Consider the following 144,179-nt stretch of genomic DNA (forward strand, 5'->3'; position numbering starts at 1 on the left):
AACCCTGCTGCTGGCCTGATGTATCACGTGAGGACAAAACCACTTACAGAGCAGCTTGCCAAATGAGAGAATTATGAGGATGAAATTCCACAAGACTATATACAGATTTAAACTGTAACTGAGGAAGGTCAGGGAAGGGTGACATTCCAGATGAGTGTGTGTGTGGGTGAGATGAGCCAGCTTTCCAAACTTTCCCTGGGTTTGTGTGGGGGGATTCGAGCATTGAGTATATTTATTGCGGGTTTGTTTACAAATGTTATTTTTAGACAGTTCATTTAATTGCTATTACTTCCTCCCAAATAAAGAAAAAGGTTCATCCCCAAGAGAATTTGCTGAAAATGTATTTCTCCTGAGGCCATCCAAACTGTAAATAAGCAGTCGTCAGAACAAATGTAAAGAAATGTAGCATTACATCACTTGCTCACCAGTGGATCTTCTGCAGTGAATGGGTGCCGTCAGTATGAGAGTCCAAACAGCTGATCACAATAATCCACAATTAATCCACTCCACTCCAGTTCACCAGTGAGCGACTTATGTAGTGAAACGCTGCATGTTTGTCAGAAACAAGTCCATCATTAAGATTTATACCTCTCACTTCTGGTTCAAAACAGTGCTTGATCTACATATTTCTCTCCTGATTCAGACGAGATGCCATTTTCACTGGAGAAAGCGGTATTATGGATAGAGCACTTGTTTTTGCTGGAAAAATGGTTTGGTTAAAACAAAAAAAAGTTAAAAATGTCGGACCCACTTTATATTAAGTGGCCTTAACTACTATGTAGTTAAATTTTAATTATAAATTTGGTCCAATGCACTTATTGTGTACATACATGTTTTTACATTGTACTTATATTTGAAAAAAATCTGCACATAATTACATCTGTAATTAACTTCTGTAATTACATGTATAATTACACGTTGACCCATCCCTTACACCTTAAAACACCTTTAAACTTACCCATACCACCAAATCTCTCCCTAACCTTACCTGTTTCCCACCTCAATAGCAGCAAAAAAAAAAAAAAAAAGTTGCAATACAATATGAACACAATGAGTACATTGTATTTATTTTTTGATGTAAGTACATAGTAGTTAAGGCCACTTAATATAAAATGGGACCATGTCTTCATGGATTTGTCTTTTACATACATGCAGTTAAATAGTCATGTCATGTAGATTACTGGATTATTTTTCACATTCACCACAGGTATATCGAAAGGTGTAGCCAGTATATACTTCAATAATATTATAATATTATATTTTGATAATATTTTAAATTAGATTTAATTTAATTTAATTTTTTTTCTTATTAAATTTTGTTTGATTGTTTTATATATATATATATATATATATATATATATATATATATATATATATATACCAATTATATATCATATTTAACAAGGGTATGAATACTTTTGAGCACAACTGTGTATACACACACAAAGACATTTTTACATGCTTACATATATATTTTATTAAGTTTTTATTTTATTATTTTTTTAAATATTTTTTCTATGCAATGTACAGATACATTTTTATTTTAAGCACTTATTTAGTAATGCATTTTTTTTTTTTTTTACACAAATATACCCTGGATCAATGGAAAAAGACTCCACACTGTACTCCATACGGTCTCAAATATAACAAATAATATAATGTGCTAAAATAAATACAATTCTAATTACCATTATGCATATTTCCCATATGTATCTTCTTCTGATATCAGCTTACAATGAGTGCTGGTGTTTCCTGCAGGCTACAACAAAAAATAAATAACTAAACAAACATACACAGCATCAAACTGGAACTAATCTATCCTAAATACAACTACAAAACCATTTCTGTTTATACAACTCAAGTCTTTATATAACACATCACTAATGTGAGAAGCTATGAACTCAGTGAACTCTGAACAGTCATCTGGTGCCCTGTAGTAAGATGAAGGTGTCGGTACGTTTGCGATTTTACAACAGCTTTGATTGTGGCTAATCCAATCACATTTCTGAATGTGGTTTTGCCTACATCTCTGCCACGCGCTGTGCTGCGCTGCTCTGCGGTAATTGAGCGGCTCTAGTCGCACAGAGGTCTCGGAGAGAGAGAGAGAGAGAGAGAGAGAGAGAGAGAGAGACATCATTTAAAGGCAGACAGAATGAGATGAGCTTCTGTCAGACTCCTCCGAGCGTGGCCAACATTGTCATCTCTCCCAACCTAGCCTCATGTGCACTGATGTGCATCTTGGAATGACAAGATCTTCCTGTCTTCCTGTCTTTCCCTCCCTCTGGAGTCAGTCAGTATCCGGGAGGCATCAGTCTTGGATCACTACGCTCAATCAAAACCTGGTCAAGGAAGAGCCGCATAATGTGACAGAGGCAATGTCTCTTTGATGCCGTTTCATCAGCCTAGTGCCAAGAGAACCAGACACTCTGAGTCTAAATGGATGATTGGGAAGAGCTAGAAAAAAGAGCAAGAGAGGGAAAGTCAAGTAGAAAGACACACTCCCAGTTGTATTAAATATAATCCCGCCATTGACCTGTAGGTTGTCTCTGTTTGATTAATTGGCCTTAGTTTTAATTAGCGAGCCCTTGAATGAAAACACGTAAAACAACGTAATGAAATAAAACCCCGAAATAGAGGTATCATGGTCTCGTATGATAATATCAGCTCTTTATATTTTGATTGTTTTACCTCCAATCCTATCTCTGCTCATTGCCCTCCATTATAAGGCAGTTGAGGCAATTGAAGGAAACAAACAGATAATAATTTTTTTGTGGTTATGTAATGTCATTTAAAGGCTAATGCGGTTTATAATAAACCTGATCATGTCATAAATTCACAGATGTGCTCTGGAGGTGGTGTCTTAATTTTCTGGGTCTCCATGTTGTATACACACTGCCCTCTAGTGTGTCTGACGGTGCAGTCTGCTTTGGCGGAGAGCTGTCGGAGTGAATGCCAATGCATCTTCTGCAACTCCTGACGATTTGACTGTTAAAGCCATTTTGTACGTGCCACTCAAAAATGACGGGAAAGAACCGCAAGTGAAGCTCTTAAAAACCATGTTGACAGCACAATTATTAGGCACTACTCTGTGACCCTTTTAAGACAGAAGAGGGCTGATTAATAAAGTTAAGATGCTGTAGTCATAATATCAAGATATTTTAACAGAGATGTTTTCTGGGGCGGGTGCTTTTGCTGGGGGGGGGGGGCTATAGTATGTAGACTGGTTTCATATACACACACACACACACACACACACATTGGTGAAATTTGCCTATAACTATAACTATATAATGAACAAATTTTAGGCAAATGAAAGAGTAATTAGCATGCAATGTGATTATATAAGTGTAACAATCTATTAATTCATATCCAGATGCTCTTGCAGTCATGATAACAAACCATCCATATCCTGTAACATCAACTCATTTCACCCTATAAATCCATTATGATTTTGTTAAGGACAAATAACTTATGTCAGTTTTCAAAATTATGTAAACAGACTCAAAAAGGGCAGGATAGTAGAAAAAAAATGGAAAGTGGCAATTCATGAAACTAAAGAGACGTGTATTTTTATTTTTCGAAAGATACAACAAAAGGTCATCTGAGGATATAGTGAATGAGGAAACCTGAAACCACGTTGACGTCACAACGTGCCTCTCTTTCCTCTAATGGCTGTGAGTGTGTTCTTTCACTCAGGAAGAAGAATTCAAACTTCACCACTATGAAGTCATTGTGTACTCAACGATTTCCCCAAACAACAGTCAGCAAACAGAATTAAAAAAATGCTTTTTAGTTGCCAAGCAGTTCAATTTTATGTAACTATGTTGCCATTTCAAAGGCAAATGAAACCAAACTTAAGGGAAGCTAGGCTTTGATTGCATAACTGAACTTTCTCTTTTTGCAGATGTCGACATTTTCCTTCCTTCAGTCAGCTGAAAATGTGGCATATATCTTCTGGCTTTCTTTTACTTATCTTTGGCTAAAAATTGAATATCTCAAACACCACATCAGAACTCCGCATCCTCACCCATTTTCTCACCCCCGTTTGCTTCTTGTTAACATGTGCTTGCTATATAACAGATCTGGTCATGTATGGGTTCAGAGCTTCATCTATATGGACACTTTTGGCCCTGTGAACATTAACTCTCTTATGTGTCAATCAACAATTTCCAACACTGTACATACACATCACATTAATGCATATACACAGATAGATTAAAAAGGGAAATAAATATTTTAATAAAAACAATTAAACAATTATTTAGTATTTTGAAACGCTTGTTATATTTGAAATATTTGTCTTTGCTTAACTGATCATACTATTTATTTATTTCATATATTTATTTCTGGTGCCGTGACCCGGATCTGAACCAGGGTTGCATTGGTTATGAAATGTTTTAACAAAAAAAAATCAGCATTTAGGAAAAAAAGCAAAAAATAAATGAATTAATGGTATAAAAAATTAAATAAAATAAAGTTTCCGAAACAGCCTTAAAAGTAAATCATCTTATGCAAAAAAAAAAAAAAAGGAAATACCAGGTTTAATGAAATCAACCCCTCAGACATGAAAGAGTATGTCGTTGAAGAAAGCCCACTACCTGAAGTGAAACTGAGGGTTTGAGTTATGTATATATCTGTGTTTTTCTATTCTGTATTCTAATGAAAAAGGAAAAATACATGTTTCTTTGAAGGTCACCGCTAACATTGTAAATCTGTGTGTCTAATCCACTTGACTTTTTGCTTCATTTGTTTCCTTCAGCTGATTGATTTTAATCTGGAAATGGAGCTTTACTACGTTTAGTTCTGTCTGTAAAAGAAAAGGGTCATTTGAGGATACGGTGACACGAGACAGAACTGGAAGCGTTTGCCTCTCTTACCACCACATTTTTTTTTTCCAAGATGGAAAAGACTTTACAAACCACTTATTGCTCAATCAAGAGAGAGAATGTTCCAGGCTCCTGTGCAATCCCGCTTTACACACAGTTATAATCTCCATCTGAAGGGTCGCTATTTTCTCCGCTTCTTTTCTTTATATGGACAAGGAAAACATTAGTTGAACTTGCCACCAGAGTGTAAATGAGATCAAGATGGTTTTTGATATCTGCTTTCTGTTTGCTGCTCTGTAAACCGCAAACGTTTCAAGCCACTGAAAGCCAAGTCCAAGACATGAGGGGCAACATTAAATGAGATTTCCTGTAGCAAAGCGCTGGTTGTGGCTAAAGGCATTAAACCAGATCAAATCTTATAAACCTCTGCTAGTAAGATTTGATGTGCATTACTGACAGTGAGAAATGGTCTGTTTGAAATATAATACCACACTTTTAGCATGGTAGATAGCTAAGCAGTTATAAGAAATGCTGAAAGTGTTTTCACGAACTTGACGGCATTTTATCAGACAATTGTCACTGTGGTAAGTTTGCACTTTGGCTCTGAATTCTCTAAAATAAAACCTTTTCAATGGAATATAAAGCCAGAGTATGACATTTGAATCACTGTAGACTTGCTGTAAATGTTTTCCTGTGGGATATGGTGCATTATTGAATCTAATTGAGAAAATTCGGTGACTCATGCGGAGGACTGATGGAGATGTAGAGTCACTTTCAAGCTCTAGAGAATAGAGGCCTGCCAATTTTGTTAACAAAGTGCTAAAGTGTTATATGAAAGCCCAGTCTTATCATGTCACCTTCAAATGGCGGTCATGTCTAAGCACATTTAGAATTCAAAGTCTTTCAAATAAAAAGTTGAAATTAGTTACAAGGTCAAGTTATACCAAATACTACATTCTAATGTGATAAGGATGTCTCTTAAAAATAGTGCTTGCCCCATGCATATTTTAACGATATTGCATACAGTAAGGTAATAGAAGGCATAAAAGACCACCTTCTCAATGGTTTCTATTCATTTGAGCCAGCTTTGCTTATCTTTGCTCATATGAACAAGCATAATTGAGTGTCCTCAGGTGATGTTAAATTCTAGGTCCAAAAGGAACAGTCACATAAAGACGAATTACAGGATAACACGAAGAGGAAGAAGAAAATGTCATGTAAAATGACCCTCCCCATCTCGGGGTAATTGACTAAGAATGAATAATGCACGGTTTTATTTATTAGAACACTGTTTATTGTTTCAGTGGTTCACAAGGAATTCTGCAAGTTAAGGAAGGATACAAACATGCCCCAAAATTTGTGTGGCACTATGCCCCAGCTTGCCTACATCCCATAATGCATCAATGACAAACAGGAATATCCATGATAATATATATATATATATATATATATATATATATATATATATATATATATATATATATATATATATATATATATATATATATATATATATTATAATAAATACAATAACATAATAATAATAATAATGCATGTACCGTATTACAAAAATGAATAATTTAGAAAGTTGCACCACCTGACATTTAACAACCTAAACCAGTATTTTAGTAGGTTTATTCATCTTGACATACTTGTGTGCCAAAATGAAATACATAAATTGCATACTGTCAAGCAGCTACTACATTTGATTAGACACAAACTTTGTAATGTTAAAAAATATGTTTTATATGATATAAATGTGTGTAGTATGAATATAATCCAGTCATACCACAGTCATCATGTTGCCATTATAATGAGACTTACTGCATCAGATGCGTCGCTTCACAGCCATCCACAACTCCTCTCCCATGGCCTCATGGGATAGTAAAGTGTCCATCAGATACGGGCAATCAGATTCCTGAAGTGGTAAGTCATCCGGGACTTTTTGATTACTGTTCTATGAATACTAGCAACTTGAACTTGCTTCTTATTTCAAATTCCGTTTCTTCTACACAACATAGTCATGGCTTTTGCCAACAAACTGGATGCTGTTAGAGGGGTTTTGGGACCTTATATCGTTAAGAACGTACTTGGCCAAGTTGAAAAATCAACTGAACCAGTATAAACTAGCTAAGACCAGCAGGGATCTATCAAACATATACAAGAACACTACTTAAAAGATGCCAAAAGATGTGCAACTGATTGACATCTCTGTAATCAATATGCAAGTTAAGACTTGTGATTCAGTGTGATGAAATCTTGAAAACCTGACATAGCTAAATTTGAATTTTAAGTCATAAGGCCGCTCTGAAGGATTTGATTGATGGGATAACACTGCTTTTTAAGCTGCATGGAAACCTTAGCAGGCCGGGGAAGTTTAAAAGCAATATTTCATGAGGGTTAGACCATGAAGGGGGATTCCCCATTACACCCCAACAACTGTTTCTGGAGACAGACAGATGCAGAGGGTCACCCACATTCGGACAGCTGGCTGGTCATATCCGATACGCAGGGGATGTTGAGAATTAAGTCATGTTGTTCGGATGAATAGCAAACTCTATATCCAGCACCCATGTTTATATATACAGCCTACATCCAGACAGAAATGGATCAGCATTTTGGATATCAGACATATTCTGGACAGGTGGTCATTGAAGGATACTGCATAGTAATGGTTGAAATGCTGATATGTATTTGACTGCAGGAACACTTCAGCTTGACCCAAAGGCAAATCAGTCAAGCAGGTCCCTTCTATGCTCAATCACCTTTTGCAATCACATCCTATTTCCCCCGGTATACCCAGAAAGTACTGATTGAATGTCATTTACATGTTGCGCAGGAAATGCACACCTAGATATGAGTGACGCTTCCCCTATGACCCGAAACATACTGTGAAGAACCACCTGGAAGAACAAGATAAGACATGGCTCCGGTACACGGTTTTCTGCAAAAGGTGTAACATATAAATTCAATTTGCAATATGAACTGTCCTGCCCGTCTCCAACATGGATTTGCATTTAAAAAAGCCACCTTATCGGATCCACAAACTGCAGACTCTAATGGCTTCTGGTGGTGATTGCATTATTAATGGTATGTGGTTAAATTTAGCCCATCTTCTACTAAATCCCATGCATATGCCTGAGATAATGACCAGCAGGAATTGCTGAGCCACCTACTGACTGACTCACAGTTTCTCGTTGTCTCTGTCGGGCCAGGGGTTAATGACATAATTTCCATTCAGTCAGGCTGCTGTGCTCTTCCTGGTAGTCAGGTGATGAGAGGGAAAGCATGTGTGAGAGTGAGCGTGCCTGTATAACCGAAAGCTGAATTAGAAAGAGCTGGCAGCAGCTCTCTGATCCTGGAAGTGTCACCAGATACACAGAGAGTGACTCACCAGAGGAGTGAGCGAGATAAAACGGGGGCTTTGGGGGGATGGTGTTACTCAGGGGAATAGTATGCCAACCCTGACTGCAGGGACTTTATCCCATAGAGAGCTGGGTCAAAGAGTGTTTAAGGGGTCCTGACCAAGGAAAAAGACAATTTAAAGAAAGACTGTGCTTAATGTGTAGCTAAAGTCTAATCTAGAATAATGAGACCAAGTGAGATATTAAAGACCATGTTCATCTGGAAATTCTGTCATCATTCATGTCCTCTCTTTACAAAAAGAAGTATACTTCAAGTTTATTTCGCTAAGTATACTTATGTAAAGTTCAAGTATATTTTTAAGGATACTTTATGTAGTTAGTGTACAAATATCAGTGCACTTGTAGTACACAAAAGTCAAATCTGTAAGTCTATGTTCCAACATTTTGAGGAGAACAAAATGAGTTATTTAACTAAATGTCCAAGTTTCTTCTCTCAATATGTCCTTATGATCATTGAACATGTAAGCGCATTTTAGTCCTTAAACTGTCGGCTCCTTATTAGTGGACTTATTCTGCCCTAATCTTACCATATCAGGTGGAGAATTACTGCTGGAACTCCCATTGGTAGTCGTCACATTGCTTCGATGCTCACTTTTGCCTGCTCAACTTTGTTTCCTCACCAATGGTCTCCGTTTCGTTGGTCCTGCAAATGGCTTAATCTGAATAATTTCTGGTTGCTTTGTCAACTGTGAATCACGATGAGTGTGAATGCCTCTTTAGGAGTCATTACTTAGCAAAATGTTGCCCTGGCTTTGACTCTCAAATCTAATTTGTTCTTGTGCACTTTGAAACTCTTCAGGTTTAAAACTGATATGCACTGCTAATTGACTGTCTATTATTTAATCACAACAAGTTTGAAAATGCAGAAGTGATATTTCACCCAAAAATGTAAAATCTGTTATTAATTACTCAGCCTCATGTTGTTCCAAACCCATAAGACCAGATGAATAAAGGTCTTACAGGTTTGGAAAGACATGAGGGCGAGTCATTTTTATTTTTGGATTTTTGATCTTTGACCCTTTATAGATCAATAATACCAAATAATACCAAATGTCATTTATTCTGTCAAGTGTCATTATCAAGAGCTACTGCAAAGGGGAGATGTTTTTAGTGTAAAACAACTTCAATTGCGTTTTTCACAAGTCAACATGGCTTCAGGAGACTTGGATGAGATGCATGAGACCAGTGGGCTCTTTTTAGAGTATGACAACCCTTCTTTCTTATTCATTTATTTTTTTAGAAAAATAAAAGCACACATTTTGGCAAGATGTCTGGTTAAATGATTCCTCAAGAACCCCTAACACTACACATGCATGGATGTCTATGCCAATCAAAAAATCGACTGATCAGACTGTTAGTAGAGGCAACAAGGTTCAGTACCATTGACTTGTGAAAAAATAACAAAGCAAATCATATGATTTGCTAATACTGAGTAAACGATAACTGAGGAAGTTCACTTCCAGAGACAATCCAAAGACATGACGTAGGGCTGGCTGGGCGTATGGTGGAGGATCTGTCCATGTGAGAGATGTGTGGTAGATGTGTGGTAGACAGTGTTAGTTGGTGACTCACAAAGATTGCCCCGCTGGGTTTAAAGTGATGTTGTGAGAGAGCCAGGTCCACACCCTTCCTTCTCTTTTGCTGGTCACACCCTGTGGAGATACACTGACCATCACAGCACTGTAAATAGCCTCTGTGCTCTCAGCCAAACCATTTCCAAAGACAGAAAGAGAGAGCAGCACTCACACAATATGACTCCATGTTAGTCAAGATATTTGGAAAATAACAGTGAAAATGCTAGCCTTGGTGGAAATCTCAGGTAGAAACCAGCTGCCCTCTGTAATTTATTGTGTTTGTTTCCATTTGGGCTCTGACTGGAAAGGTTATGCAACTATACTGAGGTTTCCTCGGGGGCAGCGTTCCTTGGTTTCATTTTATTTTCATCTCATTGATTTTCATTTTCAATTAGTGGTGCAAGAACTCACGTAATATGAAATATGGAAGAGGGGACAAACATGCTCCAACTGCTTATTAGATTTACATATTTGGTAGGTATGAGTGCACTGTGCAGATTGCTTCTGAATTATTGTTGTTTGCCAATATGTATATTTGCCTAGTCTATATTAGACAAATGGCAGCAGAAAATGGTGATCTATCTAGTTAATTATAGGCAGAAATCTCCAGTAGCATGAACAGACACATTTGGAATTCTAAAAACTAAGGAGGACTAAAAAGTACTGCAGAAAGATAATCAATTAATAGGCTGCATGAATAAGCGTGTTCCTGGGTTTTACCCTCTAGTGGTACATAAACACAATGGCACTGTTCCAAAACTATTGCTACTTTTGCAATTTCAACTTCTTAGGCAGCGTCTTAACTCAAAAGGAACCTCTGTCTGTGTCTGATTTGGAGCACTATTCATGTAGGCATGCAGCAGACATAAGACAAACAGTGCTTCTTAGATATTTGGTCAATTCAATAGTAATAGTAGTTTTTTTTTTTTTTTTTTTTTAAACTTAGATATAGATTATTAATAAGTTTTTACACTTTATTTTTGGCATTTTGACCTTTATTATGAAAGGACCGATCCGACAGGAAGTGAAGTGGGAGTGAGCTGCCCACAATGCTATCTATCAACGGTTGTTTTGATTGTCAAATATAATTATTATTTACCTTTGTATTTTTCTTCTTATGTTTTTCCTCCACCATCTTGGCTTTTTCATTGACTTCATCACAATGCATTGTGAAGTTGATCATTCTGATGCTGCCTTAGAATCTTACCAGAAGATCTTTGGGTATCTTAGAAGGCTTGATTAATTCAACTACCCAATATCAGTACAAAACAAACGTGTTCTACAAGGTGGCAATTTTGCCTGAATTCATATTATGTAATTAGAGAAAAAAAACAAAAAACACACACCTATGCAGGTAAACCATAAAAATAATAATAAAAAAAGAGGTATTTTACAACTATTTTGAGTTATGTGTTGCATTGTGTTGTGTTTGAGGGTTAAAGGAAATCCCCCACCCCCCACCACAAACCTAACTGCCAATGGGGAATAAGCAGGCTGTATGAAAACGTATGCATGAGATCGTACAAATTCTTGCAAATTAGCCGCCAATTTACCAAAAGGTTGCAAACTGCTGGGAGAGAGGAATAACCTTTGCACACCTACAACGCCTTAAATGCCTACGTGCCTCATTGGTTTTGGAACAGAGACTGCTTTAAATCACATGATGAAGAGCCAAACTGTATAAAGTTTAGCTGATGGTCTGTATACTTCTCATAGCACGGGAATGAATGTGACAGAAATAGCACAGGAGTTTCAGTAAGCTTGCGTGCAGCTTTCAGTTATTCTTGGAGTATATCAAAGGTCATGCAAAACGGATTTTATATTTTTAGTCCTCTAACTTTCGTTTTAATGTTTTAATATTCAATGATTCTTTCGTTTTTAAATTGTGTATTCGCAGAAGAAGCAACATACATCTTCAAAAAGAGAATTACATTAGTTTGGTTTGTGCTTAATTTATCTTGTTTGGACATTTACTTTTGACATAAGAACAAGAATGAACCGATTGAGAATTCTTTTCGTTCTTTACTTAAATTCGTCCTGTATGTCTGGATACATCAGTAATATAAAATGTATGAAATGCCAGAGAGGGTCTATAATCTACTGATAAATGTTGGCAAGTCCGTTTCAAAAGAAATGCCAAATAATAAAGTTCAGTTTGAGGTTGACATCACAATGGACTCCTCAATGATCTTTTCCTCTACTAAATTAGGGGGACATTTCCACTTCAAATGCCATGTGTGAATGGGGCAACGATGAGAACGAAGCTCTGACAGTTTGTTCCCGACGTTTTAAAGCTCAGTGTGTCTTCCTGAATGGAATGGTTCCAAGTACAGTAAGTGGAATTCCCCTACACGAGTGGCTAAAATTAGGACGACTCAGTCAGTCAGTAATACTCCAGCACCCCCGCGAGTGACCCATGTGACACGGCCACATTACCGCTACAGTTGTCTTAATACTAAACCATCAAAACCATCAACCAAAAAAAAAAAAATCAAGAGTAAATGATGTTTGCATGCCCGTCAAACCATACAGATAACTGGTGGATTAAAATTCCCAGCCGAAGCCAAATTAAAACAGAAGGTGGTTCTAAAAACAGCTGCATAAATGATTCCTTAAATACACGGCAGTCACGCAGCAGGCGAAGACAATGCCTGCTAGACAGCAGCATATGCATGCGAGAGATTTATGCTGTGATAAAGGAACTTGGCTGGCTGCCTGTGGATTCTCAGCTCATTGCCTATGACCAATGATATAGCGTTTGCGGACTGTGAAGACATTTGGTGCAAATGGGGCAATTTGCAAGGGACAGATGCGTTGCCCTGTGCAACAAAGTAATCCAATATCCCAGCTAAATGCATATCTGTAATGCCTCTGTATTGGCTCTGCTAGTTGAAATGTGCTGAGAGGAGCTGGGTGTTCTGCTGATGTGTAATTCAGTTCTGGGATCTGTGAATGAGTGTCATTTCAGGCTCAGATTGTGGAGTTATGTGTCATGTTTCTGTGGAAACCGAGATAATAGACAACATAAGTGCAGGCCAAGACTCTGCTTTATATGGGTGTTTCTTCTATGGCCACTTATAGTCATGCAGGCTTTTAGAAAATAACTTCACTTAAAACCCTTACACTAGTTCATTTCCCTTTACAGTGTCCAACAGTGGATACATACGTGGAGAATTATGTGATATCCTCTGAACCAACAACTATAATTTTCATCCACCATATCTTTAATGATTCATTTAATTATATGTGACAAAAATAACATTTTAAATAGTTTTGCAATAAAATATAGCTGTCTTTGTCCCTCTAAAGCAAGGTTAATAGATAACACTTTGTGTGTCCTAATTCAATTCAATTCAATTATTTCCCCATCTTATAAAAAAAAAAAAAAAAAAAAAAAAAAAAAAAAGCTTATTTGACACACTATATAAAGTAGCAATGACAATAAATATGATCTTGATTTTTCCCTTGATTTATTCCCCCTTTTATTATGGTTAATTAAAACAAAAATTATAAAATAATAATAATAATAATAATAATAATAATAATAATAATAATAATAATAACAACAATTACCTGAAATAAAATAAATATTAAAATATATATTTTTTAAATATCATTTTATATTTAAACTCTCAATTTCCTTTAGCTTTACTTGAGGTACTGAAGTAATTCAACTGAAAAAAATAAATAAAACCATAAGCATTTTACTGAAAAAAAACAGTAACTAATAATAAAATAAAAATAATAATAATACAATATATATATTACTAAAATGTAATCTTATATTAGAATATAAACAGAAAATGCCAAAATAAAAACTAATTCAATATAATATAATATAATATAATATAATATAATATAATATAATATAATATAATATAATATAATATAATATAATATAATATAATATAATATAAATCAAGCTGGAACTTTAACATCTTATTTTTCTCACAAACTGTAATTTTGTCAAAATAAATGTGGAATGGGTGTTTTATTACGGCAATAATAATAATAATAATAATAATAATAATAATAATAATAATAATAATAATAATAATAATAATAATAATAAACAGTTATATTTATATTTATTATATTTGATTTGCCTTTTGGCCGCAACTTTGGACCTTTAATGTATAATTAAATCAATGTACAGTCAAAGTGTGTATATTTTACTAAAAACTATATTTTATAATTGACTTTTCAATGGTGAAAATATTACTAAAAAAGAACCTGACAGTATACAGAAAATTGCATTTGTGGGTGAACTATCCCAGTTCGAGTTCCCTCGTTTTGTCTACAACCACTTTCAGCAGATTACGCAGTTTCAGAGCGGTTTCCGATAGCATAAAGGACACATACTCTCACCGTTTCCAAAACGTCCTCTGCTCTGCTCTGTGACAGGATACACGCAGAAAGCAAAGCATCATAATTAGATTGGAATACTGTGTGAAAACTCTGGCTCGGCCTATTGCTGCTTATTGACATTGACAGCTGCCAATACAATGAGCAATGTTACCATCATCTCAGCAATGGGAATATACAGCTCTTTCAGATTTCCCGGCGGGGTGAAACTCCTCAAGGCCAGACAGGAAACTCGCGTTGGGAGGGAGAACGATAGCGTACCAAATCATAAAGCCGCTGATACATACAGACACTCTATGATATTCATGAGCTCACCGTCTGGTGCATTCACAGGTGACATGCAATAAACATGTAGACAATGCCTGTCCTTTTATTGACTGGGCTGTGACCTACAGGAAAGAGCAAAGGCTTGAGTGCTATAGTTTAACCCTGGGGAGGGTTGAACGGGGGTTAGTTTTACATCCACATCTGTCCATCTGATCGGCTCTTAAGCTCTCGGGAGTGCGCTACAGAAAGAGGGCTTAGAGCCGGATCTCCCACCAGGAAGACTTGAGTGATAGCGTGATGGCTTTTCCCAGGTAATGTGTTGAGATTTTCTCTCCCAGGTGAATTACCCAGCTTTAAACTGCTGTTTAAAATTCACCCGGGTGCTCGGAGGAGGACAATCAGTGCCTCTTGCTGGCTGATTGTGTAGAGGTGCGGAGCATTCATATTCATTTATGCAGCCAGCAGCTTCTTAGTTCTCTTCTCAGCAGATCTCCTTCTCTCTAGACCATGCACCCTTAGCTGGAAATCTCACATCTCCAACTCTAACAACCAATCCATGTCCAGAAATGATTTGGAATCTGTAACTATTATGAGAAAACCCAGCACTGTTATGTGGGCCATGCTATTGTAAGCTTTGCAAACAATGTCTGAGCGAATTGAGATTTCACGAAGAAAAATGCAGTACTAATTAATACAAACATTGATAGAAATGTGATTGCATAACATATATTATAGCAGTTATTTGAGCTGAAATCACAAGTGCTGTTAATGATTTTATGCTAACAAGAACTAGAAAATGTTTCTCAAATATTGACAAGAATATGTGTTTGCATCTTCTGCTGGAAAATCACCCAAGTGATTTAAGCACAAATGAAAACTGCACATGTAAGACTTTCCAGGAAGGAAATTGTGGCTGATTTAAATAGAAAAGCAAAAAGACTAACAACTGTGCGATTTGAAATAAGTTGGACCTTCGGTTCAGAAAAGACAATATAATCTGTGCTTCGGAGGTCAAGAGTTAATGAAACAGCCAGTTGAGTTAAGCAGTAATTCACGGAATATACTGCAGCGAGCCCAACTGCACATTCATCATCCTAATTTAATAAATGCAAGAATAATGATGAGACATTCGTCGAGGACGTTTACTTACCCAGCTCATCACATTTAAACTAAATAGTTTCAAACAGGAAATGTCAAATCATATTAGGAAAGAAAACCAACACACTACATAGAACAAAACACGGTTCTGATTACAATCATCTGAATTCAGATATAAATCCCGTTCCTCTTTTAGTGTATCTTTAATGCCATGTGGATAAACTCATGCTAATGTTTTCACATGATGCTCAAAATATTCACTGAAAGTTCTAGAAATGTACGTTTTGTCTTTTTCAGATGATCTTTTGAGGCAACTTCCCTGAATAAACGGAGAGCACAACTGAGATCTAACTGTACATAATGAGGCATTCTATATAAAAGTACAATGTGAAGAAGCCGTCTTCAGTTTCATGGCTGTCTAAATCCATGTTACATCACTGTTAAAGACAAACACCTTTAGAGAAGCGCCGCACCACTCTGCATAATTTACACGTCGCTGCAGGGAAGACTTGGAGGTGATTTCAGAAGTCTTTTACTTCAGAAGTACAAGTGTTATCTATTCAGCCATTAGACCCACAAAGATTCATCATTTTACTGTTATTACAGCAATACTGTCAAAGAAGAAATGTCTCTAGTAAAAATAAAATGATAATAATAATAAATAACAACACAGATTCGCAAAACTCAAAGATTCAGTCGTTTCAAAACATTGTGTTATTCAATCCATGTTCATTTATTCAAAAGATTGGAGTCAGAGTTTTCCCCTTTTAAAAGAAACAAATAAATGACATTTATTTCTAAATTAAATGAACTGCTTGTTCAGTAAGAATGCATTAAACTGATCCAAAGTGACAGTCAAGAAACGTATAATGTTACAAAAGATTTCTGTTTCTAATAAATGCTGTCCTTTTGAACTTTCTATTCATCAAAGAAACCTAATATATATATATATATATACCAGTTTTCAACATTCATAATGAAAAGAGTTGCTTCTTAAACAGCAGATCAACATTATAATGATTTCTGAAGGGTCATGTGTCACTGAAGACATATATCGCAGGAATAAATGACTTTTTAAAATCGATTCAAATTTAAAAAACATTTTTGATCAAACAAATGCAAATTAGAGGGTCACAAGAGACTTCTTAAAATATCTTACGAACAACAAGCTTTTGAACCATAGCTAGCTCCATATTCATACTGTATAATAACATTGGGATCTTTTGTCTATATTTCTAATGAAGTGTTTTAAATAAAGACAAACATACATGCATATTATTAAAGATAAATCAATACTTGTGTGTTCTGTGTACTGAACCTTTTTGAAGTAAAAACTAATATGTCACAAATATTTTTATGATCATATGTGGTCATTATGGGATTTTACTATGGTGTGGTAATTTACTCCTAAAATCCCAGATCAAAAGACAAATTCAAATGTTGCACTCTTCCTCTCCGGAAGATATATTTGAGGAAGAAATGGTTCAGCAGGATAGAAAACCTGACCACATCTAACACACAGCCACTGGGAAGAATAAGAAAACTTTCTATGGTGTGTCATTATTAACAAAGAATAATGAGCGGTGGTGTTGTTTGTAAATGGATGCAATACTATATGTCGAGTATGTAAATGTAACAGTTTCCCAAGGCAAAGGAGACCAAGAAACAGATGAAATAAAACATCTGAGAACCCTCTCTGCTCATAACTGCTACATTTGCAGCAATAACAATTAAAAACAATGCTCACAACACTGCCTGTTTTGCTGTGTATGGACAAATATGTGCTGTCTTTTAAAATGAAGTCAATAGACTCTTGGCTTAATATCCATCTGACAGCATTATGCTGCTGCATTATGGTTTCACAATCCCACAAGCCCACACTGCCTCACTGTGGCCGAGAACCAGCACACACACAGGTCCAGACGTCTCCGAGAGGCTTCTGAGGTGCACATCATCAGTGACAGGCTGGAAAAGGCAGAAAGCAATCATTTTATTAAGCTGAAGGGTTCACCACCTCTGTCCTAAAACACAATATGAAGAACAAAGAAGTGAAATATCAAGCATAAGCAGTGAACAATGAAGCTAGGCATTAGGACAAGGCAACAGGACAGAAGAGCCGCTGAACCCAATCAGAATCAGCGTTTCAAATGCCAAGGCAACAGGAGCCACGACCTATCACCACGTGTTACTCTTCATGACATTTCCGTGCTGTTCAGTGCAATTCACTTAGATATGGAAATGCAAGCCTGCTAATCTGATTTCAATAAATGGCATTCGAGATTTAAAGGCGTCTTCTGTACTTTCCCTGTGACCTCAAGGAGGAATCTGTGCTGCGGAGGAGAGAGACGGATCGGATAGTTGATGGGTAAGGCCTACAAACCACAATGACATGTTCTGTCTCTTAACAAACCCTGATGCCAGAGTTTGTGTACAGCTTTCTATTGCAACTTTTTTTCCATTGAATTGGTTAAATCTCCAATCAAAACCATAACTGCTCAATCAAAGACAGATTTGTTTAGCAATGGGAGAATAAAATGTTTTAGGGATGCTGTATATATCAGTACCATATCAGCTATCAGCCAACTGTACAATACTGTATATTGAATTGGATATTAGTATTTCATCTATTTTTACATTTAGACTACTTTTGCTGTCATCTAATGCTCATTTGAAGTTTGTCTTTAATAAGTGGCAATGTGGAGAAGACTTGTGTGATTTTACCTGCATTGCTGGAGAATCGAAGCTGTGCTGACATTCAGAGCAGAAGCACTCCTGCTTGTGTGACTATTCCATGTAAAATAAAAATAAAAATAAAAAATAAAAAAAATAAAACAACACTTAGAAAGGATGAGTATGTGATATTGAGGAGGAGAGATGGTACACCAATAAATACATTTTTAAATTGTGGACAAAATGATTTCTCTATCTTATTCAAAAGCGAGCACATTATGGATGTTAATCTTTGTTATAAATATTCATAAGCAATCATAAGTATGTATTTTTAAGTACTATTTTTCTGAGCTGAACTATTTTTGGTTCCTCAAAGAACCTTTCAGTAAACAGTTCCTAAAAGGGCCATTTTGAAGGATATTTTATCTAAAGAACCTTTTCTGCATTTGAAATATTGCATAGATATTGATGTCAATAATGAACCTTTATTTTTAAGAGTGCAGGGCAGGCTATAGTTAAAGCATAGGTGCAGTTGTTTGCACAATGTTAATAGTATAATTTAAATGAAGATTAATAAATGTAGATAATCACATTTATTAACACAGTATATTTTACAAGGTTTTCAGGTTTTACACGACGTTCACCCATTAAGATTTAGGCCTTTTTTTCTATTGGCTGAAAGAAATATGCTATAAATCAGAAGGTTTATAGACATAAATGTTGATCAGTGTTTATTTATCCTAACATTCATGAAGCTACTTGACTTGCTGGTAAATTACTGAATCATGTTCGCTCGTGTCATGCAGCATGATTCACACCGGGGTAATAGAAGAGCTGACTCAAGACAGACTTCGAAATATTTTGAACCTGACACTAAAAACAAAGCGCATAAATGCGTCAGGTGGGAACTTGCTGGTTATTTGAATGGAATAGCATCTACTCACAGTATGAAGTTTGTCCACAACGTTAGAAGAGGTTTTATATGTCTTACTATAAAGATGATGTTAAAGAGTTCATATGACGTTGTTAAAAAAGAGCATTATGTTGTGTATTTGATGTAATGCAATGTGTATATGTGGTTTAAGGTTCAACAACACATTATTTTCCACACAATGTACATTATTGTTGCTCCTCTAAGCCCTGACTTCTGAAACGTGTAGATTTTTACAAAGCTCATCGGTCTGAAAAGCAAGGTGTGCTCTGATTGGCCAGCTATCCAGTGCGTTGTGATTGGCCGAATACCTCAAGCGTTTGACAGAAATGTTACGCCCTAAACATACTGTGATGATATGTCCCAGAAAGACGAGATAAAACCAATAAAACCCTTACAAACCAGGCATTTGTTGCATCCATTGGGGGTAGTATTACTGATTTTTACTGTCTTTTTACACGTTGTGTTGTGTATTGTGCTTCATAAACATAAAACCATGTCTGCATTTATGATCTGAGAAATGACAAACAACAAGCGTTTCTCTACACTGCTCAGAACTGAAGTTTGAATCATCAGTGGCACATTCTTTAAATATAAAACCATACTTACAGACCGTGAGTCAGAATTATTTGTCAGAACACCAGCATTGTAGGCTAACCTCACAGGAAACAGTCCTCATCCTCTGTAAAAACTGTTCTGGCACATTGTTGATTTATCTCTCTAACTATAACAAACAGCATTCCTCAACCACAAGTGAACCTTCTCCTGATCTTGATCAGTTTTCCAGTTTAGTCATATTTCAGTTCCTCTTACGGGCTGACTTCCTGTCCAGACTTCTCTTCCTGAGAAGCACAGATGCCCCGATCTTCACAAACTTGAACAGATTTGATGTAGCCGAGGTTCCAGGATTTCCATTTTGGAAACGATTCTAAATTTTACAAATGAGATGTTACTGTTTCTGTTTCATGAGTCAATTCCAAGAATAATCAGGTAAAACTTGTTCGGTAGGTTAGACTACTGTCACTTGAGTTTAGAATCAATTATGTCATTTTTATTACAGAAGTAAATTTTTAAGCAATCTGGGTGTATTAATAGCAGGACTGTAACACTGTTTGATTCTGATTCATCAGTAGGACACCACCTCAGTTACAGTTACTGAGAAAATGCATATTGAGGACATTTTGTTTCCATTAGATAAAAAAAAGCAATTAAATTGTGATTCTGACATCACTACCGTATTTTTCTGACTATAAGTCGCACCTGAGTATAAGTCGCAACAGTCCAAAAATACGTCATGATGAGGAAAATAACATATATAAGTTGCACATATAAGTTTATTTAGAACCAAGAACCAAGAGAAAACATTACCGTCTCCAGCCGCGAGAGGGCGCTCTGTGTCTTCAGTGTAGACTACAGGAGCACTGAGCAGCATAGAGCACCCTCTGGTGGCTGGAGACGGTAATGGTTTCTTTTGGTTAATTTCTCTTGGTTAATTTCTCTCGGTTCATGTCAATTTAATTTTGATAAGTCGCGATAGTTTTGATTCTAAATAGCTAATAGCAAACACAAATGACTTGGTTGCTGATATATTATCAGAGAAAATGATTCTCAGGTCTGTAGCCTATACGTCAATCCCATCCACACATAAGAATCTGTCTGTAATATTTACAGAGTATCATTAGTGTTTCACTGGGACCTCCACCCCAGTAAAAAGGGTCTACTGACGCCCCTGGCAAGACCACCAGCCATTCACCCCTTGAGCGAATCCTCAGAGCAGCCTCTTCTCACAGGATCAGCCTGCTCAAAAATATATTCCTGTCACTTCCACCTAATGAGATTGCTAAGTGTTCTCAGTATAGAGATCAGGGTGATGTTAATGGCTCTGGGTTCTGTATATTTCAGCACTGATGTCCATTAAAGCACTTTGTGATGCAGCACACACAGTCTCTGGCTTCACATGCAGCTGTGCACACTGCTATACTGACATCACTGCGCTCTGTAAACATTGCTCATATGCTGCCTTAATTGTCATTTGTGGACAGTGTCATTGTCTGAGTCTGTTCGACGCCGGTAATAATCATTTGTCCAGTAGAGTCTTGTATTAAATGGAGACACTTTGTGAAGACACTTCTGCTGCTAGAGGAAAGAAATGATGCAATAAATTGGGAATCAAACTGAGCAAATTATCAGCCTTCGAGTACTAATGCATTGTCTTCAGATGATATCATGATTATTAAGGACGGGGTTTGTCTGTCAAAACATCTTAATGACCTTTTTATTGCTAATGAAAGAAAAGCATTTTCTGATATCAGCGCGCTCTATTTAAAGTTTCGGTTTAAATGATGTGGTCCAGAGCCGTGAGCACAGCCCAACATGCCTGGACTGATAAAAAGCTCTTGGTTATTTCATTTAGAAAACATTAATTATATACGATTTCATATATTTTAGGTTAATAATAGCATTCATTTGTTTAGCATCTATCCGTGTCTCACTGGTTTCCATTTTTTTTTTTTCTAACTTTCCAATTTAAAATCCTCACAAAAAAAAAAAAAAAAAAAAAAAAAAAAAGCTACCATGAAAAACTGCACATGTAAATGACCTGTGTTCTCTGACCTTCCTGCTTTTAAATTATAAATTTAATAAGTGCATGTATCACATTGAACCACTAGAGGACGCTGCTGCATTGCATTGATGGATAGTGTCACGTGCGCAGTGTGACATAAACCTTTGCATTGCCTTACAATCTTGAAAGTTATGATAGCCTACTTATTAACAGCTGACTAGGAAATGAGAAAAACATGATATATTGTTTTTTGTACTTGTCTTGCCTCTTGTCAGTCAATATTGTTACATTAGTTTTGGAATTTACGTTTGGAACAGAAAGGTTTGAATTAGAGATATGATGACGTGTCCATGACGTCAGTGACATTAAATCAAGCCAGGCTCTGATAACATAAACACAATGCTGGCCCATCTCAACCTTCGTTAAGGAGGCCTTTTGTGTGGAGCTTAAATAAAGCCTCTTTTGTTGGAGCAGATAAAGGTCACAAAACCTGTGATCGATCTTACATTCTAAGCGGCCGCGGCTTGTTTACAGAGATATTGTCACTGCAGGAGATATTCAATAGCTTTTGTAGATCTACAAGTATATCACACACACACACACACACATGTTTACTTAGCTATCTTAATAGGGACATTCCATAGGCGTGATGGTTTTTATGCTGTACAGACCGTATATTCTATCGCCCTACACTAACCCTACACCTAAACCTACCCCTTTTGGGAAACTTTCTGCATTTTTACAAAAAAAAAAAAAAGGAAAAAAAAAAAACTTTGTTTACTTTATTTTTATACCAGTTTTACAAATTAGGCCTTCCCCAAAGGGAGTGTTTTTGAGATTTTGTTAGGTTTTGCTCCCTTTTGGGAGCAAATTTGTCCCCAAAATATGGTTAGGTACAGTTGGTACACACACACATTCACACATAGGCATAATTGTTTTAAAAGAGTGTGTTTGTTTTATACTGAATCATATTTTTTGTTTTATGTAACCCAGCATAACTCACAGAATTTTAACAGTGTATTACTGTTCTTAATTACAATTGCTTAACTGTAAACATCATCATTGTGCATGCTTAGCAATAGCAATATTTAAGCAATGGTCCATATTCCCAGTATGCCTTCTTAAGCGCTATTATCTCTATCAATCCCATCTCCAGTGAATGAATTTCTAAGGACTCTAAATTATTAACATACATATATATTTCAAAATTATCAATTCTTTTATGCCAACAATCATTAGGATATTAAGTAAAGATCATGTTCCATGAAGATATTTTATACATTTCCTACCGTAGATATATCAAAACTTCATTTTTGATTAGTAATATGCATTGTTAAGAATTCATTTGGACAACTTCAAAGTTTTTTTTTTTGCACCCTTAGATTGCAGATTTTCAAATAGTTGTATATCAGCCAAATATTGTCTGATGCTAATAAACCATACATCAATGGAAAGCTTATTTATCATCTATTAGATCTCAATTTCGAAGAATTGACACTTAAGGCTGGTTTTGTGGTCCATGGTCACATATATCAGTGGCAAGGAGTGATTTCTTTAACCTGGTATGCTAATAAACTCCATGTCAGGTGTCGATTTTAAAAGTAGGGCTGTTCCAGGAATAGGCATTAGGTGGCAGTGCCTTCCAACATGACTACACACACATAAAGAACAATTTTTTTTTCTTATGGTGATAAAAATAAATAAATAAAATAAATCACCACAAGGTCAAAAATGACTTTTATTTCTATTCTTGTGGGACATTTGGTCCCCATAATGTAGGGAATACCCGGCGTGCGCACACACACACACACACACACACACACACACACACACACAGACACACACACACACACAATTTGTCAAGCATGGGGAAAACAAATGGTGAAAATCCATCTTTTCACACTGAGGACATTTGAGGGACTCAAACACAACTATTAAAAAAGGTTCAAACATTCACTGATGCTCCAGAAGGAAACAAGATGCACTGGAAAGGGGTCAGTATGCAAAAGATGCTGGAAACTGATGAATCTGCAGGACCTGGATGCATCTTCTGAAGAACTGTGTCAAGTTTAACTGTTCAGAACAAACAAGGTACTCGTGAACAACCATCACAAAACAAACAAACAAAAAAGTTGTGGATCAACCAGTTAACCACACACAGTAATAAGAACCCAGGATTCCCAAACTTTTGTTTTGTTTTGTCTTGTGGACTATATGTAAACACATTTTATGTAAAATATCAAGACAGTACTAAATAAAAAATAGTGTGTGTTGTACATGTACTTGAGCAGTATTAAATAAACATACTGTAACTGCCATGTTAGAAGCAGCTTCTATACCATCTTTGCAATGATGTTGGATAAATAAATAAATAAATACATATTGATAACAGTCAATAATATTATGACTGATTGATTGATTGATTGAAGTAACTTGTGAACTTTAAGTATTTTACATTCCTTATTTTTTTCCATTAAAACTTATGTTAAATTTGAATATGATCAATCAAAAATCTGACTAACAACAACAACAATAATAATCATAATATTATTGCTCTTTTACAGGGCTCAAATAACTTTACAATCAACAAACATAAAATACATAAAAGAACAAGACAAACACAATAAACAATTCAGAATATACTTTATTCTCCACAAACAATCATGAAATTGTTTCATATGCCGGAGTTTAGCAAATTTATAGACTATATCTGAAAATTAACCATGGTTGTTATCGTAGAAAAAGGTTTTTTTTTTTTTTTTTTTTTTTTTTTGCCATATCGTATACCATTTGTCTAAGCATAGGTTTATTACAAATACCATGGTTAAACTATGGTTAGTGTTTAATTATTACTTTGCATGCAGTATATAAACCTACAAAATACAAACATAATATGTGGTTATTCAACACCATGATGCTGAATACAGGGTATTGTACATTATATATATATATATATACTTTTTTTTTTTTTTAATGAAAACAACTCAAACAGAAAGGTTCCATTGATTGACTAATGTGTAACCAGTTTAACGTGCACAGCCAATAAAAATAGAAATATGCCAGACAAAATCTATCAGTCACTTGGCATCCATATCGTATTCATATTTCATTGTCGTCCAAACAGATGTATCGTGCGGAATGACGTCAGGCGCTGAACCGGAAGCTGTTCCGCGGTCTGTGTGTTTGTGTGAGTGAGCTCGGTGATACACTGACAGCTGAGCGATACGATGTAACAGCGACGCGGGAATGGAATAACCTACCGATACACACGAGCACGAGAGCAGGCGTCGTGGATTAGGCTTGGTGTTGATTTGCTGAGGGCAGTCGTGATTGTAACCCGCTGATGTCGTTAGACGAGCGTTTCTCACGGGAGTGATCTTCTCGCAGATCGCAGCCCGGGTTTCATCCCGTCATCCGCAGCTGTAACGCCCATCTTCTGCGACGGGGCTCCGTCGATCAGTGCCGCTCGTTGATCCGCACACACCGGGACTCATGGGGAACAGCACGTCCTGCTGCGTGTCGTCCAGCCCGAAGCTCCGGAGGAATGCGCACTCGAGGCTGGAGCCGTACCGGCCCGAACCGGAGCTGAGCCGCGAGGACACGGGCTGCAACCTGCAGCACATCAGCGACAGAGAGAACATCGACGGTGCGTGTGACTCCGTTATTACTGATTTGTGTTCATTAACCACCCGTGAGAGCGAATAACGGCTCTCTCAACAGACAACTCCTCGTGACGGATCTGTATTTAAAGTAGCCACGGTGCTTTCTAGATAGTTTACCACGGTAAAACTACAGTATTAGTAAAGTACCACGTAAACTCCATCATTCCTACAGTATGGTATTACCCCACTGTACCACGATAACGCTCTTCCGTTTATCACACATTGCTATATTAATATCTCTATAAAAATGACCATAGTTACTGCAGTAAAACTCGCTTAATCTGGGTTTTAACCATTATTGTCACGTTTTGTATGATATTCAATGCTACTACCATGTAATAATAATAATGCATTTTTTATCCTATTCATATACTTTGAACTTCTAGATATTTTTCAAAGAGTGATATAATATATTCCCATGGTAGAGTACCGTGGTATTATCATAGTAGAATATTATAGGCCTAGTGCTTCTTTGTGGTTTGTTTTACTCATATATCATTGACCGTACCACCAAAATGCAATATTTGGACATTCATTTTTGATAGTACTGATGATTTTTTTAGTACCATGTAAATGTCTTGGTTGGTCGAAGTACCGTGGTATTACCCCACTGTGCCATTATAATGCTCTTACTTTTTTGTAAGATAATGCAATTTTTTGACATGCACTGTTAATAATACCATGGTATTTTTGGACAACCATGTTAATGTTGTGGCACTCGAGTATGGTTAATACTATGGTATATATTTAAGGATCATGGTTTTACCATAGTACCACCGTAATTCTGACTTTGGTGTTACATTGATTCCTATTGTAGATTTCTAGCCGAATGATTTTGTGCGTGATCGTTACTACAGATAGAGTTGACATGTATCAGTTTTCTGAATCTGGCAGTAGTCTGGTCTGTGGTGGTCAGTTAATGGACATCTGTTGAAGTGGAGAGAGGATCCAGCTATGTTCTAATGTAATTTAACATCTAGCAGAAGATTGAGGCTAATGAGAGTGTCCTGTGACAGCAGGCAGAGCTCATGTACAGTACTGATCCAGGACCAGTTATGCTCACTATCACATTATATTCTTCGAAATGTAAAATCAATAACCAACATATGATCCTACTGAAGGTTGGTGCCATGAAATGTCTTTATATGTTGGTTGGTTCACATGCATTTCGTGACACTGCCATCATTTAGTAAAGGGTGATTAATGCTCAATTCATGCATTTTAATCAAGCTGATGCTACTTCTTGATAGAACTCATGGGTATTTACTTCAGACATTTTAAAACTTGTGGGTAATGTCTGTAGTAGACCTATTATAAGCTATGATATATTGTATACCTGTTATTACTTTCACCATCATTTTACATGATTTATTTTATTTTATTTACATTTTAGTTTAGCAATTTTGTTGTTTTTGTCATTTTTATTATTGTTATATTTTTTTTTAAAGTAGTGTCTATGCATTTTTTAACATTACTTTTTATTTCAGATTCAGTTTAAGTTATTTTAGCATTTCAAGTTAAACTAAATTAAAATTTAGTAACAAATTTAGACATATTTCCTTTGCGGTTGCCTGAAATAAAATAAGTTTATTTGTTTTGTTTTATTTTCAAGTAACATGTTAATGTTTTTAGATTTTAATTTTAGCTGAATGTAACAGCCCTGTTTAACTCCATTTTTTGTTATATAAAAATAATTAAAAACATCTTTATTCAGTATCAGCAATTACAAATGTCTGCCCATGTGCGCCCTTCTAAATTAGTCTCAGGTACACTTCTGAGGATGATTTAAAGTTTGTTTAAAGAAGCATTAGTACATCCCTAAATACACTGACATCCAAGTCCTTTTATTGCACACACCCATGTTACGGTGCACATTGAGGAAGTCCCATACTTTATCACAGCTAGCCCACCCTTGGCAGCTGAGCTCTGCTGTGTTTTGGGGTCGGGGTCAGTCTGTGCCAGTCTCCTGTGATGGGAGAGGAGCTGTACTGTGATTAACACTGTCCATTGTGATTCAGACAGCTGCTGTGTGAATCCGCTTTATCCCACAGAATAAATCAGTGCTCTAGTTCTCATTCTCTCATTCATGAAAAGCTGCTTCATGTTATTGTAGCTGCAACATAACGCAATGTTTTTATCATGTTATTGCATTGCTTATATGTCTTTGCATTGAACCTTAGTGAATTATTCCGTGTTACCAAGCTCTTTTAACAGCATTTTATAACATAATATTGAGAAACACTTACAAAAAAAACAAAAAAAAAACACGGAGGTTGGTTACAGTGAGGCTTTTACAGTCAAGTGAATGGAGCCAGTTTGTTAAAGGAGTCATATGATGCTTTTTTTTTTAAAGATTATTTATTTTGTGTATTTGGTGTAACATAATATGTTGACATGCTTTAATGTTCAAAAAACACATTATTTTTCAAATACTGTACATTATTGTAGGTCCTTTAAGCCCTGGATAGATAACCAGATAACCAGCTTGTTAGAAGTGAGTAGGGCTGTCCCTTTTGTGAAAAAAATCATTTTAGATTTTTAAGACATAAGTGTTCATTGAATCGATTGTAAAATCTATTTTCCATGTCAAAAAAAAAAGACGTTTCATTTTTCAACGTCAAATAACGGAAGAACGTAAAGAGAGCGCTGGAAACGCACAAGTCAGCAATATTTCTTATTTATTGGCATGAAGTTTCGTGCAGAATAAAAAACAGCAACAGGAGTGCAACATTCTCGAAAAAATATATATGCAGATGGGACGGCTGCCATAACAAAAGAAAAACATCACTGCAGGCTTCAACCCGGCTGCATTTATGATTTAGGCAATTCAAAACTCTCCAAGATTATTTTCAATCCATTTCAAACAACTGATCAAAAAGAAAACGCGCTCTGACCGCACTGATGTCCCAGCGACACTCAGGTACAGCTGCGCAAAGTGAGAGTATTACTGCCAATTTTCCACCACAAAAGCCGGTCGCTGTCAGCTTGCAGTGGTCCTTTTCATAACTCAGAATCTCCTGTGACCTAGATGCGCGAATGAGGCGAATTCACATCTACTGCGCCGCGAGACCTCCAGACGAGACCGAGACCTTACATTGACTTAACATTGAAATCATTCGCGCTTGGTGTGAACTAGGGCTGCACGACATTGGGAAAAAATGACATTGTGATATTTTATTTTTCTGCGATATATATTGCGATATTTTTTCTTACAAACACAAATTGGGTGAGCACACTTACATTCTCATTTTAAATGATTTAAACATCGACACCATCGTGTCAATTGATTAATATTCACGAGGGAGAGAGAGCAAGAGAGCGCTCCTGTTGTTTGAAAATGGCTCGCTCTCTCTCGGTCTCTCTCTCTCTCTCGCTCTCTCAATTCAATTCATATTGCTTTATTGGCATGACATACAAAGGTACATATTGCCAAAGTATTGTAGATAGCAGAATAGAAACAAACAAAACTAAAATGCATATATTCATAAGAAAAAAAATTACATGCAAAATAAATCCATATACATTTCTGTAAACATTGATGGTACTTCTAATGTTCAGAGAGTCTGTCTCTACCTGTCACTCTTGCGCGCTCTCGTTCTCCCTGTCTCTCTCGCGTGCGCTTTCTCTCTCTCTCTCTCTCTCTCGCGCGCTCTCTCTGTCTCTCTTGCGCTCCCTCTCTCTCTTTGCCCTGTTAAACTTGCATGTGGTTTTCAGTCCTGTCAATGATAAACTTTCACTCTATGATGGTTTAGCTGTGCAATTAATCCGCAAATCACATTGGTCAAGGGGCCGGGGAGCAGCTGGCCCGTACAGTTAATGAATAACGGATCAATTACGACAGCCTACATCGCACATCCTGCTATGTGACTATCGTGGATTCGTACATCGCGATATCGATGATTAAACGACACATCGTGCAGCCCTAGTGTGAACGCAGAGAGGTCGCTTTGGACGTCACTGGGTCTTATAGGCGCGTAAAATTGCTGGTATTTTCTGTCTAGCTTTCGCAAGGCATACTGCACTTTGGGAATTCTTTATTTTCTTTTTCTGCTTGTTTGTGAGTTTTGTTACATCTGTTTTTTTAATTGTTTAATTATTTTAAAATAATAGTGTACATATTTGGTTAAAATTGATTCCCTATTTTAATTTTTCGAAACTTTTTTGGTTGGTCCGATTGATTGTGCAATCGATTTTCTAACTAAAAGTGACAACCCTAGAAGTGAGTTCCGTGCATGAACTGTGTTCCCATTGATATGCTCCCTACTCCCTGAGCAGGGGAAATCTGTTGAAGTTTACCTAACTTCAGAACATTCATTCAGGGATTTACACTGCACAACGTCTTCACACACAGACAAATGTGACATCATATACCTCTGTAAATAAATACAATTTGAATTCACGTCTCGCACACTTCAGTGCAATTTGAATGGAACATATGCGCTCATCTCGGAATCATGATGGAATATCCTGCGATGTCCACTGTCTGAATAGAACAGAAGTCTGAAGCGATAAGGAAAATTAACAAAATGTGCAGAGCAGGGAGGCGCAAGGACTGAAAATGAGAACTGCTGCATTAAACTATTGTATGACTTCAGAAGTAACACTGAATAATTTGCACAATATAAATAAATAAAAAATACTATTATTTCTTCTTTGACCGATACCGGATCGGAGAAAAATGGCAGTATCGGAGCCGATACCTGATTTGAATATCGGTTTGGCGCATCCCTAAGAACAAGTTACAGTGTTGGTATTATAATCAGGTTATTTAATTCACTGGCCTCTGGTCACCCAACATGGTTCACGAGCTACACAATATAAATGTCCTTGGTTTACACATTGATTTCCAAATGCTTTTACTCATTCATATGATTATGTACAACATCTATTCTGTTGCCACACCAGTCCTGCAGTGCAATGTGACTCTAGCATGATTGAGAGTGCAGCACAGTAGGGCATTTGTTTGTGAGTACACTGCCTTAGGCTTGTGTTTAGAACTATGACCCTCCGAATGTGTGACTTGAAGTCAGACATTAGAACTGCTGACTTTCAACCCCGAAGCGTCTGTCCAGAAATCCCCTCATCTCACTTTCCCCAAGTCACCCCAGTGAATCATTTAACATCTGCCTCCATCATCTTCTCACATCTTCTTCTTCATTAGTCTTGTTTTCTTTTAAACCAGTGAGAACATACTTCAGGAATACTGCTCCATTCACTATTCAGCTACAGTATGTACTCCAGAGGCTCTCCTTTTATTATGCTGCTACATAGGAGTCAGAATCCGCTAAGGGTAATAATGTAACAAAACAAGTAAATTATTTTAGGGGAAAATTAAACACAACTTCATCTTTAATTTGTCTTATCCAACTACATTTTATCAAAATCACCTGTCAAGTTCCAAAATTTATGCTAATATACTCTGAATTAATTGGATTACAGGAGCTCATCTCAAGATCACTCATTTTAACAGTTCATCTTTTGATAATATGCAAATCACGAACAACAGAATCAGAATGTGTAGTTTGTGCATAAAAATGTCAGTCATAAACAACACATATAGAATGATGTTAATTAACCCAGAAAAGTTAGTTTAACTGGATTGGCATTTATTAACTTTACCATGCAGTGTGAAGTATTTCACTGTGTGTCCTGATCATTCTGATTTAATTTCAGCAGGTGAAGAACAAATATATACTCTTGTGCTTTATGTATTATGCACATTATCATGATTAATTTTTCTGCACTCGAGTGGTGTGAGTCTTACCTCTCAGATAGGTCCTTCAAGGTATCTTGGAGTGGTGAGGTGTCCAAGTCGCTACATCTAACTACTGGGGTGCCTCAGGGCTCAGTTCTTGGACCAATTCTCTTCTCTGTCTACATGGCATCACTAGGTTCTGTCATTCAGAAACATGTCTTTCCATATTACTGCTATGTTGATGACACTCAACTCTACCTCTCATTCCATGCTTATGATCCGATGATAGCTGCTCGCATCTCATCTTGTCTAACAGACATTTCTTGCTGGATGAAGGACCATCACCTTCAACTCAGCCTTGCCAATACAGAACTGCTTGTAACCCAAACACATAGTTTCATCACAATTTCACCATCTAGTTAGACACATCAGTCATAACTCCTTCAAAAGCAGCCAGAAACCTTGGAGTTGTGATTGATGATCAGTTGACTTTGGCAGACCAATTGTGCTAAAACTGCCCAGTCCTGCTGATTTGCTTTATTCAACTTCAAGAAGTTTAGTTAAGTTTACTCAAGCTCTTGTTCTATCCAGGCTGGACTATTGCAATGCTGTCTTGGCAGGTCTTCCAGCCAGTTCTATCAAACCTTAATAATTAATCCAGAACGCGGCAGCAAGATTTATTTTTAACGAGCCGAAAATAATGCACATCACACCTCTTTTTATAATTTGCACTGGCACCAATAGCTGCTCGCATAAAATTCAAGGCATTAATGTTTGCCTACAAAACCACCACTGGCTCTGCACCCATTTACCTTAATTTGTTACTTTAGACTTATGTGCTCTCTAGAAGCTTATGTTCTGCAGGTGAGCATCGCTTGATTGTGCCATCCCAAAGAGGCTAGTGGTCGACCAATATAGATTTTTTTCACAGCCGTTGCTAATGCTGATATCTTGGAGCAGGGGGGTCTGATAGCCAAAATAAAGCTGATATAATTTATTATAATTAAGATGAAAAAATATTTTTACAAATTGTGACTTTGGATAAAAGCGTCTCCAAAATGACTAAATGTAATTATTTAATAGACAGCATGTTGAAGCTACTATTGGTCAAAATAGTGAAAATATCCGATAGTGTGTTTTCCAGGTAATGTGTCTACTCTCTAGACCTCTGCTCTCATAAATATTAACACATTCCGCCTGTTATTTTTTGACAAACATTCATTTTGTGATATTCAAATGATGTAAATGTGGAAACTTTTGGATCGTAAGGTAATCATTACCTTTTTCTTAGCCAGCAAGTATTTAGTGAAGTGACTGATACCCATGAATGTGTTATGTCAATGATTTTAGTTCTAATATTCCAACCGAAAGCCAGCCTAAGGTTTTGACTGATGTGATAAGGGGGTGGAAATGTGTTTGATTTTTTTTTTTTTTTTTTTTTTTTGCTTATTTTGCAAAATTGACATTTTTTTCATGGCTTAAATACATTACTTTTTTTACTCAGAGACTGACAGAAACTGCTTGTCAAGGAATGTTACATTTAACAGAAAAGTTGTGGTTTTAAAGCACAATTTTTTTTTTATTGTCTCCTATCACACAAATCTTGTATTTAAACACATGAAAATGCAGATCCTTTTGTAAATAATAGTAACAAGCCACTTTTTAAAACTTTTGTTTCATTATTACCCCTAAAGAGATTTGTGACTCATATACTGATGCCAAAATAACTGAAAGGATATCAACATAAAAATACACAACTCCAGAAGGTGACAACAGATAAGTGACAAACATATTCTATTTGAAGATTCCATTCTAATTCATCTGATGTCACATGATGGCAGTGAACTCAAACAAGACTAATTTTAGCCAACATTCAGGACTCATATTTGCACTGGCAGTAATTATAGGAAGATTTGTGTTAATTCCTGCTATTGCAACAGAGCACAGATCTGGAGATTAGTAGTCATTTAAAATCCTTCTGAAATAATACAGAGACGCTGGCAGTTTGGGATGCATTGTATGGGAAGATGGACGCAATGGATGTGCTAAGTGCAAAATATACTTCAGTTTTGTTTTAAAATCATATGGGCATTTAAACCTTTTTAAAGCATGTAAAATCCCATTTGCCAGTGACTACTATGTACGTTTGTGATGACAAACATATCTAGTTTATTGAAAATAGACCATTTGAAAGAACGTTATATTGTTATTGTGGGCACTTCTAAATACCGTGAATAATTATACTTTATAAATTATTCAGAATTTGGGATGCATTTTAAGAATACTTTTCCCATCAACTGGTGAGAATGCACAACACTGCTGTATGCAGCTTTAAAGACACGTGTGCGCTCTGATGTTAACAAGCACGCAAAGCACATGACAAACACGTGAGAGATGCACTGAATGAAAGCACATTCACTCTCTTGACAGCAGATGGCACTAAACTGCAGAAAATGCAGCCGTTATCCTGGAAACCCCATAAATATCGCAGCTGTCCTACTTTCTAAAATGCATTTAAATAGCCATTAAGATTTGTGGATTTGCTGTGTTGTTCATCACAGCGCCAAATACTTAAATATTTAGACTTAATAGGCTATTCATTTTCAAACAATTTTTTCTTCATGTTAATCTGGACTACAACATGCCCTAGATATTGTTTGAAAGTGTTTTGATTCTTTATTGTTCGTTCACACTTTATATTAGGGCTTTATTAGTGAACATTAGTTAATTCATTAGTTAACATAAACTGCGAATGAAAAATACTTCTGAACATTCATTAATCTTAGTTATTCCAATATTTAATAACATGTTGATAAAATTGAAAATTGCAACTAGGTCTGCACGATATTGGGAAAAAACGACATTGCGATATTTTATTTTTCTGCGATATATATTGCGATATTTTTTCTTACAAACAAAAATGGGGTGAGCACACTTACATTCTCATTTTAAATGATTTAAACATCGACACCATTGTGTCAATTGATTAACATGCGCAAGGGAGAGAGAGCAGGCCAGCGCTTGTGTTGTTTGAAGATGGCTCGCTCTGTCTCTGTCTCTCTCGCGCGCGCACGCTCGCTCTCTCTCTCTCTCTCTCTCTCTCTCTGTCTCTCTCTCGCGCGCGCTCTCTCTCTGTCTCTCTCGCACGCTCTCTCAAAGTCACTCTCGCGAGCGCTCTCTCAGTCTCTCTCGCGCGCTCTCTCTCAGTCTCTCTCGCGCGCTCTTTCTCTTGCATGTGGTTTTCAGTCCTGTCAATTAATCCACGATTCACATTCGTCAAGGGCCGGGGAGCAGCTGGCCCGTACAGTTAATGAATAACGGATCAACTACGACAGCCTACATCGCACATCCTGCGATGTGACTATCGTGGATTCGTACATCGCGATATCAATGCTTAAACGACACATCGTACAGCCCTAATAGGTAGATATGGGAAGGTCTAAACATGGACTAAACATGAGATAACGTGTACGTGTTCTTTGAATGAACACAAAACGACAAACTTTGATGTTTATGGAAACTCACCTCATAAGAAACAAAAGTATTCTTGCAGATCTCGATGCCTTCAATGAAATAAGTCGTTCGGGCACACTTTCTCTTTGTCGGGGTCTTCTTTGTGGATGTAACCATCTCTGAAGTTTGCACTGTGCATCTGTTTGCCTCTAAATGTTACGGATTTTCCCCATTTCTCTGTCTTTCTCCCCATCAAATGTTACTATCGATATAGCCTCTGATATCTTACGGTCCAACTCGTCTGACGCCAGTCCAATACATTCTCCCTCGTCATCATCTTCGCTCAGTTGTAGATTAGGGATATTATACAGTCTTATTATGCCGCTTTCATCGTCGCTCAGATCGTCTTCAGAATCAGTGAGCGCTTGTTTATAAGCATCCGGCTTGTCGAAGAAGTAGCTACTTCAAAACATTTTCGGTGTAACGGCCACGGTTCAGCTCGTCTGCGTTCATCTTTGCGGCGTACATCTTCATTGAATTTTGATATCAGCTAGAGCCGGCCAGAGCGCTGCATAATAAGTAGCCACGCTTCCCCGCTTCTTTCTCATTTTGCTAGAAAGTTGTGCTGCCGACTTGTGTCACTGGTTTCCGTGACGGGTCACAAATGTAATTATTTAATAGACAGCATGTTGAAGCTACTATTAGTAAAGCATGTTGAAGTTTACTATTAGTAAAAATATCCGATAGTGTGTTTTCCAGGTAATGTGTCTACTCTCTAGTATGGAGCCAGAAGAGTCTCAATAAAGATAAATGCACACACTACAGTCACATATGCACACATAGGATTCATACATGCACACACATGATTCATAAATACACACACAGGATACACAAATGCACACAAAATTCACAAATGCACACACAAAATTTAAAAAGCACAGAAGATTCACAAATGCATACAAAATTCAGAAATGCACACAAAATTCAGAAATACACACACAATTTAGAAATGCAAACAACATTTACAAATGCACTCAAGATTCACAAATGCACAGGACAAGATTCAGAAATGTATTTCTGATGCACACACACATATATCTTGATTCACAAACTGCTTGCGGTCTGTGAACTTCACTGCATTTGTGTGTGAATTTTGAGACTCCCTTGACTTGGCTCAACACACAAATGCCTTTTTTTAAACAGGGAATGATCTGCAACCAATCAGATATCTCCCTTGTTTTAGCCAATCACAAGAATGCACCCCACGTGGGGGATTGTTTACTTATAAGCCAATCAGCGAACGACTCACTTTCCTCACGCAGCGAACGACTCACTTTCCTCAGCGAACGACTCACTTACCTCACACAGCCGGCGACTCACTTTGCGCAGCCAGCGACCCACTTTGCGCAGCGAACGACTCACTTTCCTCACGAGTCACGCAGCGAACGACTCACTTTCCTCACCCAGCGAGCGACTCACTTTCCTCACGAGTCACGCAGCGAACGACTCACTTACCTCACCCAGCGAGCGACTCACTTTCCTCAGCGAACGATTCACTTTCCTCACGAGTCACGCAGCGAACGACTCACTTTCCTCACCCAGCGAGCGACTCACTTTCCGCAGCGAACGATTCACTTTCCTCAAGCAGCGAAGTTGAGCGAACGATTCACTTTCCTCACGCAGCGATCAACTCACTTTCCTAAGCGAACGACAGCCGGAGACCCACTTTTCGCAGCCAGAGAGCCACTTTCCTCTCGCAGCGGACCACTGACTCTCTCTTCATGTAGGGACTGAATATTATAATTAAAGTGACTTCTATATTGCATCCAAAATAATATTTAGATATATTTAAATATTCAAAAAGATTTAATTTTTTTTTTTTTTACTTTCATTAAAATATTTCAATAAAATGAAATAATTGCCTATTGCAAATTTATGAATCCATGGTTAACTTTTTTTCTGCAGTCACTGGGCTATATGTATTGAGACATTTTTAAATTTATATTTAGTAAAAAATAATAAAAAATAAACCTGAATTGTAATCTAAACATCTGTATTTTCATACAACTTAATACAATTGCTGTGTGAACACGTTCATGTGATTGGCTTATAAGTAAACAATCCCCCCACATGGGGTGCATTCTTGTGATTGGCTAAAAGAAGGGAGATATCTGATTGGTTGCTGATCATTCCCTGTTTAAAAAAAAGCATTTGTGTGTCGAGCCAAGTCAGGGGAGTCTCAAAATTCACACACAAATGCAGTGAAGTTCACAGACCGCAAGCAGTTTGTAAATCAAGATGTATGTGTGTGTGCATCAGAAATACATTTCTGAATCTTGTCCTGTGCATTTGTGAATCTTGTCCTGTGCATTTGTGAATCTTGAGTGCATTTGTAAATGTTGTTTGCATTTCTGAATTGTGTGTGTATTTCTGATTTTTGTGTGCATTTCTGAATTTTGTATGCATTTGTGAATCTTCTGTGCTTTTTAAATTTTGTGTGTGCATTTGTGAATTTTGTGCGCATTTGTGCATCTTGTGTGTGTATTTATGAATCATGTGTGTGCATCTATGAATCCTGTGTGTGCATATGTGACTGTAGTGTGTGCATTTATCTTTATTGAGACTCTTCTGGCTCCATACTCTAGACCTCTGCTCTCATAAATATTAACATCTTCTGCCTGTTATTTTTTGACAAACATTAATTTTGTGATATTCAAATGATGTAAATGTGGAAACATTTGGATCGTAAGGTAATAATTAGCTTTCTCTTAGCCAGCAAGTATTTAGTGAAGTGACTGATACCCATGAATGTGTTATGCCAATGATTTTAGTTCTAATATTCCAACCGACAGCCAGCTTAAGGTTTTGACTGATGTGATAAAGGGGTGGAAATGTGTTTCTGATTTTGATTTTTTTTTTGCTTCTTTTGCAGAATGACATTTATTTCATGGCTTAAATACATTATTTTGTTACTCAGAGACTGACAGAAACTGCTTGTCAAGAAGTGTTACATTTAACTGAAAAATTTGATACCGTCATATCCCTAGTCCAGTGTGAGATTATGCTTTCTTTAGTGGAGGAAAGTATGAGAACACCTAAGATATGAGATGGCTGTGCAAGTAGAAAGACTGCTGACTGACTGCTTTAGCTGATGACAGACCTCAGCAGAAATTCAAGTGCATCTACATAAAATGAGTCAGCGGTGAAAACGCTCTCTAATCGTTCTTAATCACTGTCAGTCTTTGTCATAAATGAATTTGACTCATGTTTGACATTTGACATTATATATCTGAGATATTGTCCTCTGAAGGAAATGACATACAGGAAGTGCATTGCTTTCCCTCCCTCAGCCGTGTCCGTGTGTTGTGTGCTAGATTGTTTCATACGAACTGCAGAAATGTACGGGTTTTTGTGAAATATTCTAAAGTCTTTGCTAGGACTAGTAGATCTCGCCAAACATGTTTAATCTAAAGCCATTTTACAAGATTAAGAAGCTAAAAGTTTGGTTTCTTAATTATTATTATTATTTTTTTACTTTAAAGCAAGTTTCCTTAATCAAATTCAAATGTAAAATACAGTAGAAATTGAGAAACATATGACATGCATGTTTTTGGCTGTGTTAATGATTATATTTACTAGGGCTGTCACTTTTGTGAAAAAATCTTTTTCGATTTTAAAGAGATAAGTGTTCATTGAATCGATTGTAAAATCGATTTTCCATGTAAAAAAAAAAAAGATGTTTCCTTTTTCAACGTCAAATAACGGAACAACGTAAAGAGAGCGCTGGATACGCACAAGTCAGCAATATTTCTTATTTATTGGCATGAAGTTCCGTGCAGAGTAAAAAACAGCAACAGGAGTGCAACATTCTCGAAAAAATATATATGCAGAGGGGACGGCTGCCATAAGAAAATAAAAACAATGCAGGCTTCAACCCAGCTGCATTTATGATTTAGGCAATTCAAATATCTCCAAGATTATTTTAAATAATGATTCAATCCATTTCAAACAACTGTTCAAAAAGAAAACGCGCTCCGACCGCATTGATGTCCCAGCGACTCTCAGGTACAGCTGTGCAAGGTGTGGGTATTACTGCCAATTTTCCACCACGAAAGCCAGTTACTGTCAGCTTACAATGGTCCTTTTCATAACTCAGAATCTCCTGTAACTAGATGCATGTAAACACGTCTTTACATTGACTTAACATTGAAATAATTTGCGACAGACGCTCTATTTGCGTTTGGTTTGAACGCAGCATAAGAGGTCGCTTTCGACGTCACTGGGTCTTATAGGCGCATAAAATTGCTGGTATTTTCTGTCTAGCTTTCGCAAGGCATACTGCGCTTTGGGAATTCTTTATATTCTTTTTCTGCTTGTTTGTGACTATATTTTTTAATTCCTTAAATATTTTCAAATTAATAGTGTACATATTTGGTTAAAATCGATTCCCTATTTTCATTTTCGAAACTTTTTTTGGTTGGTCCAATCGATTGTGCAATCGATTTTCGAACTAAAAGTGACAACCCTAATATTTACATACTACTGTTAAAAAGTTTGGGGTCTGTACTTTTTTGAAGTTTTCAATATTTTCATTTATTCGATGAAAACTACTGTACAAACTGTAAAATTGTAGAATATTATTACAATTTGTAATTTTCTGTTTGAATATATTTTAAAAGTAAAAGTAATATTTCTATGATGCAAAGTTGAAATTTCAGCATAATTACTCAATGTTACATTTTCAAAATTACATTTTCAATGTTAAAAACTGTTGGAAACAGTGATTTATTTCTATATTTATTTTCATTATTATTTGATAAATAGTTCAAAAGAGCAGCATTTTTTTTTTATCTAAATATTTGTTTACATTATAAATGTATTTCCTGTCACTTTTGATTGATGCGTCCTCAGTGAATAAATACATTTCTCCAATTGAAAATGAATGAATGAAAATAATAGAATTCATTAATTAAAAGAAACCTTTGAATATGTTTTACTTTTTAGATGAAACATTAAAATATTTTAGATGAAATAATCTCTATGTTGTTGTTATGGAGGGTTATTTAAGAGATGTTAACATGTGTATTGGGGTTTACCATATTCATAAGTGACAGTGAGTGATTGCAATCTTTGGGAAGTTTAATGGGCAAATAAAAAGCACTTTAAAATCATTGCATTATTCATGGTTTAGGGTAATCTTGTAATAATTAAATAATATTGTGTATGTCATAATTCCCCAACGGGCTTTACTTTGTCTCTCTTTGCTGGTGTTTTTTTTCACAAATTAGTCTCTTGTTTTTCACGTGGAGTCTTTTTTAGAAGCAGTTCTACCCACATCCATGCTGATGTTTCTTTGCCTACTTTCTGAAGTAGGTCTGTAGACAGTCAGGCCTGCACTTATCTGCACACACATGGACAGCTGAGCTCTTTCAAAACCACTTTCTCAGATCCACTCTTGTAGGTCAGCGGATGCCCCTCTTTCTTTACCTCCCACTTTTGTGCGAGTGAATCATGATATACTGTCCCCACTATCACATTTCCTCTATTATTTTATCATACTTTCAGTATGACTAGGTTTTGCTGCAGGAAAGCATCTTAAAACTGATTTACTGCTCTCAGAAAACATCAAAGATGAGCGTGACTGATTCCTCAATGGAGACGTGTGATGTGGCCCACATAGATTGCTGCTTTATTCAGTATTGTAGCCCTGGAAACCGCTGATAATGCCAGAAAGGTGCTCTGAATGCCTTCATGACGTGTGGAATATATTAGCTTGTCAGCATTATCCTTCTCTGTCGACGCTGATTTGTGAAATATTCTAGATATTTGTGGAAAATGCATGTATGGTTTAATACGTGATTAACCATTTATTTACTTTTTAGTTTTTAAAGGCTAAGTAACAGTAAGGGTTTTAATACTTCTGGAAGTCTCTTCTGCTCACTAAGGCTGTGAAAATTTAATAAAAAATACAGTAAAATCTGTAATATTGTGAAATATTATTATGATTTAAAATATATTTTTTTATTTTAATACATTTAAAAAATGTAATTTATTCCTGCGATCAAAGCTGTATTTTCAGCATCATTACTCCAGTCTTCAATGTCACATGATCTTCAGAAATCATTCTAATATGCAGATTTGCTGCTCAAGAAACATTTTGTGATTATTATCATTGTTAATATTTTGTGGAAATACTTTTTTCTGGACACTTTGTTGAATAGAAAGACAAAAGTAACAATATTTATTATTGCATCACTGATAAGAATGGACCTGTGTATGCCTTTCTATGGGTCAGTTATTTACAGCTTACTCGATACATTTACACCTGAGACGATCGCAAACAGCAATGACCAGGTATAACACATTCAAAACATTACACCAGAGCAGATATTCAAATATTAAAATCTTTTGTACCACTCTAAATGACTTTATTGTCACATCTGATCAATTTAATTCATTTTTACTGAATAAAATAATTAATTTCATGCAATAAATAACTCACCCACCCCAAACCTTTATATATTTTTGTGTAAATGGCATTCACAATAAATGTTGTTCATTCAGATGCTTAAACATGTGGAACTCAGTTGACTAGTTTCCAGATAAATGTCGGGAAAAGATTAAAAGTGTGCTCTTTACAGGAAACACATAAAACCTCAGCATTTGAAAAGGATTGTGGGAATGGATATGAGTCGTAAAGGCAGCAGGAGGGAAGCCTGGGGCGCTGGGCGGCTCTGTTAAAGACTCGTCGTTGAGTTGTGTGAGATCCTCCTGTGAAGCCGTCATGGGAAGATCAGTGAATGTTCCTCAACGTGAGTCTGCACACGTGGATATGTGTTTCAGACAGACGACAAGGCCTTGAGGCAAACCTAAACCCTGCTTTGAGGAGTCTGACTCTGCCAAATAATCGACCGTTTGAAATTCGAGAGTGTTTGATCTTTTGTGGGAAACTTTGTGGTCAGAACCGTCACTCTGATAAAATCAGTTTTCAGATGGACTGCAACACTATAGAAAAATCTTTGAACAAAGAACATACTACTATTACTACTAATAATGATGGAGAAAAAACAAGTGAATAAGAATGAATATTCAGCTTTACATCGCAGGATGTAAGTGCAAGTGATAAAGTTTCAAGTAAACTTACAAAAAGTAACTTTGAGCTTCGGAAGGAAATACCTTATTTAGTTCAACAAAATGTATTACACATGAACATTTAGGCTACAATGGCCTGACATAATTTATCGTTCATGCAATGAAAGTCATTGGTAACCAAATCAGGTTTGTTACCAACATTTTTCAAAATACTTTCTTTTCTTTTATTTGGTGCAAAAGAAAGAAAATCATACTGGTTTGAAACAACATGAGGGTAAGTAAATGATGACAGAATTAACATTTTTGTGTGAACTTTAATATTTTATTATTATTATTATTATCATCCATTTAATATTTTATTATTGTTATTATTATTATTATTATTATTATTATTATTATTATTATTATTATTAATGAATAGTACTCTAAATAAGAAACTAAAACTGATAGCAGTGGCTGTAAATGTCTTTATGAGTCTTTCATTCTTTAGATTCATTCAAATGGCTGATTCTTTCAGGAATTAGTAAATGGCTCACTTTATTAATGAGTCTTTTGAATCGTTGGTTCACACGATTCGTTCAAAACGTGGATTCATTCAGAAACTAAGCACTGCTGTGTTGCTCGAAGATGCACAACAGTTCTGATTTTAAAATTAAACAGATTTTTTTAGTTTGCTAAATTGAGCAAAAACACAATATTAATTTACTGAACGGTTGTAAAAAAAAACACATTTAAACTTGTGATGTTCATGACATATATATATATATATATATATATATATATATATATATATATATATATATATATATATATATATATATATTATTATTATTATTTGTATTTTTTTTAGACCTTTCATGACTTCATGAATTTCAAACGTAGAACTTTGTCAGCACATCAGACACTGCATTTATATTGTTTAAAGGGACATTGATGTAGTTGTTTAGGCAAAAGGACCGACACTTGAGGGCCAAATGAATCCGAATTGAAACAGAATCAGGCTGTTTGTATGCATAATCATTATGCTAATGGAACCTACTTCAAAAGACTCAATGTGCTATAAACAAATCAATCCTCTCAAACCTCTCTCTTGGTTTTGTGAAGCCAAATGACCAACATAATGAGCTGAATGAAGGAGAAATGTTTTAGCGACAGCTCTTTTAATCTGCACAGTAAGCGTTAGACGTCTAAGCCTTTTGCACTGGTCTGCAAATCTCTGAAGTAATGAAAGGAATAGTCCACCCCAAAATGAAAATTTGCTGAGATTTACCCACCTTCATGCCATCCAATTAGAACAAGGTCAGAACAGATTTGGAGAAATATAGCATTGCATCACTTGCTCGCCAATGGATCTTCTGCAGTGAATGGGTGCCGTCAGAATGAGACTCCAAACAGATGAGAAGAGCATTGCAATGATGCACAAGTAATCCACACCAGTCCAGTCCAATAATCAATGTTTTGTGATGTGAAAAGCTGTGTGTTTGTAAGAAATAAATCCATCAAGACATTTTAACTTCAAACCATTGCTTCAGGCTAAATATCATGGGTTCACAATCAATAATATTGCTTTCTCCTGTGAAAATCATCTTGTCTGAATCAGGAGAGAAATATGCACAGAACAAGCACTGTTTACAAACAAAAACACTAGTCAGACTAATTTATTATTATTATTATTATTATTATTATTATTAAATTTTTTTGTGAGAGGGCAGCAGTGGATGGATTTACTTCTTTGTTTTTGTTTATTTTTTAATGATAGATTTCTCCAAATTTGTCGATGAACAAGCAAACTCTTAATATTGAATGGCTTGATATCGTGAGTAAATTTTCTTTGAAAGTCGTATTTTTACCCCGGGCAGCTGGTAAACCCCCCCATTTCAGACCTCAGCTGTTTTCTTCCTGTGTAGAAGAAAACAGCTCTCTTCCCTCGAGTCTGCTCTTTTCTCTGAAATCGCTACAGTAAGGCGTCTCCCCTCCTCCCTTTGTAGTGCTATGGAAACGAATCCCGACCCTTGAGCATCTTGGAGGGCGGAGCTTGATTTCTGCTAATTATGCATGGCACTTCCCGCTAATCAGTGTAGGATATGTGCCCAGATTTTTCTCCCTCCCAGCAGTTTTTGCGTCAATATTTGCTCTCGGTGTTTAAACACATTTGCAGACTTTAAACTCTTCAGTCTGTTTAGCTCAAGTCAAATATTCTCCATTGACTGAAAAAGGTTATTTCTCAAGTGTTTAAATCAAAGTCACATGAATATGAAGCGTGGAGAGGTTCGGAATGCTGCAGTGAGATGTTAGAAGTAGACCACATTTATCTGAGTCTGTGTCTCGCACGAACAAAAACTGTTCTCAGTTGATTAGTGTCTTTATGCAGTCGAGACGAGGAGGACTTATTCCCATGACATCACTGCAGCTGCCGTATGTTGTTGGGTAAGGAACTGCCACATGAAAGGGAAGCCCTTATGAATATGCAAAATGGGGGTGTGGCTGCTGAATGTGTTTGGAGCTTGTCTGATGACCTGAATGGAGATCAGAATTCAGTTTAATTAGATTTCATAAAAAAAAGGTTTCAAATGGTGAGGAAAGGGCAATTTGATGACATAATATACATAATAAATTGAGTAGCTTATAGCTAGGTTATATCTGTTGTCTGTCTTCCTTCAGTGTTATAAATTGTATCTGGTTCTGTTATCATATTGGGTAGATTGTGTGTAATGCATAGTGTGCGTTTTAGTGTAAATGTCAGAAAGGCAGGGGGGCGCTGGCACAGATGGCATCACAGTCAGACCTGCTTCCTTACCAGCATGACACTCACACACTGCAGTAGGAAAACCAATCCTCAAGATACTCAAGAGTATCTGAAATAAAGCCTCCAGGATTCACTCAAGATGTCCCAGATTAGACTTGGTTACCGTTAGCTGATCCTTCACTAATTAACATAGCAACTTTATTAGGACCGTATGTGCTACTTGCTTAACACCTTTGATTTTGTCAGCTGATAGCATAATCTGAAAACCAATTGGTGTTGAAGATGTGGTGCAAATGTTAGCATACACACTAGGGCTGCACGATGTGTCGTTTAAGCATCGATATCGTGAATTACGAATCCAAAATAGTCACATCGCAGGATGTGCGATGTAGGCTGTCGTAGTTGATCTGTTATTCATTAACTGTACGGGCCAGCTGCTCCCCGGCCCTTGAAGAATGTGATTTGCGGATTAATTGCACAGCTTAACCATCATAGAGGGAAAGTTTATCATTGACAGGACTGAAAAACACATGCAAGTTTTACAGGGCAGAGAGAGAGCGCGAGACAGAGAGAGAGAGCGTGAGATTGACAGTGAGAGAGCGCACGAGAGAGAGCCAGAGAGAGAGAGATCCGTCTTCAAACAACACGAGCGCTGTCTTGCTCTCACTCCCTCGTGCATATTAATCAATTGACACGATGGTGTCGATGTTTAAATCATTTAAAATGAGAATGTAATTGTGCTCACCCCATGTTATTTTTATGAAAAAATATCACAATATATATCGCAGAAAAATAAAATATCGCAATGTCATTTTTTCCCAATATCGTGCAGCCCTAATACACACTGTAAATATTGGTGCTATTTATAAAAAAAAAAAAAAAAAAAAAAAAAAATATATATATATATATATATATATATATATATATATAGAATTCAGATTTCAAATATACTATATTTCATCTATCTTTCAGTGAAGAAGAACAGTACAGCGGTTAGGCAAAGCTAGCAGTCATAACTAGGTCTTGTTTAAGAAAATGGTATCGGATCGGTCTATTGGTTCATGTACTTGCCGAAGCCAGAATTTCTTGTGGTATCGATGATATTTCCGATATTAGTATCGGAATCGGAACAACTCTAGTTATGGCTTCGTTGAACCAAACGTGCTCCATTAGATGTCGTTCAGTGGACCCTTATCTTTCTAACTAAACCGGGATTTACAGCTGTGGATGTGTTTATGTCTCGTTATTACGACAAATCTGGTATGTACTGCGTTTCCATTATTCTTGTTTTATGTGTACTGCTTACACAAAAGTAGCAAATACAGTCTTTATAAGCTTTCCATTGAAAAACAGCGATCTGTCGTTGATGCTTGAGGCTTAGATCTTTATAATGATATATAGTTTGTCAAGATTCAATTTGTCCCGTTTCATTTAATCTGTTCATAAACATTGACATGTGCGAGTTGAGGGGCATTGAGGACGCCCGCGTCGGGGTCCAGGCTAACAGGTTAAACATGTCGCTTTCAGTTAAAATAACAACTTGATTTTCTGTTATAAAGCAGCTCTCCAGTGTGGAGCTAGCAAATTATACAATATTTGTATTAGTGCAAAAAAAAAAAAAAAAAAAAACCTTTTTAATAAAGGTATAGTTTGGTTTGCAGAGATCAAAGCTTAATCCAGCTCAGGACTGTTTTGATTATCATAACCTTACAGGGTATTTTAAGTATTTTGAGATTAAGGGCCCTACAATACACCCGACGCAATGAGACGCAAGGCGCAGCGCAAGTGTGTTTGCTAGTTTCAGTCCGGCACCGTTAGCATTTTCCCATCCAGTGCCACGTCATTTAATTAGCAAATGCATTTTAATTGTTGTGTTTCTCTTTGTTTTACTGAGCTTTCTACTGGCCATTAAATATTACACTTATTAAGTTTCTTCACTGACACACAGTCAGCATATGTGTGAAGCTTCATTGAGCTTGTGTTGTTGTGATCAGGCACCTGTTAACACCTCAGCTCTGCACAGATTCTGATCTGAGCTCTAATGCCCTCAGCAGGTGCCGCTGGCCTGTTTTCTGCCCACACATTAACACGAGTCACAGCTGCCACACCACACTGGCACACGTCGCACTGTTTGGACAGCTTGCTCACCATCACACACAGGAAGCTCTCTGATATCAGCCGTGCAGATTAACCAGCGCCTTTTCATTGCATTTTAGTTGGAAGTGTGAGAGATTGTATTGATTTCTATTCTTTGATGGCTGAGTTACCCTTATCTTCGGATAATTTTAGCTGTGAACAATAAGCATGTAGAAAAACTGGCGTAAAGTTCAGAATCGGTTTAAACAAACCTTTCATTTCCAAGTAAGAGGGACATTATTCTTTTATCTGAAGTACGCCTGCTCATTTCATTTCACAGTAATATTGTGAAATATCATTGCAAAATACTGGTTTTCTATTGTAAAATATTTTCAAATGTCTTTCATTTCAGTGAGGCAAAGCTGAGTTTTCAGCATCATTACATCTCCCCCCCCCCCCCCCCCCCCTTGTTGGCTTGTGTCCACCTGTAGCTCCAGCTGTCCACTTTCCTGTGTGTTTGCCCAGTGATAGTGCAGCAGTGGTCAGGAGGAAGCACTGAGGGATCGATCGTTCTCCTGCTGTGATGTTTCCTGACATGGCTGTGAACCCTTAACTCTTCTCACCACACAATCTTATTTATCATTACTTTCCGCACATATACCATGGCCCAGTCATATTTCATCAAATATAACTACTTTGTTCACATCTGCTCATATTACCATGATACGATATCCCACAATTAACCAATAATTTACTTCTAAATCTATTCATCTATTTTGATCTCATGAGCCAATCACATCTAGTCTCAATCATATCCTAATAGTTAAAATCAAGTCATGCCCTGCCTGTAATTTTTATTTACATGTACTATATATTAGGGATGTGCAATTAATTGAAAAAAACAGTTCGATTTCGACCTCCAACGATTATGAAAATCCAATAATTGAGATAAAATGATGTTTGCGCCCCATTCCACTCCCCTTTGCAGTGCTGCACTTTCGTTCCTCCGTAAAAGCCCAATTTCCCGTGTAAATCAGTAAAATCATGCAAAGTGACATTTGCAAAATGGGACGTGCTTGATTTATCGAAGTATATTTATTCATGTTTTTAAAAGTGTGAACGAGAACGTGTTAAATAATTGTGCTAACAATATTGACCAAAATAATTGTTATCATGATTTTGCCATGATTTAGATTTTTTTCTTATACCTTTTTAATGGTTAAATTAAATTGTATTAATCAAAAGCATGTTAAATTAAGTAAAATAATTTAACTTAAACAATTTAACAGCCATTTGTAAAATAATAATAATAATAAAAAAAATATCTAATTAATTTTCTCTCTCTCTCTCTCTATATATATTGTACTTGCAGTGTATTTATACTGTAATATAAGGTAACTACATGGGGTAGGGTTAGGTTTAGGGTTAGTACCTAGTTATTACATAGTTATTGTAATTGCTATAATAAGTACATAGTAAGTCGATGAGGAACAGGACTGTAAAATAAAGTGCTACTGTAATATGTTTCTGTCACAGTTTTTTTTTAATTTAAACAGAACTTTTATTTTGATGGAATTCATCCAAAATCAGGCAAAGTATGTGACATTTGAAATTAAACTTTAGTTTTTGATGACTGGGTTCTACATTTTCCTCAACATTTTCCACATTTCAGAAATCGTAGAGCCTTTTTTAGGAGTGTTCCTGTGGCAAAGTTTGCCTATTCATCCAATAGAGCGTTTGTGAGGTCAGGCATTGATGCTGGATGAGAAGACCTGGCTCACAATCTCCGTCCCTGTTCAGCCCCAAAGGTGTTTGATGGGGTTGAGGTCAGGGCTCTGTGCGGGCCAGTTTAAGTTCTTCCACACCAAACTCATCCAACCATGTCTTTGTGAACCTTGCATTGTTCACTGGGGCCTTGTTTCTCTTCACTGAAAGTAAGGGGCCGAGTCCAACCCCTAAAAAAACAGTCCAATAGCATTATCCCTCCCCCAGCAAACTTTACAGCTGACACAATGCAGTCAGGCAGGTAACATTCTCCTGGCATCCATCAAACCCATACTCACCCATCAGACTGACAAACAGGGAAGCATGATTAATCACAGAACAGGTTTCCATTGCTCCAGAGTCCAGTGTCAGATTTCTTTACACTACTCCATATAGTGCTTTGCATTGTACTTGGTGATGTGAGGCTTGCATGCAGCTGCTCAACCATGGAAACTCCTTCCACAAAGCCCGTCACACAGTTTTTGTGATGATATCATTGCCAAAGGTAATTTGGATCTCTTCAGCTATAGAATCAGCAGAGGGTTGGTGACTTCTATGCACCATGTGTTTCCGCACTCATTGACTCAGCTCTGTGACTTTACCTGGTCTTCTGCTTCATGGCTAAAGTGCTGCTTTTCCTTAACATGTCCACTTGCAGTTGACTGTGGAATATCCAGCAAGGAAGATATTTCACAAATTGACTTGTTGCAAAGGTGGCATCATGTCACAGTACCATGCTTGAATTCACGGAGTTCTTCAAAATGCCCATCACCCCAGCCCCAACACACACACACACACACACACACACACACACATATATAATTGCAGACTGCATGCCTAGGTGCTTGAATTTACACACTTGTGGTGATGGGTTTGATTGAAACACCTGAACAACCTGAAAAAACGAAAAAACAACACCAACAAAAACCCTTCCTCAAGTTGTTCCAAACCTATGTAACTTTCTTCTTTTGAGCAAAAAAAAAAAAATGGTTGACTTCCATAGTATTGGGTTGGGGGTGGGGGGGTGGATATACAATGGAAGTCAATGGCTACCGTCAACTGTTCGATAACCAACATTCTTCAAAATATATTATTTTGTGGTTAACAGAAGAAAGAAGCTCATACGTGATTAGGACAACTTGAGGGTGAGTAAATTAGGACAGAATTGTATTTATTTATTTATTTTTTTGGGTGAACTGTCCCTTTAAGGGCTGTATCCCAATACTATTGTCCATATAGTGACTGATTAGGGATCTAGAAATATAGTTAAATGTTATACACATAAAGTGACCAAATACAGTCGATACATGCTCATAGAGATGTAAAGAGGCAGTGCTGTTGGCTGGACCATTAATAGAGAGCAAGTCTGCTATCCTTTATCTGGCGTTTCCATGGTACTGCTGCCCAGGCGACGGGCGAGGACGCAACGACACGACAGAACAAAGTATTAACACTGGCTAATTACTGCTCTCCACCCCGCTGAACACACACACACACACACAGCATCATCCATATCCATCATGATGCACTACATATTTACTTGATTTGTTAATTATCCACGTCATTGCTCGAATATCTCAGTTTCAAAAGAATGATGGCCCCTTTGGATTTGCAATAAATGTTTCTGAGACTCTCTCTGAGAGAATCCTGTAAGGTTTGATGAGGTGTTTGAATGAAGCCTAGGTTCTCTCTGGTGTAGGAAACACAATTGACTTTCCTTCCTCTCTAATGGCTGCAGTGCGTCAGCGTGTTCACTGCGCGATCCTTTGATTTATTTAACCCTTTCTGAAAAGCACTGCTGGAGATGAGGAGGGTGTTGGCCGTTCTGCTGAGAATAAGTGTGTGGTTTGTATCCCGATGCAACCACATACACTCCTCTGCTCTTTTCTTCATGTTCATTAAAGTAATAGTTGACTGACATTCAAGTTATGTAATCACTTACTTACTGCCACGCAGCTTCATACCTGCATGTTTTTTTTTTTTCTTCTATTGTGGAGCACAGAAGATTAGCAGAATGCTCAAGCTGCTCTTTTTCATACAGTGACCAGGACTGTCAGATCTGGTATTGAGTGTTATTGATATACTATTATAGCATTTATTAATATTTTGAATTGGCTTTTATTTATATATTTTTAAGTTGAATAATTAAAATGATAATTAAATTATATAATTTTGTTATGTTTATACTATTTGTAATTTCTATATTTCTTATTTTAAGTTATTTGCATTTCAATATATATTTTTTTATAGTTTTATTACTTAAACTTTTGGTTACACTGTAAAAATTGTTTTACAATTTAATTTTAATTTTTAGTTTTAGTTAACGCCATCAAACTTCAAGACAAGTTGGGGAAAGTTATCACTTAAATCTTGAATTAAAATATGAGCACTATAGTGGATGGTAGGATGTTTGGTTAATATTATACAATTTTAAATTCTAATTTGTGGTCTTGCTGCATGAAAAAAAAAAAAAAAAATCTAATGTGACAAAGCCTTAACTCATTTGGACTACACACATATTTGGGATCAGTAAACAGTGATTTTTATGTTTCTTATTTTTTTCTTTTCTTAAAAAAAAATAATAATAATAATAAAAATTAATGCTCATTAAGGCTGTATCTATTTTTTTTTTTTATTACTAGTGGTCAACCGATAAATCGGCTGGTATTTGGCATTTTTCAAATATCCGCATCGGCCGATAAGATTTTCTGCTTGGCCAATGTGTTTGAGACTTTTATTTTGAATTGCACACAGTGCACACACTCTCTCTCTTGTTCCTCGTCGTTATTAACAGTTCTGTCTAATATGGATAGAAGCATGTCTAATAATCAGATTTAACGGTTAAACAACGGAATTAATGTATACAGACTATATTATAATGATTGATTTTATATTAGGCCTATTAGTAGTAGAAAAGCAAACATAATACTTTCTCTTTTGCCGTCAGCATTAGGCAAATATGCATTAATATAATTGAAACAAAAAAAGTTGTAGAGCGTTGCGGTAGCAACGCAAAGATTGTGGGTTCAATTCCCAGGGAACACATGTTAGGTAAAAAATGTTAGTCTGAATGCTCTGTAAGTCGCTTTGGATAAATAAAACATCTGCTTAATGCATAAATGTAAATGAATGACTAAGGAACATTTTGAATTGAATGATTTAAACTTTAAACTCTAAATTTTAATCATATTTTTATTAAATATTTATTTATTTGTGAAAAATACTGTCATCTAAAGTATAAGTAAGTATGTTTCTTTTACGTATTTATTTTTAATCCATTGTCATATGATTTAAAATATATTTAATTTTAATAATAAAAAATTTTAAAAAATCATATCGGCTTTATATCGGCTATCGGCCTCCCTGCTTTCCAAGATATCGGCATTGGCATCAGCAACAGCTGTCAAAAAACACTTATCGGTTGACCACTTAATATTATTGCAATTTAAAATACAAGTTTTCTATTTCAATATACTTTAAAATATAATTTATTCATATGAAGCAGAGCTTAATTTTCATCATTAAGTCTTCAGTGTCACATGATCTTTCAGAAATCATTCTAATATGCTGATTATATTCGATGTTGGAAACAGTTGTGCTGCCTAATATTTATTATTATTATTATTATTATGATTATTATTATTATTTTATTTTTTTGATGAACTGTGATACTTTTTTCAGGATTCTATTAAAAAATGTAAACAAAATTTAAGAACTGTTTATTTAAAATATATTTTTTGTTACAATTTACACTACTATTCAAAAGTTTGGGGTCAGTAATTGTCTTTTTGTTTCAAAGAAATTAATACTTTTATTAAGCAAGGGTGTGTTAAATAGATACAAAGTGTTTATATTGTATACATTGTTATAAATATTTATATTGTTAGAAAATATTTCAATTTTGAATAAATGCTGTTATTTTAAAAATATTTATCAAAGAACCAAAGAAAAAAGTCACATTTAAAAAAAAAAAAAAAAAAAAAAAAAGAATTATAAATTTAGCTATAAATTAAATTATTATTTATTAATAATTACTACATGGGTAGTCGTGGTCTAATGTTTAGAGAGTCGGACTCCCAATTGAAAGGTTGTGAGTTCGAGTCCCGGGCCGGCAGGAATTGTAGGTGGGGGGAGTGCATGTACAGTTCTCTCTCCACCTTCAATACCACGACTTCGAACCCCCAACTGCTCCCCGGGCGTCGCAGCATAAATGACTGCCCACTGCTCCGGGTTTGTGCTCACAGTGTGTGTGCGTGTGTTCACTGCTCTGTGTGTGTGCACTTTGGATGGGTTGAATTTAGAGCACAAATTCTGAGTATGGGTCACCATACTTGGCTGAATGTCACTTCACTTTTTCACTTTAAATTAAGCAGTGCAACAGTTACATTACTGATAATAAATCAGTATATAAGAATGATTTCTGAAGGATCACACATCACTGAAGACTGGAGTAATGTCTGAAAATACAGTGCAGTGTCAGAGAAATCAATTATATTTTAGAAAATATTAAAGTAGGAAACTGATATTAGAAATTGTAATAATATTTCACAATTGTATTATTATTATTATTATTATTATTGTTATTATTAGTATTATTATTATTTCTGATCAAATAAATACAGCCTTGATGAGAATAAGCAAACAAAAAAAAAAAAAAAAAAAAATCTTACTGATCCTTTGACTCTGGAACAGCAGTGTTCATTCATTCATCCATTCATCAGACTATCAAACCCCTCTTCTCATGGCATCTGCAAAGCTAAAATGGATGAGGTTTTGGCCCAATCTGTTGTACGGCCTTCCTTCAGTTTAGGACTTTCCAGACCATCCCGTGTGCACACAATTGAGCCGTGTTTTCTTTTTCTACACCACACCATTGTTTACGCAACAGCTTTCAATGACCGCCGAAACATTATATCCAAAGAGAGGATATGATGTCGTCCCCTGAAAGGAATTGGGCTCACAGGAAGTGTGATCGGGGCATGTGGCAGGCCACAGATGGCACGTTCTCATCAGATAATGACTCAAACAGAAATACCATCACCATCCAAATGTCTGTCCCAGTATGCTTTGGGCACAAGGGCTGATTGAAGATGCAGACGCTATCTCAACTATTATTATTTTTTTTTTTTTATCATATTTGATTTATTGACAATCCTTGCACGCATGCACTGAATGAACTCTTTGTGCAATGTAAAGGTTGAGAGCAGGATTACAGTGAGGAAACAGCACTCTGTCACTTCCTGTAGTCTGAGGATGTTGTTTGCTGTTTGTGTTGAGTTGCCACCCTGTGTGTGTCCAGTTTAGCCTGTTGAGGACCACTTTTGTCATTCTGGGAACTAAAACTAAATCTACGAAGGGTTTTTGATCATTTAAATAAAGCTAAACTGAAATATGAATGACGTAAAACTTAAATCTAAAAATCTGAAAATAAGAAATGTTTTAGCATGCTGATGTTAAAATTTAACCAAGTAAAGATTGATTTAGTTAATTGAAATTGAAATGCAAAATTTGAATGTAAAATCTGAAGCCAAAAATAAATGAGAAATATTGCCAAGGGAACTATCTGAAGTAAAAGGCTTAAGCTGAAGAACTAAAAATAAATAAATTAATAAATTATTTAAACTAAAATAAAAATAAAAATATCGAGAACCTAATAAGAAGAACAGAAGCATGTAACAAAATGACTAAAACTTAATTCAAATGAAAATCTAAAAATTTAAACAATAAAAAAGTTTTCAAATATTTACAATTCTATAAAAGTTTATAAATAATAAAATGACATCAAGGATGTGAGGAAGGTGTGGTGTTTAAAAATGATTTGATCTTTTCAGTCTTTTCTCTGAATCTGGCTCACAAAAAATGGTCTGAATGATGTGTAGTTAACTCACTAACTCAATCATCTGGTTACAGCGGTTTAGATTCATTGTAATCGCATGGGAAATAAAGAACAGCACTGAATTTCAAGAAATTAATTGAAGCAATTGAAAATGAATTTTCATTTATAAATAAACTTTTCCTTAAACTGCATCAACTAGAAAGACAGAAAAACACATCATGCTTTTTTAGAAGTAGCAAATGTTCCCGTTTCTGTTGGTTGACAGACATGTGGTCTCGCTCCAAACTCAGTGTTGTTGTGACCATTCAAATAAACCGATTGCGGTGTCATTCTGCTCCTGCAGTGCTGTACAAATACACACTTCACCTTTAACTCTGATGATGGAGATGGATTGCTTTGTTGATGTTATGATGGGCTTCATTGTGTCTGTGCAGTTTTTCAGGCACATCTCATTTAGTTTCATTAACTGCCCACATCGTTTCCAGAGCTGGGAGGCAAATCAAGTTTTTTCCTCTTGTACCAGCCAGAAGAAAAAGAAATCAAGAAACATAGTCCAATTTAAAGTTGCATTTCCTTTCTTCATGACAGGTATCCAAATGGAGTGCTCTGGCTATGATTTAATTGTAATATTGAATACTGAATGAATGCTGTGCATTATATAATATACATACAGGGGCGCCATGCAGGTATTCTTTTGAGGGGGCACAAATTAATTGGGGTGGGCTTATGTTAGTGTAATCTGTTAATTATATGCTAAAAAAACAGGCATTTTTACTTTAGTACCAGATATGTACAGAAGAAAACACCGGATCACGAGCTGATCGCATAAAGAATGTGTGCACTTCGCTTTGAAACTTTAACTTAATTTTTTTGCGCATTAGCTCCTCCCACTACTGAAAAAACCCAACAGTTCTTAAAAGCTGAAAAACATCATAGGGAAATACAACAAAGTATATTGTTTACTAGGGGTGGTTAATCTGTCTGATTTCCCGATTCGATTCGATTACGATTATTGAAGTCCCGATTCGATTACAGTCGATTTTCGATTATTAACGATTCTCGATTAACGATTATTGATTTTCCATTTCACAACAGTAAGTAGTAAACAAACTGTGTAAATCATTACTAATAAATGGTAGAAACAAACCGATTGCATGTAGCGGTTGGGATTTTCAGTTTACTACATGCAGCAGGCACTCTGATTCCATGTATGGGGCACATATATATTATTCATATGACACACAAACACAAGTAGACAAGACCTTTTTAGTTCAAAATCTATGCCCCGTGTCACATCGCCTCTGCTTCTGCTATGAGCATCGCGGCCAGATCTGCCTCGCGCACGCGCCGAGTGTGCACAGCTCGGACTACTGTCAGGGTCATTGCGACTCCCCACCTTGCCTCCTAACTGTCCTATGAATACTTCGACCTCGTCTAACATATCCAGAGGCATTAGACAAAGTCTCCACTACAATACTGTCACCGTGATTGCGGAGAGGTGCGGTCAGAAGACAAATATACATGTTTAGCGCGGTAAAAATCTCCCGCTTGGTCCCCGCAACACTAACACGCCTGCTAATTTCGCAATGAACACTCCGACCCTTGCAAACATTGTTCACATCTCTGACATTTGGCAAAGGACCATTTACATTGGGCAAAGGATTCAACGTTTGTGCTTGGTGTACTTTCACTTTCAATATCACCGTCATCTTCTGGATACAGATATTCCCCTTCAGAATCAGTGTCCACGAATAGAAGTCCCAACACTTCATTGCGGGTTTATTGAAGCTTTATTGATGCCATTAGATAATAATAAAAATAATAATGATAATAATAATAATCTAATGCCAATACTCGCTGACGTTGACAACATTGGTCAGATAAAATGGCTCACTCTCACACTAGCTCCGCTTTTTTTTCGCACTGATTCAATGCGCTCTTGAATATTTAGTTAAGGAGCATTACGTTATTTTGAGTCAGAGATTAAGTATTACACGTCTGCTATCTGGTGCAGGGGAGGTCGCGAGAAATTTGACACCCTATTTGACAAAATCGGCCGGTTTTATTCAGTGCCGCATCTTGTCGAGTAAACTCGACCATGGCGCCAAGAGGGTTAGAGCTCCTGCCATGAAAACCAAAATAAATCCACACGCTTGCTTTGAGCCCAGATGGAGCTGGGTGGTTCGGCTGGTTGCTCGCTCCTGGTTTTTCCATTTTACACACCTGTTCTGGCTGCTTGCTAACTGGAACTGGGCGCGTTCGTGACGTTCAACTCCCGGTATAATTTTTTTTACAAAATAAAATAATGCAAAAAAATAAAAATAAAAAATAATCGATTTTTGAAAATGTAATAATCGATTCATACTCGTCCATAACATACTCGCGATTAATCAATAATCGATTTTTTTCACCACCCCTATTGTTTACATGTAGCGCGTCAATTCTGCATGTACGTAAGACTCTCGCGCTCTCTCTGCTCTCACCAAAGCGACGGCGAGTGGTGCGCCTTTACAGTAGAGTTTACGGTACGTCAAACACAGGTACGCTGTGCATCCATTGAGATGAACGGAGAAATATCACAGATCGCTTTAGAGTGAAACACTGAAGCCTAAAGTCAGAGAGTGTTCGGTGAGTGAACATATATCTGAGCTAAACTTATACTTAGCCTCCAACGCACACACTTGCGAGTAAAACCTGAGAATTTATTAGCCTTTGGCTAATATCAGACATAAGTTAGTCGCCAGAGTAAAGATTTAGTCGCAATGTAGAGGGTTGGTTTGGTCTATTGGTCCGTGCAAAGCTACTGTCCTGGCATGCATTATACAGCGTGCTTAGTTGGGTGTGTGGATCCATGGGGATCATTGCTATTCTATTGTTATATATAGACTTGTCTATATGCAAAACCGCAAAGGAAAAACTTCAATTTTTCGTACATTTGCTGTTGTGTGAAAGTACCGTTAGCAGTCTGCACTGAAATGGAGTTGATCATCTCTGTTGATGTTCATCGGTGAGATCTGACACGGCTCTCTTACAGACTCTGTTAGTGAACAGTCAAGATCTGCAGAGAAGGAGAAGCAGACTGGTGTGTTGAGTGAGACATGTGTCAGCATCAGCACAGAGCTCACTGAACACCTCCATCATGCTGAATGTGACTCACACCCTGGAGACTTTAAAGTGCACACAACTAAAAGTTAAGAAACCTTCTGGAAAAAACAAAGGCCCTCCATTTTAAAAGCAAATCACAATCTATGTATCTCTCTATCTATCTCTCTCTCTATCTATCTATCTATCTATCTATCTATCTATCTATCTATGTATATATATATATATATATATATATATATATATATATATATATATATATATATATATATATATATATATCCAATAATAGTCAATAATAGTCAAAAGTAGATAAAAATATTATGACTCTCTTAATCTGATATGTGTTTTGCTCAGAGCAACCATCTGCATGTTTCATGAACATTATGAAATTAAATCATATTTTGGAGGCTAAAAAGGTCAATATTTTTGTAAAAATGTTGGCCACCATTGTATTTTTTTAATTTAATTTGTGTTAATGAACAAGTTGAACAGATTTCCTGAGATAATTGTGACACTGACTGAAAGTATTGTGTGTTAATGGAACGGATCTCAACACTGTGGAAAAGAGCAGCTACTGTATGTCTTCATAAAAGAGGAAGTACATATTTCACAACTTCCTTGAGTAGCTCATGTGACAAGTAGACTTTTCTGATCCTGTCATGTGGTTTTGTGTCAGTGTTTGGTATTGAGTTTAATGTCCAGGTGTGTGTGTGTGTGTGTGTGTGTGTGTGTGTGTCAGCAGCTGTGCCAAATACACACGTACTGGAGGATTTATTGTACAATTATCTTGCTCTTTTATTATTTTATTTTCAGCTTGTGGTTTTGGATATGCAAGTCTAACCAATATATATATATTTTATTACTTTTGAATATTACCAAATTCATTTATTTATCTCAATGTTTAGACAAAAATAGCATTTTGTTCTAGGTTTTTTTTATTTTTTTTTAAAGGTATAGTTCACTCAGAATTGAAAATGGTCATCATTTACTAAAGTCTCTCCCAATTGGCAGATAACAGATAGAGAATACAAATGATTTTATCGAATGATACAGATGATCGGCTGATACATTAGCTCATCCCTAAAACTAAAACCATAAAATATGTTTAGATCTTTTTAATATTTTATTTCAGCTGTATGCCATGGGAGCATTTATCATTATTAACTTGCTGAAGTAAAATAATGAACTAAAACAGAAATATAAATGTATGGAAAACTATAGACATAGTTAAGAAACAAAAACTAATAATTAAAAAAAAAAAAAAAAAAAAAAAACCTTAAACAAACATTTCAGTGAAAATTGTAAATTATTAACTATTGAGAAAACTATAATAATTTTTTTATATCACTAAAATAAATAATTGTAATATATATATATATATATATATTAGGGATGTCAACGATTAATCGATGATCGATTAATTGTCGATAAGAGATGCAATCGATTAAGGCTATCGATGGTCGGTTAACCGATTCAATGTTGGGCTGCGTGCGGCTCATGCGCACTCAACACGTGCGAGCGGCTGTGAGTGACGGTGACGATATATAAAAGCATCATCATTCATTCACAATGTACAAATTAAGCTTTTAATGTGATTTAAACTTTAAAGTACATTAAAATAGAAACAACATAAAAGTTCTTCAATATTAAATGCAATAGAAATGTAGTTACTAATCATTTAATCAGATAACTGTTTTATATCGTGCGCTTTGCAGGGCTGCGGGACACAGTGACAGGACAGGTAGTCTATTCATTCCTACAACTTGTTAATTCATTCCTACGAATTATTAATGTGGCAATTGTCCATGTTTCATTAATTTTGTTCCCTAAATAACCCATGATTTAAGTGAAATAAGGGAACAAATTAATAAATCGAACGAATTCTTAATTCATGAAATCTTTAATTTCCCTTCCCATGTTTACCACAGTAAGAGATGCGAAAACAGTTATTAAAAGCGAAAGATAATAAAATAAACCTGGGAAATTAGAGGGTTAGACTATGAAGATTTAGGAAAAGAAACAATGCCTAAATATACTGAATTTGTGGAAATTCGTGACCAACCGGCAAACCAGAACAAAGCCGCGTAAATGAAGACTATGGGGTCCAAAAGCATGGTCGCGATCTAACATTTTCCAGTTAACCTATTATTCCTCTAATAAACAAAGCTTTTATACCACACTTGTCATAATCAGATCTTATCATTTCTAAATAAATAATTGCTGGATTCAAAACAGCGATTAATAGGCGCTGTGACCGACACATTCCTGGAGCATTCAGTTTAAATAGACCGTAGTATACCGGTCCTGTCTGCTGTTATGCCAAGGACGTTTTTGCTCATATGAAGAGGATCATCTTTTCCGTCTATATGCGAATGCGTGTTAAGTACAAGCCTAGTTTACATTATAAATAATAGTTTAACATTCAAATACATTGCGAATATGGAAACATTTCGATTTGTGCCGAATATAACCTCCAAATAAATCTAGCCAAAGCCGCGCTCGCTCATCCTCGTCTGCACGCATGCACTGTCACGATCTAATTCACTGTATGCCGGATTTTTAAAAATCTGGGACAGATTTCTATAGGACAGAATCCAGCAGGATCAAATTAATGTGAGCAACTGTGTTTTGGTGAAGCAGCGCCGATGTAGTTCACTTAATGTGCAGCGCAGTCACACGCGCTCCACATTTCGGATAATTTTATACAATAATGTCAGTTGAAAACATTGCAATTGTGCTTTAAAATACAACAACGAGCACCACAAAACCATTTAAAGATGTGCGTTCAGCGTTCTCCGTGCGGGATTGGAAACTGTCAACAAAGTAAAATGACCTCAAAATTATGGCGCGCTCTCTTCATTTTATCAAATGATCATAATCGCATCTATTCATTTTATAATCCTGCTACTAGCATTTTATTCAGACTAAAACCTCTTTAATTCAAGTGAGAAAGCGTTTTGTGTGTGTGTGTGTGGCTTTTGCACATCCTGTCATACCGCTGACTGTGTGCCTGCAATAGACGCATTTTCCAGTATTATGGTTAACGATTAATCGATTAATTGATCGTTAATTTAAACGACGATCGATCATGGAAATAATCGTAATTTGACATCCCTAATATATATATATATATATATATATATATATATATATATACTGTGTATCAAATCAGTGATTCACTGATGCTCTGTTCCTGCTCGGTCCTTCAACACCACTGCAGTGTCAATCTCTTACTGCTCTTGACTGCATGATGTTTGTTTTAGTAAAATGTTATATTGTTGTTTATAGAGTAATATTATGTAGTGTTTTTTCTGATCATATCAGAAATTATTATTGTATGTTATTGTTATTTTATGTTAGCTATTTTGGGTTTATTTTTTTTTTAGAACTTTAAAAATAATATACTATCAGTTTTTTTTATGGTATGCTAATATTGATCACCCCTTACTGCAAATGTAGAAAAACATGTGTTTGTGTCGGCATAGTCAGGTCGACTGTCTGGAGTTCAGGAAGCTGTTTTTCCAAGCAAACCAAAGCATCTGTCTGATTCTGCACGAATCATCTTCCATACGCATAGTAGATGGATCCCATGATGCATTAGTGAGCAGACATTGGCCGTCCTCTTCATGTGGCTTTGCTTTTCTCTGCTGTTTTTGGAGTGTGTTCTCTCTCTCTCTCTCTCTCTCTCTCTCTCTCTCTCTCTCTCTCTCTCTCTCTCTCTCTCTCACACACACACACACACACACACACACACACACACACATGCCTGTACTGAGCTCGGCTGCCCTCATTCATCCTCATGTTTTATTAGCATACAGTATGCAATATTCTAATCAAATATTAATTGTATTACTTAAATAATACAATAATTCAAATAACTTTATTTAATTTTGAATAAACCATAAAAAAAAAGGAATAAAAATATGTAAAACTCTGAGCTTGGTTTTAAATTAATTATAATAAAAAAAATAATAATATAAATACTTAATAATGAATAAATAAATAGGGTGCTAAACACTTTTGCACATGCTTTAAAGATGTTATTGGCTGTGTGAAAGCTGTAGTGTGTCCTGAGTGTGAGGAAGTGCTGGGCTGATCAGATCAGACCCCCTCCGAACACTCGAGACCCTCTTCACAATATACACAGGGTGGGTCACAGGAAGAGAGGAAATGACTCAATCCCATGGAAAACTCTACTGTTACCACACACTCTGCCATGAGTGTGCACATTCTTCCAATAAGACACATTAATGTTAAAGCGTACGTGTCCAGCTTCTCTGAGATTCACCGTTCTCTCCCGGCCTTTCCTGTTTTCATCCATCTTCCAGGTCTCTCTCCCACACAGCTCCATCTTTTATTAATCAGTTTTCCTCCTCACCCCAGAGTGCTCCATGCGTCTCACGGTCGAGAATCCTTTGAGATTCAAGTGGCTCTTCCGCATAAAAGACGCTGCTTCAAAAGACTGAGAACACAATGCAGCGGCCGTTTCTGAGCCAGGTTTCACTGTCAGGGGTTTGTTAGATTTCACAAATCTCAGCGCACATGATGCAGCTGACACCTGACCACTGCAGATAGAAATAAAGATGGTGCGCTTTAGGATCGGCTGTATCAGGTTTAGAGGCTGTGAACTCGGGGCTCCTAGTTTCCTGCTCAGGGTGTGTGCCTCAGCTCTTTCCTCTGATGACATCATGCTTGTGTGTGTGTGTGTGTGTGTTAGTCACGGCAAGTTCAGTGTGGGGATTTGTGGGAAATCTGATCAGAAGGAAAGTTTCAAGTCTCTGTATTTATGATGACAAAAAAAAAAAAAGTATATATATATATATATTAGGGGTGTAACGGTTCACAAAATTCACGGTTCGGTTCGATACGATACACTGATGTCACGGTTCTGTTCGGTTCGGTTCGATACGTTTTAGATACAGCAAAATGTAAAAACATCTCAACTTTTCAGAATGCCGCAAGCGCACCGCGGGTCATGTGACAAGAACTAACCAATCAGCTTCATCCTTTCCCGTAACAACGTTGAGAGCTCAGCCAAGATGAAGGATCAGCTGATCATAGTTGTATATGGATTGCAATTTTGAAATAAATTTAGTAGCAGAGCTACTGCAAGCGATTTTTAGAGCTGCAAATCCATTTATCCTTCGCTGAAATTTCCGCGTCTCATGGAGAGAGCACGTCATTGTTGCTTAGCAAAGACAGACGCCTCGAGAGCGCTTCTGCCCAAGCGCTTTGGAAAGGAGGAGAAAGACTCCAAAGTTGGAATCCAAAGTGCACCCAAACACCAGACCTGTTGGTTATTGGAGGATCTTCTCATTTCTAGTCTGTTAAACGCATTGGCTATTTTGCAACGAGCCTTCAGCGCGTACTGAGTGAGCGAGCGCCTGCTGAGTAGCCTAACATAAACATATAAGATGGTGTTTTTTTCTTCTTCGGGAGTGTCAGGGGCGTTGCCTGTTACGTTGTTTGGGTTATTGGGCTACCTTGTTGAACGCATATCATTATATTTCTCTCTCTCTCTTTTTTTTTTTTTTTCAAATATAATTAATTACTCCAACGAACCGTTCGGTATACATAATGCGTACCGCGTACCGAACCGAAAGCGTCGTACCGAACGGTTCAATACGAATACGCGTATCGTTACACCCCTAATATATATATATAGTACATTTTATACATTTTACTATATTAGCGGCCTGAAGGTCTGGGTTGTAAAATTAAATTACATTTAATTTAATTTAAATTAAAGTCTCTCTGTTGATGATGACTGGAGTATTGGTGGTAGACAAAATACATAAATATTACTACAAGCTATACAAATATAAAAGCAAACACAATATGTATTTTGTAGTATATATTACTGTAAAATGAAATAAAAACTACTGGTGGAGTAAGGGTTATAGTCGAACTGTTCTTGGATCCCACAGTCGCTGGCTCTGCCCCCTAGTGTTGGCATAATCACATAACATGGTTAGAACATACTATTTTTACAGTGTTTATGCTGTGCAATGAATAGACATTTTCATTATGAAATGATGATTAAAATACATCAAACACAATTTATTTACACAGTAGTACAGTGGTGTGACCGTTTCAGACAATATAATATTATTATTATTTTAATTACTATTATTTTTGCATAACATATATATATATATATAACATATATATATATATATATATATATATATATATATATATATATATATATATATATATATATATATAAAAGAGCTGTAATAAAATAAAAATCAAAATATAACATTATTTAGTTGTATTAGATTAAATAGCTTGATTCTTGCTTTGGCAATCAACTGAAATCTATTTTAAATTGAAGGACTAACATAACTAAAAATTACTGCTGATTATATTAAAAAAATGTCAAAATCACATAAAAATTAGAAAGAAATTCAAAAATAAGAAATTCTGAATAATAATACATATTGTAATAGTACATAAATTCTACGTAAAAGAAACCGTTCTCAACACAGTCAGAATTTTTCTTTCACATATCCCCGTATGCTATGTGTTTGTGTTTTGGCTCGCCGTGACTAAATGATTTCCATCATTCTGTCAGAAATAGAAGATTCTTTTTTGGGTTGTTAATAGTAAAACTAGAATAGAAATTGAAGCCTCACTCTTAAATAATAAATCGTCTTTCTCTTTTTCTCTCCTCAGAGCTCAACATGGAGTACAATCCTTCGGACCACCCGCGCGCCAGCACCATCTTTCTCAGCAAGTCTCAGACAGACGGTGAGAGACTCCATGTCTTCTGACGGTCTCCCCGTAAGCTTGAATGCTGGAGGGGAACGTTAATTAAAACGAAACGGCAGTCAGGACTGCTTCGGTCTGATCCAAACGAATCAGGAGGCGACCGCACAGATAGCACTGACTTAGTCAGACCAAACATCCCCTCCTCGGAGAAGACTTGAATAATAGTTTGATTTAACACGATTCCCCTGGGTGATTATACTTTAACTGTCAGCTCTTCTCAGAGGGGGATATTTCTACCCAGGCTAATCATATGATATTTGTCTGGTAATGTTTTGTGACTCTGGTCTCTCAGACGTCTTGTGATTCTAGAGACAGTATAAAGGGGAAATTCAGTGATATAAACTAAATTAGTGGAGTATGGACTGTAGAGACAGGAGTAAGTTAATGCCGGCCTTGTTATCCATGCTCAGATTTAATTTAGAAACCTTTTTGTTTTTCAGTTATTTTACCCAACAAGAAAGGTACGTTTGATCTCAGCCTGTTTGTTAGTCTGCTACTGTGTTGTGTCGAAGCTTTATAGATTCAAAATGTCTTTAGTTTCAATTTATGTTGCAAGCTGTTATTTGTTCAGGAATCTTCTTCGAAGCGTTAGCTTGTTAAGCTACAAGCTACTTCATTCAACTGCACCGAAGCTACACTTTTGTAGATAGCTATGCTAAAAGCTAACCAAAAGTTGCTAATTATTTTGCAGCTGCTTAATGGGGCAACAGATTAATATCATTAAATAAAACCACAGCGGTATTTTCAGACATTTACACACAGTTTAGCATCATTGAGGGGTAATGCATGTTGACAGTGTCTGTGAATCTGTCCATTTGTCTGGCTGTGCAGCTGATTGTTTAGATTCATGTACGCTTTTCTGTCATCTGTAGGTCTCTAGTGCTGTAGTTTAAATTAAAAGGTATGATATTGATGAAAAATAGTCAAACTGCTAATATATGAGAAGAAACACTAGCTTTCAAATTTGTGTGTGTGTGAGGGGCTCCAGGGACTTTGATAAAATGTCTATCCCACATGACCGCACACACAATGCCTCTTCACTTACACCTGCAGTCTCAGTTTGGGTCAGGCTTTTAGCACATTACCTGTCAGTCAAAGTAACTGGCCCCGCCCATCTTATTGGTAAGATGTCTCAGAGGTCTCTTTTGTACAAGCTACCAGACAAACCAAACCGACATCAAAGAAAAAAGATGTGCTTAAACACACCGCAAATAGCATCGGGTACTGTTGTAAACGAGATTCAAAAAATCCCAAACCCAGCTGGGCCTTTTTCCAGTACTTTTCCTCTCCGTGTAATAACGGAAACATTTATTTCATTGAAAACAAATAAATAAGTCCAAAGCGTTCAATTTCAGCTTCTTTTTCTTATTTATTCAGAAATTTTACGCACTAGACAAACTGATTCTGTCAGAAATAATAATATTCCAAAATTTCACTGGGTTTAGTATAATTATTTGATTATTTTGCGGTATGGGTTTGGTGAAGTGTGCTAAAAAAAAAACATTTTCAAAGTTTTCGAAACTTACAACCTAATCAGTCTGTACGTAAAGAAATGAATGAATTCATTAACTCATCCTAAAATTGAGTTTTGGACTGGCAAACTACTACTTTGCAGCCGATTCCCAATGGATTTAGAGGACAATTACTCCTAGTCGCCCCTTCATTTAAAAAAAATAATAATTTTGAGTGTGAAAAGTGTGAAGGTATCGTCCATTTGGGGAGATGCACACACAGTTAGCGGAGGTTCACAAAGCGTAGCCAGAGAAAAGTATAAACAAGGTGTTTACACACTGGACGAAAAGCTCAACGCTGCCTCATGTTCACTTCAAGAATTAATAAAGTTATGTTGATTAGTTAAAAAAAAAAAAACAGAGCAAACGGAAAGAGATGGCTCTCTATATAAATCATACGGACTGTATTAGCATCACAGAAAGACCAACATTTTGCTGAAAACGCACAATACATCCACATAGGATGAAGTCATTATTTAAATATTATACCAATATAATGAGATTTTATGGAAAACTATGTGAGTGGTGTGGCAGGATTTTGAACAGTCTCTGCCAGTGTGAAAACACTCATAGAAAACAATGTGTTCAAATTTTAAAGACGTGTCGCGGCGCTGTGCTTCTTGTCCAGTGTGTGACCCCCCTTTACTCTCATGCCCGGATGCATTCCCAAATTTGGCAGTCTGGAAATTTGATTAATTTAATGCGAATTGGTACTCTGTAGTACCAATGTAATTCGGTCGGTGCTCTTAAAAGTACCAAGATTCTTACCCATAAACGCAATTACTACAGATTTTATGCATGAGAGGAAATAACTCTCCATACCAGCAGAGGGCAGTAGTTTGTATTCATCATTTAAAAAGAGAAACCTAAAAGGCTAGGATTGCGGATATACAAAGCATCGCTTACCATTTTCACCATTGGTTTGATCTCACAGCCTTCTATATGTACTTCTATATGTAAATGACCTCTTTATGTTTGGTTAACCTCATCAAGACATATACTGATATATAAATATTCATGGGCTTAAACTAACATGCTCATGGTTCTTATCTTAAAACCACAATCTAGAATGCTTCTGTGTTTTAAAGAAGCTTTTGAGAATGTAACAGTATGTGTACTTAGTAGTATGTATGTGCTCATTAAACATTGTTCCACAGAGACCAATGATGGCAAATAAATAGAAAGGTTTATGAAGCTTTTAGAGAGCAAACAACTTTTGAAAGTATTAAGTCTTGGCAAACATCACCAGCACAGTTTGATAGGTTGTGCAACTGCTGCATGATCATTTTAGTAAAACTTTACTAATTAGTTTAGCTAAATTGTGGCCACAAATAAAAAATGGGTTCCCTCACTTTGATTTCATTAAAATTAAGGCACATATTAGTATGGTCATGATGCACTAAAATGAGGGAACAAATTTAGTCTTCAGATTGAATTCTTAATTTATCAAAAAATAAATAAAGTAGGAAACTGATTCTTTATCTGTGGCCACAATGGATTTTTGTCTGAATATAATGTGCATGGCTTCATAGTTAAGAGAGAACACGACACTTGCTTAAATGCCTATAACAACATTTTTATCGCTTATAACTTATGGAGAGAAATTGTGCAGACACTGTACAACGATGAAGCATCTTAGCATGCATATGTCGAGCACTTTCAAACACGTGCAAAAAAATTAAATAAAAATTGTATACTTTGAAAGAGTATGGTTTCGGCCTTACACAATCAGTAACTGTTTGCATCAAAGCTTATTGTATTTCTTGGCTAGAATAACCCCCAAATTGGACCAGACGTCATGCTGATAGTCAAAGATCTTTCTAAGAGACTAACCTGCAATATTATTTTAGAGAAATATTAGGGACACATTAATTAAAACACTTTTTTTTTCATTTATCTGCCCCCCAAACTGTTAATGAAATACTGTCCAACCGTTTAAGACCTCAGATTGTTAGAAACATCCCTCTTGATATTACTGATATAACTTTAACTGTGGCCCTTGTCTTTTTGTCTCTCTCTGATGATCTGTAGTGACTGCTAGAGTTACTAACTATGCGTTTCTTTTAACAGTTCGGGAAAAACGGAAAAGCCTGTACGTCAACCATGTAAGTAGCAGCGGCCATGACCTCAGTGGACATTTATTTTCTGTTTCTCATAATGCTTGTGTCTGTGATGAAGATGTCTCCCCACGTGTCACAACACCCACAGAACTAATCAAATCCCACACTCAGCCACATGGGAATGCAGGAACCAGTGTTGCATGAGTCTCTGAGCTTGTGTTGCATCATTAACAGCATTGCTTTTCTGTTCCACTCTTGTGCATTCTAATGTAATTGTTGTAAAGAAGTAGTTCACCCAAAAATGACAATTTGCTGAAAATTTACCCTCATGCCATTCAAAACGAAGAAGGGTTTGTTTTTCATTGGAATGAATTTGGAGAAATATAGCATTACATCACTTTCCCATCAATGGATCTTTGTTAGTGAATGGGTGCCATTGCCAACAGAGTCATCTACATCTTGGATGGTCCATGACTGGCTACATTTTCAGTGAATTTTCATTTTTAGGGGGACTATTCCTTTAATATGCATGACTTCATTTTCTTCATTTCATTACCGCATGCTATTCATACACGATTTGCAATGAATAGCTTATGTTTTGTTCCTATTTTAACGTCTTCTATTACTTTGCAAGTTAACACACATTGCGGAGTCAAAGGTAAATATTTGCTCATTGCTCTGTTTACTTTCCTTAAACTGTGATATTGTGTCTCTTTTGACATTGTAATGATTTATTTGCATTGTTAATGTTGCTTATCGGTTTGAAATCTTGCATAATACATTGCTGTGTTTCTATTGTAATGGATTGGGATTTGAACCCACACACACACACATTAAGTGAGAATCACTCTCAGGAATGAATGAGATGATAATGGCTTCTCTGGGGCTGCAGGTGGCATAATTTTCAGCCCATTTGCTAAAAGTGTGTGTTTGTATGTGTTTGATGATAACTGATATTCTAATTTGCACTCTGTGTGTCCTTGTTCTTCCAGCAACATCCATCTGGCCCAATGAGACGCAAGTACAGCTCCTGTTCGACGATCTTCCTGGATGACAGCACCGTTAGCCAACCAAACCTCAAACACACTATTAAATGGTACTGATTGACAAGGCCCCTTGTTGCATTGAATTATCCAGGAATAGTTTATGAATGACACTTTGCATCATACATACTGTAGTATGTTGTGGAGTCCATATTATTCACTGTTCTGCTGAGTGATAAAAACAACAACATATTCTTTCATATGCACATAGCAAAGTTTGCGAGGACAATGCAATAGCAGCGCAATACAAAAGACAACTTCTCTTTCAGCTTGAATTTATTTGATGCTTTATCATGTTGACTACCGTTTTATCAGCTTCTTTCTGCTATTTCTTCTGTTTGCAGTGTTGCCCTCGCAATATACTACCACATAAAGAACAGGTATGTTTTTCATTTCCCTCTACAGAGAGATATATCTCCCTACCTACCAACCATACTTTTATATCGTCTTTTTCTCTGTCTCTGGCTCTATTTTAAATCTGTAATACCATAGAAACTCTCAATGCGTTATATAACCTTCAGACTCCAAGGCTTCAGAGCTGCTGAGATATAACTTTTAGACAAGGTTCCGGCAATGTATGAATACAGTGCAGAATAAGTATCAGTCTTCCCATATATAATTCCAATTCACCCTTCTTCTTTCAGAAATGTGGACGGGCGAATGCTGTTAGACATTTTTGATGAAAAACTTCATCCGCTTTCAGTAAGTGGTTCATTTCTGCAGCTCATTTATAAGACATCTAGTTACAAGTTTGAACGTCCCGAAACTTCCTCTTCCCTCAGAAATCGGAGGTGCCGTCAGACTATGACAAGCACGACCCAGAACAGAAACAGATCTACAGATTCCTTCGTACGCTCTTCAGTGCCGCCCAGCTCACGGCTGAGTGTGCCGTAGTTACTCTGGTGAGTGAAAGGTCATGTGACTGGACGGCGGACAAATGAAAGTTCATCTGTGTCTTTTTGGATTGGCTGGTAACAAGTTAAAACAGGGTTTACCAACAGTGACGTGGATTTACCATCACTCAGGTGAAAATGGGTGTCATATTTAGCGTTTTATTCGTGGGCACTAAGCCCAGCAGCTGTCTGAGGGTCACCGTTCCTCCTCGGTGATGAAATCCTTCTTTTGAAGCCTCATCCCTTCTCACTTCCCCAACCAAATACCTTCCTGAGCCGTCATTAAACAAGTTGTAGACATACAAGGGGCTGTGAATGCTTGAAGAGGGCTTAAGTTTGTGTGTGTGTGTGTGTTTAATAGGGTTTTAATCTGTACTTACAATCCAATGGTTGTCTCGACCTCTGATTGTTCCAATGGGCTATTCACATTCTCATCTGATGTATTGCAAATAAAAAAGAAAGGCAAGAGTGTCTAATCTAATTGGTTTTAATCAATTTATTATCTTTATATGACTGAAATATCTGCCCTAAAAATAAACATAGATATCCCTATGATTACTTTACTATTATTACTTGTAAAACCTTTATCATATACCTATTATTATTATTATTATTATAGTACCACCAAAGATTTCAGACCTGTATATCATATGAAACGCTAACTTTGGTAGATTAAGTTAAATATCAGTCAGTCTCTTTCTAGATGGTTTAATAAAAACTGCAAAGTGGACCAGACTTGATACATATAGTCAAAATCTGAATTTGATAAAAATTCAGTTTTGAGTGCAGTTTTAGTGTAGATATTTTGTATGAGTTTGGGATCGGTGTTGTGTTGTCTGTACACTGATAGACTTCTCAGATGAACAGATTGTTTGTCTTTCTTTGTTTCTAAATGTAGATTGAGACTGGTTTAGCCTGTTCCTTGACCTGTAGGGGGCAACAGGTGCGGAGATGCTGGTGAAAGCTGATTGGCTGTTGCTGGTTGCTTCAGTTATTGAAAGGAAACTATGAGTCACTGCACACAGTGAACTTCATGGGAGACTGATTGACTTGAAAAGTACACTATCAAATAGGGATGCACGGTAAATATCGCCTGATATTTAATGCGCATCTTGTCAGTAATGGCGGTTCTGTAATCAGCGGTAAATCTCTACACGTGTGTGATTTCACGAGGAGCAGCTTTACTACACAGAGCCATTTTTCACTGACAAAACAATTAATTATTCAGTACTATGAGTAATATATCTCCCTATTTATCATGACAACAAAATAGTGTTTTTATTGTTAACTAACACTAAATCATTTTTATTACTTAAAATATAGCTGTATTTCATTTGGAAACCAAGGTCCTAGAGTCTGGAGGAAGGGTGGAGAAGCTCATAGCCCAAGTAGCTTGAAGTCCAGTGTTAAGTTTCCAAAGTCTGTGATGATATGGGGTGCAATGTCATCACAATTAAAAGAACCAAAGACTTCTTTTCTTCAGACTTTAGTCTGTGTGCATTGAATTTATTTAATACACCAGTTTCACAATTTGAGCTGAATTACTGAAAGAAATGAACCCACGGAAGACCCGCGGAAACCCTGTTAATGTTACCTTGGCATTAAAATAAAATACATTTAAGCTAAAGTACTGCAGTTTCTAATACTAAATCAAAACTGAAATGACGCAAAATATAAATATATATTTAAAAACATTTTTATTATTAATATGACAAAAGCACATAAAAATGACACTAAAAAAAACTACAAATATTCCAAAATTGGATGCATATGAATAATTTAATAGTATATAACTAACCCTTATATAACACTTTATGGTAATTTGTCCTCTTAAAATGTTTATGACTCATCTGAATCAAAACTGAATGATGTTTTCATAGCTCTACTCTGGTTAATGGTTTCTATTAGGCTGCTGACCAATGTCCCTGGAGAGTTTTTGTAGGTTGTTGATTTATCAATTGTAGGTGTGTAATTTTTTCCCATTTGCTGACACTTGTTCATCTTGAACAGTGTCGAGGAGATTAGCTCACAAACATACTCTCATAAGCACATATTTAATGCACCGCTGCCCACGGGTGAGCCAGAGCCCCCCGGTGCAGTGGAAGCAATTAAACGTGTGATTTCTGTCTTACACTTTGCACAAACAAAATTGAGCTCTTATTAGATTTCATTCCCACTGTGAGAAAACGAATATTATTTGACATTGTTGTCCCCAATTTGTGTGTGTGTGTGTATGTGCATTTGCGCTGCTTAGTGCTTCTACATCTTTTTTTTTTTTTTGCATCACATTGCATACATCATGCATTTTTCATTTCATAAGGCCTTCTTTGTTCGCCTACATCCATCAGCAGTGTTTATGAATGCATAAGACGCCCATGGCTATAGCATAATGTCTTACTCCACGTCAACAGAGCACATATTTACAATTCTACCACTCAATAAGTAATGTTTATAACTTTTCTTTAGAAGTACACAGAGAAATATTATTGGAGTTACTTAAGAAGCCAACACTTTTGCTAGTGATCATCCTCATTAATTTTTTTGCCATTAAACATATCAGTTGCCTTTGTCATGTTACATGTCCAAAAGACAGTAAAAGTACATAGAATCATGTAGCATGTTAAAAAGAGGTGTGCTATTTTTTTCATAATGTATTGCTAAAGCAACAATCTTTAAAGTGTATAAAACAGAATAAAGGGCTCCGTAATCTACCTGTTCTCCTTCAAAATTTCTGTGGTGTCAGTAGACAGAGAATTTATGTGCACCTCAGGAAGCAGTTTGATCAGAATATATTTTTCTCTCATCTTTATGATATAAAATTGAAATGCCTTAAGGTTTAGGGAAATAATGTATCCGTGTGATTTTGGAGTCAGTGGTACAGAGTGAGTTTTTGTTAGGCAAGTGTGTATTTTTGCCTTATTTTTTCAAAAACCATGAAATATAGCAAAAATTCCAGAGCCAAGATTAGCCATAATCTTTTAAATACTGAAAAATAACTTGAAGCAATTATCAAATCATTGCTTTCACATTAATTTGTATAATGCATTTTTGAAATGTAGATGGCAGAAAATGTTTGTTGCAATAATTCTTATCGGCTCCTTATGAAGAGAATCTTAAATTGAATCTCAATGAGGCCCAGTGAGGAGTCACAGGTAACGGTGTCAAGGTGGTGAAGTGTTGGAGAAAAACCTTAAAGAGAACCAAACTAACCTAATCCAAATTTTTGTTCATATTTCCAAAGGGCAGCATGTATATTGAAAACAGCAGGGGGCCTAACACAGATCTGTGTGACACCCCATACTTACTAATGCTAGATTTGCTAGTTCCATGTTTAAACAAATTGGTAACAGTCCATTCTAAACCAGCTTAAGGCAATGCAGTTCTCTAATCAATGTTAGAGTATGACCATGATCAGTTCCTGTGGCTCCGTCGTAGAGCATTGCGTTAGTAGTGCAATAGGTTGTGGGTTAAATTCCCAGGGAACACACATACTGGTAAGAAATGTATAGCATGAATGCACTGTAATTCGCTTTGGATAAAAGCGTCTGCTAAATGCATAAATGTCGATGTAAATCTATAGTGTAAAAAGCACCCAGCTCTAGTAAAAATGGAGTGAAATGCAGTCTTGGTCATATACCAGACGCAACTCATCTGTAATTCTAAATACAGTCTCTGGTCTATGATGGGCCCTGAAACCTGACTGAAATTCCTCATAAACTTTGTATTTACATAGCACTTACAACGTTTTTAAAGGATTCATTGTTCATGTCCAAAATATTACTTTTCTATTAGTGCTGTTAAACTGAATGGTGTTTGTTTGCAGTTATTATTATTATTTTTTTTACCAGTGAGGCATCAGGTGTTTTTGTTGGTTGGCTGAGCATGTGTGTCTGTTTGTCTTTCGGCATTCATGTCCCATGACCTACGTGTCAGTCTTGCAGTAACCACATATTTGCAGTGACGCTGTTGTAACCTTGCGCCAAAAACAGAAATGCTAGGGTCAGTCACCAGAATCTAAAAACAAACATTGGTTTCTTCAAATTTGACTTGATTGACAAGATTCTCATAATTGGCATATTAGTCAAATCTCTTTAATGTTTAACTTAAAATGGATGTACTTTTTTTTTTCTTCTGTCAGGTGTATCTGGAGAGATTATCAACATATGCAGAGATTGACATTTGTCCTGCTAACTGGAAGAGGATTGTTTTGGGTGCTATCCTGTTGGCATCAAAAGTGTGGGATGATCAGGCTGTATGGAATGTTGACTACTGCCAGATCCTCAAAGACATCACCGTTGAAGACATGTAAGTGTGTGTCTCTTGCACCGCTGAAGTAATTTAATACTGTATGTAGGAAAAAAAGCTACAGTGGCTTTGTCGGTTCCAAACTTCCATTTTTATTATTGATACTTTGCACCAGTTTCCTTGGAAGCAACACGTATCTTGAACACAATAGTTTTGATAACCAGATGAAAATGGTGCTTTACTCATTAAAGTTTTATGTAATATTCCAATGTTTCATACAAGTTAAATTCGCTTTGGTGGATGGAAACAAAACTTTGCTGCTCAGCCTTCAAACATTTTTTTAATATATGCTGAATTACAGCTAACGTAAAACTTTCATGATGTAACAGATTCTGCATAATAAGCAAGATAATCACCTATAAATAAAGCAATAAGGAACAGGCATTATAAGGGTATGTTTTAATTTTATGTTGAACACAGAGGTTGGTGCCCTCCACAAATCATGTATTGTGGTATAACATTTACTTTATCTATTGGCAGCTTTTCTAAGGTTCTAAGCATAAATAGAACTGGTATGTACGATTTTTATGATGTTCTTCAGAAACTACATCCTAGAGACCTTAAGGTACCATACATAATATTCCAGAAAGCAAGGTACCAAGAAATTGAGCTGACACATATAAAGAGTGATACTTGAGACTTTCAGCATGTTGTCACATCTGCCCTTTCAACTCCTGCTGAGCACAGTTATTCTAAAGGCCGTCCTGACTAAAGATTCAGTGGAGGCGGCAGTCATATTGTTCTCAAAGCACACCACAAACAGCATGGAGGACCATAGAGTGTGGGTTTGTGGGTGTGTGTTGTCTTTTTATTGTCAGAGGCTTCACTGATAGTTATATTAAGCTGGTTGGTTTCTGCATGCGTTGGAATAATTATGCGGTTTGTAGGAAGGGGTGACAATACATTGTTTATTTTGAACTTTGAGGAGTTTCATCTGTGGTAAGAAATTGGGGGGTGAATAAAGTAAGATTTTTAAAATGAACAGATGATCAGGGCTTGTCTTTTTCAGGATTGAAGTTTTAAAATGAAAAGACATAAATTTTCATTGAAACATGCTAAATCAGAATTCCCTTGAATAGCTAAGCTGTCAAGATTTCCTTTTTACTTATTTCCACCCACTGACAAATGTCAAAAGCAACATACGCAAAACTAATCATCTTTGCTTTCTCTCTCCCACCAGGAATGAGCTGGAGCGACAGTTTCTGGAGCTGCTGCAGTTCAATATTAATGTTCCATCAAGCGTCTACGCCAAGTACTATTTTGACTTGCGTTCACTTTCAGAGGCGAACAACCTCAACTTTCCCCTTGAGCCTCTCAGCAGAGACAAGGCCCAGAAACTTGAGGTGAGTGGTCGATACTACTCTAGATCATTAGCACACATATAGCTTAAGATATTTATCTCCATTTGTCACTCAAGATCTCTTCATATCCCAGTATGTTGTGGTTTCTAGGTTTTCATGAGAAGTCCAATATTTCAGCAAATTGTAATACTGAATCTGTTAGCATTATTCCAGCAAGTTACAAAGAATATGTCAGTAAGACTTGAAGGCTTGCTTTGGTCCAGCTTTCACTAAGAAGGGATATCATGACATGTTGTATTTGGTCCATTGGTTCAGTAGCAGCAGGCTGAGTAATTACCTCGGCTGTATCCCCATGTGTGCCTTATGCCAGAATTCAGCCTTAATGCTGCCCAATTACAGTCCTGACAAGACCAGGCCTATAATGATGTTAGTTAGTTCAGTTGTGTGTGTGTGCGCACAGTTGCCTTTGGTGGAGTAATAGCCCACTAGCCCATCTAGAGTCAGTGGTCTGTGGGTGGACAGCTCAATCAATCAGTAGTGTGTGATCTAGTTCTTTCATGAGGACCAGTCCCCCTGCTTCCATCTTGCACTAGTCCTCTTTATACGCTCCCACACACAATCACCTGTCATCTCAAAATAATGGACACAAGTTGTATCTTGTCTCAAAAATGACACTTTTTTTCCCACTTATTCTTGGAGGTTGTGGTACTTGGAAATTTGGTTCTTGCATCAGAAAGTACATACTTTTTCTGTGACACCTTCAGTTGTATCAGACTTATATATTATATGACATTTATAACTCTTATAAGTCAGCAAATAATGACTTACAGGTTAATAATAATATAAATGTAGAAAAAGAAAAGGGCCAAAAACAGAACCCTGGGGAACACCTTGAGTAAGATGAGCCTTGTGTTATTTCCACATTTGTGGATTTTTTTTTATAAATAATAATAATTGTAACATTCTGGGCCTGAAAAAGTCAAGCTAAGAAATGTATAAAAGCTGTTGAAGTCATTAACATTTCTAAAATTATTTTTTTATACAAAATATAGAGTATTAAAATGTTTGTTGTGTTTCTTGCAGGCGATCTCCAGGCTTTGTGACGACAAATATAAAGACTTGAGAAAAGGAGCCAAGAAGCACTCAGTGAGTGCAGATAACCTGACAGTGGTCAGATGGTCCCCGGCCATCATATCCTAATAACGGTGGACATTGGGGACTTTCACGAGAGACTGAGAGAAAAAGACTGTCAGAAGAAGCGTTCTCTAAGAGGACACATACGTGCTTAGTAACTCCACTAGACTCTTGAGCCAGAGGTTTTTGTTCGAAAGAGTTTCCTTGCTGGTCGTACGGCTGCTGTATATACAAAACATCCACACAACGATCACTTTCCAACCTGTGGCTTAGAGAAGAGAGGGTGACACTGCTACTGCAGTTCAGAGAAAAATAAAACTGGAGTATGTGAATATAAATGAGGTAGAAAGACGCCCAATGACTGGAACAGCATTCCAACAGCTCCGTGTCATACGTGTTTGTTATTCTAGGTGAGGACGTATTCGTACTGTGTTAACTGATCTCGTATGGTTAAAACAAATTCCACCTGGATGCTCAAGGTTGTGTTGTATCAAGATCAAGAGCCAAAATCAACCACTTCATTCCTTAAAGTATTTCTCTCCAAATAGCTGTGAGCTGATCAAACTATAAAATTACCACTGTTCTTACATAGTTATTTAACATTTGATCTCATTAAGATTTATTTTAAATTAAAGATATCCGTAATGATGGTTAAAATTTGTCTAACAATGCAAATTAATGGGAATATATACAATCTGGACCTCTTTATTTAGTCTGATTATTTTATTGTTTTGTTTTATTGTGTTTATTTCCTTCTATTTGTTATACTCAAAGGCAGTTTGCGCCATTTAGTCTCATCGTAGAAGAGTAAAGGAAGCTGACTTTGTATTTTCAGAAGGAAAGTGGTGTGGAGGGTTTCCATATGAAGTGCTTGGGACTTTACTTTTGGAACACAAGATTCAATAATTGAATGTCTTGAAATAATTAGTTGCAATTTAAAATGTACAATGTCGAATTGACTAAAATTGGAAGTTTCAAAACGGAAATGAAAGGTTTTTCTTCTGTAAAGTCAACAATGACATTCCATCTTCAGTGACCATGAACGTGTTTATTCTCGTCACCATTTTTTAATAACCTCAACAAACACCAGATATACACATGCTGTGTCACTCATTTCCAATTCTCAAAGCAATAAAATGTGCGTTTTATCTATTCCGTACAATACCCATTAGAAAGATTGGAGGTGATATTTAATGATGATTAAAGGCTCCTTGGGAACTCTCAGATAACATTGCGCTAAAATTGGTGCGTCAAAGTCAAAATGCTTATTAAAGTTGAGGCTCCAAGTGCCACTATGATACAAATGTTCGGACTGATTGCAGAGTTTTATTTCTCAATTATGATATGTTACACAGGAGACTAAATTGAATTGGTGAGAAAGAGGAATTCCTGCTGTATCCACTGCCATCACCTGCAGTGCCTGCATTTAGCGGGAAAATGACCTTAGACGTAGAATATGAAATTAATCATTTTATTTTTCTCTTCTCATTAAGACAGCAAAACATGTTTTCGTACTGCTGTCAAACGATGAATCGCATCAACAACAACAACAAAAAATATATTATTATTATTATTATAAATAATTTGTTCTGTGGATATTCATTATGCACACATACAATATATTTTGAAAAAATACATGTATTTCCATGTCTATATTTATATTCAAATTATTTGTTATATCTAAATACATTTAATTTTCTCTGAAATAAATTCATGCATTTGTGTGTGTTTATATATTCATTATAAATATACACAGTGCACATATAATGTAAACAAAGACTTATTTTGAATGTGATTAATTGTTTGATAGCACTCGATTTTAGACAGCAGAATTAGATTTAAAATCAATTCTTCCCAATTCAAAGCAAGTGTTATGTCATCAGATGTGTGTGTGAAAATGATTCCTTATCTTATCTGTTGAGAGGAACTGAGAAATGTTCATTTGTGAGACTTCACTCTGAAACACCTTGAAAATTAGAACTTCCAAACGTCTTTTGTATATTGTACATACTTAAAGAAATTTAATTATGATCTTCAGATATTTATTTGTGACCAGTGTTTACTTTTGTTAATTCCTTAATTCTGGATAAAAAACAAGAAAAAATATAAACATGTCAGTTATTTTATCAGGAATACGTACATCTGTCATTGAGGTGTTTTTTTTTTTTTTCTTCTGTCCTCAGTTATATTTCCAGTTGAGTTTAACCTTTTTTTTTTTTCTTGCATCACAAAAGTGACAAAGCAATTTAACAATGTTTTGTTGATATGAATGTAATTCTGCAATAGATTTTTTTTTTTTTTTTTTACTTTAGCAGCAATGAAAACAGCAATTTATTTTATTAGTAATTGCTTCACATGGCATCAAAATTGCCATTTTTTTTAAGCAGTATGTGTTTATTCTTTTATTAATTATAGTCATTTTTTTCTTCTAGGTATTTTATCTCCAATGCCCAAAAGCGTCTTAATATTTTTACTTGAAAAGAAAAAAAACTAACAAAAAAATAGTTGTATCTAAATATAGTGCACACTTTGTGTCTTTTGTATAAAATACAGTAAGAAGGCTATTTGTGATGCCAACATATCCGACTGGACATACAGGTTAAATATTTCCTGCAAAATCAAAAGCAAAAATTATATTTTGCAAGAAGAAAATTAAGCCCATTTTAGGATGAGAAGATTGTATTTGTCATGTTTGTGGGCTCAAAGGGTTAGTTCACCCCAAAAAGAAAATTAACTTACCCCCATGTTGTTTGTAACACTTAAAAGCTTCATTTGTCTTCGGAACACAATTTAAGATATTTTGGATGAAAACCGGTAGACTTGAGACTGTCCCATAGACTGACAAGTAAATTACACTGTCAAGGTCCAGGAAAGTATTAAAAGCATCGTCAGAATAGTCAGGATCTGTCATCAGTGGTTCAACCGTAACGGTATGAAGCGACGAGAATACTGTTTGTACACAAAGAAAACAAAAATAACAACTTTATTCAACAACTTGTCTCCTCTGTGTCTCTCCGCATCACCGTAGCATCATTTCGGGACAGTCACAATCCAAAATATCTTAAATTGTGTTCCGAAGATGAACAACGCTTGTACGGGTTTGGAACAACATGGGGTTAAGTGATTAATGACAGAATTTTCATTTTAGGGTGGAGTATCCCTTTAAATATCTTATTCATGCAATATATAATTTTAAGTTTCTTTAAATATTGTGGTGAAATATGACCTAGACATGTTCTTGACAGGTTTGGTGAGAATCACTTCCTGAGCAACTCGTGTTTAGATTACGTTTTGTCAGAGATGATACTAGACAAAACGTGCAGTGAACCCAGATGTCTGTTTTAGTTGATTTCCTTAAGATGAAGGAAGACTGACCAAAGTACTTCTCAAGGAAGGTCTGCTTCTTGCAAATGGCGGTGCTTTAGACTCCCTTTCACATTCTAAGAGTTTTGAAATCAGGAAAAAAACGTTTGAGAAAGTGTCTTTGGGGAGGCAAATGGAATCATGAATGGAAAGACTGATTTGAAGCATTGAAGATTGTATTATTTTATTTATTTTCTGAGCATGTGAGGATGCGGCCCAGCGTTGGATCTGAAGACGGTGTTATAAACTCGAGTTGTAGTGATAGGAGGCAGTAGGCAGCGAGTTTTAGCCGTGTGCACTGAACTCTACCTCTGCATAGAGTCCTTGTTTCTTATTTAATACCTCTCTCTTGCTCTTTCCATCTGTTTCTCTGTAATCTTTCTCATTTTTCATTGGAATTTCTAATGACAAATTCAGATCTTTCAGAACATTTATACAATAAGTGGTTTCCTGTGAAAAAAGAAAGAAAACTGCTGTAGCTGTGATTTTTATTTGATGTTCGGTCACTAATTGTATGCCTGTTCTTATGAATAATACATTGTTGTTGTCATTTGTTTCTGTTCCACAGGTCAAACCCTTCTTCTGTATGTTTTCAGTGTGTGCCAAAGGCGGAATCCTATCTCCTGTGTATGATCTTAGTTGATTCTACTTTCTGTTTAACTAAGTGAACCCAGTCACCTGCGGCCGTCCGCCCAGGATCTGGAGGCTACAATGGTTGCATGCAGTTTTTTTTTTTTTTTTTTCTCGAACTATTATTTTAACTGATGCTCCCAGATCAGAAGCAATGTTTAGAAACCGCCACAAGAATAAACTTTTAAAAGTTGCAATAAAAACTGATCTAATATGTTTTTAATGAGTCTCATCACATTACATAAGATGAATAGAGGGGACTGGGTCATATTTTTCAGGGTAGGATTTTTATTTATTTTATGTATTTTAGTCAATTTCTGCAGAACATCTTGTGCTGTTAAGTTACAGCTTTTGAGTTGGCTCTTTGTTTTTGTGCCATTTTTGTCATTTTTAGTATGTATTGTCATTTTTACATTCTCTTCTTCATTCTCTCAAATCCTTGCATGGGTGAAATGGATTTCTCACAATTATTCCCAGTGCTGCCACAGTCTAACCGAGATATATAAAACTAAAAGCCAATAAAAACAAACTTTGACATTTTGACATTTCAGATAGATGAAGAAACTCAGCAAATGAGTCTCAATTTTGAGTAAACTGAGTTTTAATTTTCAGAGGTTCTTAGGCATTTCACATTTTATTTTGGCAAATTGCATGGAATGGGGGTCGATGTTGGAGGGTGTAATTTGCCATACTTTATCAATTAGAAACCACTGATAGAGATAATACAGGGAGTGCAGAATTATTAGCCAAGTTGTATTTTTGAGGAATAATTTTATTATTGAACAACAACCATGTTCTCAATGATTCCAAAAACTCATTAATATCAAAGCTGAATATTTTTGGAAGTAGTTTTTAGTTTGTTTTTAGTTGTAGCTATTTTAGGAGGATCTCTGTGTGTGCAGGTGACTATTACTGTGCATAATTATTAGGCAACTTAACAAAAAACAAATATATACCCATTTCAATTATTTATTTTCAGCAGTGAAACCAATATAACATCTCAACATTCACAAATATACATTTCTGACATTCAAAAACAAAACAAAAACAAATCAGTGACCAATATAGCCACCTTTCTATGCAAGGACACTCAAAAGCCTGCCATCCATGGATTCTGTCAGTGTTTTGATCTGTTCACCATCAACATTGCGTGCAGCAGCAACCACAGCCTCCCAGACACTGTTCAGAGAGGTGTACTGTTTTCCCTCCTTGTAAATCTCACATTTCATGATGGACCACAGGTTCTCTATGGGGTTCAGATCAGGTGAACAAGGAGGCCAAGTCATTAGTTTTTCTTCTTTTAGACCCTTTCTTGCCAGCCACGCTGTGGAGTACTTGGACGCGTGTGATGGAGCATTGCCCTGCATGAAAATCATGTTTTTCTTGAAGGATGCAGACTTCTTCCTGTACCACTTCTTGAAGAAGGTGTCTTCCAGAAACTGGCAGTAGGACTGGGAGTTGAGCTTGACTCCATCCTCAACCCGAAAAGGCCCCACAAGCTCATCTTTGATGATAGCAGCCCAAACCAGTACTCCACCTCCACCTTGCTGGCGTCTGAGTCGGACTGGAGCTCTCTGCCCTTTACCGATCCAGCCACGGGCCCATCCATCTGGCCCATCAAGACTCACTCTCATTTCATCAGTCCATAAAACCTTAGAAAAATCGGTCTTGAGATATTTCTTTGCCCAGTCTTGACGTTTCAGCATGTGTGTCTTGTTCAGTGGTGGTCGTTTTTCAGCCTTTCTTACCTTGGCCATGTCTCTGAGTATTGCACACCTTGTGCTTTTGGGCACTCCAGTGATGTTGCAGCTCTGAAATATGGCAAAACTGGTGGCAAGTGGCATCTTGGCAGCTGTACGCTTGACTTTTCTCAGTTCTCGGGCAGTTATTTTGCCCCTTGGTTTTTCCACACGCTTCTTGCGACCCTGTTGGCTATTTTGAATGAAACGCTTGATTGTTCGATGATCACGCTTCAGAAGCTTGGCAATATTAAGAGTGCTGCATCCCTCTGCAAGATATCTCACTATTTTTGACTTTTCTGAGCCTATCAAGTCCTTCTTTTGACCCATTTTGCCAAAGGAAAGGAAGTTGCCTAATAATTATGCACACCTGATATAGGGTGTTGATGTCATTAAACCACACCCCTTCTCATTACTGAGATGCACATCACCTGATTGCTTAATTGGTAGTAGGCTTTCGAGCCTATACAGCTTGGAGTAAGACAACATGCATAAAGAGGATGATGTGGTCAAAATACTCATTTGCCTAATAATTCTGCACACAGGGTAAATGTGTGCACTTTGAACACTTAACAACAACTAAATTTGGTCTCATAATTATTACCAAGAAAATAGTGTTTATTTAGTAAATACTGTGTATACAATCACATTTATTAAACATTGTATTAAGATATGGAATGTTGGATCTAGAAAGCTTTGATGCGTTTTACTTGACCCAACAAATTCAGCCATAAATTGTACTGCACCTCATTTTATGAGATAAATACTTCAATGGATGTTCAATAATAGACCATCAACTATAACAGCAAGTCATTCTGAACCGAGAGCATATGGCCCATGCGTTTCCATTCTAAGTCTATGGCTTTGCACCTCTAAATGTGTCCCTAGTGAACTACACCGCTGTTACATTCAAATTGTCTTTATTTAGCAGAGCTTTCCTGCTAATCCAATTACAGAGATGCAGAGGAGAGAAAAAAAAGACTATGATAAAACATCTGGGACACACAGTATCTGTTCTAAATTGTCAGTCACCACATATGAGGGAAATGAAAAGAACTAATTTTGTTAGACTCGCAGATGCTGTGTGATTTGCACTGTCTCTTCAATGCAGGCATAAAATTAAACTGTTGTTCGCTTATTCCGGATGCAATTTGCTGTACTCCTAGTGTAATCAATCTCATAAACGCAATCCAAAATAAAAACTAATTTCCCTACTTGACTATCCAAGACAGATTAATAATAATATTTAAGCAGAGCATCGGACGCAAAGTAGCCTTTTTTTTTTTTTTTTTTGCTAATATTTCTTGTTAATGAATGCATTATTATTAATGAAGTGATTGCATAATAATTCTCTAACTTACAGACTTAATTTAAGTTCACCACAATTTCCCTTACTTAATGTGTCAAACAAGTGCACCGCCCAAGCAGCTGCCAGTACAGTAGAGTACAGTAACCCACAAGTCTCCATTCATCAAAACACAGGTCCTTCAAACCCTCGGTCCAGATGTCCCTCATTCAGAGGTCATTTAGACAGAGCTAAAAGCTTCTAGAGATTCCACTATGATCTCCTCTGATCCCACGGTATTCAGTCATGCCAACCACCTCAAGGACAGAGCTAAAGAGGGGATTCGTTTTAATAATGTAATAATATTAGAACCACCTAGTGCATCTCAATCAGAGGCCAACCAAAAAAAATGTCTTTGTTCATATGAAAGGTTTAATTAATTGGCTGCATGACCTCAGCACCCAACAAAAAACTTAGACACAAGTATGCAAAAGTCTTCAGTATCCTAAAAGTTTCCAATAAATAAAAATCAGGTCAACACAAAAAGGCTTTCCGAAGGATTCTGCCACCCAAGACCTCATGTGGCTGACATTGAACTGTCACTGAAATGCTCTCCATCATAAATGAGAACTGAATACGGTTATTTGATGCCTGGTCCAGCTAGTTATTCTCCTGTAAGGACAAACAGAGCCCATATATCACAGCAAGGCCTGCGTGCCGACATGCCTTTGGTGGGTAAGAATAGCCTCACAATGGAGCTCACATCTCTCGTCTTCTGTTGTCTGGGAACAGTTGTTGTCAGGGCAGAGGTGAGATGGGAAGTCTGGTTGGTGGATATGCATGAGCGGAGTTGTCATTGTGGATTTCAACCGACAAGGTGTGTAGGACCTGACTGGGAATTTGAGTGTTTGTAAAAAGGGTTTATTTTTAATTCCCACTTGGACTGAGTTTAATACACACCAACAGATATTTTTCTTGTGTGGAATCAATTGGGCTGTGAGTTGACCGGTGGGAAATCCTACGTTTGGAGGCCTAAATCTGCTGGCATGGCTAAACAGACGGCATCTGAGATTATCTTCATAACTTTGAATCACAACATCACCCTCACAGGTATGTGCACGGTTTTGGTATTTTAATACAAATTCATACAGGAGCTCCAGACAGTATTTGGGCACTCGTGTCATTATATTAGATTTTCACAACATTTGTTTTAAGGATAACACATTTGCACATGGTAAACATTCACAGATGCCTCTTATGTTTCCTTAATTATTTTGCAATGACATTTGTACATTCTGAACTGCCCAATGGTTTTTTGTTTGTTAGTTTTTTTTTTTTTTTTTGTTGTTGGGCACTATTTTACTGTATATTGCATGTGGACAAAGGTTATCCACTAGTTTCCACAGGTAATGTATAAAATAAAAAAATATAATCCGGGATGTTTGCCAACTCTATCTCACGACCAATTCATATGTATATTACAAGGTTGCAATTTTGTACGAAATCCTATGACCTTACGTATTTTGTATGATTTCTGTGAGGGGTAGGTTTAGGGGAGGGGTTGGGTCATTCATATGAACTCCTATTAATTTACCACCTTGCTAAATACATAAGATTTTCCTCAAATTGATCAAATTCGTAGTGATCGAGTGAGTGAGGTCTTACGAATTTTTACAAATTAGCCACCTCATAAAATATGCACGAATTGCCGTGAGATCAGGTTGTAATTTGCTTGTATAAATGTTATAATTATTTTTTTTTCTAAAACATATTTTTATAAAAAATTACTATTAAGAGGCAAATTGCCTTTGTAGAAGAATATAGTGAAAAAAAAAAAAAAAAGTTAAGGCAAAGTCATACCATTAAGGACAATATCCACTGAATATCAAGTGTACAGCAGATATGATTCTACCAATGTTCTGCAACACTGGGCCATATCTTATGTGTTGTCATTTAAGTAATATTTAAGAACAGTCTGTCATACTTGACAACATACAGCATTTCCAGGTCAATTTTAATGGAACATTATAAATGATAAATTAAACTGACAAAGAACTGTGTGCTTTTGCTCCTTTAGGGAAAGCATGGCTCGTCCTGGTGGTGTTCATTCGAATCCTGGTCTTGCTGTTTGCTGGTTACCCCCTCTACCAGGATGAGCAGGAACGATTTGTGTGTAACACCATTCAGCCCGGTTGTGCCAACGTGTGCTACGACATGTTTGCCCCTCTTTCCCTCGTCCGATTCTGGCTGGTGCAGCTCACCACCCTTTGCCTTCCTTATGTGGTGTTTGTCATCTATGTGATCCACAAAGTGATTTCTGGTCTACCTGCTGACAGTGAGACTTCTGAGTCCATAAAAGCAGACTCCATCTATAAGATCCATCCAGAACCGTTCAGGAAAGCATCTCTTTGTAAGACCGTCATGAAGGCGAAGGGGCGGGTGCAGTACTTCACAGGAGCCTACATCTTGCATCTGTTGCTTCAGATACTTGTAGAAGCTGGATTTGGAGCTGCACATTATTACTTGTTTGGCTTCCACATCCCCAAACGCTTCATGTGTCAGCAGTCACCTTGCACAACAATGGTGGACTGCTACATCTCTAGGCCCACTGAGAAAACCATCATGCTGAACTTTATGTTGGGGGCAGCTGCTTTGTCCTTGCTGCTAAACGTGTGCGACTTAATCTGTGCCATCAAGCGCTCCATGAGACAAAAAAGCAAAGGAAAGATGCTAGTAGAGAAGATGTACACCGAGGAGCAGTACTACTTGTCCGGGAATGGGAATCAAGACACCAGCATCCAGCCGACTCAAGATGTGATTGGACCGGGAGGGTTCCGCAAAAGAGGGACCAGGAACTCAAGTGGCGATGAAGCTGCTTCTGTTCTTTTGGACGATGACCCTCCGCAACCTTCACCCCTTGCTGGAATGCCAACAATTGCTGGAATGCCTGGTTCCAACAACAATGACGACAGCAGCAGCTACCAACCCACCCAAGAAGAGGGGATGGTAAGAGAGGGCAGTGAGGTGGCACTGTACCCCACTGAGCCTTCGGGGACTCCTAGATCCGTCCGAGTTAGCAAACGCAGTCGTCTCAAACCTCCACCACCTCCACGAAGGGACAAACTAGCTGCTCAAGGTGCAGTTGATGTCTCGGGGGCGACAGCAGTGTGTACCAGAAGAGTAGGGCAATATACTATGGTAGAAATGACCACTGGTGAAGACGTACCAACTTGCAATGGAGACGCACAAGAAAAGAGGTCTGAATGGGTTTGATTGTCTCTTGAATCGCCGCGAGTTGATTTGGACTTGACTGAAACAGAGTGACTTGACTGGAATAGATTGCTTGGAGAACAAGGTGAAATGAGAGGTATTATTAGATGCCACCGTCATGGATACATGCCAACCCTTGGATCAGCTATGCCCATCAGCATCCACCTGCCTCTCATGTTTGTGTTTGCGCATTCTGTCGTTCTTTCACAAGCCAGACGGGCCTTGACCTGCCTTGCCCCTGCGACAATCAAGGGACTGCGAAGGCCTTTCTAAAAACAGGCCTGTTGCAACCACCCAGGGTCTCTGAGGTTAAGCTAAGACTGACATACTTTCTGCTTCAACAGGGGCGGCCACCAAACAAGAACAACCCTGAGGGTACAAAGGTGCTTTAAAGCCCCTCCAAAATCCTCCAGCCTGAAAAAACTCAGGAACTGTCGACTGTCAGTCAACTGGACCCCATCATAAAGCAATTACTGCCCAGGCTGCTTTTGTATTTATGGAGGTGGCTTGTAACACTATCTCGAGGACCTGATGGGGTTTGGTTTGGAGCTTTAGAACAAACACTTAAAATAGAGTTTCATAATCTGGTGTAAGACGAGAGCAAGACGATGTGTGCCTTCCAGACTCTCAGAAGCAAGCCGCGACATGTAAACGATTAGACATGATAGCTTTGGACAGTCACCTAGACTGCAGCCCTCCTGTCCTCACAATGTCAGTCATGTGTCTTATTAGACACAACAGGGACTTCTGGGATTGACGATTTATGGAATTTCCTTTTGCATCACTGATGAGATTTTGTAGTTATAGTTTTTGTCTTTTCTTTTGCTGATAGATGCAAGGGGACTTTTGTCTGATGTCAAATAGTTTGCAAGTTAGAGACTCTTTGGCATTGTCTTTATTTTATTACCTGACCAAATTACACCCCACCCCCTTAAAAGGGCAGAGAAATATTATTAATATTACACATATTATTCAACTTTAAACTGGTGACTATTAAATAAAGGAAAGACTGCATGAACTCCTGTATCTCAAAATGCAATGCATTCAATTTCACCTAAATTTAATTAAATTAAAATGTTGATGATAGCTGGATTTCAAATGGAAAAGAACCATTTCCAAAATGATAACTGGATCCCAGTCATGTGAGTACAAGTGACCACAAAGTAACATATTACTTGGGGTCTCTAGTAATGTGCTGATGAGTCAACTCCGGTGTTTTTGTTAAGAAAAATGAGTACTGTTGGTATGCCACCAGAAACAGGGTTGGGAAAACGTACCATCCTTTTAAAAACTGACAAATCATGCCCTCCAGTGGACAGACATGCACCAAACTCAAGTCTGAAGATGGACATTTCTTCGCTACTGCAAATGTTTGTACATCAGTGTGCAATAAATGCAGTTACTTTTGCATATTATATGTTATTTCAACTGACACTTCTCAGGGGCACACAGAATGTTTAATATATAGGATTCTATAAATTTAACCCTCAATTGCTCCCAGGGCGTTGGAGCATTAGTGTGTGTTCATGGTGTGTGTGTGTGTGTGTGCGTGTGTGTGTGTGCATTTGGAGTTAAATGCAGAGCACCAATTCTTGGTTACCATACTTGGCACATGCCACAACTTTCACTTTTTAGGAAACACAACCCAGGGGGTGTTTATAAAGACTACAACAAAGTTACAGTTTGCCAGTTATCATACAAGTTATTTTGGGGTGTGCGAATTTTCCTCTAATTGCTACAAAATTAGACAGTGCATGTGATTTTGATTATTAATAATGTTTATCATTATATTGTCACCCCAGTAATGAATTTAAGTAGGCTACACAATGTATTTTCAAGAGGAAAACAACTGATAGTTGTATTTGAACACTGCATAATCGGTTTGTTCTTGATGTAACAAATGTGAGGTGAGATCTAATATTAAAATAAAAGATGTTTTGAAACTAAGGAGCTTGGAAACGTACCTGTCACGTGCATCTTTTGCTGTTATTGCTCCCATTGAGAGTCAGTGCTCTCTGCTGGCAGGAGTTGATACTGCACTCCTCTGGCTTATAGACTCTTTATTGAAATGGTCACATGCATTGTGGCAGGGGTCGTAAAATGGGCGTAATCTAGCGCCCCGGAAGTTATCTTTAATTGGTCATGTAACACTGGGCTAAATAAAAATAATCTTATTTTAACTCCTCCCTCTCTCTCTATAAATATATATCCTTAAGAATTTCAGACTTATTATTCAGGTCTTATTTATTTTCCGGACCACAGCACTAGGAAGTGTCACGTGGTATATGTTCCTTTACTCAGCACTGTGAGTAAAAGCAAAATTTAGTTTAGGCTTTCGTTGATTCATTTAGACATTTCATTTGCGTGTCAGAATTTTTTTTTAAAGATGACCTATTTGTTTTGAACTTTTCTCTAATAAGGCAAAAACGTCTGGATATTGCATTGTAAATGGTTTTGCTTTCTGAGCGACAGCACTTTTTTGAGAAATACAACTTCTCATAGACAACATATCACCAAGGGGTTTTTAGAATGTCTAAGTTTGTGAAGCGAAAATAATAGCACATGTTGTACTTATATAAACCTGAATAATCATTACTTAATTAGCCTATACCGTTAGCTCACAAGCATAAACATACAGCTCATAAACAAAATGGGAGGACTAAATATTTCACAATATTTTTAGTTTGTTTTAAACTTGTTCCACACTTCCTTAAGGTTAACTCTTATGGTATTTACGACTGTCATTTTATGGCAATTTAATGTTCTGTCAATTACATTGTTATAGCCTCATAAAATACACAAGGTTTAGTTTCTGAAGAAAGCAAGCTTCCCGCAAAACCACGTTTATTTGTGAAACAGGAAACAATTTTAACCAACATTTCCACACTTTCTCATTCAAATGTAACTGCGTGATTCACTTAATGTCCCTGGCTATTGCTCTAGAATTTTACATATCTGCAGCTACTTAATTACAGCTACCAACTAATTGGTGAGTGAAAACAACCTAAGAAAATATCTGATAACGTGCAGCTATTGATGTACGACGGTAAAGTAAATGCAAATTTAAGATAATCAGCTGGTAAACATAACTGTAATGTTTTACATTGACCACTAGGTAGAGACACAGTACAGAAAAAAAAGAAAAGACAAAAAAAGAAAGAAAAAATAGTTGTTTTCTGAAGTTTAATAGGAATGCGCTCTAATGTATATAACCTTATTGTTTAAAATGACATGCCTTTGAATAAAATACTTTACATTATTCTATTTCATTATTATTAGGTTGCATTCTCTTTCAAATCATCATGAATCCATCTAAATGTTTTATTTGTGTAAAGGTATAGATGGAAATACCAGTGGAAAAGTGCGACAACTAATTTAAAAATTAAATAACCTTGGAATGTTTAAAACTAGTGTATTGGAATCGATCAGTGTAATGAATTACATTGTAATTACTGCAAAGAAATAGTTGTCTGCAGACCATTGTACATTTGTTAAAAAAAATAAATAAATACTGCAACAGGACATTCCAAGTTAGATTACAAAAAAAACTAACTGACGTGTAATATGACACAAAACGAACCATTCTGCAACAATTTCAATGTCATTCTTTGTCTAAGAATCTCCACTGGAGTTTCACAGAAAGGCTCTGTGGATTACGTAAGGGACCACCTGTAGGTCTTCATTCACCATCTCTGTGAGTGTACCTACTATTAACACAACTGAAATCCAAAAAGGACGTTTTTGATAGTGTTAAAAAAAAAAAAAATCAAACTGTCACAGGTTTTCTCTTAACAAAACATAGCTGGGGCCCCGAGCTTCAAAAAAAAATTCTATAACGTCGATCAAAGGACAACGGTCTCAAATTAGACATTAAAAACTTGGCGCATCAGTCTAAAGGTTCTATCTACATGGCACCTTTATTCTAGACTTTAAAAGAAAGATCAAAGTTTCCCCAGATGAAAAGGACCCGTTTCCTGCATTTAAACCCCATTCCCCAGCCCTCTTTTAGTAAATTAAGTAGCAAGCACGTGAAGGGTTCAACAATTATGGAGATTCTCCAACACAAGGCCCCTGTCTCTAATTAGGCCTCAGATAGCTAAAAGAGTTTCTCTGAACAGAACCCACAAAAGCATCTTTGCAAGGCATCTTCAATGGGAATGACCACAAAGAGCCGACGCGGAGCACTCATTACCAGAAGAATCCTCAGCATTAAAGCAGCACTTGGAGAAATTCAGATTCATCAAAAAAGTTTTTATTGTCAAAATAAAAGTCATATTTGCTTTGCGTGTGGCATCTCTACACTATATACAAATGTACAATTATCTTATAAATCATCTTTTATACACCATTTACAAGTTCGTATAAATACATTTCGCAAAAGGAACAACAACCCGTATATAATAACAACAATAACAATAATAGGGCACTAAAACATTAAGGCTTATTTAAACCATCTTTGATTGTTCAGACAATTCAAAACGTGTCTTCCAACAACACGAAATGCTGCAAGTTGGGGACATGAGTTACTCCACTAGGAACAATGTAATGCCCAAACTCTCCTTAAGAATGACTGATTGCATGTCATGTCCATATCAATAGAATGGAATTAGCGCAACGTAATTGTTTCTGCATCGCTGCATTGTTTCAACCAGTTCGTCCGCTAATAGAAACCGTCAACACGTTCATTTGTATGCAAACGACTGAAAAGACTAAGAGACCCCCCGACAATTAAGAGGGTTTTCTTGTTTCAGACCTGGGACAAAGGCATCTGCTTGGGGCAGGACACCGAGCTGGCGGTCCCGGACCTCCACGTTAATCCCGTGCTCACGTCACTGTACATGGAGCCACCGGAGCCCTTGCTGCCCCAGCAGCAGCGCGTGCAGAAACTCCTCCAGGACTCCAGGGTCTTACCGGACCAGGTCCAAACTCCAGAGGTGATGCCCACCAGAAGGCACATGAAGTATTTGAGCATGAAGACGGCATAGTCCGGCCTCTTGATCTCCTGCTCCAACAAACACGAACAGTTATGAGTGATCTCCCAGCTCTGTCTGTTGTGCTGCTCGTAGAAGTAGCACGCCACGATGATGGTGGCGGGAACCGTGTAGAGCACCGTGAAGATCCCGATTCGGATCATCAGCTTCTCGAGTTTGTCCGTCTTAGTGCCTCCCTGCTTAATGACACTTCTGATCCTAAACAGCGACACGAATCCGGCCAAAAGAAACATGGTGCCGATGAACAGGTAGATCACTAGCGGCGCCAGCACGAAGCCCCGCAGGTTGTCTAAGTTCTGGTTGCCCACGTAGCAGATCCCGGCGACCGGGTCGCCGTCCACCGAGCTCAGCGCGAGCACGGCGATGGACTTCATGGACGGGATGAGCCAGGCGGCCAGGTGGAAGTACTGAGAGTAGCCCGCGATGGCCTCGTTGCCCCACTTCATGCCCGCCGCGAGGAACCAGGTGAGCGAGAGGATGACCCACCATATGGAGCTGGCCATGCCGAAGAAGTATATCAACAAAAACACAACGGTGCACAGCGCGGGGCCGGTGGTCTCGTAGTGGATGTGCTCCACGTCGTACTCCCGGTTACACGCCACTTTTTCGTGCCCGGCTATTAAACGCACAATGTAGCCGATCGACACAAACATATAACACGCCGAGAGGAAAATAATCGGGCGCTCGGGGTATTTAAAGCGCTCCATGTCGATTAGAAACGTAGCGACGGTGGCGAAGGTGGATATGAAGCATAACACCGACCAGAGTCCGATCCAGAAGGCCGTGAAAGTCCGCTCGTCTTGGGTGAAATACGGGTTGTGACACGGCATGGCACAGTTCGGGATCTGACCCGTCTTGACGCGGTTGTACAGCGGGTGTCGGTCGCTGTTCACCGCCACCATCGGCGCGCGACACTGGCAGCCCGGCTCGCAGGGTTTACTCGCTTTGGGTCCAACACCCGGTCGCCCGCTTTTCTTTTTGTGCGGATTGAAGGCTTTGCTCGGGTAGTTGGTGGGTTTGGACAGCACCGGCGACACCGTGGTGGAGTCGGTTCGGTTGTAGTCCATGCACAGCGTGTCTGGTGCGCCCTGAACAGGCAGCAGATCGCACCTCATTCGATCCGGCCAAGGGAAGCCGTACTGCCGCATGAGCGGGGCGCAGCCCGCCTTGGCTCGCTCGCACACGCTCCGGCACGGCGGCAGGGGCTTCTTATAGTCCTCCAGGCATATGGGGGTGTACATGCTGCACAAGAAGAACTTGAGATCCGGAGAGCACTGGATCTCCACCAGAGGCCAGAACTGGTGCACCTCCAAGCCGGCTTCGTCCTGCGTGTCGTGGTTGAACTGGTTGGGCATGTAGGTGTAGTTGTAGCCGATGCCCTTGCACAGAGGAACGGCTATCTCCTGACAGGTGATCTCCTTGGCCGTGGCTCCGCTTGACCTGGGCAGCAGCGCGAGCGCGAGGAACAGGTAAATCCCCAACAGGTAGCACTCCATTCTTTTCTCTCCCTCCTCTCAACACAAGCAATGCTTAGCTGTAAACAGTTCAGTTCAGATCTTGAGGAGCGAACCCATCTCCGCTTCACTTGTTTGGCACGGACTCGCGGTTGGGTTGCATACCGAGAATAAATAGCCCTCGGTCGGGTGCAGGCAAAATGGCTGAGGGAATAAAAGCAAGCGTCTCGTAGCTATTTCCTCTCCTTGTTCCCGCTCCAGCGACTCGTTCAATAGTCTAAACTTCTCTGGTGTAATCCCGGTGTAAACGTGTTTTCTACGTTCGTTCCGTTCTCGACAGTCTTTCTCATACAAATCAGTGCCGTGGAGTAGGACGCGCTGAGTATAAAAGACAGCCGAGCGGACACGCCCCCCATGCGCCGATCGCCAATCACAAAGCGGAGGGGGCGGGTCGCCCAGGCGTGTCAATCACGTTTGCTCAAGGTGTACAATTGCAGAACGTTGTTTTCTAAAGGGAACACAAATTAGATCAAAGATACAAGTTTGTGCCTGAAGGAGGCAGATCGCACATAAAACAAATGTAATAAATACAATTAGCGTTTGTATTGAATCTCCAATGCACGGTTTTATGTTATTTGATGTCTTCGTTTACTAGCGGTGTATATTATGAAAGGTTTATAGATCGCTTTATTGTGGCGAAAGTGGATGCAAAACTAATTTCATAAGGATATCAGGCAATCAGCTACTATTATTAGAATGTTGTATTCAATAGAATTTAGTTATATTTTTAGCGTATCATTTAAATACCTTGACTACCACAATAAACAATTTCAAAGGATGCATTATTTGTGCTGTAAAATGGTATTTATTTATTTGCAGGACATGGTGACAAACTGTGAGATTTTTGATACAAAGTGTAAATTTCAGGTGATTTGCCTGCTCAAATAAATTTTCAAATGTTCTTTTTTTTTTTAGCTTTTTATAATTTCACTGAAATATAACTGCGGTGTGACAACTTACCTTTTTTTAAAAAGTACATATAAATATTTGACCAAAAGACTGCATGCACATTATTCCTAAACAACATGTAAAATAGTTTTTTGTAGGTTTCAGCATGCCACACTGCTTGTTAACAATCTATATTTAAATTAACATTCAAAAGTTTGTGGCTTTGGGTCCAGCAGCAATTTCACCATCAAATGTTTACTGTCTGAGCCTCATTATTTCAGCCTATTATTTTATGAAGCTCTGTATGTATATATATATATATATATATATATATATATATATATATATATATATATATATATATATATATATATATCATACATACATATATGAGTCCATCTCATCGGGCCCCCTAATGTATTGGGGTTAATTTGTGAATGATAGGGCCCCGGCGGGGGGTTGTCCCGCTGGTTGAGTGGGGAGTTGATGTTTTAATGGAGGTGTGGATGCGTGGAGCTCCTGCAGAGGATGTAATTACTGCAAACTCAAGAACAAGCAACGCAGTTTGTTAAACAGTGGTAGTGGACAAGCAACCCCTTCCCCCAACTCATTATCACAGACTGTCTTAAAGGAAATGCAATGTAATAATAAAATTAGAGAGAGTAAAAACAAATGATTTAAAAGGTCCTTCACAAAAACTTTCATGTTCAGTCACATAAGGAGGTTACTTTTAACAGATTTTACGTGCGGTCTCTTTGAACTCTTGTTCGGTGCCTTAAAAGGCCCATACGTCCATCAGGAGTAATTACATTTACTCCTTTATTTAATATGTATAAAGTTGTTTCCTCTGCTACAACTGTTCAATGATTTCCATTACAAAGCTGCGGTGACATTATGGGACATCACAAACCCGAAACCTGTTGCACCGGTTTGTTTTTCTTCTCTTTGAGCTCCGATATCGCGATAATTATTTTCCTCCTTTCTTTAGGGAAACTCGCAGGGATTTAGGAACAGGTGTGCCCTCTGAGGATTGTGGCAAATGCGGGCAGATGAAAAGTAGAATCGCTTTCACTGATTATGTCCATTATTCCCCCAGCCATATTGATTAACAGGAAGATAGAGCACACTCTAGTCCCCAGCAGTTGGAGCGTAACCTTTTACCCTGGCTCTATCCCAGCTCCGGCCGGGCTTGGGTTACATAGTGCCCGGGCATTCCAGAGTACAAATGGAATTAGTGCATCTGTTCGAAAGTTAATTTTCAAATCACCATTGAATGAGTCTTTAGAAAGAGCTGAAATGGTGGCTGGTGGCCATCAGCCAGAATAACACGGCTTCTCGTGTATCGGGCCTAAGGATTCTTTGTGCACTAGTTATTATTTCTAAAGTGTGGATTATGAAGCTTCAGATGGGAATTCATTTTCTACAAATGAGAGAGTCATTCAAATAATACTCCAATATACATTGTGGAGCTCTACGTGGATTTCTTCTGTAGGTTTTATGCAAACTGTTCAAACGTTTTCAGGCTACAATAACCAAATCTAAAAGTAAATGCCATTAAAGGATTTTAAGGTCTATTTACAGTTTTTGTGGCACAATGAAATGTTTAGAAGCTATTTTCCTAAAAACATAATAATACATTTAGTGCTGTAAAATGGTCTTTTCTGTCTTTCTTTCTTAATTAATAAATTTATTTACATTGTAATATTACTATCTATGATAGATAGATAGATAGATAGATAGATAGATAGATAGATAGATAGATATTGTTTAAATATGTTAGGAATATAATGATGAAATGCTCTAAATATCATTTATTTAGTTTATTTATTTGTTATGAATTTGTATTTTTAGCAATTTTAACAAAACTTCTGTTAAATATTATTAGAATTAGAATAATTTCTGGATCATGTGACACTGAAGACTGGAGTAATGATACGGAAAGAAATGTTGATATTTATTTGACATTTTCATCAAATAAATGCAGCCTTGGTGATTTTTTTTTTCTTTCATTAAAAACATTTTAATTATTCCACACTTTGACCACTTACTGCAAATGCAATATCTCTACTTGTTTTTAAGGTAATTAACTAATTCAGATTATTTTCTGTAGAAATGAATTATGCCACAAATTATGTGGATACAGCTTAAACGGATAGTTCACCCCAAAATGAAACTTCTGTCATCATTTACTCACCCTCATGTCACTCCAAAACTGTATAAGTTGCTATTTTATGTTGAACATAAAAGAAGATATTGAAGTTTTCTGGTAATCAAACAATTGTTGGTTCCCATTTACTTCCTTGAGCCCCTTTCACACTGCCATTCCGGCAAATACACAGGTAAAGTGTTCCGGCAATTGTTCCCGGGTCGGTAGATTTTGCACTTTCACACTGCCAGTGATTACCCGGGATATGTGCATGCTTTCACACACAACCCGTAAAGATCCCGTAATGACACGTGACATCAGGGCGTGATGTGTAATGTAGAGTCGAAAACGCTAGGCACGTTATACTTTCACTGAAGCAAGCAAACGATCTCGGCGTCAGCGCGGAAAGTGAGGAACTAACTGATCTCTGCTTCATTACAGTTTGCACATATATTTTCGTTGCGAACATTGATCTTCCTTCAAAACAGCCGGTAAAAGAGTCGCGCGATAACGCTCGTCATCACTTCGACACGGAATTAGATCTGGCTTTTGTTCACACAGCGCTCGTCCTGGGTTGAACCCGGCAATGTTACTAGGTCCCCGACCCGGGTTCAATGCCGGATCCAATCCCGGGACGTGTTTGCTTTCACACTGAAGGCTACCCGGCAATGTTCCAGCAATATGCCGGGTCCGATGTGCAGTGTGAAGGGGCTATAGCAAAATACTGTGGAAGTCAATGGGAACCACCAACTGTTTGATTACCAGCAATCTTCAAAATATCTTCTATGTTCAACATAGGAAAGCAACTCATACAGTTTTGGAACGACATGTGGATGAGTAAATGATGACACAACTTTCATTTTTGGGAGAACTATCCCTTTAATTTGTTGTAAACCTGCAGCATTCCTTCAAGGTGTAATTATTAGTTTTCCAATTTTCACTTAACAATAAAAGCTTAAGTAATCTTGTTTCCAGTAATCACCTCTCAATATATGAATCCTAATGACATTGAGCATGTTAATGAAGCACTGTCTGTGTGTGCAATCCATTAGCATAGTATGCATTGATTGGGTACACAGTGTGATTACATCTGCAGGAATCTTATCAGGGATGTTTACGTTTCATTAAGACTTTCAGCCAGACTAATAGAGCAGAATGTGTATTTGCCTAGTACCACACACTTTAGCACACTCTAGCCCAGAGAAAACATCTATCTGCAATTTAAATGGGAAGGTGTGAGATATGAGAGAGAGAGAGTCAGCCATTAATGCGGGCCGCTCAGTGGACAGGTAATGATTCACTGTGAACTGCCGCTAAACTCAGATTTATGGCTCATGCTGCAGTTATTGAGAGACAGAGAGCATGTGAAAATTCTTCTTCAGGGCTAGCTGTCTTATACCTGATTTACCCGAGGTCAGGAGGAGACACTATTGAGACAATTAAGCTGTCTGTAGCTGTCTGTCAGTGTGTGTGAGAGAACATGCGTTTTCTCCTCTACCAAATCCTGAGTCTCAACTGGAAAACAGCTCTGTTCCAAAATGAAGTGAGCTGCCTGCTTAGCAACATTAAACCAAATTCTGTGTACACAGAGGCCATTCACTAAAGAACTGATGCTTTCTTGTATTCCAAAACATGCATCCCAGAATGCACTGCAAGTTCAGTGGAAAAAAGAAAGAGAAAAAGTCACCCAAGCCGATACCTTTGTAGATAATAAACAATTTTACATTTTTTTTTGTGCAATATTTGTGTGCAGTGTGCTATTTTTAATGTTTATTAGAAAATCTCATAGTTAGCTTAGCAACATGCTAACACCAAGCTCTGAAATCAACTGCCAGTGAATTGACTCGGCTGTTTACGTTGCATAAAGAGTGCACAAGTTAGCTGTCTAAGACAAAGGATACAATGTAAAAAATGTTTCTGAACAATACAGAAATAATGCTACAGTAATTGGTTCACTATAAGTTATCTTACCATTTGCAATTATTTTTTTTTACATCGCATTATAGGTAATTTTACTGTAAAATACTGTCAAATGTATGCTTTTTGCAATTAAAAACTATAAACTATTAAAAAATTTACTGTAAAAACGGTAAAAGGAAGAAGTCCTGTTTGTTAACAGTAATATACTGTACATTATGGTGTTTCAGGACATTTTCTGTAATTTAGTTAACATTTATTGCTTTTATTCCTGTGTTTTTGTGTTAGACTAATGGTGTTCTGTTTTTGTGTGTATGAAGCTGTGCACCATTTAAGCATTTGTTGTGTTTAATGGATGGGCTACTTAACTCTAATTTTGCTTTATTTTTTACCACTTGTATCATTATAGTGGTCATCATTGCATTTGAAAGTTAAAAAAAAGCAGATCCTAGAAGCTTAAGTTGTTAATTAACACTACTTGAGGAAGTATATGGTAATAAGTTGTAACAAATGGCACCAGTATACGATCGCACAAAACCTGAAAAACCATCACATTATTTTATTAGAGTAAGTTTCTGGCTACCACATGTGACAGTTTTGCACATAAAATTAACAGGATATTTTAAGGTTGCTCACTAGTTTGCAGCACAGGTCTAGGATGCTTTCTGACTGCCGCTTAGACAATTAACAGCCTTGTTTTAAGGATGTGTTTAAGAATTGTTTGTTCTTTGACTTTGCCCAGGCCCCCTCGTTTCTCCATAGAGCGCTGCTGGTGGGGGAGGGCAGGCCGGCCCAGCCCCCCATCCTTATCAGCACGTGTTTTCTTTGGGCTTGGCAGCTAATCAGTTGCAGGTGGGGCTGAGCTCCTCTTGGGTCCCCTGAGGTGGTGGAGCGCGCTCCCTGGGTGTCCCCTCACCTTCACCTCATTACCTTGACAAACAGGGATGGCCCTGCTAATCAATCCACCGCTGAGAGCACACAAGACACTACATCCTTCTCGTAGATCCGCTCGCTGTGTCTGTGTACCTCAAATCAGCAGGTTATTACAAACCATAGAGCTTGCATCAGTAAAAACCACGCAGTGTAGAGTGACAATTGACAGTGTTTTGACATAAGGTTAGGAATGTTTGTAACTTTTTGTTGCAATTGAACAATTGCATTAGACATAATATAGATCACACATAATAATTAGACATTTACATTTATTCATTTAGCAGATGCTTTTATTCAAAGCGACTTACAATTGGGGAATACATCAAGCGATTCATCTTAAAGAGGCAAATGGACACAGGAAGTGTTCGTCGTACCAAGTTACAAGCATTGTTCAAATAAGTCAAATCTAGACTGAGAAAGATGTAATATATAAATATATTTATTTATTTATTTATTTTAAGGATGAAGTCAGATAATGATGAAAGAGGTGAGTTTTCAGCTGTCGTTTGAAAAAATGTAAGGGAATCAGTATTCCGGATAGGGGTTGGGAGATCATTCCACCAGCCAGAAACGGCAAATGAAAATGTTCTGTAAACTGATTTTGTGCATCTTTGTGATGGTAACATGAGGCGTCGCTCACTAGTGGATCTCAGAATTCTGGAGGGGATGTAGATTTGTAGTAGTGGAAGTAGGTGGGTGCTGAGCCTGAGGCTGTTCTATATGCAAGCATCAGTGTCCTGAACTTTATGCAAGCCGTAACCAGTAGCCAGAGCAGGGAGATAAAGAGAGGTGTGACGTGGGCTCTTTTGGGCTCATTAAAGACCAGTTGTGCCATTGCATTCTGAATCATTTGGGTTTGTCTGACAAGGTTTGTCTGTGCATGATTGAAGTCCAGCCAGAAGAGCATTGCAGTAGTCCAGCCTAGAAATGACAAAGGTCTGGAGAAGAAGTTGTACAGCATGCTTCATTGGGAAGGGCCTGATTTTCTGAATTTGTGCAATGCAAACCTGCAGTTTCTGCAATGTGGTCTTTGAAAGTCAGGTTGTCATTGAAGATTACACCCAGAATTCTGACTGAAGTTGATGGGGTAATTGTTAATGAACCTAACTGGATAGTGAAGTCATGCTGCTGGGAAGACAAGAAATTTAGTCTTTGCCAGGTTGAGCTGTAGGTGATGTTAAATCATCCATTCCAAGATATTCATAAGGCAGCCTGAGATCTGTGCAGCTCCCAGTGGATAATCTGGTTGAAATGTGAGATAGAGATATGCTGTGCCATCAGCATAGCAAAGATAGGAGAAGCCATGTGCCTATATGATGGGTCCCAGTGATGTAGTGTATATAGAGAAGATGAGGGGACCAGTAACTGATCCCTGAGGAACCCCAATGACCAGCTGATGTGCTCTGGATAGCTCCCCACCCTAAAAGATGTGAGATAGGATTCAAACCAGCGGAGTGGAATCCCTGATGCCTAGTGGTGAGAGGGTGGACAGGAGGTTCTGATTATCCACTGTGAAAAAAGCAGCAGATAGATCCTGCAAAATGATCTTTTGCAATCTTTAGGGCTTCAGTGACTGACAGTAGCGCAGTCTCAGTTGATAACCACTCCTGAAGCAGTTTAAATAGGCTACGGTTGACGTTGACACCTGTTAAATTAGCACACCCCAAAGAAATCAATATTAAAATTCACACTTAAGTGCAAGAACGGAGCAATATATATATAAAATAAAAAGCTCCTTCTTAGCTGATGGCCATTACTCTTTTTACAAATAAAGTGCAGTCAAAAATACAAAATACAGCGAAAAATAGCTAGAGAACAAATAAACTTTCTAAGCAGCAAGTAACATTTTAAACAACAGATGCAGAAACGAAGTATTAAGCAAACACTCATGCACTCCCGCCTGCTCTGCTGACTGATCACTGATTCTATTCTTTTTACACATCTGCTAAACGAATGAATGTAAATGTAATGCAAATATTCTCCCATATGTTATATATATATATAACATATATTGACCTAGTAATGCCTCTTTTAAAGATACACATATTTATTTATTTAGTTAGTTAGTAAGTTAGAAAGATTAACATAAGTTTAAACTATATGAAATAGCTATATTTGCTCTCTTCTAATATATATATATATATATATATATATATATATATATATATATATATATATATGTATATATATATATATATATATATATATATATATATATATATATATATATATATATATATATATATATATATATATATATATATATATATATATATATATATATATATATATATATATATATATTATTATTATTTTTATTTATATTTTTATTTTTATTTTTTTGTCTGCTGCTGCTCTTTAAGTCCAGCTCTTAGTTTTTCTTATTATCTGTTTATCTGGACTATGGTGTTTGAGTTCACAGCACTCTGGGTTGAAAGGTTGATTCCTGTGAATGAACAGCACTCTTCCACCCTCAATATCCACAGCTGAAGTGCCCTTGAGCAAGGCACTGAACCCCCAGTTGCTCTCCGGGCGCTGGATCTATAGCTGCCCACTGCTCTGTGTGTGTGTTCACTACTCACTGCTCCGGGTGTGTGTTCATTAGTCACTGCTGTGTGTGTGCACTTGGATGGGTTAAATGCAGAGCACCAATTCCGAGTATGGGTTACCATACTAGGCTGAATGTCACAACTTTCACTTTTTCAACTTGTCTTAGCAAAGTGTTACATTCATTTTTTTTTTTCAAGTGACAGTATATTAACCAATTTTTTTTTTCATTCTGCTTTTTTTTATAGACAAGAGGACTTGGTGTGTATCAGGCATTCACAAGCCATTTACCTTTCAAAATGTAATGCATTTCGAAGTAAAACACAATTTGTAGTGAGACTGTTAGGTGGGACTCTATTTCATCCATTGGACATTGTTGATATTGCAAAGTATGACTCCAGAATGGTATTATATCTGAATGTTAATGTGGTAAAACAAAATAGTTATAAGTGAATATTATCTGATAGCCTGGACAGCTTAGATGAGAATTCTGCTATAATCAAAGTCACTAATAAATAGATGGTTGGATGACTAGTCAACCATCCTGCATAAATGACCCAACTCTGCTCTCATCTTACTCTTTCTGTCTGTCTTCATTTCAGGAGAGCTGAACGGTGGACGAGAGACGCATTGAGGGATGGACTGAAAGAGAGAGAGAGAGAGAGAGAGAGAGAAGAGCAAGAAGGTAAGGAGGAAACACCTCAAACAGGAGAAACGTCCGGAAGGCTTGAAGCAGACATATAATAAGACGGCCTCGCAGAGCGTCGCACATGCAGGCGTATTTGTTTTCTTGCTTCATTCTGTCAAACCTTTCCTGCTCCGTGGGCAAGAACCTCCAGCAAATCCACCCCGGGCCCCATCGAATGCTCATTAGCAAGAAGATTAAGACATGTTTATTTACACACTAAAAGAGTGAGTGGGTAAGCAGGGGGGCTTATTTATTAATTTACCTTTAACGTTGAGTGCACTTGACAGGCTGGATAAGAGGGAATTGATGCGAGTATGCAGGCTGTGTTTGAAGTCTGCATGGGGATAGCTGCCGAGGGTTGAGGTGTCGGGGTGATGGAAGTAAAGTAACGTTCCCGGCGACACAAAGGCAGGGGGGTCAAGATATACCCATCCTTAGGAGACCTGCAATCGCCTACGATCATGTACAGTTTCCCCCAGGAGATGAAGCCACCTCTGGATTTCTGTTCGGTTTTCTACACCCACATGGTCTCAAGTGGAAGCTTGATGATGGATCTGTCATCTTTTGAATAATAAATGCCCTGGAAAATGACTAGCGCAAAGACCCATTCGAGTATTGTTGATATGACTAGCTTTCTCTCATCTTTTGCTAATTGCCGGTAGTTGCGTCTTACAGTACGAATACTGATGAGATAAGAGACGAAACGTTATAGATTTACTCTTTCTTATTGCTAGGTGAGCAAGGGTTACTGAGTAAAGGTGTGAAAGCAGGAAGAAAAGAAGGAATAAAAGTTGCCAGGGTGGAGAAAGTTTACAACTTCAGGTGTATTTCTCGACCTTTGAACAAGAAACGTTCACCTTCAGGTTCAGTAAGCGTGACAGTCATGCATTACCAAGATATGGTTGATTGGTGCGAAGCCAGTTTTTAAACACTTTACATTTACAAATTCATTAAGCACATCAACCAGAACAAATGAGGAATACTAAAACACAATGAATGCACTTTTCCATGTAGCGCGGATTGCGTAACTCATTTAAACCCAAGAGCGGCAATCGACCGAGTCTTGAACTCGATGATCTGTTAGTACCTCAAAATAAAAATTCCCAATGGGGGGTTGCCATAGAAAAAACATTTTGGGTTCCTTAAACAACATTTCAGTGAACAGTTCTTAAAAAAATAGTAACAATAAAGATTCCATGGATGTTCAAGGCTCTTTAGATGCCAACAAAGAACTTTTATTTTTAAGAGTGTTAGTTAAGATGCAATGCTAGAAGGACAATCCCTTTATTGAGAAACAGTAACACACTTATACTCTATAACTAAGTACTTTAGCATGACATTTGCAGAGTTGGCTATTTTGCTTTTTATGTATGCATGTGTATGATATCATTTGACAATTGATGTACCCAGACATTTAAGACTGAGAGTACCGAGGGTTAAATTTTACCTTTGAATGACATAAGGAAGAGACAACAATGTTGTAATATTTCTTTAACCCTTTAACTGCCTGCTCAACCAAATGGTTGATTTGTCACTTTATGGTAAACGTAGAAAAGCTAAGCTAATGTTTTCAGATAATCCTTTCTGCTGTCAGAATGTACTATTTGCTGAGAAATATAACTTTCTGATCATTCATTATAGTTCATATTTTCTGATTTCCATAGTATGTGTATGAATTCCGGTACTTTTGCCATAAAGTGACATATCAACCATTTGGTAGAGGCCGATATTTAAAAAATCATGGGACGTGTTGAAAAAAAATACATTGAGTGTTGTAACTAATGACACTGAGATGAGATAAGAAATGCAAACAAAAAAAATTTCAAATGCTTTTTTCTTGGTGGGGCAGTTAAAGGGTTAAGAAGTCAAAACTCCATATTAACTCATATATTGTGAATATTAGAGGCTCGTTTCCCCACCACAATATCTATAATATTTATGGCCCTGAATTTGACCCGGTGAGTGCACCACAGGGAACTAATAATGCCTAGGGACACCTTGATTTTTGCACTTTTTTAATAAATGCTACATTTCAGTATCAGCATGATCATGCAAGATTAATGACACACACTCCGCTATGTGCTGAGAAAGTACAAAACACACACAGAGAGACCAGAACATACTAGATTAAAGCAGACTGCTTCAGTTTCCCCCTGTTGTAATTTGTCAGATGATAATTAGGCCATTTCAATTTGCATAATGACAGGAGGTGTTTATGTTGTGTGCGTGGTGTTAGCTAAATTAGGTTAGAAAATGACAGTGGCTTCCTTTGAGTTTTTTAATGTGGTGTGATTTCATCAAAGGAGAGGAGAGAAAGTGACTCATTTAAGACAATAGACCTTATCTTTTAGAGATACCATGTGGCCTCAGCAGTCACACGTCATATCTTTGAGTATTTATTGACTTGAACTAAGGGCAAGATTGTCTGTTTGAAGCATGATATGTCCTGGTAGCATTAACTGTGGCTGTGGTTGCGCTAAGGAAAAATGAATGGTCTTTTTTGCCTATATTAAAGATATTTAATACATAAATCCAAGCCTATAACAGCAAAACATTACACATACCACAATATATAATCTTTGATGCAGTTTTTTTTTTGATCAGCTCTCCATATATATATCCAGAACAAATAAAAAGTACACTAGTTACACAACCCTCCCTTTGCATTTATGTGCTACACCTATGATTAAATCATATATATGCATGCTTTGCCATGATCAACACAGTATGGCGGACATAAACCTCAATCATGACCGTGGTGGAACAGGAAAGTTATGTATTTTTATTTTATTTTTTTACAATAAGTAATGAAAGAGAAGGGTAAAATGTCTCAACCTCAAATCAATAATGCAATAAAGGTAATAATGAATTCAATTTTATAACCACTTCAGTTAACCACTGGAAAAGTGGCAGAATGCAGTCGGGTTTGGTACGAAGCCCATGCTAAATTTGAATACCACACAAAAGTGACTACTTTGAAGGTTTGGGAATTGAAAAAAATACAAAATAAAATTCAGGTTCCATTAAAAATAATATATATGAACTACTAATAAAAGCTTGTCAGGTGACCTAAACAATTGATTGGTGAGGTTTACATTAAAAACCACTATTAATATTATTATTATTACTTTATTTATTTTATTTAGACGTTTGGTTTGTTTGTTTCCCGTGCCGTTATTGTTGGCTTGCTCGAGTCCCTGGACAGTATTCACTGAGCACAGAGAGTAACTGTTGAAATTCACTTGTAACCATTTATTTCGAACACCTTGCGTTGTCATCAAACACAGATGGAACTCAAGCTGTGCATATAAGAGGAGTTTAAGGTTTGATGCCAAGATGTTTTTCTGTAAATAAATAGAACATAAATTACCATAGGTTCGGGTAATACATGTTTATATAAAAATCAATGTGTATTTATATAAATATTACTGCTGTCAAACGACTAATTGTGATTAATCGCATCCAAAATAAAAGTTTTTGTTTCGATAATATATGAGTGTGTACTGTGTACTATACTTGTTATGTATATATAAATGCAAACATATGCTTCTATATATTTAAGACGAATATGCTAGGTTTATATATTAAATATGTTTATATATTTGTGATTAATCATGATTAATCATTTGACAGCACTAATACATATAAATTATTATTATTTAACATATTGATATCAATAGTTGTATTTGAAAGCCTAACCTGAGTGATAAATGACAGTTGAGATATTAAAGTAATTATTTCATGTGTCATGTCTAACACAATTTATACCCATAAACAAACCACACCTGGGATTAATTTGAAGAAAAATAAAAATAAAAAAAATAATTTCACTCAAATCTATATATATAAATAAGTATAAAATAAAAATAATAAATGAATTAGCTAAAAACCCTGGGTCCAACTAAGATGTATGAGTTTGTTTCTTCATTACTTTTGTATATGTAAGATATTTTCACTTTAAATCGTTGCTTCTCGCTAAAATCTTAATATTATATAATGTAATATAACCATAATGATAATCTATCCATTGCTTCCTCAAGTGCAAAAAACAAAACAAAGCAAAAACAAGTTGTATCGTCTGAATCAGGAGAGAAATATGCACAGTTCAAGCACCGTTTACAAGCAAAAACAGTCTATAATAGTTCTACACAAATATGTCAGTTTGGATGTGAGAGGACAACAGGAGATGAACTCTTTCACTGCAGTTATTATGGATTATGGACTGGTTTTTATATAATTTTTTTAAATAATTGATTCACAGGAATTGCATTGATGGACTGGAGGATGGACTTGTGGATATACTGTGATATTTTTATCATTTTTTTGGACTCTGATTCTGACGGCACCCATTCACTGCAGATCATTCATCTGTTCTGATGAAGAAACAAACTCATCTACATCTTGGATGTCCTTAGGGTGAGTACATGTTCAGAAAATTTTAGTTTTTGGATAAACTATTCCTTTAAATGTATTTAAATACTTACTACTATGGTTTAAACATTTATTATGGGATAATGGCTTCTGTTTCACTTACTGTTTTAATTAATAGTCAGCGGTAAACAGTGTATACTGCACATGATTCAGTGTTCCATTTCACCTTTTTCCATTTCACCTTTAATGAGATTTACTCCACACTTCCACTCAGACAAGAAAGTGTTCCAATCACAATACAATGTACATTTGCTGCACTCAGGTGCAAAACCGCAGGCCCGCGAGCCGTCAGCGTAGCAATAGAAACTTGATTGACGCCAAACACGGCGGATCCACCCTGGGGCCCCTGACCCGCTCTATGTGTGAGAGCCTGAAACCTGATGATGGCCAAATCCAGTTTGGAATGGCTGCAGGCAGTGACCTGCACTAGAGGGGGTCACAGAGAAACAAAGAGCATTCAGGTACAGAGCGAGACGCTCTCCTGCTCCGATAAGAAGGGCGAAGAGGCTAATGTACAAGAGTTTGCATTGTTAGCAGCACAGCACACAAAGATGAATGGAGCAGAGGGGCTTTTCTAGCTGCGAAAAAGAGTGACGGAGGTGATTGATAGGTGCGTAAACACTCCAAATCCGAATAGACATTCCAGAAATTGCTAACAGTATTGAAAACATGCCATTTGCGGCAGAAATAATCCTCTTCTGTGTCCACGACGCTAACGCTAATTCACTTCTCATTCGCAAAACCCGACAATTCAATTTCACCAAGTAGCATTGCAGCCTTTTCAGAAACTCAAACACACACACATACACATCAAATTCGGCCTCAACGACATCATTCAGTGCCCTAAACTTGTTGTTTACAGAGTTAGCATTAGCGACACAAACTGCGGTGAACATTTTTAAATGCATGGATGAGCTGGGATTTGCGTGTGGTAGTTTGTTTTGTGCTCAGGCTGTAGTCAAAGAAACCCCGGATTACTTTCTACATATCCAGTTACACAAAAGAAACAGATTAGCTTTTCAGTGTGAGCTGGTGAGTCATATGGTTCCTGAGGAACCTTTCTCAAACTTACATTGAGAAATGAGTTTCTGACTCGTGTACAGGTGAACACAGGTGTCGCCCCGGCTGGCGGCTAGTAACACCCGCACCCCCTGAAGGAAAATATCACTCATCAAACATCAGTGAAGCGGGGAACGGTCACGTGCTGTGATGCTATAGCCATTTAATGAGGGTCAGGCTGATAAAGTTCACGCTGCTGTTTTGGAGTAATAATGTGTTGCTGCAGTTAAGGAATTGTGTTGTATATATAAACAAGGTGTTTAAAGTGATACTGTCAGTAATCCATAATAATGCTTGAAAAAAGTCTCCACATCTCCAGTCCGATGTGTTTGTGTAGAACTGTTTTTGTGCTTGATCTGTATACATTTCTCTCCTGCCTCAGACGAGGGGACTTTTATACTATATGTTATCGATATATTAAAGATAAAATTAAAACAGTGAGTTAATGTTACAGAAATGTTTGTGAGAAAGCTTCACATAACTCGCAGCCAGGTTTGAGCTTGATGGGGTTTATTTACGGCAGCAATGAGTTTGTCCATGTGTGATTTCAGATGGAAGTTTTGTGACTGCTTGTATGTTCCAGTTGGTGTATATGGTGAGTTGTTTTTCAATTCATTTTTGCTCTCTCTGAAAATAATGCTACAGCAGATTGATATGAAGGTGGTACTAATTGATTAATATATTCATGTTGCATGGTACTTGTGTGGTATATCAATATACTTTACCATTTGTAGACCTATATTAGTCAATATTATTATTTTATGCCTTTTTTACATAAATATAGAAATTATGTTTATGAAATTACGAACTGGGTGCTTGAGGATGTTTAATTGGAATGCTTTTTAAACATTATTAAAGGTGTCATATATGTTATAATTTTATTTTATTAAAAAAATAACGCCATAATTTTATTTTCATCATTTTATTTTATAACTAGTTTCATTTTATTTATCTTAAAATATCATGAAAGTTACGAGTTTAGAATTAGTATAATTGTTTTAAAAATTAGGTGCTTGGGATACACACACACACACACACACACACACACACACACACACACACACACACACACACAGACACAATAAATACATTTTAATGAAATAAAATTATGGCGTTATTTTTTTAATAAAATAAAATTATAACATATATGACACCTTTAATAATGTTTAAAAAGCATTCCAATTAAACATCCTCAAGCACCCAGTTCGTAATTTCATAAACATAATTTCTATATTTCCATTTATGTAAAAAAGGCATAAAATAATAATATTGACTAATTAGTATAGGTCTACAAATGGTAAAGTATATTGATATACCACACAAGTACCATGCAACATGACTTACAGTGCATTTTATATATATATATATATATATATATATATATATATATATATATATATATATATATAATGCACTGTAAGTCGCTTTGGATAAAAGCATCTGCTAAATGCATACATTTAATTTTAAATTTAATTTAATTTAATTTAATTTAATTTAATTTAATTTAATTTAATTTAATTTAATTTAATTTAATATATATGCTACAAAAATAATTTTAACAAATTAATCATCCTTATATCAAAATTTCAAAAAAAGTCTGTGACCAGAAAGCCCTGGTAATACCGTGGTACTCTTTGGCCCCAGTCTTGTTTCCTGTTTCATCAGAAAAGGTTTTTTTCTTCTTCTGTCTTTTACTGTAGAATAGTATTCCATATATTCTCTTCTGCCTCACTTCCCTCTCTCTCTCTCTCTCTCTCTCTCTCTCTCAGTCTATCACTCACTCTAGGGCCTAATTATGAGCTAGCTTGAAATAAATACATTTATTTTTCAAAACAACCCTGCCGAGTGCTGTTTTTTGGTACAATGAGACACAGCTCTATAGTGCGCTCAGGCTGGGTTGAGGGGGGCACTTTGGGATTGACTGGCCAGAGATTTGCTGGGTGCAGTAATTGTGTCTCATTAATTCTTACAGTAATGCAGGGGAGCTATACAGGCTATGCAATTAGCAGGCTGATCCCTGAATAGAGCAGTTAATCAAGGGACAAAGGCAAGGGCTCAGCAGCCATTAGGCACAGAGGATGTCGGCCCATTGTCAGGGACATAAGGAATGCATGCAGACGTGCCTTCATTTAGGACAACTCAGGCAGGGGACAATCCAAGCCCTCTCCAGAGCTTTTCACCTCCCTACTTGAGCAAACTTCCTGCTTTTTCACGCAATTCAGAAATAATGGAAGCTCCTTCAGGAGAAAATCAGAAAAGAAACGTTCTTGTAATAATAATTATTGATTAGCTTATGATGATGTTATTTATTTATTTATTTAGTTTAAATTTTAATAGGCAGTTTTATTTTAATATTTTTTATATACGTTTTCTTTATTTTATTTTTTATTTATTTTTTTTACATTTGAATATGAAGATAATAAGAACATAACAAAATTAAATATCTGTTTGACTTAAGTTTTCTCTTAGGGGTTGGGCTAGTTTTATAGACATTGTTACTGGTTTTATAGACGATAGGTGTCTTTGGTATGTCCTCATTTAGATGCTATATAAACATATGTGTGTGTTTAAATGTGTGTGTGTGTGTGTGTGTATTTTCACCCCAGTCCATAGTGCCAAGGCTATTGCAGTCATATCTGTCGACTCAGTCGTTTGTGAGACCTTTTACCACCTCGGAGGAAGAGAAATTACCAGAATACTCTACCTTATCTTCCCTTTCCACTCTCTCTGCGCAGTCAGTCCTTTATCTCTCACCCCAGATAATCACTCACTCGGCAGCGCCGAGTAAATGAACCTCTCCTGGCCATTAAAATTAAGCATTGAATTATTGACATGTAATTAGCATGTCTTTCCTAGCAGGGCCACTGTAAAGTTTCCCCCTGCAGTTCCAGTGAAAAGCTGTGTCTTTCACTCATTGTAGCTCAGATATAATAGCACAGCAATGTTAAAAATTGTGTGATGAAAAGTGCCTTAAACCACAGACTCGGAAATCCTATTTATCAAATAATACAGCTGCTAAAACTTTATCAGCATTTATTCTCACAAGTAATGCTGTCTCCCGCTTGTTATCGTTACGGAGGAGATGGCGCAGCGTTCGGATTAGGTTTTGGATTATGCAAACATGTCAAAATATATGTGCGTAATGAGCTGCGAGATTCCCTTTCAAGGCAATTATGACTTCAGCGCTCTTATTTATGTATTTAACGCCTCATGTTTAAATGATTTATTAATTTATTTTTAGCTGGTGGAATTTTTGGTAAGTTTCTTATTTTATAGTCCATAATCAACCACAACAATATGCAGTTTATTAATAAACGCATCTCACACGACTGCAGTTGTCAGTTCCCCTGACAAATTCCCCTCGAAGCTGAATTCCACTGAATACTAACCCACAGATTAATTCCTCTCTTACTTATGCAGTTTTTCTCAGTTTTACAGACCTGTGGTTTGACAAGCTGTTTATATTAAGCCTAAGTAAATCACATTCAGAAGTTGCTTGGTAATCTCGTTTTGTTTACAGCAAACTCTGGGAACAGCAGCTTCCTGTCTGCCTGACTTAATTTCGTCTGTTTGCAGACAGGCTTGCGATTTAATGGGGAGTAATAAGAGATAATTTTTAGTAACCTACATTCTGTGGTGCTGGCATCATCCTGTCACAGAAAGTAGGTTGTAGAGACTGGGAAGGTAGTGGTGGAAGTGTTTAGAGCTTTGGCAAAACTTCCGTCACCCACTTGCGTGCATGAGATGCAGACGAGAGACACTTTAAAAAAAAAAAAAAGAATTCAACCAAAAATAACATTTCTGTCATTATTTACACACACTCATGTTGTTTTAAACTTGTATGCTGATGCAGGTTTGGAGCATCCTGAATGCACTTTAAAAAATAAATAATATTAATAATTCACTATTCCTTTAAATGTGCTTGAAGGTGTCAGACGGATACATTCCACTGAAACTAGTAATTGGTTGGAGGGATTAGTTTCAGTAATCTTTAACCTCCCACCTTCAATTCAGACTCTTTTTGTGAAGCAACATCTGCCACAATTTTGTTCCCAGTCCTGGCAGGAAGAAACACAGGTGAGAGGAACAGCCAGCATCCTTTGCATTGTTGGCCGGCTTGTATCAGGACTGAAAGAAAGTAGTATCATGTCCTGTCTCTCTGAAGGATCTCCAGTTTCAGAGAGTGGTCACAGAGCTGTTTCCCAGCGCCTCTGCTCCATGCCTCATTGAACAGACATATCAGTGCCCTTTTGTGGAGGTCTCATACATCCGGACCCTCTCCGCCACACCCCAGAACAGGCCATATGGTTTATATATCAGTATATATATATATATCTATATCTATATGGTCTGTCGCTACTTTGCATGTGTCATTTTCAGACTGCGTTCATACAAATAGTGATTCCTGAAGTGTCGAGCTTCACTGAAAACTAAAAATGCAAAATGCAAATTCACTCTCTGACAGTAGGGGGCGCTTATGGAAATGCAGAAACACTCTAGTTAAGCCCAAAGTATACTTCATTTTCAGAGTGAAAAAGCCTTTACACACTGAGCGCAAAAGAGCTAAACCAATATCAAACATAATGACGCGCTGGAATAAAATAACAGATTTCTAGAGTTCACAGCCGAGGAGACTGATGTTCTTGTAAGAGCAGTGAAAGACAGAGAAGTTGTGTTGTATGGGGATGGGAGAAACCCACCCAAAATACACCACAATGATTTCCGTCATCTCATGTGTTAATATTTTTTTTAGTGTAACAATTTATGATTTGCAAAAATAACTGTTGCATCTGTGTAGATTACATGAGCAAAGTGTATGGTATGCGCGTTGTGCACGCTATACATTATGGTCAAGCATGCGGCCTTAAAATAGCATAAAGAACAACGCACAACGCGCCACTGACTTTAGACTAGGTTTTTTCTGGTCAGTTGCGCAATTGTTTAATGGAACAGCAAAATAGCACCAGGGATTGTTTGCGCCGGAACACGCCTCCTTTTTTGCGCTGAACCGCCCAGGGAGCGCAAGTTCATTCACTAGTTTAGCGACGTGCTTCTGTGGAGGGAAAACCGCGCTTTGCACGGGTGCAAAATAGGAATGACACATGCGTCGGTGTACAAAGTCAATTGCGCTGGGTGCAAGATAGGGCCCATAGTCTTTCAAAGTATACTCCATTTGATGTTGTGTGCAAGAACACATCTGCTCTTGAATACTTTCTTCATGTCCAGTGTCTGCTCTATTTTTCGCATAATTTATTACCAATAACAAATATTTATAAACTCTTTTAAACAAAGCTGGACTATCCCATACCCTCTCTCTCACAAACTCTTGTCATTGCAGCCATCTGTTGCTGTTGCAGTCTCCGCTATTTTGTTCTTGTTGTTTTGTCTCTTTTGTTTCATTATTTTACTGTGAAACAATGGCCCGGGCCAGTGTTGCCACCTTGTGGAACAACTGATTACTGTAAAACAAGTTCAATGTGCATGTGCGACCTGCACATAAAAGAATCGGGTGATGCGTGTACAAGATCATCTGATGACTTAATTTGTGTCAAACCCAATGCACTCTGTCCCTTGTGTATGTGTAAAAATCGAAGTATACTTTGGGCTTTACAGTACACAAAGTAGTTCTGCGTAACTTTGTCAGTGTTAGTGTAAACACTTGCATTATAACTCTTTCAAAATAAAATGTTTTTTTTTTTTTTTTTTTTTTTTTTTTTTTTTTTTTTTTTACATTTGCCATTTATATATATTTTTTTTGCTGAAAATATGAATAATACCCCAGATTATGATGCTCAGTGAGGTATCAGATTTTCACCTGTTGGCAATACAGCATAAAGTCATATCTAGTGACCAGAATATCATAGAAACTTGTGAATGTACTATTTTAACCTAGGCAGATAAAAAAAAAAAAAAAAAAACTCATGACAGACACTGCTGGAAATCCCATAATAATGCTGTGGCAGCCATCCACAATAGCCTAGTATTGTGGCAGTGAGTTTTGCATGGGCTAGTAGCCCTTATGATTTCTTCAAAAGATGTGGAAGTCCAGTTTGTGAGGTGCTGTGGTGCTTTTTTGGTTTGAAATAGTGGCCAGACACATTGACAAAGGAATGGTTTATGGATTGTTAAGGATTATTTTGAACAAAACAAAATCTCTGACAGTATTTAAAGGTACATTTTCCTCAAATACAGCTTGCAGACTCACAATGCATTGTGTATTCCAGTAGCTAACAATACACCTCAAGGATGCAGATGTGTGTTTTGTTTTTAAAAGCAGAGAATTAGGGGATACTGTTGGTCCTCATTATTTTGACCCTCCCTTCAACCTCTTCTATTGTTGTCTGCAGGTGCTAATGATTATGTGGCCCACTAAGTACACCAACTCATTTGCCGAGGAGGAAATAAATGACTTCCTTAGAAGTCTTCCCTGTTTTCTCCCTAATATAATTTAGTTTGGGATGAGGGTCTGACACTCTGTTAAAACCTTGAAGATTTTAGCACACTCTCACTAAGAAAGCAATGTTGGTTTAATTCCTGAGGCTGCCTGGCCACCTGGCTCCTACAGAAGAAAAAACTCACAGAGTTCCTCACATAAAACCAAGGGAAGTGTCTTATATTGCCTTATTGGTGTGGTTCCTGTGCTTTGTGTTTGTGTTGGCGCCCTGTATTCTGTAGGTTGGTATTTCTGTATTCACTGGTATGTAGGCCTATGGCGGATGTCTCCGATCACATGTTCTCGGTGATGATGGGATGGACAGCAAGATTTTTCCACTCATGTCCCAGCTTGACTGTCTCACAAACTGTGTCTAAGAATGTTCAGACACTAACTCATGATGACAGCAATGCGCACACACTTTAATGCGTATATACACATGTTGATATTGGTTCTTACTGTGTGTGTCTATCATTGTAAGGGCTGGAGTATAAACCTGGAAACTAGTGCCCTCGGGTCTCAGATTGCTAGGGGGCCGTTGAAGCCTTCGGCCAAGAAGTCTAAGAGTGCCCTTGTTGCATTTTAAAATGTAAGGTGACCACTAGGGCCCCTTGGCACATACAGTGCAAGTTGACTACTAGGATCCTCAGGCCTTTCATTTCATATATCGCAAGCTAACGGCTGGGGCCTACAGGCCCCTTGGCACATGCAGCTGACGAATAGGGCCCTTGGGCCCTTGAGCGCATATATTGCAAGTTGATAACTAGGGCCCCCTGACACTTTGGCACATGCAACACAAGCTGACTGCTTGGGCCCTGGGCTTCTTATTGCACACCGTGTGAGCTGACCACTAGGGACCCTGGACACCTGAGTACATACCACACAAACTAGCTCTTCAACACATGCATCATGAGCAGAACATAAGCATAAAGCAAGGCCCCCTCAGAGGGTGCAGTGCAAGCTGAACCCCAGATACCCCAGTGCACACAGTGCAAGTTTATCACCAGCTTCACTGCCCTGAGTTCCTGATTGGCAAGTTACAATACAAACCCATCACATAATCCCCTCTACCCAAGGACATGTGTCCCAGGCGGGACCATGATGCCTCCCAAACAGGTTATCTGCAGAGTCCACTGAAAATGCTGAGCTCAGCACACCTCATACAGTTTACTTTCTGTACTATCACAACTCACAGTTCAGCTTAGGGAACGGGTGTTCAAGCCAAGGAAATATAAAACACTGAAGGTCATCAAGTCCCTGTAATCCCAGTATTTAGCTGTAACAGGGGGCAGATCATATGAGCTCCAGTGTTTTAGCTTCTTGGTAGTCACCACATCAGCTCATGTGCATGATGCTGAACTTTGTTCAAGTTGGTTGCGTCATCAACGGTCACAATTGCTCATGATGTCACACATATCTTTTAAAGGGTGGAGCGGTGGCTCAGTGGGTCGTGACATGGCAAGAAGGTCTCCAGTTTGAGTCCCAGCTGAGCCCTAAACTCTTGGTGTAAATTTGCATGTTCTCCCCATGCAGGATAGGTCAATTGCTCATAGATGGACTGGGTGATTGAGCATTCAAGGTGTTTCCCTGCCTTTGTATAGGCTACCCTGTTATCCTGCCTAGGACAAATGGTTTAGAGAATGGATTCTTATTGCAGTTTTATTAAACTGAATTGAAAACCCAGGTTATCTAATGTAATCACTCAGACAACAATGTGTCTGGTGGATAGAGGAATGTTTGTGAATGTGAAAATAGATAGAGATAAAGAGGGAGTGAAAGTGTGATAAGATAAAGGGACAGAAACATATTAAGCTTTGTTGATGGGTGATCTTTGCGCCTAGCATTGGCCCAGGAGACATGGACAGCGACAAAAGACATCAAAAAAGACAACAAGCACAGTGTAGTCACAATTGTCATTGCTACCAGAAGTGTTAGATGAAGGGAAAGAAGACACCATAAATGAGCGACACGTCCATTTGGACTTTTGATCAATTTTTAAATTCCCAGCTTTCATGCCATGTCCTAATTCTTTATGCAAAACCAATTTCAGACAACACAGTGGAATCTCAGCGCGACAGGTTAAAAATTAATGAGCCTGTCGATGCGGGAGCATTATGTTACTGTTTAACCGCACATTTCGTTAAATATTCAATCTCAGGAAAGCAAACATTGGATCCCTGAACTTTTAGCTTCACCTCCCCCTGGTGTGTGTGTGTGTGTTTGGTGTTTGTTTGTGTGCGTTTACTCAGATGTTTTGTCTTAATTGGAATTGTTTCTACAGGACTTTCAGGCGCCGTGCTACACCAATATAGACTAGCTAATACATTGTTTTCGTTATTTTCACAGTTGCACGGAAAATTGAGTGGTGGTGTCTTATTAAGGAACCTAATTTCGAGGGTGAACACCTAACCAATTATATCTAATTGGATGATTATCGCACAGCCTTCAAAAGACACCTTTCTGACACTGACACTTCTGGAGACAGTTTTATTGGACTGTGAATCCCCGAATACTTTTGACCCCCAGTTTGCACTGAACAGATCATGATTAGGATTGCATGGACCACAAACAAGCTGTGAAATCTTGGCAGTGGGTTTCCTAACTGCAAACACAAGACAACTTAGAGGTGTAACAAACATTTAATCTTGTGATTTTTACATTTTGTGTTTATTTATTGTTCTTTGTTTGTGTTCTTTCTCACGCCAAGCTAGACGTGTTAAAAGCAATGCTAGCTGACTATTAGCATTAAGAAAATGAAAAAGACATTAATCAAAATGTGTCAAACGAAATGAAAATGAATGTTAGCAGACGTACGCACCAGTGCAGGGGCAGCCAAATATGTATAATATAAAACCGAGAGCAAAGTCAGTAACGATTACCATCGGAAACATTTTAATTCACCATTGAGCAAACATCCGACCGCTTGGCTACGGAGCACACCGCCAGCCCTGTCAATCTCTGGTGGTCGACAAAAGACTTTAGTAATATCTTTTATCACTTTACAACTGTGTCCTACATGCCGTATGGCCTGGCAGCAGTGACAGATGAGGTGAACATGGTGGGGCTAATTCAGCATGTCCTCTCCCAGCAGGCCTCCTTACACAACGCTAATAGGATGGGACCCATTGTCTGTGGGCCAGGACCACCATGCTCCTCACCATCCACACAAACACAATGACCCTCGCTGGGCCTTGTCTCAGCGAGTGAGTCTTTTCAATTCTAGAACAAGAGAGACTGATGAGGGCGTTCATGCATTGAGGAATAGCGTTGAGCTAGCGTCGTATGTTCGCATATGGTGGATATACATTTTAAAACCCATGAGAATATCTGCATAAACTACCCATTGTTACTTTTTTTTTTATTTCAATTAATTAATACTTTGACATCTTTAGGAACTGACAGCTAATTAGGTGTAGCTCATTAGCATGTTAATACAGTAGCTAGTGCAGCTTGCGAAATGCTTTTTTTCTTTTTAGGAAAAGTCAACTTGTGAGGCAAAGCTAGCCACAGTCAAAGAAGATTGACTAACCAACTACTTTACTTGCACAATCATCTGAAATTCTTCGTAACCCGAACTCAAACATAGTGTAGCACACTGTGGCCTTACTCTTAGTTTTGCAGTAGATTTAAACCAGCATCTTTATGCCATAACATACTGGCTTGGATGTAACAGTCAGGAATTATTGAAATATATATTAAAATATTTTATTTAATTAAAATAGTATGACGTTCAAAAATGTTATGCTCTAATGTGTGTATTTTTATGTTTCATGAATCATGTTTTTTATAGTTTTGGATTTAACAGTCAATAATTATTTAAATATATAAAGAATTTTTTTTTATCTATTTACTTTAAAAATGTAGATAAGAAATGTGCACATTTGTTGTATTACATGAATCAGATGAATAATTAACAAATAAATAAACACAATAAAATAAATGATACTAAAATATTAATAGAATGTATATAATATTAATTATAATTATAATATTAATAATGATATATGAGACAATAATTTAAGAGTCATGAATTATGTAAATATATAACAAAAAAGCTTATTTATTGATTGATTCATTGTTTGTTTGTTTTGTTTAAGTAATTATTATTATTTTTTACTAACTTTTGAGTTTTAGTTTTACAACTTCCATCTCAAGCTGTTAAACAGCAACATGTCAGATATCTTCGTTCAGAACGTATCAACAGGCTCAATACAGTCTTTCTAAGGTCATAATGTGATAAACTGTTGGCTATCACTTTACATATAGATTAGCGACCAGCTATGTATACTTGCAAATGCTTGAAGTTTTAGTTTCAGAATGCGAAAGCCGTTTGCGAGGTACACACAGGTGTTTGTTCAACAGGAGACACTGACCTCTGCACTTTCAGCCAATCACAAGCCTGCAAATCGCTTTAGCTCTACAGCTATAGGGAGACACAGAGTGAGTGTGTGAGCGTGAGAGAGGCATCTGGAACAGAAATCTGAATCCAGGGTGGAAGATTAAAGCAGACTCCTATCTGGCGCCGGTACTCAGAGAAATCCATATCATTGCTCAGCGCTAATGTTTCCTCTGCAGAATCAAGCAGGGCTTTGCTATCTGATTGGGTGCTCATTCTGCGATGGAACGGGATGCGAGAGAATGCAGACGAGCCTTTGAAATGGCCTGATGTTCTATTAGCAATTCTAAACAGCTCTCTCTGTCACAGTAGCACTTTTCCCACATCAGCTTAGATTTCACGTTGTGCCAGAGAGCGTATGCACGTATGCTTTCCGGTTTCAGACCGTTGTTGATGCAGTTCAGGTGCACCTGCCTGGCCCGAGACATGTGACCATCCCAGAGTTCCCTGCAGCTGCAAAGGTTTTCAACACTGAAATTGAAAACTGTGGTTTTCAAATAATAAAAAGATAGAATTAAATACTATTTCATTAATAATCTATCTATCTATTTTTTTTATAATTTGTTTATTTTTCAGATTATAAATGCTAAATATAAAAATATAATAAAAGTAATTAGATTTAATAATTCAATATTCAATTAATTTTCTCATTTAGTTTGTTTGGCGACTCATTCTTATTTTACAGAATACATACTTTATGTCAAATTAAATATTGTACTTATTAATTTATTAATTAAATTCGTAACAAAAACAGACCTTGGGAAATTTGTCTTGATATATCAACTGTAAAAAAGCATTTATAATATATTAATCATGTTTAGTGTTTAGTTACTTTAGGGGACTCTAAATTAATTATATTTAATACTTAATTGTTTAATTTAGTATCAAGGTACTTTATGGCACCTATTATAATTTATATAAATATATTTTAAATAATATAAATATAGAAAATATAATACATTTTTATATTGGATTAATATTTATTTATACTTTTTATTAATTATTTTAATTAGTAACAAATTATTTCAAGTAGCATTGTCTTTTATATATTGTTACATTTAAAACTATATTAATTGATTATCTCATTTAATATCTTATTTTAAAGATTATATATGCAAGATGTAAAAATGGAGTAAACTTAATTCTACTTCAATTTTCAATTAATTGTCTCATTTATTATTAAATTATACTCATGCTTATATTAATTTTATTTATTATATACATGCAGTTGTGCTGTTTATTCCATCAATTTTATTGAAACAATCTCAGATAAACTAGCTTTCTGCCTTCAGTAGAAGTCAGCAGGTCAGTGTGTGTGTGTGTGTGTGTGTGTGGGAGTGATTGCGTGCCTGTGTGTGAAAGAACATAGTAGTGTCCGTGTGAATGTGTGTAAGGTTTGTATGACAGATGGACACCGGCTCGGCCCTTTTGCGAGTGGAAAATTGAAGCCACATCCCCTCTGACCTGATTACCATGGTAACCTTTGACCCAGAGGTCATCTGCACACAGCGCCTCATGCATTCATGCAGCCTTTCAGCAGCGAAACAAACCCCTACAAGACGAACCCAACAAGAAAAACATTGTCTCATTTAAAATTCATAGTCCGAGGGCCCACAAAACATACATTTAACATGCACTTTTGTATGGCAATAACCATACGACCAACAGGCAGCATCGCAGACGTGCCCAGAGTACAAATATAGTGAAAATAGCAGCGGAGGCGCCGTAATTCTCCGCTGACAGAAGCGTGTGGAAGCGTTCTAGTCCCAGGGCGGGTCTCTGACAGTCTAAGTATACACTAAAGCAGGTGTATCTGAGCCATAACAAACCCACTCATCCTAGTCAAACAACAGCCACGGGAAGAATTCCTGCAGTCGGATCATTTAGGAAGGGAGGACAGTTTAAGGTAATTGCATGGTGTGTCACATTGCCCATCCTTTTTTTTTTTTTTTAACAGGCCTAAAATATAACCACAATTTACATCGTCTCAAGAAGAGTCAGAAGCATTTTTCTCATGATGATAACTGTTTAATGGGTTTGTGTATGTGCACTTGATAATAATATAGGATGGCTCTCAGTAGATTAGAATAGGAATGTTTATTTATTTACCTCAAATTTTGATGTTGAAAACAGTTTGGCCCATATATATATATATATATATATATATATATATATATATATATATATATATACGCCTATACATTTTATTTTATTTTTTTAAGTAAAGAAATAAGATCAAATTAAGTTCAAATTAATTAGGTCTTTTAGGGCACAGAAGATACACTTTTTAGTGAATAACCAGTAGAAATTATAATTTAATCTAGTGCAATATAGTCTATTTTAAACTAATAATATATAAAAAATTAAATGTTAAATTATACATAAAATCCGATGCAATCATATGATTTATTTTCTTCTTCTTCTTTTTTTTTAAAGAAATGAACAAGAAAAAAGTATCAATGATATCCATGAGCTTTAGCTAACACTATCTAACATTTAGATGTATGAGTAATTGTTGTATTTTTTTAATTCATATTAATAAATACTAACACAATGTTAGTGAATGCATACTAACTGGACCTTATTGTAAAGTGTTACCAGATATAATAAATATAATATTTCAGAAATGTTGAGCTTCAGCGATATTGCAGTTTTTCTCAGTCGCTTTGGTATTTCTCAGATCAGAATTGAAATTCTCAAAACTGCCTGTTCAATCTTTACATCATTGTGTCACTTGTGCACATCAAAAAAGCTGTTTCTCATTTCTTTGAACAAGTTGCAAATGCTTTGTTACATCCATGTAAATTATTATATACAATTCTCCGCTGTTTCCTACATTATCAATTGCTTATGTCACGTTGACCAAAATGTATTATAATGGGTCTCTGTTGAACAGTCTCACCCCCGACAACATTTAATTATTAGTTCATAGCATAAGTCTTTACATGCAAAATGGTAAAACAAGTTGTCATAATATGTTGAGCATATTCCTTTAAATTTCCATTAGATTTTTTTTTTTTCTAAATCTATCCTGCATTGGTAAATTGCTCCAAGGTGAATCTTGATTTATGATATATATATATATATATATATATATATATATATATATATATATATATATATATATATATATATATATATATTTTTTTTTTTTTTATATATATATATAATACATTCCATATAAGTTTTAAAGAAATGGTATGACTCAAGAAGACCTGTTTTTTTTTTTTTTTTTTTTTTTGGAGCACTGTTCATCCACACTTTCTACCATCCTTCAGATTCTGCTTTACATGTACTTTTGTGTCCCATGAAAGACAGACATGAGGATGAGTACATGACGACATGATATTCATATCCCTTTACCAGCCTTGCTACTAACGTCATCATGTCACTGTCACTGTCACTGTTTGGTTATACACAAGTTTATAAAGTTGCGTTTCGAGCTGTCATATCTCCTCTGGCTTTAGCGCCCATCTGTTCGGCCATACAGCGTCCAGGACCGGCTTGGCATGCAGAGCAGCATGGAGCTGTCACAGAGGAGCAGGGTTTTGTGTTTGTGATGGGGAGGCAGTTCGTCTCGTTAATTCTGCAGATGGACAGGGGTGAGGATTTGCCCCGTGGTAAAGTACGCTCGCTGGCACTGCATGTCTCGCTGCTGTTCGGGAGTCAGTCTCAGACGGGCAGACGGCCAGACGAGATGGACAGACCGTCAGACAGGCTAAGATATCGCCTGCAGTTATTCAGAACCCTGCAGTCTGGCTGGAGTGAATTTGACTGGAGGCAAGAGGCAGAGCGAGGATTGCTGAGGTAACAGGAACACCACACACACATGCATTGCTTAGGCTTTTCTTTCTCTCTCTCACTTTCCATTCCTCCATTCTTCCTGATATTCTGATCAGATATGCAGAGCGGTTGCGGTTCCCCCCACAGACTCCGGAGTTTCTCATGTCAGATCACTTTGACTGCACAGGAGTCATGACAGGGTGGAAGCCCTGCTGATCAGACCTCTTCTCCGTCTCTCTACACTCGTTGCAATCGTTCGCAGTTTAATGATTGTGGTTCTGATGCACTTAAAAGGGATAGTTCACCCAAAAATGAAAATTCGGACTTATCCTCCACTTGTTCCAAACCAGTATGAGTTTCTGTCTTCTGTTGAACGCAAGAGCCACTGACTTCCCTTTTGTTTCCCATAATGTGGAAGTCAGTGGCTGCCATAATAAATAAAGACTCGGTCATCATTGACTTACCTTCATATCATTCAAAACATAGACTTTCTTTCTTTCTTTCTTTCTTTCTTAGAACATAAACAGAGAGACTTTAAAGAATTGTCATGCTGCTCTTTTCCATGCAATGGAATGGCTTCAAATGAGCAACAACATTTTGAAGTAAAGGGAAATAGTAATTTAAGCATAATTGTTTTGGAATCTGAAGTCATATGATAGCTTTGTGTCAGAAATAGACTGCAATGTAAGCTGTTATTTACAGAGATGCACTGAAAATGGACTACAAAACTTGTATGGACTACAAAAATGGCCCCTCGGCTCCAAATCACTAAAATGTTGCAGTGTTTAATTTGTTCCTTAATTTTTTGCATTGTTACTTACGGAGCCCCTCATATGACATGCAAGAAAAAATAAATAAATTGTGCGCACGATTTACTCATTCGTTCCCTCAATGTACTAAAACGTGCACACAATGACTATTGCATTCCCTCGATTTGCTAAATCGTGCGTACAAATTTATAAATTGAGTGAACGCAATAGTAATCATGTGCACGTTTTAGTACATTGAGGGAACTAATTAGTAAGTCGTGCACACGATTTAGCCTACAATTTTTTTTTTTCCTGCAAGTCATGTGCGAGGCTCTGGGTTTGAAATATTTTCTTCGGTTTCAGCCACAGTAATATTATTGAATGCAAATCATATATATATTTTTTTTTTTGCTGACGCCCAGTCTTTATCTGTCATTACTTTTTCGGTTCACATAAATAAGAGTTCCCCACAAAAAAAAAGTTCCTGGCTTGTCTCAGGAAACGCCGAGATGCTGAATCATGGTAATTGGGGCAGAATGAGAATTAAAGTGTGAGAGGAAATGTTCCTTCCTCCGCCCACAGACACAGACATTCACTCAAAGTTGCAGCTCTCGCACTGTAATCTCATCTCCGGATCTGCTGCAGAACAAGATCAGCCGAATTAATACCACTATTTTACAGGACCGTTCCTCCCACCGACTAAAGCTGAACAGAGATGAGACGTAGAGGTGCTGTAGATCAATGGAAAACGAAACAAGCATACAGCCCTTTGAAATATGGGATAAAACGGCCACATTCAGGACCAGGTGTTCATTTTATATGGAGTTTAATGAGGCAAATCGGAAGCACAGATTTTGATTTCCACTGTATAATATATAAAATGTTACCAAACATTCATGAGTGGGTTGTCTGTTGCATTTCTGAACAGGAAATATTATTGGTCAGATGGTTGCTCTTTAACTCAAGAGTATGTCAAGAATTGGATTATTAGTTTCTTGGTAAATCTGAGCACATTATATGAATAGTTGCGATTTTTTTGTAAAATATACAATATAAAATGTGATTCATGTTTTTTAAACATCTCTTAAACTCACCAATACTTAAAATTGTGAAATAGTATTGCAAATTAAAAGAACTCTGTTTTACTTCTGTTTTAACAATTTTTTTTTTCTGTGATTCAAAGTTAAATTTTCAGCATCATTACTCCAGGCTTCGTTGTCACATGATCCCTCGGAAATCATTCTGATATATGCTGCTTAATAAATATTTTTTGATTATAATCAATGTTTAAAAAATTTGTAGTAAAAAATAATAATAATAATAATGTGAGATTATTGGTGTATTTTTCAGTGCAAGTTTCTTTCCGATGAAACGACTCAGATTTACATTTTACATTTACAAGCCTTGTCTCTGAATCCTGGGCTTGGTGCCTTTTAAAAATCGCTTGTAAATCTCTCATTATGTTATACTATTACCAAATCTTGGATTTATTATTATTATTTTTGCAAGTTTCTATATTTCTTTCTGGCCTCACTGATCTGAGTTATGCACCTCAGTGCAACCCTAACCCTAACCCTAACCATATAGTAAGTATATCTAGTTAATTAATATTACTCAGTTCTTAAATGTATAATTACACTGTAACAAGGACACCTTAAAATAAAGAGTAACAAAGAAAAAAAACACAACATGAAGGTTAACAAGTCTTTACTGTCTCTAGGAGAGACAATTGAGACATTAAAGATATATATTTTTATTTCCTGTGGCAGCAGACGTTGTGTGGCATTCCAACACTGAACACTCCTACAACACAACCTTAGAAAGTTACTAGATATTGTCTGTGTTGACAGCGGAACACACATCCTAATGAACATTTGTAGGAAAAACGTTCCTTTCTAATTCAGCAAGCTGAAAATAGCTCTTCTTCCTGACAGTGCTTGTTTGTTGACCGTCCCATTCTTTTATTAAAACACGTTAAACATATTGAGAGGCAAAGATGAGTGATTTCCTGGAAGTCTAAAAAATGTGCAAGACACACAAGACACAGTTCATTAACTCTCAACCCAGACCATATAAATAACAGAGAAACACTGAAGACCGCATAAAAACAGACAAACTTCACATTCATTATGATGAAAAACATCCTCCTTTGACAGCATCTTGTGACCAAGCTTTGACAAAATGGAAAAACCTAAGTGATGCTAAACATCTGTCCTCATGGTTTGGATCATCTCCAGAAAAAACGAAAGAAAGAAATCTTACCTACTCTATAGAAAATGTGAGATGTTGCCATAGAAATGTCACCGTCATGATGCCAGGCTGTTTCTGGTGGTTGCTAAGTAGATGCCAACTTGCTCAGGTCAACAAAGCCCTCTGTTAAGTCTCTCCTGCTCAATGTAAGTCAGTCCAAGTGTGTTTGGAGCAAAGTTGCATGCCAAAGTTTAACACTGATAATCACATATCAGTTTGATTCTTTATTTAATAAGAAAATAAATGATGCAGTTGCAATGAATGACTTGGGTCATAACAAATCAGCCCAGGGAACTAAATATATCCTCCTGTGTGTGTGTGTGTGTGTGTGTGTGTGTATGGAGACCACAAGTCTGTTTGGAGACTGGAAGCAACTGGCAAACATCCAATACAACCATTTAAACCATAATGATCTAAGCCTCTGTTTCTCTTTGTCATTGTGCCATGTTGACTCACAGAGCGAGTAGTTTTCTATCTACTGGAATTCTCTTTCTCCCTCCATCAGCTGTAAAAACATTGGCATTACAATTAGTAGATCGTACTGGACCTGTCTAAATAAATTGAAAAAGAAAAAGATGAAGACTTGGAAAGAGAAGGTGGCGTAGATAAAACGATCTTCATAGGATAGTTGAACAGGAAATACAAATTCTATACAAAATTACAAAAATAATATAACTTTTTATTATTATTAAGGTTAGTATAAAATGCCATGTGGTGCCACATTTAAAAAAATGTAATATTACATTTTAAATAATATTTATGTATTAATACCTGTAAATACTTGTAAAACTCTCTCTCTCTCTCTCTCTCTCTCTCTCTCTCTCTCTCTCTCTATATATATATATATATATGACCAAAACCAGTCATAAGTAGCATGACTATATATTCTAATAGCCAAAAATACAATGTATGTGTCAAATTTATACAGTTTTCTTAATGTCAAATTATTAATTAAAGATCGTGTTCCATGAAGATCGTTTGTAAATGTCCTACCGTAAATATATCAAAAATGTATTATCATTCTTAATATGCATTGCTAAGGACTTCATTTGGACAACTTTAAAGGCAATTTTCTCATTTTTTAAAAAAAATTATTTTACACCCTCAGATTCCAGATATTTTCCAAGGTCATATATATTTATACAAACATTATTGATAGTGATTAATGTGCGTCCATTTACAGTATTCAAGGTATGAGCAAAATATACTTTATGTACTTTTACGTTCATGGAGTCAGTAAAAGTAAATTGTACAACTGCAGAAGAATTTCAAATATTCATCAATTATTTGATGGTGCTTTTTAATGAAATTATACTTTTTTGATCATTCTTTGTATGGAAAGATTCAGCTTGGACATTCGTTAAAATATCGTTTCCCCCCAAAAACAGATTTGGAACAACAAAAAAAATGACAGAATTCTACAGTTTGAATCATATCGCACAACTCCACTGTCAGTTATAATGAATGAATTGTTTAGCCATAGAAGTTTTGTTCTAGTGAAACCCTGAAATGATCGTAATATGTCACTTAATTTTGCCGCCAAAATTATTTTCATATCCTCAGGCCATTTAAAATGTAAAACAATCGCTTCTGTGGTTTATACAAAAGCGATGTTAAATCAGCGTGTTTGTGTTTTCCATTTCAACAGCTCATTTTATTAACATTCAAAGGTTTACTTGAGCACGGAGCACAAAAAGCTCCCTTTGGCTCTGTTTGGATTAGGGAAAAAGGTAGATCGGCCCATCTCGTCACCAAATCAAACAATCTGCTTCTCTTCCAAGTAAAACTGATGTAATCTCATGGGCACCATCTAATGCGCTTGTCCCTCACGGCCTCACACCTGTTGCTTTCTCTCTGCCTTTCTTCTTGATTATTTTTTTGATTCGGAGCATCCAAGAAGCGAGAAACAAATGGAGAACTGGGGAAACAAGAGGACTGAAGGAAATCAAAGGGAAATGGGCAGAGTGTTTATCGGAGAGGGAGGGATGGGGGTGGTTTGGCTGGCACGGACGGAGTCTGAATATTCAAGCAAGAGAGACCCCCACCTCACACTCTTGCAAATATTGTCTTATCCATTAGTGGGAGCACGGGAAGAAAGGGGTAGTCTGTCATTGTGGGGCTCATGAAGGAGAAGTCAGGGGAGGAATTCTTTTCAAAACCTCTTCTGCAGTGCTCAGTGGACAGGGCCATTTGTTTGGCCCTATTCAGACGCCGTAGACCGTAGCAACAAAGAGCGCTTTCAGAGCACCTCACTGTAAAAGCATGTGAAAGAGAAAAGCAGGGCAGAGGAAAGGGAAGAAAAGCGGAAAAAAAGAAGAAAACAACTTGAGCGAGACAGGGAGAACTTGTTAAATTTAGAGATGTTTATACGGACCTTTGCTTGTGTGTTTGTTTTTCCTCACACTGACAACGGAAAAGCGTTCGTGGTAAAACTAATAGAGTCGAACGCCATTGAGCCTTGAAGAAGAATGTTACCCAACACTCACCTTTAAAAATTGACACCACCTGGCTGGCTCGCCGAGAACTTAACTGTGGTCTGGGACACCCGAGAACACCGTCTGCATAAATCCTACCTGACATGAGCTAGCAGAGATGCTGGCCTGTGTGTTTATGTATTTACTCCGATGATTATTGCTTTAGCAGCTCTCTTCTGCAGAGTGGATCAGCTCACCTCACCACAGGGATGCACAAACTCTTCCAAAATGCGTCCGGGGTGAGCGCATGTGGCTCGATATAACTTAATCATGCAACAAGCCGAGCGGCTTCCTGTTTAGTGGCCTTCAAACTTATAGTTCTCCCAGAAATAAAGATTATGTTGTTATTTACTCATCCTCATGTTGTTTCAACCCTGTTTGACTATCTTTCTTCTGTGGAGCACAGAGGAAGATGTTTTGAGGAATGTTCACGCTGTTTTTTTTTTTTTACATACAAAGTTCACAGTGACCATGGATGTCAATTAAAAAAAAGAACTTCATAAAGTAGTCCATATGAGTTGTGAACTATATTCAAGGACATATGAAAAACAGACGAAAATTTAAATCGTTATTTGCTGAAAAACTTTTCTTTCTCCAGAGTTCTCAAATCTGATTTACTCCCCATGTTCAGTTTAAGAAATAATTGCACTATATTTGATGCCATTGATGTACAGCTCCATTGCTTTTACATATTAAAAACTAATGCCACATGTCTGAATATGTGGATCTGAAAATTAGATATGGGATGTACAGTGAATAACCTAGTGCGATGAGACCAGTTGCAAGCTTCAAAGAATGTATTTTTTCACATAGAATGTAAACCTCTGCTTGACAATGCACAATCACAGCCAGTCAGAATCTATGGTTTTAAAAAGACAATGATGATGAGTAGGATTTTGGACCAATGGGATTTCACACTGGCCAGAGCCAACTAGTATCCACTGCAGAAATGTTGTGCTCGTCAATTCTCATGGGGTGTGCATGGTTAAAAAAAGTTTATCTTTCCCTCACACAAAGTTATTGTATGGCTTCAGAAAACCTCACAATGTAAAAAAAAAAAAAAAAAAAAAAAAAAAAAACGTAAAAATGTTGAGAGAAAAGGCTTAAGAAATTAAACAAAAGCAAAAACAAACAAACAAAAAAAACACCATTTTTTATTTTAGGATGGGGGTCCCTCACAAAAGGATGATCCTATTTGGAGGATCCATGGATCCTGGTTTAGGGTGTTTTTGCCCCATTTTGAGCTTGAAAGCATTGGTTATTAAGGAAAGTTGTTGTATAATATGGCAAAGAACAGTGTGAAGATAATTCAAAATAACTTTTTTTCTGTGCTCCACTTATAAAACAACAGCATACAGGTTTGGAAGGACATGAGGGCGAGTAAACGATGACAGAATTTTCATTTTTTGGTTAAATTGTACTTACATTATTTTCAGCAGAAAAAAAATCTATCATATTCTTTTTGTTCGCTTTATTAATCCAGTATTTTCATTTCATTTTCCTCTCTCTCGAATGCAGTATGGAATGGGTCTAACCAAACAGCAGTGCTCTCGTAAAGATTATTTTTCTTGGAGTGGAGGCGCAGGAAAGTAGGACAGGTTTTCATCAGTGTAGCTCGCGACGTGTCAAACGTATTACGACTCATCATGCAAATATGGAACTTTCTGGTAATTAAAAGTCACTCTTCCCGGCGTTCATGAAGGAATTGGTGTAGGTGTGCAAGCTTTCATCTGTACATCTGTATGTTTGGGTGTACGCGTCTCAGATGGATCGATGGCTTGGGGGATGGTGATGAAAACAGCACGCTTGGTCTGTTTCTTTTTTTTCTCTCTCTCTCTACTGCCAGCTGCTTTATACCGTGGATGGAGCCATAGCTTGACCAAAATAAACCTGCCAAAGAAAGAGATGGAGGGAATTTTATTTTTTTGCTAGATATATGGCCCCTGTCCAGACTGCCTTATAATCACACTGTTCATTTCTATTTTATTGACAGATGCAGCATGTAGGGTTGGAGAGAATACAAATGGCTTTCAAACCTCTGGGAAGGATGGAGTAGTGGACCTGTATGAAATATGGTGTGGATGGCATTATTGTACTTGGACCAGGCACTGTACTCTCAAAAATGACTTGAAAATATACATGCCATTATATAGGGGCATGTGCTGCACTTGTGTTTGGTAAAACTGTCAGTACGCTGACATTAAACAAGCCCTTTTCAATCTCGGGTTCTTTCTCGGACTTCTCAAGCCACCCTGATTCAGGCTAATGTGTTTAACAGAATCAGAAACTGAGGAAACCGCGCTATGAAAGCAGCAGCTCTTCCAGATTTTATGACTGGATTATATTGAACTGTGTGCGTACCACCATTAGAAATAAATAGACATTAACTTAATACACTTTCTATAAAAGGTCTGTAGTTGCAGTGTATTCACAAAAGGAAAACGTATTCCCTTTCTCTTACAATTGTAAATTTGCTACTATAATAAACTATAAAGCTATGGTAACTGAGATGACAGAGAATTTCCAAAAAGATTCAGAATTTTTCTCACACTGTACTATATGGACGTGTAGTTATACAGTGGTACAAATCTGAAGAAAATAAGTAAATGAAATTAAAATAGAAATTGGTTACCATTCTGATTTATTTATTTATTTTATGGGTTAATATCAAATTTTAGCAGGTTGAAAGGTTCAAAGGTTTGGGGTCAGTTATTTGTTGTTTTGTTTGTTTATTTATTTATAGAAATTTATCAAAAATTATTACACGAATGACAGAAATGTATATCAAAATTGGTTTCAACATCGATAATTATCAATCAAAATAATAAGTAGGGGTGCTCCGATCACGATCGGCCGATCGTTAATGCGCATCTCGTCAGTAAAACCGGTTTTCTAATCAGCGGTTAATTCCATCAGGTGCGTGATTACACATAGAGCAGCTGTTACACAGAGCCGTTGTTAACTGAGAAGATGCGCCAAAAAACGCTGAAAATGAAGTGGATTTGCGGATCTTGTCTATTAACAACTGCTCTGTGTAGTAACAGCTGCTCTATGTGAAATCACGCACCTGATGGAATTTACCGCTGATTAGAGAACGGCTTTATTGATGAGATGCGCATAACGATCGGCCGAACGTGATCGGAGCACCCCTAATAATAAGTAAGTAAATAAATGAATAAATAATGCAACTGCTTTCAACACTGAAAATCAGAAATGTTTCTTGCACCGGCGGCGCCAGGGGGGGTCTTGGGGGGTCTGCCAAAAAATGCCTTGACCCCTCATTTGACCCCCCAGCCTCTTCCTGATTAAAAAAAAATATATATATTCGGGATAAAGATCCAAAAATGTTTCTCTTCAAACTACGCAGAACAATAATAAATAATAATTATTTTGACATTTATTCATACACTGAACCGAGAACCGTTTCTGTCGGACGTGTCCGATTCGAGAACCGATGAGCTGATGATAACTGCGCATGCGTGATTCAGTGTGAAGCAGACTGACACAGAGCGCATCTGAACCGAACTGATTCTTTTGGTGATTAATTCTGAACTGATTCTGTGCTAATGTTATAAGCGCGGGTAAACCAAAGGCTTGAATGAAGGGCAATCATCGCCAATGACGGCATTACATCGAGCGCAAAAGAACCAGTGAACCATTTTTTTTCTCAACTGGTTTTTTTGATCGAATTGTCCGAAAGAACCGGTTCACTTGAGCACCTGCTCCTTTGCCCCTTAAGTGCCCTTTTGTCAAAGCAAAATTTCCTCTAATTTTTTTTGTAATAATATAAACTTTTGTGAATGCCTGCCCATGCCCAATCATAATATTAGAACAATTTATTAATAATAATTTAGCCGTAAATAAAATGACCAACATGATGACCGTTCACCTGACAACGACCTCATCCAACCTGGAAGATTCCTCATGCTGCACGTGCATTTTTTAATTGCTAGAGGATATTTTCAACATCGTGGCAGCTGGTAAGTGGTGTTTCATTCTAAGCGAAGTGATTTTAATGTTTATTTACTTATTATTATTTTACAAGAACGATGTGATGTGAGAACATGCAGATATGTTGTTTATATTGCCGTGAGGGGTCTGGTCTTTTTTATGTTATTTGAATAAACTTTTATTATATTACAGTACTTATTTATTTTTAACATGTAAAAATAATTATCACAACACTGGTAAGGCTTATTCAGATTTTCTCATTATCTGAACTATCATTATAAAAATAAAAACAATTCAGAAATGAATTAAAATATAATTATAATTTAAATGTGATGCAAATATTTTTTCTACAATAGCAACAGTGTTTACAACAGCAAGACCACTTTAGCCTGTAAACTCAATAATATCTATCTGGAAATAAATGTAAAAATATCAATGTCAATAAAAATGCATAATATACCTGACATGAAAGTGCTGTGTGAAGGATATGAATAACAAATGTAGCCTGTCATTTGTTTACATTGCAAATGTGTTTTTGTTGTTGAGTAGCAGTAATAAGCAGTTATTAGCCATGTCCACTGTATTTTTGTTGGTTTTCATGAGACCCCCCTTGAAAAGACCAGGACCCCCCATTGCCCCCGCCCCCCCCCCCCCAATCAAAATTGTCTGGAGCCGCCACTGGTTTCTTGAGCAGCAAATCAGATTATTAGAATGATTCCTGAAGATCATGTGACCTAGAAGACTGGCATAATGATGCTGAAAATCCAGCTGTGCATCACAATAGTGAATTACATTTGAAAATGTATTAAAAAGAAAACTATTTTCAATTGTAATAACATTTCACAATGTTACTGTATTTTATTGTATTTATGATCAAATAATTCCAGCATGGGTGAGCACAAGACACCTATTTCAAATACTTTTGAATGGGACAGCTTATAATGGGACTTTTTTTATACGGTGTTATTTAATGTTTTATAAAATATTTTGTTTCATTGTAATGGCTGTATATATACACATATCCCTGAACTAAGTACATTTCTGCAGCTGTTATTATGTTTAAATGAAAACGAAAGGAGGCAGTGGTATTTGATATCCTATTTAGTTTTATTGTAAATGTACAGTGAGGAAAATAGCAGTAGCCAAGGCAAGCTGACTGAAGTTATCAAGTATGCTGCTGTTTGCAGAATAACTGGATTTGCGTCGTCGTGGACATCACACTCCTGAGTCGAATGCGCAGAGTTGGAACTACCGAGGATGCCCGTCCAAAATCAGCGTATTTCGCATTTAGAAACGCGCGCAGACCTACGTCACCTGTCTATTTGCCTAATCTTCCCGGTACTTTACACCGCAGTGGAAACACAGAAAGCAACAAGTCTGGGGGGAAAAAAGTTCCTGGTACAAATGTTCCGGGTCATTTCGGGGGAAACGCGGCATAGTCTGAATAAGGTTGGTGGTCTCCCAGACTACAACCAGCTGAAACCAGCTAGGACTAACAACCCTTAGGTTTTTTAGCTGGAGAACCAATGTGTACTTAATGTATAAAGCATGAATGCTAGAATACCTGGAACATTATTGTACCAAGGTATTTATTTTCCGAATGTGTTCACCTCTGACAGGTGGGGATCATAAAAAAGCGCCTCTGTGTCTCCCATAGAAGCAAGTCTCGCAGGCCACGAACACACATACACACACTTTTAGCAGATGTGCTCCCTGTGTGTATTTGGTCAGCACATGTCATCCATGAAATCCTCACATGAATAGGAGGAAGTGAACAGAGCCAAAGTTATCCTTAAGGAAGGGAGGGAAAGAGATGGTGACAGATGGAATGGAGTAGTTGACTTCTTTATTTTAAGGACTTTATTTCCTTCACTTTGGCAGCCTGTCATTTATATGCTCTTGTTTCTTTACAGAGCACATGTAAAAACATGCAATTGCATGAAGGCACATGCACAAGCACGCACACTCATGCAAACACAAATGCACACATATGCCCAGTGCGGTCTTAGTCACTCAGCTCTCTGCAAACGCACAAACTTTTCTTTAAGCTTGGTGGAGAAAGCTTGCTCCTAAAATCCCAGTGACATTTCAGCTCCCAAGGTGAAAGAAACCCATAATGATAGCTAGTCCAAAGACTGCTAGTTATACTTAAATCTTTCTGAGACTGCTGCCAAAGAAAGAAAGAAGTAAGCTACGGGTTATGGAATAAGAATTATGTATACATACAACTGTTAGTTTACTAGTGTTTATATACTATTATAGCAAAAAAAAAAAAAAAATATATATATATATATATATAAGATACAGTACATATATACAGTATATATATATATATATATATATATATATATATATATATATATATATATATATATATATATATACAGTACAGACCAAAAGTTACATTTCAGTGCCCTTTTTAGTATTTAGCACAACTATTAATCAATGATAGCAGAAGTTATTTTCACATATACTTTATCTTAGAAAATGTTTAAACTAAGATAAAATGTGCTATAATTTAAATTAATTTAATTGAATTCATGCATTTTTTTTAATTGATATATGGATGAGTGCAGCGTAAACAGTCTGCTAAATATCTTATTTTGAGTTTCACAAAAGAGGAAATTCATATGGGCTCGGAACAACATGAGTAATGATAAGAGATTTTCAGAAATTGTATTTTTGAGCAAACTGTTTCTTTAAGAGTCACAGAGAGGGTGGAAAATGGTCATATAAACCTAAATCCTGACTGACTTAAGTGATAGAAACTTTGACTAACATTATGAATAAACTTCTGAGAATTTTTTTTTTTTTTCGAGATATATCCAATATGATGTGTCATTCCTTTATTGAGGACATTTAGGGAGCGGCTTGTCTGAATAATAGAGCCACCATTGTCCCAAGTATTATTATTGTGAACTTGCTCTTGGAATAGGACTAGAGTGATCATTCTAACCATAGATGTCTTAACCCGGTTAACTATCCAACTCCTACAAACAAATAAAATAAAATTTTAATAGCCTGCAGAAGCCTTTGCAGTATATGTGTAATTCTTTTTGGGGTTAAGTGACCGATTCCTGCCGAGCTGAGCAAGGTCTCTCTTCATGATATCTATCCAAACCTTGACAGGAAGCATATTTCAGTGTGCAGGATTCATGTGGTGACTAATGTTTGGTCGTCTACCAGTCCTCCCTTCGGCTGTTAGAGCCGCCACTGAGAAGGGGGAAGAGAACGAGTGCGAGCCAGCTTCCATTAATGTTTTTCCACTTAAGGGTAAAAGCTCAGCCAAACCTGAGAACACCTCCTAAAGCCACTTCCAGTGTTTGCTGCCACTGCGAGAGCTCAAGCTGACAAACATGCCAATGCCATTTCCTTCTGGCAGCCCGTCAACTCATTTTGACAGGAAGTTGGTATACGTTGGTCATTCAAGGTAGCTTGTATCAGATCCATTAATAGCTTCTTGTAGAGCGTACATGGGTGTTTTGACAAATTGTGACCTTTGGATAAGTTGAACAACATTCTTTGCGGTTTGCCTCAGTTTTAATGGAGCCCGAGGCTATGAAAGACTGCGATAATGAAACTAGGACTGATGTTTAAAGCTGTCAGTTAACCAGGACAGGTGCACAGTCATGAACAACAATGTAACCCCAGGCAAAGAAGACTAATGCAGGTTTGTTAACACAAGCAGACAGCTTGCTTGTTGTCAGTTCATTCAGAGGGTTTATAACCCCTTCCTTACCTGCGCTGTTCAATACTGGGATTTGAATAAACTGCTAACACTAACTTTTTAATTTAATGTCTAGAACACAAGTATGTAAAGTAGGAGTTTGCAGCAAAGTCAACAGGCTATATATATATATACTCATTGCAATGGTAAAATTATTTATATATCTGTATTTTGGTATTTTGGGGCTTATACCGGACATTAGTCCAAAAATGTATCCAAAAAGTATATTTCTAATTCTAAATTTTATTCATTTCATAGTTAACACATAATAAACATGTTTTGTGTGAATACATATTGCCCCATATCCTAATAAATCCTCTAGTTCCCACAATTTTTTTTGTTTTCTAGCATTTCTTGCACATTTGATCCCTTTCCAACAGTATGACTGTATGATTTTGAGATTCGTCTTTTCACAATGACGTTAACTGAGGGACTAATACACAACTGTTACAAAAGGTTGAAATACTCACTGATGCTCCAAACGGAAACACAATGCATTAAGAACTGGGGGTGAAAACTTTTGATAAGGATAGTGTTTTGTACATTTTTATTTAGTATTGCCATTCAGAAGATACTTACATGTTTCACAGAAGACCAAATAAGCACAAGTTACCCTTCAAATTCAAAATCTAAAAGTTTCCACCTCCTGGCTCTTAATGCATTGTTTAATTAAGCTCACTCAACTGGCAATTTTAAGTGTATGATGTATGATGTACGATATACGTTTATAATTGGGGTTCTCATGGCATCAAAAACTTTGAAAACTACTGATCCAGAATACCCTAGCATTGCTATGGCAAGTTTTCCACTGGCGAACAGCACTCACACACTTTAGAATACAAAATACAGTTAACTGTTTATATATTGAAACCTAAATGAATGTGTACAGCCTGTCTTTCCGTGTACTCATCCCTCTGTCTGTCCCACAGCCAGATTGTGTGCATATCTGTCTCCACACAGGACCTTCCCTCCAGCCATGAATAAATTATGCCTGACATGTTGCAGGAAGTTCCTTTGGCAGCAGATACTTCCAAACACTCAAGTATACACTCAGCAGTACCACCGTACTGGCTCTTCCCAAGTTTTCCTAAGTGAGTGCGTCAGATTTTGGCAGAGTGGAACATATCATATGAGCTTTGTTATTATCAGCAATCTGCAGACGTTCACAAAAAGATGCCTAAAAAAAAAAGATGCCTAGCTATTGGTAAACCGATCGCTTTTATTTGATATCGCTGAGTGAATTAGCCGCGCTTAGTCAAAACGACACGTGACAGCGGAGCACAGCCAACAGGAAATGTCACACATTAGTCGGCACTTGTCAGGGATGTCTTCTCTAGCAGCGCCCAGGCCAAGAACATAACAAGACTTGATGACTCACAGACAGAAAACAAGACGTTATGCACTTCAATATCCCTGCGAAGCCTGAGTGAGGGGCAAGACTGCTCTCATCTTCTGTTCACCTGCCGTAATAGCCTCAAATTCCACTCAAATGACTTAATTGTGGTGTAGTTTTACAAATGCTGATTTTCAGGTAAATCGAGAAGGCGTCATCGTCAGGGCCTGTATAGCAATTCTCACCCCGTAGGCTTTCATCGGATCCAATGGAAGGGCGTCTTGCCCTGTTTCTAGATTGGCGCTGTTGCCAAGGAGGCCAAAGAGACACAGGTAGCTAAGGAAAATTGACACACAACCAGCCACCCACACATTAAAAAAGGGGAAAAAGTTGCATAATTGTAGAGAATGTCAGCCAGCGAAAGCACTCCACATCCTCTAGAGTATATCCTGTTCTTTCAGAAGGGGTTTTCTGCTCGCGCTACCGAACAAATGGCAGGAACCGGGCCTGGAGACAGGGAGGAGAAAGAGACAAGGGATGCATGGGCTTTAGACTCTGCGAACAAGCTTTTAACGCAACGTGTTGAGACGGATTATTCTTCCGAGCCCTCGGGGGGAAGCTTTTTCTACAGATCACTTGCTCAACTCTCCTTCTATGGAGTTTTGTTTGCAGGTATAGCTCTTAAATCATTGGTGTTTCATGAGTGGAGAGGAAGAGCTACAGGAAATCTAATTTCAATTGATTCAATTTCAATAGGCATCAGGTGTTCCTGGTATTGCTAAACAGGTAGAGAGGTAGGTTCAAAAATGTGAAGATTTGTTTTCTTTTAGGAACAGTGGAAGAATGTCGACATACATTTTAATCATTCCAAAAACATAATTTTTAATACATAATCCTCCCTGTTATTGAATAATTTTAAAATTGTGACAAAAAAAGTATCATTTGGACCCATCTGTGTTTTTATTTATTTATTTAATTTAATGATAACGTATGGCTTTTTTTATGCTAAATATGCAACCCTGTTACCCATTCTTACTTACTTATTTACTTACTTACCTAAGCACATTTTCTGGAATTTATACATTTTATAAAAGATGCTTATTTTTGTATATTTCTAGAAAATAATACAAATAAACAAAGTAGGATTTTAAACTGTATTTTGACAGGCCCTAAATTAAAGCGACAGGGTTGAAGAAAATGCAAAGCTCATTTAAATTAAGTAGAACATAAAACAACTCATATAAAAAGCATCATTTGGACTGATCTATAATACAGTAAATTATCTGGTAACACTTTAGTATAGGGTCCAATTCACACTAATAACTATTTGCTTATTAGCATGCCTAGTATTAACATATTGGCTGTTTATTATTGCTTATAAAGTACATATAATGCATGACATCAATAATACTACCCAATTACCTAAACTTAACAACTACCTTATAAACTATTAATAAGCAGCAAATAAGGAGTTAATTGAGGCAAAAATCATAGTTAATGGTTAGTTAATAGTGAGAATTGGACCCTAAAATAAAGTGTGACCAATTATCTATTTTTGGTTTTAGGCTATGTCTACACTAATCCGGATATATCTGAAAACAGAGTTATCATCTAAAAACGCTCCGCGTCCACATATCATTTTCAAACGATTTCCAAAAGTTGATCATCCACACTGAAACATATGAAAACGCTTACATTCCCCTACTGCGCATGAGTAAAGCTTCGATCTGCGTAATTTGCACAAGTGTTTATTTACTTTCCAGCTCTTTGAAACTTTGCGGCAATGTTTAGGAAAGGCACTGAGTTTTTTAAATGGACCGACAGTGAGGTGGAGTTGTTGCTGCGAGTAACACAGGATTATAAAGTGGCCAAAGCAAGCAAGAATGTAGACTGTAGAATGTAGACCATCTTAGCTGAATAGGTCATATTACTGCATCACACAACTAAAAATGCATCATCGTATTCAAAAGCCTCCATTTTCACAGTCCACACTACAACACGAAGACAGCGTTTTCAAATTTATCCGCTTTGGAGAGCGTTTTCCAAAAGCTACATTTTTGTTAGCTTAAAACGCCATTTCATTTTGAACAGAAGGCCAGAATGGAGATAAAAATATATGTTTTCAAACAAAAACGTATTAGTGTGGACATGGCCTTACAAAGCGCTGAGTGCATTAATCAATCTCAACCTTTCAACCCTGTTATTATAAGAAAAAAAAAAAAAAAAACGAGTTAATTAATATACATGGGAAATGTGAGGTTATTACTAATTGTGAATTAACAATATGATACTAAATCCGCTAGCCACAGCTGATATTAATTTAGGCTAAATATGCAACCCTGTTACACATTCTGGAGTTTTCACACATTTTTATACCTGTTTCCTTATTTAATTCTAAAATAATAACAAAATCATTTACTTTGTGTTTTTAACTGTTTTAAATACTTCCTACATTGAAGTGACAGGGTTGAAAAAAAATTCAAACATCAATATAAAACAGGTGGAAAATAAAACTGCTCATGTATAAATTAGTTTGACCTTCTGTTGAGACCAAAAACTTTTTCTGAAGGTGAAGAACCTCCTTTAAGTGACCCTTTTTTAAATTATTATTATTATCATTTTAAAGAAAATACAAAGTTTCAAGCTCCATTTTGTATCCTTTTGTGTAAAGCGGCCCTTATTTTTTGTCTTCTTCTTCCTTAGAAAGGGCTTTGGGTTGAGAGCCTGTGTGAATGAAGCTCGTGTCTTTCTCCAGATATGGCCTCATCCACAGTTTTTGTCACATAATAAATATTCTGTCAGTCAGGAATTAGCTGGAGGCTTTAGAAAAACCTGAGAATTCTTCTCAGTCAGCTCTCTTATTCAACACGAAAAACAGAACACGTAGCATTTCAGAGGCCTGACCCCCTAATTAAGGCTCAAAACCCCCCAATGCAAGTGGCTACACAAAAGCTCGAGTGCATTAACCATTAGAGACGTGTCCTGGTGGGTAGTGCACTTGTTCTGACACGTTGTCCGGTGGTGCTTATACAACCCAAGTTTGAGTCTGACTCGGGTCATTTCCCGACCCCCTCCCTTCCCTCTTTCATTTCCTGGTACCTCCATGGTTGTCCTGTCTATAAACTGGCGTCAAATTACCCAGATTGTTCATGTTATGTGAGTAATGTTTCAACAGTTTCCAAACAATCTTTCAGTAGCTACTAAATGCAACAGTTACAAGTTAGTCAGAGTGCATATTTTCACTTGCCACCAAATAAACGCAAATGTCCTTGGCTAAGTACACCGTGTGAAGTTTTAAACGTACAGTACGTGCGTGGAAACATGTGGAAATGAATCCCTCCTTAAATAAATCGTGAGATGATTAGCTGTAACAGCCTTGAAAGTGGGGGGTGTGACACCATTGAGGTTTTCATTGGCAAATTGGCCGTGCTAATGTTTGCTGACTGGATTTCCCGCCAAAAAGCCCAGAAACTCCTCCACCTCATGGACTGACTGTGTGGTCTCCCAACTATACCCTGTTTTAGGATTTTTCTATGACTGAAAGCACCATATTACTCTCTCGCCAGACCTTTAAATGGAACCATGGCCTTTAAGATGGCCGTGGCGGTATGATTTTGGTCCGTCCCAGCATATGTTAGGTTTTATATTTCAGAATCACTCTGCTATCATCTCAAACCTCAGTATGATTCCGATTCCCATTCCAAGCTCGGATGAAACTGCATTAATATTTTTTGCCCTACAGTGTGTCTGGCTTGCTAAGGGAAAGGCCAAGTAAAATAAAAAGTAATTGCATATTCTGAAAATGAGCGCTATAATGCTGTAGTAGAACAACTCTTTATGTTGTTGTTATTCTTGGCGATATAGTTCATGTTTTGATTTAAGTTTAATAGTAATAAATTGTGGCGATGGTAAGTACCAGTGTGCTCGGCTCAGACCCACGTTCCCAAAGCCTCTTAGTGGAGAAGCTAAAATAAGTCATGGTTTGTTAAGGCTGCGGAGGCTGCCATTATGTGGTTTGATAGATCCTGTTAGCGCTAAATTTACACACAAATGAAGTACCTCATCAGAATCTGAGGCTGTAAGACAACAGCACACTCCAAACGTGGCCAGACGACACTTTTTCATTTGTTATTTACAATCTGGCTCAGGTTCAAGATCTGTAGAGGAGCACATCCTATGACACACAGGCCGAAAGAAACAATATAACGATGCTAATGTTAACTTTGCAAGTGTGCTATTGCCAACAGTGAAGACTCCAAATTGCAAAGCATGAACAATGCTATGGAAAGCAAGCAATAGTTTGTCAAGTGCATGATTATCAACCATTACGATAATTTGATAATTAATGAAATCCAAAAATGATTAAAAAAAATAAAAAAACGTTTATAAAATTTATATATATAAATTTATATATATAAATTAATAAAAAATTAATAAATAAATAATTAATAAAAAAAATTATATATATAAATTAATAAATTAAGTAAGAGGAGCAGCTCAACAGCTGGAAACAGAATGGAAAAGATGTTGTTTGATATGACTCTGTTGTTTTTGAACAATTACCACTAATTTGCCATCTGGTTTGAGCCCCATTGTGGTGAGTTTAAAAGAACATTAAGCAGGCTTTTCAGGGATGGGGTGACGTGAGTGTGTGCTACGGTTACAGTGTGTGTGTGTGTGTGTGTGTGAGAGAGAGAGAATGAGGAGGTTTCAGGACTCAGAGGTTACAACCGCAGCAGCACCTTAATAGGCGGCCACGAGGGGTGCAGTATTCAGTGTCAGATGAGATGTTCTCCTGTTGTTAGTGAAAGACTGAGTCTGCACCTGCCTGCCAGAGTGTGTGTGTTCCTCAAGTAGAGGTCACTTTCAAAAAGTCTTCATTGTGCAAAGTGGAACAATCGTGCTCTTCAAATTGTTCTGGACAATTAGTTTTTAAGTTGAGTTTTGTGTGAATTTATTTTCATGTTTTCATTAAGTTCTGATATAAAACCACCAGTGTTGAGATTAAAGCATTACAAGCAATGCACATTACATAATCATACTTTTAGTAATTAGTAAAGTAACACATGCTCTTACATTTAAAAGGGCCTTTGCAGCTGCTAAAATATTAGTTCATTTATTATTTTTATTATTATTATTATTATTTGTAATTAAAGATAAATAATCAAGCCCAGACTAGATGGCCGTCTATGAGACAAGGTCTTCGCTGGGGTTGGGGGTAAAACAGTCATTTAAAAATTAACACAAAGGTAACATAATGCATTACTTTCCATAGAAAAATAACTAAGCAATGCACTTATTCACTTTTTTAATGAAGTAACAATATTGTAATGCAACAATGAAAACCACAATGCTCAAATTTGTGCTTTGTTTTTCCTTGATTTCTTTTTCTTAATTACATAAATAATTTATTAATTAATCATTATTTATTTGGTGATGCCTATTTATTTATTGACTGATTTATGACATACGGGTAAAACAAGATATTCGGTAAGAAAAAAAAATATGTTGAAGAAGTTAATTTTATTCTCCAGAAATGCATTGAAACTTATAAAGTTGGTAAAGTAATCAATCACCATACACAGGATATTCATTAAGAGAGAGAAATCAGGAATGATTTGAATCATATAAGGTGATTCGTTCGTTTGTTCGTTCATTGATGACATATATCAGAAAATACGGGATATTTAGTGAAAATAAAAATGGTAATAACTAATCAAAGTCAATCAATAATTCATTGAATCATACAGAGTTATTCATTAATGGTTATCGGAATTAGAAATGAATTTAATCTTTTTTCTTTTTTTTATTAATACTTTTTTTGTTGTTTTTATAAACAAACTAAAAGTAACCCAAAATAAAACAAACAAATACAATAATAAAAGCCTTCATAAGTCACCAAGTATCTATTTTTCAATTTCCTGTGTTTGTTAACTTTATCTCATAAGTTTTTTTTTTTCTATTTATGAGAAATTAAAGGCAACAAATATGGCTGTGACACACATGAGATTGAGTATAAAATGAGGAGCTGTTGTGTAAAAGAAAGTGAATAGTGTAACTCGGTTCAAACGGTCTTGGGAGATAAATGTTTGAGAAACAGGAGGCTAAATGTCCTCAATAAATGTCCCAATTTACTGGTCTCTGTTTCTTTTTATTGCTACCTGTAGAAACAATCGAGACAGCTTGAATTCACTTTCTTATTGGTGTGTGTTTGTGAGTGTGTGTGTTGTTGTTGTTGTGTCCAGTTTCACTGAGTGATGACTAACTGAATTTCAGCACACTAATCAATAACCCCCTTCCACCTGCACACACACACACACACACATGTCCATCTGAGAGACAGGGAGAGAGATCCCTAAGGTATTAGGCAGGTCATGCATTATTGAAGAGTGCATCTTGCCAAGCAGACTGTCCTAAAATAGTGTACTACTCTGCAGTCAAGCTCACAAAAACACTGACCACAGCTAGATTTCCTGCTTCTCAGCTACTTTGTGAAGCAAGGTAAAACCTCCAGCTCTCTCTGACAGAACGCACGGATGCTCTGCTGTTGCTCTGATCATCCAGGAAGTCAATAACAATGTAACACCGTGTTTATTTTAAAAACCATTAATAATGCATGGAATTATAGGTTTGTGTCAGAATTGTTTATGGAGAACGCTAAGTCAGAAATCAATCCTACATCGCTCGATCGTAAATATAAATGATAAATACATCAATGTTTTATTCAGCAAGGACAAGAACATGAGGAATTAAAGTTGTGTGAAATAATTTAGTTTTGAGAAGCAAAATACTGTCGAATCTTTTAAAGGTGTACTATGTCTTTTGGATGATAAAACATACATTTTTATTTAAGATTATATATACTGTATAATATATATATGTATATATGTCAGTATTGTGTATATTTATTATGCATATATAACCACACACACACACACACACAGCATATATATATATATGTATGTATATATATATATGTATGTATATATATATATGTATATATATATATATATATATATATATATATATATATATATATATATATATATATATATATATATATATATATATATGTGTATGTATATATATATATATATATATATATATATATGTATGTATATATATATATATATATATATATATATGTATGTATATATATATATATATATATATATATATATATATATATATATATATATATATACATACACATATATATATATATATATATATATATATATATATATATATACACATACATATATATATATATATATGTATGTATGTATATATATATATATATATATATATATATATATATATATATATATATATATATATATATATATATATATATGTATGTATGTATGTATATATATATATATATATATATATATATATATATATGTGTGTATATATATATATATATATATATATATATATATATATATATATATATATATATATATATATATATATATGTATATATATATATATATATATATATATATAT

General features: G+C 36.9%; 3 protein-coding genes across 6 annotated transcripts; 2 read left to right on the forward strand and 1 right to left on the reverse strand.

Moving 5' to 3' along the window:
* Positions 1–24,827: 24,827 nt before the first annotated feature.
* Positions 24,828–80,369, forward strand: LOC113042239 (cyclin-Y-like). 4 transcript variants are annotated; one of them, XM_026200906.1, is made up of 12 exons: positions 24,828–25,365; positions 63,827–63,901; positions 64,363–64,383; positions 67,504–67,538; positions 68,128–68,151; positions 68,486–68,589; positions 68,881–68,916; positions 69,181–69,238; positions 69,319–69,438; positions 73,568–73,734; positions 74,915–75,077; positions 76,119–80,369. In XM_026200906.1, the coding sequence occupies exons 1-12, from the start codon at positions 25,212–25,214 to the stop codon at positions 76,233–76,235; spliced, it is 1,074 nt and encodes a 357-aa protein (XP_026056691.1). In that variant the 5' UTR covers positions 24,828–25,211; the 3' UTR covers positions 76,236–80,369. The 4 variants fall into 4 exon arrangements, with proteins under 4 accessions (XP_026056691.1, XP_026056692.1, XP_026056693.1 ...); XM_026200907.1 differs by lacking the exon at positions 64,363–64,383 and having other exon boundaries at positions 24,830–25,365; XM_026200908.1 differs by lacking the exon at positions 68,128–68,151 and having other exon boundaries at positions 24,835–25,365.
* Positions 80,370–83,714: 3,345 nt separating this feature from the next.
* On the forward strand, positions 83,715–87,864 carry LOC113042241 (gap junction delta-4 protein-like). Its single transcript, XM_026200910.1, has 3 exons — positions 83,715–84,063; positions 84,153–84,296; positions 85,264–87,864. The coding sequence occupies exons 1-3, from the start codon at positions 84,027–84,029 to the stop codon at positions 86,457–86,459; spliced, it is 1,377 nt and encodes a 458-aa protein (XP_026056695.1). The 5' UTR covers positions 83,715–84,026; the 3' UTR covers positions 86,460–87,864.
* Positions 87,865–90,686: 2,822 nt separating this feature from the next.
* LOC113042242 (frizzled-8-like) lies at positions 90,687–93,285 on the reverse strand. Its single transcript, XM_026200911.1, has one exon. The coding sequence runs from the start codon at positions 92,941–92,943 to the stop codon at positions 91,204–91,206; it is 1,740 nt and encodes a 579-aa protein (XP_026056696.1). The 5' UTR covers positions 92,944–93,285; the 3' UTR covers positions 90,687–91,203.
* Between the last annotated feature and the right edge of the window lie 50,894 nt (positions 93,286–144,179).

This window comes from Carassius auratus, chromosome 24 (assembly GCF_003368295.1).
Source record: "Carassius auratus strain Wakin chromosome 24, ASM336829v1, whole genome shotgun sequence".
In the NCBI taxonomy this organism is placed as follows: Eukaryota; Metazoa; Chordata; class Actinopteri; order Cypriniformes; family Cyprinidae; genus Carassius; species Carassius auratus.

Bases quoted from the DNA above. Each gene is read 5' to 3' on its own strand.
- LOC113042239 (XM_026200906.1), top strand. From the start codon at position 25,212: ATGGGGAACAGCACGTCCTGCTGCGTGTCGTCCAGCCCGAAGCTCCGG. The intron at 68,917-69,180 runs GTATGTTTTTCA...TTCTTCTTTCAG, and splicing joins TACTACCACATAAAGAACAG to AAATGTGGACGGGCGAATGC. The intron at 69,439-73,567 runs GTGAGTGAAAGG...TTCTTCTGTCAG, and splicing joins AGTGTGCCGTAGTTACTCTG to GTGTATCTGGAGAGATTATC.
- LOC113042241 (XM_026200910.1), top strand. From the start codon at position 84,027: ATGAGCGGAGTTGTCATTGTGGATTTCAACCGACAAG. The intron at 84,064-84,152 runs GTGTGTAGGACC...ACACACCAACAG, and splicing joins TGTGGATTTCAACCGACAAG to ATATTTTTCTTGTGTGGAAT. The intron at 84,297-85,263 runs GTATGTGCACGG...TTGCTCCTTTAG, and splicing joins TCACAACATCACCCTCACAG to GGAAAGCATGGCTCGTCCTG.
- LOC113042242 (XM_026200911.1), bottom strand. From the start codon at position 92,943: ATGGAGTGCTACCTGTTGGGGATTTACCTGTTCCTCGCGCTCGCGCTG.